This window comes from Vulpes vulpes, chromosome 1 (genome assembly GCF_048418805.1).
Source record: "Vulpes vulpes isolate BD-2025 chromosome 1, VulVul3, whole genome shotgun sequence".
NCBI lineage: Eukaryota > Metazoa > Chordata > Mammalia > Carnivora > Canidae > Vulpes > Vulpes vulpes.
Window position 1 is genome coordinate 139039891 of NC_132780.1, and position 130401 is coordinate 139170291.

General features: G+C 53.1%; 1 protein-coding gene and 1 long non-coding RNA gene across 11 annotated transcripts; one reads left to right on the forward strand and one right to left on the reverse strand.

Annotated features, from left to right (window-relative positions):
- Positions 1 to 41689: 41689 nt before the first annotated feature.
- LOC140597667 (uncharacterized) lies at positions 41690 to 43977 on the reverse strand. Its single transcript, XR_011999481.1, has 2 exons — positions 43321 to 43977; positions 41690 to 42018 (listed from the first exon to the last, which is right to left on the reverse strand). It is a non-coding gene; the product is annotated as an uncharacterized lncRNA (long non-coding RNA).
- A 20500-nt stretch (positions 43978 to 64477) lies between these two features.
- FOXP4 (forkhead box P4) lies at positions 64478 to 117560 on the forward strand. 10 transcript variants are annotated; one of them, XM_072731880.1, is made up of 17 exons: positions 64478 to 64616; positions 83209 to 83434; positions 95630 to 95740; positions 102680 to 102802; positions 103353 to 103439; positions 104949 to 105096; positions 105228 to 105441; positions 105716 to 105820; positions 106627 to 106714; positions 107775 to 107858; positions 107950 to 108157; positions 108239 to 108315; positions 109170 to 109271; positions 112739 to 112860; positions 114389 to 114455; positions 114970 to 115139; positions 115608 to 117560. In XM_072731880.1, exons 2-17 carry the CDS (start codon positions 83225 to 83227, stop codon positions 115753 to 115755), a joined length of 2064 nt encoding a protein of 687 aa, XP_072587981.1. In that variant the 5' UTR covers positions 64478 to 64616; positions 83209 to 83224; the 3' UTR covers positions 115756 to 117560. The 10 variants fall into 10 exon arrangements, with proteins under 10 accessions (XP_072587981.1, XP_072587995.1, XP_072587988.1 ...); XM_072731894.1 differs by having other exon boundaries at positions 107986 to 108157; XM_072731887.1 differs by having other exon boundaries at positions 105231 to 105441.
- Positions 117561 to 130401: the final 12841 nt, after the last annotated feature.

Here is a 130401-nt window from a genome sequence, read left to right on the forward strand (position 1 = left end):
GCCTGGAACAGTGGAGGGAGAAAACCGTTGGCATTCAGTAAAGAGGAAAGACAGGAAAGGAAAACAGCGCATTAAGTTAGGCAAGTAGGAGTGACAGGGAATGCTGAGTTTCATGGCACGTTGCATGAACTGGTTTGGCTGGAGCTGAGTTATTGGAAATGGGGTTGAAGAGATAAGTGAATGGAGACTTCATAGGGATGACCTTGAGGCTGCATTAGTCAGCCATTACTGCAGAAATACTGCTTAGCGGATCACATGAATGCTTTATGGTTTACAACAAGGCTTTGTTATTTTTACTCGCAGACTGTGGGTTGGGCTCAAGACTACTATTCCACATTCTCCTTGGGCCAGCATGGCAATCATAGGAGCTCAAGAGACCAAGTCAAATAGCACAAACATTTTTTTTTTTTTTAGCACAAACATTCTTAATCCTATGCTCTGCTCACATCCACTGACATGCCATTACAAGTCAGGTGACCAAGCCTGCCATCAGCGCAGTGAGAAAGTAGAGTCATGTGACAAAGAGTATTGGTGTAGAACCCTATTACGAGGAGGAAAGAGTTGGGACTGGTGATCCAATCTGCCTCAGTGCTGTATAATAGCTGCGGAAAGTTCCTAAATACAGTTGACCCCCGAACAACACAGGTTTGAACTGCACGGGTCCACTTAAATGCAGATTTTTTTTAATACAGTACAGTTCTATAAATGTATTTTTCCTTCCTTATGATTTTCTTAACATTTTCTTTCCTCTGGATTACTTCACTGTAAGAATACAGTATAGAATACACCTAAAGAGTATGTGTTAATCGACTGTGTTACTGGTAAGGCTTCTGGTCAATGGTAGGCTATCAGTAATTAAGTTTCAAGGGGTCAGGCCCACGTTGTACAGGGTCACCTGTGGCTGAGTGGTATGAGCTGCACCCTATGGTTGCTGAATTCCTGCTTCCAGAAGCTCTTTCTCTGACGCTGGCTCATTTGCATTCCCCCAACAATCCTCTAAAGTGTTGTTAGCCCATTTTTCAGATGATAAAGGGGAATCATAGAAGTGATGTGGCTCAACTAAATTACACAGCTGGGATGAGATGGGGCCAAGATTTAAGCTGGGCACCTGGGCTCCAAGTCCAGAACTACTTGCTGTTCCCCACAGCTGCTTTGGCAAGATGGATCTGTCCCTGTGGGCAGGGTTGGGGAGAGCCTCGGGGGTCCACGGGTGGCAGACAGCAGAGGAATGAGACAGCCACAGCCCTGCGAGGAGCACTTGAGCTGGGCTGGTGACAGAGGAATGGAGACAAAGGTCTAAGTCCTTTATTTGTGTTACATTTTCTTCCTTTATTAAGGTGTAATTTTCACGGAGTAGGAAATACACAGATCCTGAGAGTACAGTTGATAAATTTTGTCAAGTGTATCTGTGTTGTCAACACCCAGGTCAAGGTTGAGAGCCTTTCCATAATCCCAGAAAGTTTCCCTGGTGCCCCTTGCCAGGCCATCCTCCCTTATCACCATGGATCAGTCTTGCCTGTCTCTGTACTTGATATACGTGGAGTCACACAATTTGTTCTCTGTTATGTTTGGACTATTTCACTCAGCACAATGTCTTGGATATTCGTCTCTGCTGTTGCTTCTAGCAGTAGTTTGTTTCTACTGTAATGCATATTCCATTGTATGAATTAACTACAATATAATCCATTTTCCTGTTGGTGGGCATTCTGGGTTGTTTCCAGTATTTTGGCTCTTACTCACAGTCTTCCCTGTGGACATAGGTTCTCATTTCTCTTTGGGTATATGCCAGGGAGTAGAATTGCTAGGTCATAGGTAGATGTCTATCCCACTCTATTAGAGACTGCCAAGCAGTTTTCCAAAGTACTCTTACTATTCATACACACCATTAGCAATATAAGAGAGTTCCAGGTACTCCCTATCCTTGCCAACATTTGGTTTGATTGGTCTTTTTATTATAGCTCTTCAGTGAGTGTGAAGAGGTATTTTGCTGTTGGATGGTCCGCTTTCAAGGCCAGTTCTCATCTCCCTTGTACTTCTCTGTATCTCAGGGGGCTACTTCCTAGGCTGTTTCAACCAGCAACTCTATCAGCTGGCTGTTGGCCAGGTTCTCCAAGAGGAGGCAATGATGGGAGATTAAAGGGCGTGAGGAAGAGGAAAAGCAGAGTATTTCTACCCTTCTGTATTGTCTCCAGCTACATCTTCTCCATGGCTCCAGCTCTTGGTCTACAGACTCACCCTGATTGTAGCTTCTGCTGGGTGACCCCCTCTCTGGGTTCCAAAAACACCACTTCCTCCTTTTGTCTCTCTAGGGGTGGTATTGACTTCCAGTACCTTTCAGTTTCTCATCTCTTCCATCACCTGTGCCAACATTTCCTGCCCCTGGGACCTTATATTTACTGTCCCTTCTACTGAGAATGCTCCCCCCACCCCACATCTGCATGGCTCTCTGGGTCTTTGCTCAAATGTCACCTTCTCAACAATGCTTTACCCCGTGACCATGCAACTTAAAATTAACCACCTACCACTTGCAGTCCCTCTATCCTGCTTTATTTTTCTCTATAGCAACCATCATTTTCCTTCATACTTTTCCTATGTATTTTACTTATTTATATTTTCACTGCCTTTCTCCCTCCACTGGAATGTAAGGTCCATGAGAACGGGACTTGCAGTCCATCTTGTCCACTGTTGTATCCCCAGTGACCACTGGCCAGTACAGAATAGGCAACTAGTCATCTGTTGAGTGAATGAATGTGGGTAGAAAAAGCAGAAATTGTCAAGCTTCAGAATTGGAATGCTGGAGTTAGGGCTCCACTGGGCATCTCTAAATCTGACAGGAGTTCAGTGGGTGATAGAATCCTATCTGAAAGGGGAGGGGAAGAGGGGTGTGCTTCACTTCTCTGTCCCTGTGTCCCCTTTTCCTCACGGCCCAGCCACTTCCCTTGGAAGAGGTGGACCAAGCAAATTTCAGGAACTCCCACATTGAGAGATCTGCCCTGGCCGCTTCACAGAGGCCCAGAGAGCTGCCTCTGAATTTGGTTGTCAAAGGACACATTTGGACACAAAAGCCCTTCTTGATTAAAGTGGGTCTTTCATTGGGAGTGGATGGGATCAGAGGTCAAGATTGTGCTAGCCCATATTTTTAAAATGAATCTTGACCCCTACCTCACAGCATACACGAAAATTAACTCCAGATGGATTGTAGATACAAATGTGAGAGATAAGACCAGAAAGCTAGAAAAAAAAACAGAATATCTTCATAACTTTGGGATAGGTAAAGATTCCTTTAAAAGGCACTCAAAAGGCACTTTATTGTGAAAGATAAAAATTGATAAACTGTCCGACGTTAAAATTAAGAACTTCTGTTCATCAAAAGACACTTTGAAGGGAATGAAGAGAAGCCACCAGGTGAGAAAAGATAGTTGTAGAGTATATACTCACCAAAAGATTCATATTTAGGAGATTATATTTCCTACAAATCAATAAGAAAAAGACAGAAAACCAGTTGAAAAGTGAGCAAAAAGAGTTGAATACGCATTTCACAAAAAGAGGATATCCAGGGGTGCCTGGCTGGCTCAGTTGGTGGGGCATGGGATCCTTGATCTCAGGGCTATGAGTTCAAGCCTCACACTGGGCACAGAGTCTACTTTAAAAATAATAATAATTAATAATAATAATAATACATACATACATACATACATACTTTTTAAAAAAGAGGATATCCAAATAGCTAATAAACATAAGAAAAGGGGTTCAATTGCATTAGTCCTCAGAGAAATATAAAAATTAAAAACCACGGGCGCCTGGATGACTCAGTGAATTGGGCACCCAACTTTTGATTTCAGCTGAGGTCTTGATCTCAGGGTCATGAGATGGAGTCTGCGTCAGGCTGGAAATCTGCTTGAGATTCTTTCACCTTTTCCCTCTACCCCTCCCCCTGCCCATACATTTTTCTCTCTCTCAAAAATAAATAAATAGAAATTTTAAAAAGTAAAAACCACAGTGCAATACCACCATACGTCCAGCACAGCAAAATGGTTAAAATAAAAAGACGGAGAAAACCAAGCTTCAATGAGGACGAGGAGCTGCTGGAAGTCTAACGCATTGCTGGTGGGAGTAGAAGTTGGCTCAACAATTATTGAGCACCTTTCAGCATTATCTAATAAAACTGAACACATGCATAGTCTATGACCCAGAAAGTCTATTCATCAGCAAATATTCATAGCAACATATGTAATAGCAAAAATCTGGAAAATTCAACAATAGAATGCAGAAATAAGTTGAGGTATATTCACACAATGGACTTGTTACAAAGTAACAAGAGAGAATGTGCTATTGCTACCCACGACAATGTAAATGAATCTCACAAACATAATATTGAGTGAAAGAAGCCAGACCAAAAAAAAAAAAAAAGACATTTACATACTGTATGATTACACTTACATGAAGTTCTAAAGCAGGCAAAACAAATCTACAGTATTAGAAACTAGCGTGGTAGTGACTCTTGGCGGTGCAGATGGGCAGTAACTGGCAAGGAGCACAATGCATTATTCCAAAGTGCTAACAAATGTTCTGATTCTTCATCTGAGGGTTGGTTACATGGCTGTGTTCAATTTACAAAAGTTCATCAAGCAGGAAGCTTAGAATTTCTGCACACATCTATATGAGCATTATATATCAATAAGAATATTATTTTTAATAGGAATGTTAGACTTTTGGGGAGAACTAGAACAAGGAAGGTAGTGACCCAGAGTGGGAGGATGGCCAGGGTAGGGACTGGGGAGCAGACTTCTGGACTTGCCTGTCCTTATAAAGCCTGGTCCTTTCTCGTCGGGCACTATAGCTTCCACTTGGGTCCAGGGGCTGAGATGCCAGTGTCACTATGGGAAACACAAAGGGGCAGCCAAGGGATGTGGAGAGGGAGGCGGAAGCCCTGGAACACAGCCCACCTCACCTCTGAGCCTCAGGAAAATGAAGGTAGTGCTACCCCAGCTGGCCACAAAGAGCATTAGGAGAGCACAGGTGAATGACCAGGCCAACTGGTGGCAGCCACCCCAGTGGAGATTGCAGCTGTCCTGTCACATGAACATTTGCTCAAAGGTATCCAAACAGCAGGAAAAGAGAGAGACACGATTTAAACCTGGAGCTGAGCATGTGTCCCAAGGGCATCATCAGACATCCATCTGCCCTTCCCTGCCAGCCCAGGACACACTTCTCATGGCCTGAACATCTCACCGTGTCGATGGGAATTCTCATGTTTAAAAAAGACATATTTTTCAATAAGCAAGGCCCCTGAACAGAAGCCAGCTGCTTCATCTGGTCTTGGTGGCAGACACAGTGATCTATTCCAGGATGGAGTGGAGGACCCACACATGCAGGGCTGCAGAGGGGCCTCTGGAAAGCATCCCAGTAGGTGTAGTCTGTCCCCACTTTGGTCCAGCCCTCGGCACCATGCCCAACCTCTTAGTACTCCCTCCACACTACCACCGGCGTGGTCCTGTCTGCAAAACCCAGCTGTTCCTCTGCCCTTCAACCTGGAATGTTCTCTATCAATTCCCTCCTGTGAGACTGAGCACTCATTTCTTCCCTGACTCCTTCCTCTCCTTCTTCGGGAAGGCCTGTCTCCACTCCACTCACCTTGAGTACATATGGTTCCCTCTGGAGACAGGGAGCTTCTTGGGAGCAGGCTGTGTGTCTTGTTTACCGTTGTATCTTTGGCACCCAGCAAATAGGAAATGAACATAAATGTTATCTGAAGGAAGGGAAGAAGGAACCTTCCTACAACTGGGGTCAGATTGTACGGTATCCACTAGGCTCCTTCACATGAATTCCAGGAATAGTTAGTAGAGGATAAATACCAGGTACCTGGGTGGCTCAGTCGGTTGAGCATCCAGCTCTTAGTTTCCCCTCAGGTCGTGATCTCATGGCCCTGGGATGGAGCCCACGTGGGGCTCTGTGCTTGGCAGAGAAAATCTTTGAGTTTCTCTGCCTCTCCCTCTGCCCCTTCTCTCTCTCTCTCTCTCTCTCTCTCTCTCTCTAATAAATAAATTAATCTTTGAAACAACAACAGAGGATAAATACCCTGGCCCTAAGGACTGATTGTGGCATTGATCATGAACTGATGAGGGAAAATGTAGTTCAGCTGGACCCCCTCAGAGTTATGTGCAGATGTCACCACATGGGAAGTTGTCCCTGAGACCAGTCTATACATCCATCGTCCCATCACCATCAAGGCCATTCGTGTGGCTGACAGATCTATTGACCTGTTAATCCTCCTGATGCCCCCACCAGGTGGCTACTGTCACCATCCCCATTTTACAGATAAGGAAGCTAAGGCACAAAAAGAAAAAGCAGTGTGTCCCAGGACACAGAACTGGTAGGCCGCAGGGATGTGAGCTGGGGCTGGCTGAGTTGCCACCAGGTGCTAACCCCCCAGCTCAGTGCCTTTCAGTGTCATAGACCCATCCAGCCATCTTCACGGATTGACCTCCACAGGGTGACTTAGGAGGCCAGGGACCTGGGTTCATTTAAGGTGAAAGCACTGAGTTAAGGGTAAAGCATACACGAAGGCTGAGGGAGGTGGGCTAGGGCAGTAGCCCTGTGTGTATGTGCCTGTGCATGAAAGTGTGTGTGCAAGAATGTTGGTGGGTGTGTGTGTGCAGACGTATATGCATGGGTTTGTGCGGATGCCCCTGTGTGCCAGGGCCAAAGGGAGAGGTTTGCCAATTAGAAGGCAATCGATGTGAAGCTTCCTCACATGGTCAGCGCACAGTAAATATTTGCAGAATTGAATTGAAATGCTAAAGAGAGTGCTCTACAAATGTGAGGTGCTATTATTACTATTATCTCCAAATTGCAGGCCTGGGGAAGAGGGGAGCAGGTAGAGAGGTGGTGGCAGGGTTAGTTAGCCTCCTGTCACCTCCAGTCCGCATTGCACCGACTCCCTCACTGGACTCCCTCTGAGTGGTTTTCCTCCTGTGCTGGCTGAAGCAGGGATCTTGCAACCTGGGAAGATGGCAGTGACGATACAGTGACAACTAACATGCAAGCGGCCCTCTGGATGGGCTGGCCCCGTGTGAGCGCAGTGCTCTGCCCGCCCCCTCTCCATCACTCCTCCTGGAGCAGCAGTTGTAATCTCGCACAGAGGACAAGAATGAGGCCCAGACAAATGGATTGGCCCAAAACAACGTGTAGGAACCACTTGAGAACCGGAGCTGTACTTCCCCACCGTCGATACCTGGTTCTGCTGTACAGCGTGGCCATGGAACAGGGGAGCATGGACTGTGGAATGCAGAGCACCAGGCCCGAGAGCCGGCCACTTCCTCTCCCACTACCTCGATTTCCTCACTGCAAAGTGGGGACGAGGGCAGCCTGGGTGGCTCAGGGGTTTAGTGCCTGCCTTCAGTCCATGGTGTGATCCTGGAGACACAGGATCGAGTCTCATGTCGGGCTCCCTGCATGGAGCCTGCTTCTCCCTCTGCCTGAGTCTCTGCCTCTCTCTCTCTCTCTCTCTCTGTGTGTGTGTGTGTGTGTATGTGTCTCATGAATAGATAAGTAAAACCTTATAAAAAAAAAAGTGGGGACAAATCACTGCTACAGCAGAGAGTGACTATGGTGACAGCATACAATCTAACACCTCATACCTACTGAGCACTCAAATATGTGAGCTAGTCCTATAAAGGCACTAGTTCTCCCTTGAATCTAATACTTGGGACACCTGGGTGGCTCAGTGGTTGAGCATCTGCCTTTGGCCCAGGTCGTGATCCTGGGGTCCCAGGATCGAGTCCCACATTGGGCTCCTACAGGGGGCCTGCTTCTCCCTCTGCCTATGTCTCTGCCTCTCTCTGTGTCTCTCATGAATAAATAAATAAAATCATTTAAAAAAATAAAAAAGAATCTAATACTCATTTCTTCTCCCACCAGGTAATGAAATCAGAGTCAGAGAATTGGGGCACATTTAGGAATTATCTAGTCCAACCTGCTCTGGTAACAGGTAAGAGAAATGAGACCCAAAGAATAGCACCAAGGTCACATGGCTGGTCAGTGGCAGGGCCTGGATAGAAACAGATTTTCAACTCCCAGGCAGGGCCTCTCCGCTCACCCAGAGTGTCTCTGATGGGAGCCCGCCTGAGGGTGCTGGGAGGCCAGGAGAGACAGGAGAGGGTCAAATGTCCAGCCTCCAGACAAGGGGTGGCAGCAAAGCCTGGGGGGAGCAAAGCTGCCACAGCCTTCTGCAGTAGATGCCAAGCAAGGAAGCCAGAGAGTGGGGTGGCCCCGAGGGATCACAGCTGGCCCAGCAGCTCACGGGGGACAGTGTATCATCCACTGAGGCCCTCCTAGACTCCTCTCCCTGACTCACCAGCCCCTCCTGTCTCATGGCCTTCCACAGTCGAAGCCACTGACCAGGATATGGAGGAGGATGTGGGGGGAGAGGTCTTGACTGCCCAGCTGGCCCCCAGCACTCTCTTCTGCCCTCCTTCTTAGCTCCAGCTGGTCCCTCCTGACTGCCACCGAGAGCCCACCAAACCACCGTGTCAACCTGCCTCCTCCCTGGAGGTCCAAGGCCTTAAAACTTAATAGTCTCTCAAATGCCGTAACGCTAGAGGGGGCTTTTATGGACTCGATGGGGGTAACATTGTGAAGGCGTTCCAGCCTCAAGTGGGCTGCTCGAAGTGGGCCACCTGCCCCCCACCCCCACCCCTCGCATCCTTCAGGGACCCCAGAGAGGCCCCTGCCCCGTGAGGGCCACGCGCCCCCACCCCTAGTCCCCAGCCAGCGGGCTCCTCTGTGCTCTGCCCAGGTTATTAGGACTAGTCCGCCCCACAAACAGGGGCCTTGTGAGAGGTTGGGACCCCGCTGGCTCTGGCTGGATTGAAGCTAGAAAGGCGGGGGGAGGTGGGCCAGGGGAAATATCTCAGTGACTAATGAGCGGGCAATTGAAAGCTCCTTCGTGTCAATGGGGAGCAGATGGGGAAGGAAGGGGATTCCTGCGGCCTGGCCTCAGAGGTGTGGGTGGCTGCGAGGGAGGGGGAGGCGGGCAAGCATGTGGGGTCAGCAGGTGGGGGATGGGGGAGGGAAAGGAGGCCCCACCGGCTGTCACCCACCTAGCATCACCCACCAAGCAGCGCAGCTTCTGGGTCCCAGTGGTGGGGCCGGGGCGAGGCCACAGTGTGTTCAGGGCCTTTTTTCTTCTCTTCCAAAAGCCCTATTTTTCTACTTCCTCCGTCATTCCCTGTCTTGTCCACTCAGTATCTCCTGGTCTGGCCTTGCCCTGCCCTTGTCCCCCCTTGGTCCTCCTTGCTCTCCCTTCTCAGAGGCTTCTGCTCTTGGTCCTGGAAGACTGCAAACCGAGATCAGCCCGGGCTTCCCAACAAGTGGGCAGCACCCCCGCCCCTGTAAATAAAATACTAAACGATACTAAACAAAATACCCTGGCTGACTTGCCAACACACACACACACACACACACACACACATACACACACGCTTATCCCAGACACACATGTACACGTGAGCGCACGCGCACACACACGTACTCGCAGGCACACTCACACATATTTTCTTCATTACCTCCTCTAATACTGTCTTTCTTCCATCTTGAGTTCAATGTTGTTTTTTGTGTCTTTGTGACCCTCCCCCTCCACTTCCCCTCAATTTATTCCAGCTGTGAAAACCTTTTTCCCCATCTCCTCTGTCACCCCGGCAGATAGGTGAGTGGCAGGCAGAGGAGTCCACTCCGCAGCCACCGTTGGTAATCGATGCCAGATGTTGAGCTGGCCCCCAGCCCAGCCCCAGGCAGGGCTCCCGCGCCCGGCTCCTGCATCTGGGTGTGAAAGGCGAGCCGCAGCCCCAGCTTGGGTCTCTGTGGGCTCAGAGGACATGGGGGGTGGGAGTGGGGGTGGGGCTGGGCCCAGGGGCTGCAGGAGCCTGGAGGCCTGGGTGCAGAGGATAGTGGGTGGGTGGGGGGTGGCTTGGAGGAAGGTGGCCACCCAGCAGGTTGGCTGGGAATTGTGGCCTGGGATGACAAAAGCCCAGACAGCCCAGAGACAAGACACCAGAGAGCAGGCTTCCCTTGGCCCCTTGTTGGCCATTTTACTTCCCCGGGGGGTAAAAGGTTGGCTGCTGCTATTGGTTATAGATATATGTATTTTTAAAATACAAAAAGTCAATTAAACACACTGGAAGTCTCCACAAATATTCTCCTACTAATGCTACCCAAGCCAGCTAACATTCACGGAGTATTAGGTGCTTTCTGAGTCGTTGCACATGAATTCACTCATTCCCTTGTTTAAATTTCACAACAACAACCAAAATAAATAAATAAATTTCACAACAACCCTATGAGGTAGGGATCATAACAATCCCCATTTTACAGACGCAACAAAAGAGCCCTAGAGCATCTAAATGGCCCATCTAGAAAGTGGTGGCAACAAGATTTGAACCCAGACAGCCTGACTCACTCCTGAGACTACATGAGGCTCTTGGGAAAGACTTCAAAATATTAAAAGGTCAGAGCTAGACATAACCTGGTCCACATGCTTTTCTAAATAAAGGAGGAATGGAGGCCCAGAGAGGAGAAGCGACTTGCCCAAGGATACACAATGAGTTGGACCCAAAGCAGGACTGACTCCCAGAACTCCCGGTCGCTGTTCAGACCCCTGCATGCAACACCACAATTCTGGCTCAGTCAGGCTCAGGGCTGCATACCCTTGGCCAAGAGCCAAGCTTCCTGGAGGAAGTGCCTTCTGTAGGGCTTGGGACAAGATGAGGACCAGAGACTGGCAGACAGGCAGGAGGAAGCACTTTCAATGGAAAGCATTCTGCTCAAAGACCAGTGCGTGTGCAGGGCAATACCAAGGCGGGCTGGCAGGTAGCATTAATTAATTCTCTACTAACAATCACTGGGGTCACAAAAGAGACTCAGAGTCAAGCTCTGCCCTTAAAAAGAAGGAAAAGGAAAAGAAAAGAAAGAAAAGAAGAAAAGAAAAGAAAGAAAAGAAAAGAAAAGAAGGAAAGAAAAGAAAAGGAAAGGAAAGAAAAGAAAAGAAAAGAAAAGAAAAGTGAGGGAATACCATGGGGGCAGTCTTTTGCTGTTTCAAATATAGTGGCAAGGTGATATTTGAACAGAGCTCTGAAGAGGTAAGGGAAGGAGCCATGTGAACATCTGGGGTAAGAGTGTCCCAGGCAGAGAGACAGGAAGTGCAAAGGCCCTGGGGCAGGAGTGTGCTTCACTGGCTGTGTCCAGAGCACAGGGACCAAGCAAGAGAATAACGGGAGTGCAACTGGCTTTTATTCCCAGTGCAGTGGGATGCCATGGGGAATCCCGAACAGAAGGGAGACACGGGACAAGAAGGGCAGCAGTGAAGGCGGGGGGAGTAGTAGTCAGATTCTGGATATAGTTTCAAATTAGAACCAACCTGATTTCCTAAAAGTTGGGCATGGGTGTAAGAGAGAGCCGTCAAGTCTGAGTCTGACTCTGGTTTTTTTGGCCAGAGCCACTGGAAGGACAGAGCTGACCTTGCTAAAGTGAGAGGACTACAGAAGGAGCAGGTTTGGGGCAGATCAGGAATCTGCTTTTGAACCCACTGAATTCGGGGTGGCCACTCTCGTTGCTGCGATGGGTCGTATTGGAGACTGAGGCAACAAGGCAATCGGGAAAGATCTCGTCTTTATTTAAAATCGCAGTAGCCCGTTCATCGTGGATTTTGGGGGCATTCAATTTTTTAAGATATGACATCAAAATGTTATTTATCTTGATTCCTGAGGTTTGGGAGCCCCATTTGTATTTTGTAGTCCAGTCTGGGCCCTGCCTGTTTTCAGATATCCACACGGAATGCAGGGGTTGAGCCAACCTCTCTGGATTCCCAGCCGCTCTCTACCCACAGCGAGCAAGAGGTCCCCTGAGTGGGATCGGTGGCAGGAATGTGACCTGAAGAGTAGCTGCATGCAGCCAGGAGGTGGTCCTGAATGGGGAACGTGGCCAGGGTGGGCAAGGCGAGGCGTTCGTTCTGATGCATGGCTGGCTGACCTAGAAGCAGCCAGAAGGGTGTGAGTCCATCAGCTCACCGCGCCCCACCCGGGGCCCCAGTGATGGATGGCATCTGTCTTCTGCTTTATTAAACTCACGCCGCTCCGTTCAGCCCTGGATTTGCAAACGGCTTAATAAGCATTTGGAAGGGATCGGGGGAGGGAGGCCGGGATTTCAGGGGGTTACCGAGACCCAGACAGGAAACGGCTTGCGCCCAGAGTGGGCCCCAGGAGGGAGTCAGGTGTCCGGGTGGGCGACTGGGGGTAGTATTTGGTTTCACAGAAGGCACTTGGGAGGGGGGGGGGACCACAGGCCTTTGGTGCCACCCCTCCCCCAGCACTGTTGTTACAACACACTAGGAGTTCACAGCACCCAAGGGGTGTTCTGGGCACTTTGGAAGGGCAAGGGGTTGCAGAGATGGACCAAGGATGGGGGAGGGGAAGAGGCAATCCCTGTCTTCTAGGAGTTCCCAGCTGCAAGGGACAGTGGAATAGGCAGAACTGAACCCACCCTCCCACACCCACACCCACCCACACACACACACACACAGACACACACACACACACACACACACACACACACGCTCCTTTCTGAACTTCTGCAGACTCCATAGCATGTACCATGATTTGGAACCTTGTGTACAGCCCCCGGCATTGGCACTGAGTGTGGGCCCCCGGTGCCCCTTCTCCTTTTTTTTCCCTTCTCCTGAATGAGGCTGGAAACGCCCAGGGGAAAAGAGGGGTACACCACAGCCATCTTCTCTCACACAGGCTGCTTGCACCCCACCGGCTCAGTCATGTGCAGGAGCCAGTTCCCATGGGCTTGCCAGAGCCAACTGCAGGCAGCTCTTCCCAGTCCATTGGCCAGTGAAGGGCCCCTTGGTAGACTGGAGCCCACCATGGTGGGAGTATTGATGCCATGGAAATCGTTAAACACTTTTTTCCCCCTCTTGGAGGGTCAGCTCTTGGACATTTACCTGTGAACCTCTGCCTTGCCCACTCTTCCCCCAGCCAGAACCACTTCAGATATAATATATATATATAAATCCACCCTTCTTCTTGGAAAGGTTGTAGCGCTCCTTCTGGACAGTGGTGACTGGACTGTGTCTCGTATTGATGAGGATGGTACCCAGTATGATTAAGTCTCAAAGTCTAGGTTCAAATCATGGCTCCTCCAGTCAATAGTTTGTGATTCACAATGTTCTTCAGCTGGATCTTGGAGGAGTTGTTCTGAGATTTAAATGAGATAATACTTGAAAGGTGTTTTAGAACAGGACCTGTGAACGGTAAGTAGCCAACAGACGTTAGGCCTTCCTGCGGGTCTGCAGTGATGCTAAGTAACTTGTCCTAACTCAAGCCTTACAACCACCCTTGATGGAGATACTTCTGTTATCCCCATTCTGCAGATGGGGAAAGTGAGGCTGAGGTGTGTTCATCCTTTCCTGAGGTCACATAGTGACAGAGCAGGGACTTGAACTCAGGAAGGTCATGGTCTGACAGCCCTGCTGTCTCACCGCTGTGCCACTGGACCTATCCAACAGGGCAGTGGGGCGGGGAATCGTAATAATGGTGGAAGTGGCCCTTGGTTTTCTTCCTCTCTCCATCTTGCCAGCAGCAGAAGGGAGGGATCCTCTTCCCGTATGACCTCAAGAAGAAGCCTCCTCAGAGCCCTGTCCCCCAGCACATCACCTCCACACCTGCTCCTCCAGGGTCCAGGAGCTACCTTACCCAGGAAACTCACTTCCCTCTGGCATTTGCCATCTAGCTCTCTTCCAACCCACTACCTTTGTCTCTGGGCTGGTTTCTCACCTGTCTCTCCTTCTCTCTCTCTCCCTGCACATGTCCCCCATGACCAAGCTCCATCTCCACCCTGGTCCTCCCGAGCTCTGCACACCTGCTCCAGAGTTGCCTGGCCCAGGGCTGCAGAGCCGGCCCCAGGGAGGTCAAGGGCTCAGCAGCTTCCCTGCAATGTCCCTTCCAGGTCTCCTTTTATTTGTTAAAAAAATTTTTTTCTGTTTCTTGCTGATTTTACCAACTCTTCCTCCTTTTTCTCTCTCCATTTCCTTTCTCCTCCTCATCCTTGTTGGTCTTTGGTATCTCCATCTGTATGTCTTCACTCCTTCCATCTCTTGCTCTGTTTTTGTCTCTCCCTAGGTCCGTCTGTCTGGTGACAAGTGTGTCTGGGTGTGTTTCTCTGTCTCTTTGTTTTTTGTGGACGTCTGTGGGTCTCTCTTCCCCATGTCTCTTCCTTTCCGCAACATCCTAGAGTCAGGGGGCGGCAGCAGGGGGGGGCGGGGGGGGGTTCCCCATGTCTCAGAGTCTAGCTCTACCTCAGTGCCTTTCCTGCTCTGTGTGTGGGGGGTGTCTGTCTGTCTGTCTGTCTGCCTTTGACTCTGTGTGTCTGTCTTCAGGGCTGTCTCTCTGGGTCTCTCTCCAGCAGCATTCTTTAGGGCTGCACTTTGGAGTCTCCCGGAGGAGACCCCCACTCACCCCTCCCAAAGTTCACTGCCTTGTCAAACGGAGCTAATCTCTTCTGGGAGGAAAAAGCCTCATTCAAACTGGGGGGCGGGGGGAGCAGAGGGGGAAGGGGAGGTCTCCTTGGCTGCAGCCTGAAAACACCCTGGCCCATAATACCCCTTTTGTTCTAGGCTGGTGGGAGGGGGTGGGCGGTGGAATGAGAGAGGGGGGATATTAAAGGAGCAGGTGAAAGACATGTGTCTTCAGCAGCCAGAGATAAGCGCTTACCCCCTTCTAATCTGACTGAGGCCTATTATCTTCCCGCCACAGTCATTACTATTAATATTAAACACCCCCAACCCAGCTAGAAAACAACCTGAAGGGGCCGACTCCTGGCCCCAGACAATTCTGCGGGGGAGACCCTCCCCCGACACCTCTTCCTGCAGGACTTGACCACCTCCTTGGTCTCCCCAGACCCCAAGCCCCCTTGAACTTCCTCAGGACCTCAGGCCCCTAAGAGCCCCCCCCTTCTGCCCCTCCCCCAACCCCGCCCAGTGGCCTTTCTATCACCAACCCTTCCTCTCTCTTCTGGACCCCCCATGTCAGCTTCAATTCTGGGGGTGTCTCTATGCCACAACCCTCTTCTCTGCACACCTCAGTATAACCTGATATGTTAGTCAGAAGCCTGTAGAGGTTTATTCCCTTGACTTGACATCTGACGGAATTGGATTTGCATTCCAACACCCACACTTCCAGGCTGGGTCACCTTAACTCTCTGAGTCTCAGTTTCTCACCTCTGAAATGGGGGCAAGATATAGTCCCTGTGACATGGGGCTGTTGTCAGGATTATACAGAAGGACTCTCTGTATAAACACTTGATGCATTTTAACGGCTCAGTAAAAGATCATGGTAACTGTTGTTCCTTGGACAAAAAGCAACCCAGGGGAGCAGGTCTCCCCACTCATCCCTTCATCAAGCCACCAAACAATCACTGGACCCCTATGCTATGCCAGCTTCTATGTGGAGCTCTAGAAATAGGGGGGCAGAAAAATAAATTCCTGCCTCCAAGAATTCACAAACTAGTGATAGCAAGAGACACATAAACAGGTAAACGCATCATTGCAGTGCTCAGTAATACGAACCACAAGAGAAGTTTGTACAAAGAGCTTTGGGAACAGGGGTGACGAATTCCCCCTCGGCGGGTGATGTTGTGTCTACACCACTAAAGGATTAATTGCCTATTCAGTATCTACAAGGTGGTGAAGCCAGTTATCACTGTACTCATGTGTATGGTTATAGCTCTCAAGAGGAGAAAGTCATTAGGCTTCTGCCAGGAGTGACAGAGGTTTAGCTGGGGGACCAGCCATGGGGGACCCCTTCCCTGCTCCCAGGACCCTGCATTGCTAGAGGTGGTCTCAGGAGCCGAGAGACACAAGAAGGAGGGAAGCGAGAGCTGATGTTTATTAAATGTATTCCTCTGAGACAGGCACTGGGCTGGATGGTTCAGTATCCGGTCACTTACTCCTGTCTCCCGTCTCCCCAGCTGGCTTCGTTGTACCCATTATACAGGGGAGCCAGCAGGCTCACGGAGAGGACATGGCTTTCCTAAGAGCCCATTGCTGGAAAATGGAAGAACACATCTTCATCGCTCTGACTCCCAAGTCCATGGTATTTCCATTCCCAGTGCATCTCAAATTTCCAACCCCGACTCCATCCTTATCATCAGAGGAGCTTGAAAAAATATGCAGGAGGTGGGGAGGGGATTGGATGAGGAAAACAGCCTGCTTGCAAACCCTGAACCCTTTTGACATCCTCTGTTTTATCTTAGAAGTCTACATGAATTTTGAATTTTACTCCATAATTTAGCTATGTGTGCTATAAATAAAAACGTTTTAAAATGTCATTAAAAACCTTCCCCCAAAAAGTCTCAGATGAAAATTTGAGGCTCTAGAAAGCTGTGCCAAGTTTATTCTATTCCCTCTTTTTTTTTTTTTAAGTTTTATTTATTTAAGTAATCCCTACACCCAAGGTGGGGCTCGAACTCATGACTACCGAGATCAAGAGTTGCACACTTCACAGACTGAGCCAGCCAGGCGCCCCTACTCTATTCTTCCTGTGTCCCCTCTGGAAGGGCATTTGTTGTTTGCATCTGTTTGTGTTGTTTGTAGCCTTGTCCACTTCTTGTGGTTGTCTTCCATCTCCGTGACTTATTTATTTTATAACTGGAAGTTTGTACTTCTTAATCCCCTTTGTCTATATCGCCCATCCCCCACCCCATCCCCTCTGGCCATGACTAGTTTGTCCTCTTGTCTATAAGAGTCTGCTTGGGTTTCTGTTTGTTCATTTGTTTTGTAGCCCTGTCCACTTTGGGTGATGTACCCCCTTCCTTCACAGACGGCTGGGCCCCCATTCCCTGCAATCCTATGGGGCTGCCAACCACAATTCCCCCATTCCACCTGCCCACATGAGCCAAACTGAGCCAATCACTGCACACTGTTTTCCTACCCACTTGATTGGTCTAAGGGGCGGAAGTATGACTCAAGCTCCGCCAATAGGAGTCTTTCTCTATGATTTTCTAGATAGAGGGTGTTGGAAACCACACACACTCTCTTTCCTCTGAGGTGTGAGAATAAAATTGTTGCTAGTCTCTTTTACCCACCTCTCCCTGTCATCCAGCAAATGAGATGCTCTGACCTTCTTGTCCCTCCCCACTCTTAGTAGGGGGGACGAAAGAGGCCCTTATGCACCAAAAAACATAGCCAAGATATGGGTGAGGTCAAGAAAGAATGCAAGAGAGAAAGCTGATGGTATCTTTTGAGGCATGACAGTCTCTAAACTGTGCCTACACTCCCACCGCGTGTGTGTGTGCACACATACACACACACTCCTTCCTGGTTGAGTCAGTAAATCTCTTTCCTTTGGTTTAACTGTTTGGGGGTGAGTTTCCATCACTTGTTTGCTAAGCAGTACCTTCTAGAACACTCAGTTCTACTTAGTTCCTCCCGGATCACCAACACCTGCAGGCAAAAGAAGGAGCAAGGCCCCAACAGGCTTTAGGATTAAGGAAGTTCAATTTAGATGTGATACAGGTGCCCCGTTCTTCCACCAGGGACCTCCAAGGTCTCTCAGTTCTGGGCTGGAAAGGACCAAAAGCAGAGGGATGACAGGGACCCTTCTAATCAGAAAGCTCTCTGCTCTCTTCAAGGAAGGCTGGCTCCACGCCCTGCCCTGGAAACACATCCTAGGACCCCCTTCTCTGAGACATAGCAAGTCTTTACACCTGCTTCACCTAGTCCTGCCCTAGTGGGAGCTGGACAATAGTCGGTCTTCTCCTGTTCTCGTCCTTCTGAGGCCTCACTATTCTTTTGCCCGTTTGTGTTGGTTCATGCATGCTGTGTGGACTGTGTACTGGTTAAGAGCCCAGATTCAGACTGTGCAGGCTCAAATCCTGGCTCAGCTACTAGTGACTTTGGGCTAGTTGCTTACCTCCTCTGGACTTCAATGTCTTCACCTTCAAAATGGGAAGGATTTGATTAATTAATGCTTGTAAAGTGCTTAAGCCATCTCTGGCACAGAGTAAGCACTCAATGAGTGTTAGCCATGGTTATTATATGTTAATGCTGTGTGTGTGCGTGTTTGGGGAGGTGGGTTCCTCCATCTGACTAGGAGTTCCCTGAGGACAGGAGATTTGCCTTGTTCATCTTTGAAGGCCCAGGCTCATTGAAAGAATGCTTCAAAGAGGTTTGTTGACGGAGGGAACAGGAAATGAATGAAGGCTGGCTGGCTAAATACTCTGAGGATTCCAATCTTGATTTCTGTCCTTAGGTCTCTCAATAGCCCCATGGGGGTCTCCAGCAACTCTCCCTACTCCTGCTGCCGGAGGGGCAGTTTGTCCGACAGAAGAGGTCTTGTCACAAAGTAACACTGGAAGCAAAAGAAGTTGTGCCCTGTTATAGCCCTTGACTGTGTCCAAGGCTCTGTCACAATACCACAAAACACTGTGATGTAGACAGGATAAAGATCATACTTAGCCCATTTTACAGATGAGTAAACTGAGGGCAGTTCTATTACTTCTCAAGGAAAAGTCCCAGCTGAGGCTGGAGCCTGGTCCCCAGGTTTGGAAAGATCTCTGTCAACCTCTCTCAACCACATCCCAGTGATCAGATTTCTCCCTCTGTTCCCTCCTGATTTGGTCGGGGAGGGGTGGGGGAAGGATGAGCCAGGCAGCATTCACCACATCATCTTGGTCCGTGTGGTCCAGACAATAGCAGAGGAGCCGAAGGCAGATGACTATGAATTCATCTTCCATATATCTTGATACTTGTACAGCCCAGTGGGAGGGTGGTGGAGAGGAAAGGGAGGCCCAGAGTCCAGGTGTCACAATGACTCCAGAGTACACAATGGCCCATTGTGCCCCTCCATGTCCCCCTCCTCCTCCACCACACCCAGCACATGGTGTCCTGTTTACCTGCCTCCAGGACCTGGCTCCATCTCAGGTGCCACTCCAGCCGGGCCTACGCACAGGTATTGCCAAACCCTTTGCCCACGAGCCTTGGCCTGGCAGCAGCACGCCTTCCTGGGGACTCTCCCCCAGCCCCAGCCTTTGTCCTAGCCCACTCCCTGCCACTCCAACACAGACACCTCCTCTTGGCTCATAGCACAGTGCCTGGCACACTGTAGGCTCTCCGGAAGTGGTTCCTGACAATTATAAGGGCTCTCTGAGGATGATAATAGCCTCCAGTACGTGGGCCTCTGTGAAGGAAGAGCTTCTCCCAGCCTCAGAGGTGGGAGAGGGTATTGTGAAGGACGTGGGTTGGCGGCTGAATGTCAGCTAGACTTAGAAAAGGCTTGCTTTCCTGCCCCCTTTCCTGAGCCCGGGATCTGGAGGGGGAGGGGGCAGCATGGGAAGAGTGAGCGTGCCAGTCTCTTGGGGACAGGAGACCCCTGTTAGGTGCTCTCTTGATCCCACATGGGATGCCATTCTCCCATTGTCTCAGAAGTCAGAGGGCAGGGGTCAGGGCATCTCCAACACATCCAGCCAAGAGGACAGATGGAGAGGCATGGCTCCATCAGGCCCTGGTTCTGTTTGGGGGCCAAGGAGCCACACAGAGGTGAGAGGGGAACTCTGAGGAGGAAGTCAGCTCATCCACACATCCTCTAGGCTCTGGGGCTGTGGCAGAGGAAAAGGAGGAGAGAGCCAAAGGGAGCAAGAAGGGAAAAAGAGGGGGGCACCACAGAGAAAAGCCACAGAGGCAGGCAAGAAATGGGAGAGCAGAAAACCATATCCTCAGATGACCAGCCTCCAGAAAGGAAGCTGAGGTTCCCCCCAGCTCAAAGGAGAAAGCAGACATAAATCCCAAAGGCTGTAGGGGAGCTTGGAAAGCATCCAGTCCAACCCACTTGTTTCATTTATGAAAAATCCAACGCCCAGAGAGGGAACACGGCTTGCCCAAGGATACACAGCGAGTCAGGATGCAACTCAAACCAGAGCCACAGAACAGTGGCCCCGGGCCAGAAGACACTTCTTAACTTTCTGCTGAGCAGCAAAAAGGGCCTTCAGATGCTCTTGCTCTGCTTGGCTTCCAGAGATGCAGGAACAAGAAGAGCAGCCATCCCAGCTCACCCAGCCTGGATTCAGGTATCAGAGGGAGAAGATGGCACATCGAGGGCGACCACCCACTGGGCATAGCATTGTCTCCCTAGTGTCACTTGAGCCGAGGAGGTCTGACAGGCTTTCTATTTTACTTATCCACTTAAACCACCACTTACTTTGTGTGCCCAGCACTGTGCCCAGTCCTCAGATTGGGGAGAGCAGGCAATCAGAAAATGGCAGGGAGGCTACAAGGTGGTCTGTCCATATCCTTTGGAAGAAAGACAGGTAAAAAGGATATTCGTTTGGAGCTTACCATAGGCCAGCTGCTTGTCCTCTATTATCCCACTGGATCCTCACTAAGCATTGCCAGGGAAGGACAGAGGGAGAGAATCTGAAGCAGCCTCCCTCTGAGCTTGGAGCCTGTGGTGGGGCTCCATCTCACAACTCCAAGATCATGACCTGAGCCGAAACCAAGAGTCAGAGGCTCGACCCACTGAGCCATCCAGGTGCCCCTAGAATCCTGTTCTTAACCATTAGGCTGTACTATCCCTAGGATGAGCTTTAAGTGATAGAGTAATGAGCCCCACCAGCACCACCCTGGGCCCATCACACCCCTCCTTCTATCCCAGCCAAGCTGAGTCAGTCCCTTCTCTGGGCACACCCTGAGGCTGTTATAAATACATCACTTGGGCCCTTATTTTCTGTCTTGTCTTAGAATTAATTGTTGGCATGTCTCCCTGGCAAGTTTAAAAGGGCAGAAATGGTCTTTGATCATCTATGAATCCCCAGTGCTTAGCACAGTGCATGGCACGTGGCAGGTGCTCAATGATTGCTTTTCAAAGGGGTACAGCTAAAAAAAAAGTGACATCCCCATATGGCATCTGTAAACAGAGGACAAGTCCCAGTAGAGGCTTAGGCCCTAGGGGGGCAAGGAGTCCCATCCACCTCCATCTCCTGACTCTAGCGCACTGCCTGGCATTCAGTAGGTGTTCATAATTGTCTGTTTGAATGAGTACAGTCAATATGGACTAGGCTTCAGATACGAGCCTTTTGTAGGTCTAGAGGGTGGGGTCAGGAGGTCTGGGACTGCATCTGGATTGGGCTCAGAACTGAGGGTCTCTCCCCAAGAAGTTGGGGGCCCAGCCAGGCCTCCATGAGAGCCTGCAGAGGACTGGGATTAAGGTTGCCAGGGACAGGTATTCCTGGGGACTCTGCCAAGACTCGGAGCTGGGGGCCAGGGGTGAGCTGGATCCAAATGAAGAGAAGTGATCAGGCTGGAATTAGGATACCTTCTTCGGCCTCTTCTGTTTGCAGGTGCCAGAGGACAGTACCCTAAGCCTACAACAGTCACTGCTAACCTTGTACAACTATCACCAGAAACAGGGGAGGAGAGCAACGAATACCTGTGGCTTGGGCTCCAAAGTCTAGAAGAGGAGCCAAGGAAACTGAGATGGACAGAGGTGAGGAGAGAGACCCAAGAAGGCCTCTGGGGAGGAGCAGGAAGGTTGCTGAGGAAGTCTGCACTCCCAGCAAGTTGTGCCTCTGGCAGCAACCCCACTGGGCTAGGGTCCCAGGGATTTATTGACTAATCCTCAAATGATACACTCTCCCTGATTTATTCTCTCTCCCGCTAGCGCCCTCACAAGATCCCATTGTCTTCAGACACTGCTGGCCCAGGGCCTCCACCTCGGGGCCTCCTGCCTCCCCAGCATTTCCGGGGGGGGGGGGGGGAACGGAGGCTCCCCATCACCAGAAACCCATGTTGCGCTTTGCTCTCCCCGCCTGAGGGTCAGGCTGCCAGGCCACCAGGCAGTGCCAGGCACACGGCTGGCGGCACCTAGTCAACTGGAGAAGCTGCTGGAGAGCAGGGTGAGTGCCTGGGGCTGCTGGCGTTGGTGCTGGCCGATGCCCTTGCTGGGCAAGTCTGAGGGGGGAGGCAGGGGCGGGTGGGGGCGTGTCACCAAGGAAGTGGGTGTTGGGGTGCTGAGCAAGGGAGCAGAGGAAGGTCAGAGTGGAGGTTTTCACTGATCCGAGTGGGCGGGAGTAAAGAGAATTCATAAAAAGTTTCTTTCTTCTTTAATGGTCTTTTTTCCCTATCCGAGGGCCCGGGCGCGGGAGGTGAGGGAAGAGGGGCGGGGGCAGGGCAGGCCCTCCACAAGTGACACTTAATTCCCGGTCTGGACTGGGCCGGCGTTTGAAAGCAGCTAAATTAGCAAAACAGAAGTCAACTGTCGATTGCTTCATTGGAGGATTAAGTGTGATAAATGGGGGGTTTGTTCGCTCCAAGGTCCAGATGTTGTGTCTAAGTGAGGGGTTTTTTTCAAGGTTTTTTTTTTTTTCTTTTCTTTTTCTTTCTTTTTCCTTCCCTTTTCTTTCTTTCTTTCTTTCTTTCTTTTTCTTTCTTTCTTTCTTTCTTTTTTCCCCTTCTTTTTTTTTTTTCTTTCTTTCTTTCTTCCTTTCTATTTTTTTTTTTTTTTTTAACATTCTTGGCCCAGGGCCCATATATATTTTGGATACTGCTGGGAGTATATAATATCATTGGAAAATGATGCGGTCTGCTAACCTTTTAAATAACATTTCCTCCCTCCTCTATTTTCTAATAGTTTGTTTTTCTTTCCATGTTTGCCTTTTATTGGGGGAAATTTTTTTTGGAAATTAATGAGGCTCGAGTTTGGAGACCAAAATAATAATAAAAAAAAAAGATTTAAAAGAGGGGAGTGTAAGCGGCAGAGGGGTGTGGAATGAGGCTGGGCGGGAGGAAGACTGCTCTTTGTATCTTTTAAAACTTTCCTGGTTTGATTTTTTTTCTTCTTCTTCTTCTTTTTCCTACTCTTCCAGCGGAGGCTGCCCGGGGCCCTCCGGCGGGGCTGCGCGGTGGCGCGCGGGCAGGGAGCCCGGGACTCTCCGCGGCGCCCGCTCGCCCAGCTCGGGGCCTCGGGGCTGCGCGCCGCGGGGCTCCGGGAAGAACCTGCCATTCCCGGGCCGGGCGGCCCGACGTGAGACGGGGTGGGGGTGGGGGCGGGGTGGGGGCGCCTCCTTCCTGAGTGAAACCTACGGAATCCGGCAGGAATTCGGGCCTCCCAGATTTAAGAAAACAAACAAAGGAAAGATTGTCAGAGAGGGGCCGCCAAGAGCCGCCGGGCCGCCGCGCTGCCCTCCGAGCTCACCCCGGGGGCGCCCGGGCCTCCCGGCGGGGGCGGAACCCGAGGCCGGACGGGGGCGGGTGGGGCGCTCCCCCGGGTGGTCCCCGGTGGGCTTCCCTGCCCCGGGTCTCGGCGAAGCGGCCGACCCCCTGTCTCGGGCGCCAGGCAAGGAGAGCGCGGGAGCGGCTGCCCGGTGGAGGGGGCCCTCCGGGGGTCCTCGGGGCGCACCGCGCTGCCGGGCCAGCCCCTCCGCAGCGCCCCACCCCGCACGCGCCCGCAGCCGGTCCCGAGGCCAGGCCTCAGGTTCCTCGGGGCGGCCGCCCCGCTCGGTTCCTCGCGGCCAAGACCAGGTCACCGCGCGGGTGGGCCCAGCCAGGGAAGATTCTAAGAAGAATGATTAAAAGTGCGAATGTGAGAAGGAGGTTCGGTAAAAGCGGGAGGGGTGGACACCTGCACGGCGGCGGCAGCCGGCGGCCACCGCGCTGGGGCGCAGGGGCCGGCCCAGCCCTCCCCGACTTCCCTCCCGTTCGCGGCTCCGCTCCCGAAGTCAGCGCCCCCTGCCTCGGTTTCCCTGTGCTCCCCGCTCCCGGCGCCCGCGGCTGGCGGCCTCCGGCTACGTCGGGAGGCGCCTGCCCCTTTGCAGAACGTCTGTCCCCTCCGCCTGCCCTGCTTGGGGGCGCCTGGCTCGGGGTCTCCCCGCGGATCGCCCCTGCTCGCGGGCCCGGCGCCCCTCCGCACCCCCCGCCCCCGCCCTAGGTGGTTGGGCGCGCGGCCCGGGGCCGAGGCCGCCCCCGGCTGGGCCCTGCCGCGCTGCCGGAGCCTCGCGCCCGCGGCCCAATTAGCGCGCGGCGCGAGGGCCGCGGCATCTGGAATTGCGCTGCGCTCACGGCCAAGGCCGATTGTTTAGTCTGCGCGGCGGGCCGGGCGGGCCGCGCGGTGGCCCCACATCTGGAGCCGCGGCCAGACGGCCCTGCTGGCGGCTGGCCGGGGTGCGTGTGCATTTTTAACTCTGGGATTTGCTGACAAGTTAAGAAGTCAGAAAGTCAGCGGCGGCGGGGACTGGCGAGGCGCGCGAGCCAGGGAGGGGCCGGCCGAGGCCCAGGCGCACTCGCCGCCAAGGAGACACGCTCCCGGGGCTCCCGGGGCTCCCGGGGCGCGCGCAGCCGCTTGGCACTTTGGCCCAGCGTGGCTCCCCCCAACCCTTGCCCCCACCCGCAGCTGCCGCGTGTTGACTGTTCTTCCGGATTGCTTCCCTCCCCCGCCTCTATCCTCTCCCACTTCTCCTTCCTCTTCACTAATTAAGTGGCCAAATTATCCCGAAATCCCACACTCCCCAGCTGGCCGGAGCTCCTTGGAGGCTAGCCTCTGACGGGGAGGCCTGGGAATCTCAGGGCTCCCACGCTTTGGAGGGAGGGCAGAGAGGCCCAGAGAGGGCCAGCGACTTGGCCGAGGTGGTGGAGCAGTTAAGTGGTGGAGCCAGGACCCGAGGCCAACTCTCTCGACCCCTAATATGGCTCTTGGCACAGTTCCGGGTCCCTCTTGGGGCTGGTCCGGGCTGATGAGTAGTCTCACATCATCTGAGTTTCTTCCCATCCTTAGAAATGTGCTTTTGCACTTCCACTCGTTCATTCAACAATATCTGTGGCTCACAGCCTGCGAGGCTTGGGGAATATCGCTGTAAACCAGACCGGCATGTTCTTATTCTACAGAACTTCCATTTGAGGGGGGAAGCCAGAAATGTCGGGGAGACAGGGACTTCACAGTGAACAAGCAAGTCCATGTGTGTCTCCACTTTGCAGATGGACAGTCTGAGGCCCAGAAAGGCTATTCGATTTGTCCCAGGCCACACACGGTCACACGTGGTAGAACTGAGGTGCAGATTCAGGCTTGACCCCAAAGAAAGCCAGGGCTCTTCCCCAGCAAGAGGCTGCAGGAGAATTTTGTAGTCATCCAGAGCTGGGTGACTGGCATCCGGGTGCTATACCATTTCCTTCCACCAGCAAAACAAGTCTTCACCAGGCCTCTGCTATAATGATCGTCACTAGCATTTGTGCACACCTTTCATTTTCCTAAACCATTTTCCACTTACTTAGTCACTTTAAATCTTCACCACAACTTAGAGATGTAAAGCGTTATTATCGTTGCCACGTCTGGAAACCGAGGCCCACCAGCGTGCGCAAGATTCTCAGTAACAAGAACCTTCCTTTTTTCTTCCAGTTTTGGTCTGTTTTTCTCTTGTTCTGTTTTCCATGGAAACAGACCTCGGCACCCACCCTCATCCCCAGGGAATGGTGACTACATTATGCCTCTGAGATGTCTCCCCAGGAGCTTGAGGGTTGACTATACTGTGCTGTGAGTTCTCACACAGCCTCCTGGGAAGCTGGGCCTGCTTTTCTGGATGTATGAGTCTACCCCAGCTGCACAGCCATTCGAGGCTAGGGACTTCAGGTTTCATCTGGTTCTAAATGTGTCACCCAGCAGTCACATCCCCTCTCTTGAGATGGGAGATGTGGGGTAGAGCACATCTTCTTTTCTCAAGTCACAGACTCATTTCAAAATTGGCTGGAAGCTCCAGATCACCAACGTCAAGTGGTTCATGAGCATGCATGTACTCACACACTCAATTTTTGAGGAGATTTAGGGACTTCGAAAATGTGTCCATGTGCATCCTAGGGATTCCAAGACCCCTGCATTAAGAATCTCTGTATTAATGGTTTCTATATTTGCCAGCCACGGGCAACCCGCATTACAGACCTAGAAATAAACCACACAGCACCCCTGTGGGATTTCCTTGGATCCTTTTGGGATTCTTTCCACCGAAGAGTCAGCGGTTCGAAGCCCTCCGGCCTTTTCTTCCTGGATCCTTTACCTTGGAAGTTGTCACGTGATAGGAAGAGGCAAGAGTCATCCCAGTGGAGCCGGAAACACACACCTGTGTGTTTTGACCATGGGGTGTGTGTGAATAGTGTGCCACTGGGCACCTCCCACTTTAGATAAAGCCTAGATAGGGGAACTCCCCTCCTGCCCAACGTCATCGCCAGCCACACCTTACCTGTTCTCAGCACCCACTCCCAAAAACCGTTCTGACTGACCACAACCGTTCACAGTACAGGATGAACAGAGAAGGTGTCAATGTCCTGATTTTACGGAAGGAGCAGATGAGTGGTTGTACACCTATCTCAGCATCACACAACGAGTTCAAATCTGAGCAGTGGGGCAAGTCTAGGTTTTCCTAGAAACCCAACTTCCTTTTCATCACCAGTAATTATGGTGAGCCCACTGTGTGCAAAACTCTGTGCTGGAGAGAAAAGTGAAGTCAGAAAAGGGTACCACTGAGGCCCCACCCACGTCCCCAGACTCACTTCTTGGTTCACCTGCAGCTGTCACTGCCCGAGGGCAGTGGGCCTGGAGCTGTCCACCCTGACTGGTCTGTCTGCTTCCCACCTACACAGTTTGTCCAGTGCTGGGCCCCAGCGAGCTGTGCTCAGCCCGCATGGCTGCTGGGACATGCCAGGGATTTATGGCCCCGAGGGACACCCCTGACTAAGGAGGGCTGGGGTGGATGGAGGAATAGGCTGGCCGCCTCAGCACTCTGCAGGACAGTTCTGCCGTGAGTTCCCCCAGTCCTCAGTGAGCCCCCGTGACTACCTGGAATCAACTTGTCCACCACCTTTCATTGGCTCTTCTCTTTTGTCTTCCCCATCCTCTCCCTCTAGCTTCTAAGGACCACCTTCCAAATAAACTACTCACACTCAAGTACTTGTCTCAGAGTCTCTTTTGAGAGGACCCAAACTAGGACACACACACACACAAACACACATGCGTGTGCATGTACCCATGTCTCTGAAAAGGCAGGGCACAGAGAAGTGCTGCCCAGTTGTGACCAGGTGGCACCAAGAGTAAATGCTGACACACCCGGAGCTCTTAGACTGTGCCCCTCACTTTGCTGTACGCATTCATCCTACACCAACTTCATTTAATCCACACCACCATCCCATTATATACCTGTTTTACAGAATAAGAAACTGAGGCTGACAGATGAACCTACCCCAGGTCCCTCTGCTGGGTGGTAAAGCCCGGCTGTAGGCTCAGACCTTTCCACCTCCAAAGCAGCCCCATAATGACCCCATGTTGGGCTCCCAGGAGCCAGCATTGTAGGAACCCAGAGAGGTCCAGAAGGACTTCCTGGAGGAGATGGGGCTTGGCTTGAGCTTGAAGGAGAGTGTAGGGTTTTGTTTTGTTTTTTAGATTTTATTTAATTTGACAGAGAGAGAGAGAGAGAACATAAGCAGGGAGAGTGGCAGGCAGAAGTAGAGAGAGAAGCAGACTCCCCACACAGCAGGGAGCCCGATACAGGGCTTGATCCCAGGACCTGGGAATTTTGACCTGAGCCAAAGACAGGGGCTTAGCTTAACTGAGTGAGCCACCCAGGCATGCCAAGGACAGTTGGGTGGAAAAGAGGAAGGAAAGTTCTGAACAGGGTGTGAAAGTGTGAAGAACTTTGAAAAGAAGGTAAGGAGCTGGGTCTGGCTGCCCAGGGAGCTGTGTCTAGGAATTGGAGCAGGTTAAAGCCTGGCTGTGGAGGCCTGAATAATGAATAATCAGCCAGGAGGAATGGCCTCTTCCTTTCCCCTCTCCCTGACTGGCCTGTGTCAGAGAGGGCTCCCTCCCAGCTGTCTCCAGGAACTAAGAGGGAAGCCTTTGGGGACTGGCCAGAGAAGTCCTGCTGTCCACCTGGCCTGCCCCGTTTCCTGGCCAAGCACCCCCTGGACTCCCATCAGCCCCTGTTTCCAAGTAGTAAATAGATGTATAAGGCAACCATCTCCATTTAAAGTGCTGCAGACCGGAGGGAGGAGGGAGGAGGGCCTACAGGCCATCTGGGCCCTTGTTTGGCGATGTTTGTGCTCACAACAAACCTGATAGACAGAGATTTATCGCCGTTTTCATTAGCTGGGGTTGGTTTGGTTTGCTGCTTCTTCACCACAGCACCCCCTCGCCCCCCAACCTTCCCCCACCCACACCCACACACACACTCTGGAGTTACAGATTTACGATGAGTGGGAGGGCCCCCGGGGCTGGGGGAGAGGGAGGAGGAGGCTGAGAGCAAGGTGTGAGGGGGGGAGAGGGAATTAGGGGCTCCAGAGGGTGGGTTGGCCAGAAGCGCACTGGCTCCAGAGAAAGGACTGGGGGAGGGAAATGTGCGTGTGTGTGTGTGTGTGTGTGTGTGTGTGTGTGTTAGGGAGTGAGGAAAGACATCTGCAGCAACACCCACACACGCAGATACATACACATATCACAATCACCATGATCATTGAGCATAGAGGTGATTGACATTCGAAGCCACCACTCCCCATGCGAGGACCCGCGCCGGGAAGGACACCGCAACTTGGGTCCACTCCAGACTGAACGTATTTAACAAAGGCTTATGCAGCGTTCCTCCTGTGCCAGACACTATTCTGGGACTTTAGATACGTTAACTCATTTCACCCCCACACCAACACTCTTGAGCAGGCACTAGGGTCATGACTGTTCCCTTGATGCTGGTTACTTCCACCCCCCACTGCAGGCTGCACCCCACTCTGGGGGAAGGAGCCCTCATGCGTGTTCCCAGGTGCTGCAGAAATCATCTTTACCCCTTGATGTGCCTGTGGCATTTCCGAGAACCCCAACTGGGAACCCCTTCCTCTCCCACAGGACTCCCCCTCGTCCGCGGGGCTGGCTCTGGGCCCTCATGGACCTTGCCCATCCCTGTCTCAGCATCTCTCCTCACGCCCTGCCTCCTCCCTGCCAGGCCGTCCCCACACTTCCACGCCTCAAAACTCTTCCAGTCTTCAAGTCCATCTTGACTTCCCCCATGAGGCGGCCGTTCAGGAGCTTTCTCAATGTGCTTCAAGCCTTCCAATCAGAGACGCTTAGAGCTGCCCTTGGAAATTATCTGGAAAGAAGAGGAAGAAGCCTGAGAACATGGGCTCCCCGCCCCTCAAAAACAGCCGTCCTGTGTTGGATTTCATTTGAATACAGGCGCCCTGTTCAGAGAGGGAAGGGCAGATTTAACCCAGCGACCAATCTCAATGTTCTCATCTTATGGACGAGAAATCAAGATCAGAGAGGGTAAGTGACTTGTCCAAGGCCACACAGTGCATTCACCTCAAGGCCAGAAGGCAGAGGCTTTTTTTTGTTTTTGCTTTTAAGATTTATTTTATTTATTTATTTGAGAGAGAGAGTGAGTGAGTGAGCAGGGGGAGGGGCAGAGAGAGGACCTCAAGCAGGTCCAAATGCAGAGCTCCACCCGGGGCTCAACCCTAAGATCATGACCTGAACTAAAATCAAGAGTGGGATGCTTATCCACTAAACCAACTGAGACACTCAGGCACCCCAAGGCTGAGGCTTTTCTAATGCGAAGTTCCCCCAGTGTAAGCATCCTCTGTCTTCCTATGAGACTGTGGACTCAAGAGGGCAGAAGCCAGAGTCAAATGTACCTGTCTCCAGTCACAGCTGAGTGTCATTTCATGGGCTCTTGCTCCCCAAATCAGGCATCCTTCCGAGGAACCCGTGTCACCAGTTTGCCTTCATGGTGCCCAGTAGAGATGGGCTGATGGGGCTGTGACAAGGTGGGAAAAAGAGCAGCATCTTGTCCCTAGAGAATCCCCTCTGACTGGAACCCACACCACCAAAAGAAGCTCTGCCTCAGGATTTCCAACACATAAGTACCTTCCTTCCCAGACCCGCTCACTATAGCCCATGTCTCTAGAAAAGAGAGGGTTGTTTTGTTTGGTTTTGCCTGGAAAGTCCTCAGCTATAATCTGAAGGAAACCAAAGGAACTTCCTTTCCCCCCACAAACCAGAACATCAACCCTCCATCGCCCTGCTAAGGGCCTACAACTCTCCCATCAAAGTGTGTCCTTTGGGACACAGCTTGTCCCCAACAAATCTAAACCCTGTGAAGCAGGAACCTCACAGGAGCTCTGAATGAGGCTAGATCCCTCACAGGGAAAAGAGAGTGCACTCCAGCCCCACATCATTCCTGGGTTCTAGTCCTGGCTCTGCAACTTATCAGCTGGGGAATCCTGGGCAAGTGACTTAACCTCTCTGCTCCAGTCTCCCTGGGTGCAGGTCACAGCATGTGGAACAATGCTCAGAACATCATTGCAAGGATTGGAATCGTGAGCTGTGGGCACTCGGTGCAATGTTGGGCTCACTCTCACCCACCGAGAGCTTCCTGTGAATAGGGGCCTCAAGAATTGGCAAGTGAGCTGCTTGGCAAAGCTTCCAGGGAATGAGACGATATAGACAGGAGGGCTTGAAGAGACAGAGAGCACGGGAGTCACCCAAAACGTCAGACAGCCCTGGGAGCAAGGGGGTCCCAAGGGACCTAGGGGGAGGGGCAGCCCAATCACCGAGCAGCCCTCATGGGAATCCTGAAGGTGGAAAGAGAAAGATCTGGCACCAAAGCCAACGTTGACTCCTTCCTTGGTTTGGCAGGAACCCTTAGCTCGGCTTATTGTTCCCTCGAAGGGGCCATTTTATGTGATAGTAATAACAAATGTTTTATAGCACTTACTGCATGCCAGACACTCAGTGCATCCCCCGCCCCATGCCCTGCAAGGTAGGGTAATTAGGGATTATTATCACCAGTCAGTCCTATAAGCACCGAGGAGCTGAACAACACGTGCTCCGGGCCACTCAATCCTAAAGATCAGAGCTGGGCTTTGCACCAGGCGGTCTGTGAGTGGAGGCCCTGCTTCTAACCCCCGGGCCCCAGGCTGCTTCCACCTCAGCCCCTGTCCAGGGCACACCATCCACAGGCCTCTGTTGAGTCTCCTGAACAACCTTCCTCCCCCCCCCCCCCCGCCCCCCCGCCCCCGGGGCCACATCAAGTCCACATTTCTCACTATCAGCCTGGGATCTGATTCTCTTTCCAGTTGGATGGAAATTACCAAGCCTAGGGGCCCTGGTGTGGGGCGTGGAGGCAGAGGGAGTGAACCAGGCAAATAAGACATAATCCTGGCCCTGGGAAGTTTTCCACTCAACCCTTCTGGACCGGGCAAAAGTACAAATGGAGGCCCACATTCCATATGTCTAAATATTTAAAAGTTATAAATCAAGTTAACAAACTGTTAAATAAAATATGTTCAATTCTCCCATGCTGACACATACACCTTCTAAAGATCCGGAAGACCAGGTTCACATTGAGAGTTGTCGGGCTCCTCGGAGCTCTGCACAGGGCAGCAGAGGGAGAAACTGCCTCTGTGCTCCCCCAGCCTCTGCCCCCTCCTCCCCCGTCCTTTCCCAGCCCCAACTTCACCTTACACTTTGAAGGGCTTTGGTGTGTGGACACCCTGGACTATGCACTCAGTTGTGCACAACCACTGCACTCAGCCCGCAGCAAGGGCAGGCTTCCCAGGGCAGGGCAGGGCAGGGCAGTGGCGCAGGTGCGGGGAGGAGGGCAGGGGCAAGGGGTGTTAGACCCAGGACCCAGGAGGGTGGACCTGGGGAGGCAGCCTGCATGGCCCTACACACAGACTCCTGGCCCTCTCCCCAGAATTCCGGGAGCTCTGGGCATCTGGAGAGCCATCTGGAAGGAGGGTGGTTCCCGGCACAGACTCTTTGCCTCGTGAGAAGAGACAGAGGAGGCCCTAACTGGGAGACCCTCCTACCCAGTCTAGAGGCCCTGGAGCTGAACATGGGCCTCCATTCATTCCTCTGCTTCCAGCTCACTTTTATCCAATCAGGCAATGTCTGAACATCCCGACCACTCTCGTTTCAAAATAGTACTCTGAGCCTCATCAGGGGTGCTGTGGCCCAGACCACTCTTGTCTGTAACTGGGTCACCACAACAGCCTCCTAACTGCCCTCCCAGCCCCTGGTCCTATCCTTCCCCCTCCTCCACGGACAGAGTGATCTTTCTCCAGCACAACCTAGACCGTGATGAGGTCAGGCTTGACACGCTCTTGGCTCCCTGCTGCCCATTGGAGAAAGCCCAAACTCTTCAAGCTCCGGCCCTTGGCTTCTGGCCCCCCAAGCCCCCCAGCCCTCACCACTCCCCGCCTCTACGTGCTGCTCTGGCCCCTCTACACCCATCCCTGCTGCCTGCGACATGTGGAGCATGCACCTCCAAGCTTGCAGCCCCTCTGGCCCATCTCCCACCTTCTGTCTGGACTAGTTCCTCCTCTTTAGGTTCCAGCACTGATCAATCCTTTCTTGTCAACAGCCCTGTCCTGCCTCCAGGTCTGCCAGGGACTTGTGCTCTCTTGATAGAGTGTCTCCACTACGCTGTAATTATCTCTAATCTGACCACTTCCTGTTACCCCAACCACCTCACCCACACCATCACTGGCTCATGTCTGGACTATTGCAGTAGCCTCCTAACCAGGCTCTCCGCTCCTGTTCTTGCCCCGACTCCAGGAAGTCCTCTCCCAGAAGCCAAAGTGAGCCTTATAAAGCACGTGTTTACTCAGGTCACTCCCTCCTGGATATCCCCAAGGGCTCCCATTTCACTCTAGAATCCACAGAACTTGCCAGGATCTGGCTCCCTCTGACCTCCCTTCTCTTGTTCTTCTCTGATCATACCGGCCTCCTCATTCCTCTTTGCACACTCAGGCATCCCAGCCTCAGGGCCTTTGCACAGGCTATTGTATCCCTTCACTCGGGTCTCTGCTAAAGTGTCCCCACTTCCCAGACCCTTCTTTTGCCACTGCTTTATTTCCCTTTACTCTCTCATCTCCACTTTGTAAATTATGTATCCCTTGGTTTATGGGTGGCTGCCTCAACCATATCAACTCCACAAGAGTAGGGACTTTGGTGTTTTTCATGTCAGTGTTTCTGGGGCATAGACCCGCATCTGGCACACAGTGGGTACTCAATAAATATTTGGCAGGTAAATTAATTAATCTATTTTTCAAAGACTTTTTATTTATTTTTACTTGAGAAACACAGAGAGAGAGGCAGAGACATAAGCAGAGGGAGAGAGCAGAGAGCCTAATGCAGGACTAGATCCCAGGATCCTGGGATCATGACCTAAGCCGAAGGCAGATGCTCAACCACTGAGCCACCCTGGTGCCCCTTAACTAATATGTTTATACATCTATGTTTTAACTAGAATGTGTCACTCTGAGAGCAGAACCCATGGCTTATTCATCCCAGTGTCCCCACTGCTTAGCCTCGTGTTAGCCTCGAACACGAGACCGTTATTTGGATGGTGAAGGAGAGAAGAAGGGCAGGAGCATAGCATGCACAAACGCAGAGGTGGGTCCAGCTAAGGGGGAGTGGAGCCCAGTTATGGAGGCACCCAGAGGCTGCCGGGAAGACTTGCCCCTCTCTCACACAAAGCATTGCAAGGTCTTGGGCTAGAAAGAAGAATTTCATATAGAAATTAGAATCCAGGGGAAGAGTAATCAGGAAGACATGGAATTGATTTAGAGATTACAAGAGCCCCTCACGTCTCAATCACAGATCCTGGAGGAACCGCCTCATCTGTGAGACAGACGCCACACCATGTCCTGCCTTCATGCTCCTGGGCCTGCTTACCTTGGGCTTGTCACTTTCTACCTCTGAAAATTGGTGGCCTGGCCACCCCTGGGGCTGCTTGGATTTGCATAAGAAAGTGTAGGGGAGAAGGATCTAGACAGGGAGATGTCAGTGGCCCTGCTACCTGGGGACCATCCAAAGCCCTTTGGGCGACACCTCTGTCCCAGGGCTTGGTCACCAAGAAAGGCCTGGGGAAACGGGGACAGACTGTCTCAGATCTCCCCTTCCCCTCCCTTGCCCACCCCCAAGGCTTTACTTTGGGTCAGCTGGAGCCTGAAGTGGCTTTTAAGCAATTAGACTGAGCTCTAGGCACTTGCAAATCTAATTGTTTCAAAAGCCCTTGAAGGGTTTGAGTCTGAGCTCTTAAAATGCCAGAGAAGAGGGGAAATCAGTGAGGGTGGGAAGTGTGAAGCCCCTGGCTTCTCTTCCCCTCCCCTCCTTTCTGTTCTTCATCTTCTGGGGGAGGGGGAGCTGGAGAGGGGCCAGTTCAGGGCAGAAGGGCCCCTCCCTCTAGCCTCTAAAGAAAGGCCCCCTTCACCCTACTTCCAGTCTCCAAGCAACTGTCTGATCAAACTCATGCCCACCGCCAGCAGAGCTGATGAGGACCAGTGCCACCCAGGAGGAAGCAACCCTCCCCATGGGCAAAGCACCCCCACCTTCACCCCAGAAAACATGTCAACAGCTTCCCTGTGATTGCACACCTATTTCTGGGCTGGATGCTTGAGATTAAAAAGATGCCCCCGACCTCAGAGAGCCTCACAGTCCATGGAGGGAAAAAAGACCTGTTCCAGAAGAGCAGAAATGCAGGGGAAGTGAATCCTAGGAGAGATGTGAAAGCAGGGCGCTCTGGGAACACTGAAGAGGATGGCCATGGGTCCAGAACTGGGTGAGAGAACAAGGGAACACTCCACAGGGAGGTGGCATTTCAACAGAGCCTGAAGGGTGGGAGGATTTTGCAGGTCCATTTGAAAAGAAGGATACATCGTGAGTCCAGAGAATGAATACGAACCTGAAGCAGACCATGGGCGGACAGAGAACCCTAAGGGTCAGCACCCTCCCCATCATGTTCTGACTCAGTTTCCCACTAGTTCAGTGGTTTCTGTTTGTATCCTCTAAGCTTTGGAGATCCACAGGGGAGCTTTGGACCACTTCCAGGGGTAAGTAGGAGAGTAGAGTATGCAAGGTCCACCCCCAACCCCTGCCCCACTTCAACTAGAGCTACGACTCTTGGCCCCTTTACATTTTGGGTTTCAGTGTAAATTAAGTTTATTAAAAGGCTGTAGTAAGCCACTGCATCAGCCCCCTGTAAATGACTGGTCTAGATGGTTCCTTGGGTCCTTTCAAGTTCTGAGCTCAGGAGTCTTCTCAGAGCTCACAGCAGGGCTTTCTCTACTGAGAAAGACAGCAAAAGAAGCAAGCTCAGAATCCTTGTTGCCCATGGCCTTGTTTTGGAAATTCCACCCAAGGTCTGATGTCCTGCATGGGCTCCTTCCCAAGTGCCCTGAGGAGCTCAGCCCCATGACCAAACTAGAATAAACTGATTGGTTGATCCCTGAAAATCCACCTATCAGGGCACCACCTTTTTCACACAAGGCAAAGTTCCCTGAACTTTTTCTTGAGGATCAGTTACCTTTCCTTTCAGGGAATTGTGAAAAAGAGAGCCTGAGTGGCCACCAATATACCTGCATGTTGTGTGAGAAGGTGAGGGGTGTCAAAGCTCAGAGGGCAGCCCGCCAAACCGCTTAGAGATGTGGCAGCTCGGGTTTTCAGATGGGATGGAGGCTCTCCAGGAATGCCAGAGGAAATGATTGAGTAAATTTGGGAATGAATGGACAAATAAACAAAGAGGCCATTGCCAAATTGCACTTCTCTCAGGAAAGGGTCATTTTAGAAGCTGTTATCAGCTGTTGACTTTGGTGTGAAAGAAGTATCTTAGAGCAAGAGTTGATGGGAAGGTTCTGGAAACTGGCTGTCACTATACATGAGAACAATACAGAAAGGAAGGTGACCAAACTCAAGACAGTCCCTCCCAGAACTTTGTCCTCTCCTGGACAACCCCCACCTCCACACACCTTACCTCACCCCACTCCTAATGCTCACCCCCTTTCTTCCCCAAGCCCAGCCCAGCTCAAGGCCCAGGTGCTAAAAGGTGCCTTCAGGGTGAGGAGAAAGGTATGTGGTCTGGAGCTGGCAGGTGAGGGACAGTGTGTCAGTCCGGACCATTGTGAGGGGTGTGGCCGGCTGAGTGTAAACACCCAGGAGAGGCGGTGGCTTCCGGCCTGAGCTAGGGGCAGAAAGGAATGGAAATTCCTACCTGCCTTCCTCTCCCTTCCTCACCTGCCACCACAGCCCCTTCACTTCACAAACAAAACACAGACTGGAAGTCAGTGGAGTCTTTGCAATGACATCCACCCTCACCCAGGGCCTCTGGGACAGGCCTTGGATCTTGCTTTCAGAGGCCTCTACCCTGGCCTACTTCCTTGGCCCCATTCTCCCCTTAGGAGCAGTTTCCATATACAAAAACCCAGGGAAGGTTTAAAAAACCGAAAACAATAAAATCTCCCCCAGGTCTCCCACACTCATAGGTTGTAGAGTCAGGAGTATATAACTTAGAGCAAGTTCCTTAAACTTTCTGTATTTCAGTGTCTCCCCAAATGGATAAAATAAGTGTGAAGACAGCGTGAAAAGTGTAAAGCATCAGGGGCACCTGGGTGGCTCAGTAGTTGAGTGTCTGCCATTGGCTCAGGGCGTGATCCCAGAGACCCAGGATCCAGTCCCACATCAGGCTCCCCACATGGAGCCTACTTCTCCCTCTGCCTATGTCTCTGCTCCTCTCTGTGTCTCTCATGAATAAATAAATAAAATCTTTATAAATAAAAAAAAGAGAAAAGTGTAAAGCATCTTTCAAGGGTTAAGAGAAAAGATAAAGTCATTCAAATTATAGGTTCAAGTCCTGCCTCTACTTCCTACCCTATAAGTGGATGGTCTGGAGCGAGGTACTAAGTTCTTGGTTTTCTCATCTCCCTCTGTTTTCTCATCAGAGATGCTCCTGTGACTTAGCTCAAAGCTCTGGGAGGTAGATTCAGTGACATAATGTGTGCAAACCACCCAGCCCAGGCCACACAGGTGGGAGGTATCTCTGTATTTCTGTATTTCTTTGAACTTAAGATTGCTCCATTATTTCATGTTCCACTAAGAAAGAAATGGTGTCAGCAGTGGATTATGAGACACATCTCAGATTTCAGAGATGGATGCACCCTAGAATTGATGACATACTGTATTATCAGGAGAACAAGGCCAGGGCCACAAGAGTTTCAATCTCTATAGCAGTAGCTCTCTACTCTCTCCTAGAATAGGAGAATTTTTAAAAAAAATTTTAAGGAGTGGGCCAGAGGGAGAGAGAGAGAGAAAATATCCCAAGCAGACTGCCTGCTGAGGGCAGAGTCTGACTTGGTTTCAATCCCACCACCCAAGATCATGATCTGAGCTGAAATCAAGAGTTGGACACTTAGCTGACTGAGCCACCCAGGAGCCCTGAGTGTACTTCAATTTAACCAAAACCTCTGGGATGTGACCCAGTAATCGTTCTGTGCCTTGGTTTCCCCATCTGCAAAACTGGGATAATTACAGAACCTACTTCTGCAGCTATATTAAATGAGTTCATTCATGTAAACGATTTAAAGCAGTGCCAGCCCACATAAATGCTAACCTAAGTAATGTAAGTCAATGTTAACTATTATTAGGCACCTGCCAAGTACCTCCTAGGTGTTGGTTGAATGCAATAGATATTGCCACGGGTCTGCTGCCTTGCTCCCCACCCCCACCCCCTGGCTGGGAGAGGCCCAGTCTGGCCTGTGTCTGGGGTGGGGGCCCAAGAAGAGGCTCACCTGCCCAAAGGCCTTCTGTCCAAAGTTCAAGGGAGCCGCACCCTTCCCAGGAAGGGTGCCCAGCCCCCTTGGCCATAGTGAGGTGGGCTCTGTAGTGCCCAACCTGCCAGGGGCCCGTGGAGTCAATGACAAGAACCAAACTTCTCCCCCAGCCTCCATCTCTCCCTTTTCCTGCTTTTCTTATTTTCTTTTCCATAAAGATTAGTCTGTTGCTCCTCTATCGAGGCCTGGAGGATAAACATGTGGTCCAGAGGCAGAGAAACCCCAGGCTTGAAAGCCCCACTGCCCCCATCCCGGCAGCATAAACCCAGGGCTTTTAAGCAAGGAATGGTTTTCAGTAAATCTCTCCTATCAGCAGAAACCTTTGAAAGAGTTTGTTTAAAGGCCAGGGAGATAAACAGCAAGGAGAAGTGTTTGTTTAAGATGTATGTTCTGTGTGGCCACTCTGGGGCCCGGATTCACATCTAAGGGAGAAGAGCCACTCAGAGACCGGCATGGGGGCCTCCCAGGGGCACCCAGGGCCCGGGATGTGGGCTCCAGCCCAGGCTGGGACTGAGCCTCTGAGGAGATTGCTGAGCTGGGCTGCACCTGCAGGCCCCTCCTAGCCTGGGGGGAGACCAAGGGGGGCTGAAAGGAACCGCAGGGAGGGAAAGGGCCAGGGGAGGGGGACCCAGAAAGGCCTGCTGATTGGACAGCAGGTAGAAGTCCCCCAGGGAGCCCCCTAACTCAAAGTTTAGACCACAGGCTCAAGGCCCAGCCCCCAAGGCTCTCTAGTCTGCAGCCCAAACAAGCAAGGGCTTGAATCCGGGTACTGCTAGCTCTGTGACCTTGGACAAGACACGGTCCCCTAACCCCTAACTCCAGCCCTGGTTCCTCTCTGTTGTGAAAATAACACACCCACCTCAAGGGGTTGACAAATGTGTGTGTAGAGCACCTGCTCCATACCAGACACTGTCCTCAGGGCTCAGGATGATAGGACAATAAACAAAATAGACAAAGTCTCCGTCCTTTGGGAGCCTAAAGCAGAGGGAAATCGTCAGGTGGCAGGATGACTGAATTATTCCTATATTAGGTGATGGGAGCTATGGAACAGGGCATGAGGGTCTGGGAAAGCCTGGTCAGGTTTGGCCGGGCTGAGAAGGTGACCTTGAAGGACACGCAGGTCTCTGAGGGCAGGGGGTCCAGGTAGAACCCGAAGCAAGGGCAAATTCCCCGGGGAATAGAATGAAGTACCCTCTGTGAAACACATGTACAAGCTCGGAAGCGCAGCTCTGGGTCAGTAAGTAATAGCCGATGTGGCCATTATTGTCACTGAAGCAATTACTGAGAGCAGGGCAGCTTTCAGGGAGGAAGCAGGACTTGAGCTGGGTTTCCCCTGGAATTCCTTCTCCCTGCCAAGGAGAGAGAGCACAGAAAGCATCTGTGGAGCAAAGCATCTTGAACGTAGGAAGACAGGCAGACCAATGACAGGGCTCGTTCCCCAACCCCAGCGTGTTCTCAAGGAAAGCCTTCAGCTGGGGTGGGGAGTCTCATCCCTGATTCTGGCTCTGCTGCTTATCTTTCAGGTCATCTGGGGCAAGTGGCTTGTAGCTTGTAGCTTTGTGGGTCTTTCTTTCCTCTAACTAAATGGGAATAATATATCCCCTCTCCCTGGGACGTATGGTGGGTGTTTGTGCCTAGAACATGGTAGACGCTGGCACCTAGGTGGTTCAGTCGGTTAGGCATCTGTCTTCGGCTCAGGTCATGATCTCAGAGTCCTGGGATTGAGGCCCCTATTGGGCTCCCTGCTCAGCAGGGGGTCTGCTTCTCCCTTTCGTCCCTGCTCATGATCTCGGTCTCACTCTCTCTCAAATAGATAAATAAAGTCTTAAAAAAAAAAATAAAAGAACATGGTAGATGCTCAATAAATATCTGATTTGTGTTTTGGGCCCTCTCTCTCATCCTTTTAGAATAGAATCCTCATCCTTTAAAATCCGTGGCTCTTCCATGGGAAGGTGAGCTGGATGGGTTGATGAGCCCACCAGGTCCCAGAATTGGAGGACAACTTATTGGACAGCTTATTGGACAGCTGAGCATTGTCTTCACGTAGCTGGAAGGCTGTCCCACTGGAGAAAGTTCAGATTTGTTCCTGGGCCCCAGAGGGGAAGGTAGGAGTTGGAGCAATCTCATGGTCAGGAGGGGTCTTCAGTGGCAGGGATGCCTCCTGGCCGAACAGGTCTTCTTGGACTGAATAAGGTAGGAATTGTGTGAGCACAGGAAGCCAGTTTTTGGATGAAGTTTGAGCAGAAGGGATATCTGCTCTGGGAAGATTTTTGGACCTCCGGGTGCCTGGGCATCTCCCCACCCCCCAGCATTGAGATTGGGGGATTAATTTGCATTTCTTCCCAGGCTCCAGGGTCCATTAGTATCTTCCCACATCAGATCTTCTCTATTACCTTGTGGAAACTTGCCTGACCTGTGTCCTTAGGTTTCTGCCAGGTGACAGGCCAGCATGTCTGATAGCTGAGTCCCTGCTAAATTTGAAATGGTCCCAGGCACCTGGCTGGCTCAGCGGTTGAGCATCTGCCTTCGGCTCAGGTCATGATCCTGGGGTCCTGGGATGGAGTCCTGCATTGGACTCCCCACAGGGAGCCTGCTTCTCCCTCTGCCTGCGTCTCTGCCTCTCTCTGTGTGTCTCTCGTGAATAAATAAATAATTTTAAAAATAAGTAAATAAGTAAATAAATAAATTTGGAATGGTCTCCCCACATTAGCATGTTAGTCCTGCCAGGTAAGCCAGGTGCAGCTTAATGGGGTCGAGAATGTGTTATCTCAGAGGTATGAGGGATGATAGAATTTCAGGCCCTGTGGGAGTGACCAAGGGACAGACCAAGGGACAGACCAAGGGAAAACATGTCTGACTAGTTTATCAAATAGTTCCTAGAACCCTCTGAACCCTACCTACAGGAACATCCACTTTAGCTAAGATCAGAGACCACATGGCTCAAAGAATTAAAGGGCGGGAATGCCAGTCCTCGGCCTGCCCCTTACCTACCAGACCAGTGGAAGGACCAGGGGGATCTCTGCACACCTCTCCCTGCCCCATGGATGCCTTGCCAAGGAGAACCCGTGCGCCTGGCAGCTGGAAGCCAGCACTTTTCTTTTCAAAGCCCCTGCGTCTCCTTTCCCTCCTCCTCCCTTCCTGCCTCCCCCCACCCCAAAAGGAGGATGCCCCTTCTGTTGAGTACACAGCCTGTAATTTTGCTGTCAGATCTCAGCCAGGAGGTCAGTGTTGTGACTGACTGTGTAAGGATCGCTCCCTTAAGGGTAATTACACTAAATTCCCCTCTGAAGGACAGCTCTCTCTGGATAGAATACAAGAAAACCCCGCATCCCCCATTCACGGAAATTCATGATTTCTGTGGTTGTCACTGGCACCCTGACAGCGAGACACTTCTAGGCACTCCGACTACTTGGAGGTGAGTCTGCAGGGTGGCAGGACCCAGGCAGGGAGAAGGGGTGGCAGTGGAGGGGATAGTCAAGCAGGGAGGGGGAGGGGGCCACCAAGGGCCATAGTGGGAACCCGGTGGTGGGTTGGGGACTGGGTTGTCAGCAGGAATGGGACCAGAGCCAGAAGCATGGCCACTCCAAAGGAGGAAAGCAGGACAGCCCCCTGCTAACATCCAGCCAGGAGAGGACACCCCTCCACATTCACTGGTTCCTTTGTTTAACAGGTTGGCCTTGGGCACCCACCTGCCCCACGCTATCCTAGGTGCTGAAGGGTAACTCCAAGACGGGCAGCAACCCTGGAAGGAGCTGTAGGGCTCTCAGGCAAAACAAAGCACTCACAGGTGGAAGGTGAATAGACAGCCTAGTCCCTGCCCACCATCCCCAGGCCTAACCGTTGTCCTGCCCGCTCGCTCGCCTGCATGGCCAAGAGCGGACTGCAGACCTTCCAGATCCAGCATCCCTGGCCCTGGCACTTCTCCCCGCCCTCCCAGGGAGACCCGGGGGGAGCTGGGGAGTCACTCACCCACGACAAACAGTTAAAGGGAAGAAAGCGGGTCTGGCGATATCAATGCACTTTGATAACAATAAACTCTGCTTTTAATTTATGCTAATGTGTAGGGCTGTGGTGACAGTAAGAAGTAAATTACAGAGTGGCTTTCGAGCTGGTAATTATCCCTCCATTTTTCGCTGCTCTGGAAGATGGACACACAATTATGCTCTCTTGCTGTATATTAATACAGATTCTTGACATCTTCAGCAGACCTGGAGCTGTCATGGAGCTTTTTGTCTCCTTTAATTGAAAATTAATGGTTACTGGGTTGCCACGGAAACAGAGGCCACGGACGCCAATGGCGCTCACGTCTCACCGAGGGACTGGCGGCGTCAGGAGTCCGGAATGACCTTGAAAGTTAAAAGAAAAAAAAACTTAAAAAAGAAGGGGAGAGGAGGGGAAATGAGGACAGGAGGGTGGGAGAGTGTGTCAGGGCTGAAAGGAGAGAAGGAGAGAGGGGGAGAGAGAGAGAGAGAGAGAGAGAGAGAGAGGATGGAAAGAAAGGGAGAGGAAACAGAGGGAAAGAGAAGATAAAAAACAAGAAAGAAAGCTGCAGGAAATTAGGAGCAGGGATGCTCGAGAGGGGGACATTCAATCAGGAAGTTTTACCTCTCGATTTTGGTCTCTTATCTCTCTCTCTCTTTCTCTTTCTCTTTTTCTTTTCTTTCTTTTCTTTCTTTTTTTTTTTTTTTTTTTTTTTTTTTTTTTTTTTTTTTGTAAGACCCATTGAAAAACTAGAAGCTAGATTTTGGCTCCAAAATCCATGATTCTACAAATCTATATCAGGAGGAAGGCCAGCCTGCACCCAGAGTCCTGGAAGCAAGAGACAAAGACTCCTGGTGCCATGGGAGGTGGTGCGGGGCAGAGCTGAGGTGTGCCAAGTGGGCACTTGCCAGGGGCCGGGTGGGCTGTGCTGTCAGAAAGGGAGGCCGGAGAAGAGGTTGCTTCATGGGGAGCCCGGGGAGCTGCCACAACATTGCTCCAGCAGTAATGAGCAGGTGAAAGGGCTCTGTCGGCTGGGCCTTCAGCTTGAAGACACAACAAAAGAGCTCAAATGAGTCAGAGATGGGGGGTAGGTAGGGGGAGGGTCCTGACAGGGAAAGGCGAGGACGGTTGGTTTGCTACCAGGAAGATAGGAGATAAAGGGAGGCATTTCTGTGTGCCTCCAGGATGGCCACTGGCTCTGGGCTTGGGAACGTCTTTTTCCTTAGGAGAACTTGGCAGGCCTAACAAAGGGGCACAGGGATCCCTGGGGGTTCTAGCAGAGAAGGTGGGCTCCTCCCTCATCAGCCCACCGTTCCTGTCTCACCCTCTGGAGCACAGGCTTCAGAAATGCAATGCAACTCAACTAACTACTGGATGTCTACAGTGACCCAGGAGCCCAGCTAGGGAAGCAGATGCAGAGTCTGCTCTAGAAAGTCTCACACTCCAAGCAGAGGTGGGGGCTGGGGTGGGGGCGGTGGGTAGACAGACACAGAAACAAACATTGCAAAGTGAGCCACACACGCAGCTCTCTCTATAGGAATGTTCATCAGGATGCAGTTTATAACAGAAAAAATCTAGAAACACTCTGGATGACCAACAATTGAGGACTCATAAAAGTACAGGAGCTCCCCTTTATCCATGGTTTCACTTCCCATAGTTCCAGTTACCTGCGGCCGACCACATCCGGAAGTTGATGATCTTCCCTCTGACATATGGCTGGAAGGTCAATAGTAGTCTGTGCTCTGGCACAATCCCTGTGTCATTCCCCTCACTTCATCTCGTCATGTGGGCATTTTAACATCTCATGTCATCACAAGAAGAGGGGTGAGTACAGAACAGTAAGATATTTTGAGAGAGAGAGAGATCATATTCATGTAACTTTTATTACCGTTATTGTCATAATGGAACTGTGTTCCATTTCACTATTAGTTATTGCTATTAATCTCTCACTGTGCCCAGTTTATAAATTAAACTTTATCATAGATGTATATGTATAGGAAAAGACATAGTATATACCAAAGACTATTCACAGTTGCAGGCATCCACTGGGGGTCTTGGAAAGTATCTCCTCAGGATAAGGGGAGACTACGTATACGTCTCTTATTACACACCCCAAAGACGGAGCACTGTACAGTCATCAAATTCTGTTGGAGAAGAATATTTAATGACCTGGGGACAAGGTTCTCCATATTTTTGTTTAATCAAAAAGCCAGGGGATCCCTGGGTGGCGCAGTGGTTTGGCGCCTGCCTTTGGCCCAGGGCGCGATCCTGGAGACCCAGGATCGAATCCCACATCGGGCTCCCGGTGCATGGAGCCTGCTTCTCCCTCCGCCTGTGTCTCTGCCTCTCTCTCTCTCTCTCTCTGTGACTATCATAAATAAATAAAAATAAAAAAATAAAAAAAAAGCCAGATACTATTCCATGATCATGTTTCTAAATTTTTGAGAGATATATACATTAAGCACATTATGCTGTAATAAAGCTACATAAGCGTGTGTGAACATGTATGTGTACTTTAAAAAACGGGAAGATACAGTAAAATCCTCCTATGGTTATCTCTGAGTGGTGGAATTATGGTTGAACTTTATCTCCTTTTATATATTTTCCAAATTTTTTATAATAAAGAGATATAACTTTTATTGCCAGGTTAATAAAAAAAAAAAGATGTATTTTTGAAGTTAGCTTTTCTAGAAACCAGTCCTGGGGAGGTAGAAATTCCCAGCCAGAAGCTCCGCACACACTGAGACTAGACTCCCTGGCCCAGGTGCTCTTCCCAAGATACCAGATTCAGCAGACCCTTCCCTCAATTACTGGGACCCCATCCAGGCTCTTACTCCACCCAGACCCTACCCTACTACTACCCTGTTCACCCTAGGGTGTTCAAAGATGGGGTGAGGGACTGAGGCTCCCCCAGGAGGGCCTGTGTGGTAGGCCAGGCTCAGCAGGTCCTAAAACATACAACCCTGGAGAGCAGGAACGACGCCTCCTCGGTTCCTGTGTGAATCTTAACCCCATTTTGCAGACCAGGCATCTGAGGCCCTGAGAGGCTGACTCTTGCCAAGTCACACAGGTACTCTGGTAGGTGGGAGAGCAATCTATCTCCAGATTTGTAGCTTCTGCACCTTTCTCTGCTGCCTCATCCCCTACTGGGTCCAGAGAACTTGGGTGCCAGGTCTGAATTGCTTGGATTTCTGGAATAAGCTCCATTCAGGGAAGGTCACCATGATAAGCTGCATCTTTTCATCATCTTTGTACCCTTGGCTGGACTGGGAGAACGTAGTCATGTCACCCCTAGTTAGAGCAGGAACTTTGGAGAAAAACTGGCTGGGAGTAGAGCTCCAGGAAAATGCATCCTTTCCTCCTCCAAGAGGCCTCTCCGACCCCACACTCACCTGGCAAACAGGATCTCCATCCCTCACGCCTAACACTTGTCCCCCGCCCCCCCCCCAAGTCTCAGTCTCCAAAATCAGCTTCTGTGCCTCCTTCCCCTGGGACGCTTTCAGGCAGTTAACTTCCCGCTGCTACTCTTATTCCTTTCTGCCCCCTGGTAACCAAACTACCCTCACGGCACACACACATCCTCTGTGGTAGGCCCTACACCAAGTACTTTTCATGTGCTCCCTCCGTCTTCTTAACAAACTTAGCAGAAGCTGCTACTATTTTCTTCCACTTGGGCAGAGAAAGGTCAGCTGACTTTACTGAGGTCACACAGCAGATGGGTGGCCAAGTCAGAATCTGGACCCAAGCAGTCTGAGACCAGAAGCCACACTGCCAGCCAGCCCACCCACAACAATGCAAGGGTTTGAGGTTTCCCTGTAATTCTGTTACACTGGAGGACATGGAACTCAGAAGCCCCTTTGACTGGGGACATTTGAGTGATTAGGCAAGTCAGGGTGATGGCCTTTCCCCAAGAGGGGATCTTGCATTTGTAGGCAGGTGGAGACAGATTCATCCCCTACCCAGAGGGCATCTGGCAACTGCCATGTCATCCTGCTCCAGTCTATCCTCACTGGTCCTGCCACCACCAACACTCAGGACAGACTCTGCAATGGAGGAACGGTTCCCAGGGGAGTGGCTGGCCCGCTGGAAATAGTCGCTGGGGAAGGGTCCCAGGCGCGCCCCCCACCCCACCCTGCCTGAGCCCTTGAGAGCCGGAGGAGGCCTGGTGTCCTCCACCCTCCTCCTGGCTGTCTTTCCCAGAGTGAGAATAAACAAGAAGACAAACCCAGCATCATCATGGTGGCGGCAAGGCGAGCAGGGAACTTGCCTTCATTTCCCTGGTTTCCCTGATCCCGACCTTAATCCCCGCTCAGCATCCTGTCAGCCGGGTTGTTCTCAAGCTGACATTGCTGCAGGCGCCTTCTCGGCAGCCTTTCCTCAGATCTGCCTCCTCCGGGGACTTCTAAAGAGGAGCCCGAGGTTTCTCTGTTACAGCCGGCTTCACTCGCTGCCCTCGAGCAAAGCCTGGTCTCCCAGCGGGCCTCGGGGAGAGGGGGCTGCAGGGGGGCAGCACCGGCCCCACGTTTCCACGTTTCGCAGCAAGAGGGGAGGACGGAGGAGGCCGCACCTCAGAAGCTTCCAGAGTGAGGGGCAGATCTGGGGCAGGAGCTCCTCCAGTGCAGTCGGTAGCCTCCAGCAGTGGCCAAGCCTTGCTCAGGTGTGTTGGCCCAAGAGCGGGGAAACTGAGGCTGTACCCCTAGGGAATTCAAGCTGGTGCTGCTTCTGGCTGTGGAGGAAGCGGAGAGGTCTGCAGATTTCCTGAGTCTGCCTGGAGATCACAGCTCAGGGTGGGTTTGGAGGAAGGGCAGCTGGGGCCTGCCCTGCACCTGTATGAGAGAAAGCCGGTACATACACGTTGACCTGTTGACCCGTGGCACATTCCCAGATGCTGGGCATTGGGAGACAAACAGCAAAGGCAGCCTGGTGAAAGGAGTGAGGTGTGAGCTTGGCGCATGGGGCCGGGTCCCAGCCCAGCTCTGCCATGAAGAGCTGTGTGGCCTTGGGCCAGTCACTTGGCCTTTCTGAGCCTCATTTCTGTCATCTACAAGGTAGTGGGAGGTGGGGAGTGGATATAATAAAAGCTACCTTGCAGGATCAATGTGAAGTTTAGAGACAGGTGCAGAGCACCTGAGGTTTAGAATGATTTTTACTACTCTTGTCACCACCCACAGGGGACATGAGAGCTCAGAATTTTGTCTGGGTCTTCACGAAGGGGGCTCCGCATGCAGGGGAATTGCCAAGTCCCTGTGTTTGAAACGAAGCTCAGCCCACTTCATGAAGAAATGTCCAGTACAGTGGGCTCTGGCCAGCCCTGCACCTCCGACATACCCCCAGCCTCCAGGTTGTGACATACCTATCCTGCCAAGGGGACAGAGATATGGGAGGCTCCTGGAAGCCCAGGAAGAGGTGCTCCTCAAGTGCCCTCTTGCCTGGCTCCACTCTCCTGGAACCCCGCCCCCCCCACACACACACAGAGCCACAAATGCTCCCCAGACCAAATTGGAAAGTGGTACCTGAGACCCTGGGTACTCAGCTTCCTATCCTGGGCATCTGCCTTCAGGCAGAGAGCTCTGAGACTGGGATGCAGGCTGGATGGGCTTTGAGAAAGTCCATGGGGTGCCAAGGGCAAGAGGCTTGGTGAGCAGCAGAGAGGGTACCTCCTCATCTATCCTCTTCATTCCACAGGTGGGAGAGAGGGAGCCCTGGAAAGAGGGCTGCAAATCAGCTTCTGGATCCGGTTACTCAATCTCCTCAATCGGATTCCTCCCCGGAGCAGTGAAAAGAGCACTGGCTCTTCCTATTGCCAGGATTTACTTAGCTGAGTGGCCTTAGACAAGTTACTAAACCTCTCTGAGGCTTGGTAACATGGGAACACTATTGTTTGTAGGCGTTGTGGTGCAGTAATAAGAAATCGAATGCCAATAATGTTTTAGGTTTCAGAAATGGGAACAAATGCCAAAAAGTCCAAACAGCTAGATCAAAATGTCATATAACCAAGCCTGGCAACTAATAGATGTTGATAAACCCTCCTTTCTTGCCTTCCTCCCTTCCTTCCAACCAAACCAATTTACCAGTCTTCAGACTGATTCATTACTGCCCTTGGGGACAAGTCAGATTTCCTCCTGACCCAATTGTAATGCTTCTGGCTCATCTTTTGAGGGCAGGGGCTGCCTTCAGAGTCCACCTAGGGTACTAACACCTCCAAGTCAGGATCCCTGGGTGGCTCAGCGGTTCAGCGCCTGCCTTCGGCCCAGGCTGTGATCCTGGAGACCCAGGATCAAGTCCCACATCGGGCTCCCTGCGTGGAGCCTGCTTCTCTCTCTGCCTGTGTCTCTGCCCCCCTCTCTGTGTCTCTCATGAATAAATAAAATCTTTATATATATATAAAAAAAATAACACCTCCAAATCTTTAGAAATCCACCAGTCTCAGAATTCCCAGGAACTTGCCAGCGTGGCCAATTCCTGGACGCTCCCCACTGAAATTAGCGCCCAAGGGGTGGGCCTGGGTGTCAGTATTTAATAAGCTCCCTTGTGATTCCTTTTTTTTTTTTTTTTTAACATTTTATTCAGTTAGTTGACAGAAAGAGAGTGCACAAGCAGGGGAGCAACAGGCAGAGGAAGAGGGAGAAGCAGGTTCCCCACTGAGAAGGGAGCCCCTCCCAGGACCCCAGGATCATGTCCTGAGCTGAAGGCAGATGCTTTACTGACTGAGCCACCTGGGCAGCTCTCTTCCTTGTGATTCTGACAACCCCTAGATTTGAAAACCACCTCCTTGGCTCCTTCTTTGACTCTGGGTCCACACTGTGTGGTCTTGTTTGTCACAAGACACTTCTTTGACACTGGGTCCACACTTGTTGTCTGGTATTTAAAGTCCTTGTCTTGGGAATGTGGCTGCTTCTTCTACCAGCCAGGAGATGCCTATGGAACGGACCTGTGAGAACCCAAATCCACTGGGCAGGACAGACGCCGTGCCACCTGTACACACGCCCCTGCAGTCAGCAGGAATTGGGGGCTTCCCGGCCCATCTTCCACAGTGGAGTCTGCAGTCTTCAGGTCAGTACCTCTGGGTTTCCCCAGGAGATGACCTGGAACATCACTGGGGCTCCAATGTCAAGCAAGACATGAGCTCCCTGCCCTGGCATTCAAGGAGGCGGGCTCAGGAGGGTCAAGTCGCCTTCAAACTCTCAAGAACCTTCCTGCACTGAGGTCTGGGGAGCAAGGCAGCTTTCTGCAGCTTCTTCCCTCCCTGGACCATCCCCCCAAAGGATGGCTGCCTTGGTGTTTGGGGAAGGACTGGGAGGGGGTACATCTCAGATCTCTGACAGCTCACATTCCCCTACATTCCAAGCCCCACGCCCTTCTAACTACTCCCACCTGCCTTAGCATTAGTTAAGTTGACCAGAACTCTACCAGAGGAGGTGCTCCTGGGGAAGGGGGGGCAGCGGGATGTGTGAGTTTGAAGTCCTGGCTTCTCACACTCACAGTTGAGTGGACCATGGCAAGTCCCTCCTGGTCCCTGCCCTCCCCTCCCCTCAGGGAGCAGCACCTGAAAGCTGGAGCCTCAGAGAGGCCACATTTATAAGTGCTAAGTGAATACAAGGCTTGGCTCTGTTTGTTCATATTTTGTAGGATGAATCCTTTTTGCACCTTCCCTCTAACAGGTGCAGGCTACCTACGAAGCCCCCTGTCCCACTGCCGCCTCTCAGGGAGTCCCAGCCTCGAGCTGTCTGGCTCTTAAAATGAGCCCATCTGTTTGAGAGGCTTCAGAGGCAGCTGGGAGGAGCCCCCCCATCACCCCACTCCTTCCAAGAATGGGAGAAGTCTGTTCTAAGGTAGCTCTGAGCTGTGATGTCTGCCCAGGAGGCACTGGGGGAGGCGCAGAGGCGAGGCACCGGGGAAAGAGGACTCTGGGAGCCAGATCCTGAAACTCCCATGGGCGTGAGAGCAGAAACCCAACCCCTGGCCCCCCACCCCAACCCCCAAGCCACCGTCCGGAAAAAATAAACTATTTCCTGCAACCAGCTCTGAAACAAAGTCTATGAGTGAGCTGTGACACATGTTACATAAATAGAAGCCGCAGAGGGGAAAAGCCTGTTTTCTCTTTCATTATTTATCACTCTCTAACCATCTCCAGCTGGGTGAGTAAACAGGCGCATTGGCCCATAATGAGGAACAGACTGCGCTGTGGGGCTGCCGCAGGGGCGCGGGTGCGAGGGTGACAGTGTGTGTGCCCTGTGTCTATCTATCTGCTCCCCTAGGAAGGGAAAGCGGGAGTCTGCAAGGAGCAGGCTTGTGGGGAGCACCTGACCCCAGACAGCATGGGGCTGTCTACCTGGTGCCCTGACTAGGGTGCCACCACCTCCCTGCCCTGAGGGTTGTTTGGGGACCCGTGCGTGCTGGATGGAGGAGGTGGCACAAAAGGAGAGACTGTGTGGGTGGGGGAGGATTCGAGATGTACAAGCAGAGCACGAGGCTGAGAATGTGCCAGGTCTCAGAGCATGACCCCGGTGGGGTGGCCTCTGAGTGTGGCGAGGGGACGTGTGGGAGCAGGATAGGAGCCGGAGGGAGTGTGGTGCTGTCTGTGAGACAGAGACTGAGGGAGAGGGGGTCTGGGCTGCTGGGGGTTTTGGGAGTGGGGACTGTGTGTGCATGATCCTGGTGGTATATATGGGTATGTGTGATTCTGTGACTACATGAATGTCTGAGTGTGCATGTCCGTGCGACTTGATAGTGTATACATCTGTGTGTCACTGTGGGAGTATGATATGTACATGTGAGACTTTACAGCCATAAACGTGGTTATGGGTTGAACTGTGCCCTCCCCCCCAAAGATATGTTGAAGTCCCAACCCCCAGCACCTGGGAATATGATCTTATTTGGAAACAGGCCTGTTGGAGGTGTACTCAAGACAAGATAGTGCTGGGATGGTACTGGTGGTACCTAATGCAGTGTGACTAGATTCCTCATAAAAAGTCCATGTGAAGATGGAGGCAGAGATTGAGAATAATCGATAATAAGGTTCTGTTGCTTCAGCCACAGTACACAGCCGTGTACTTTGTTAGAGCAGCCCTAGAAACTAATACTGGAGTACATGTGCACACACTTGGGAGTGGGTAGGTAAGTTTGGGAAATCGCGGGAATGTATACGTGAGATCCTGACAGTGAAGGTGAGTATGGGTGTGAATTTCTGACTATGGGAGGCTGTAAATATGTGTGAAAGACAAGGGAATGCGCAAATGTGTGTGTGTGTACATACCAGTAGACACACATACTCGGTAACCACCTATCATCATCGTGGGAAGGAATTCAGCATCCATCCTTCACTTCTGGCTGCCTCTGAACACCCCCAGAACCCTTCCCTGGCCTTGGGCAGTCCTGCCTGAGGTCAGGTCAGCCCTGAGAAGGGCTGGATGGTCCTTGCTGAGAGCTGCCCACAGCGCCTACCCCCGCCTTGGGGTCAGCCCGACATCAAGGTTTAAACCTCATTCATGCAGAACCTGGATGCTCATCAGACTCCTTGTTTGTGGCCCTGGGCATTCTTGCCCAAAGTCTGATTTCTCTCTCTAGCTCAGGGCTACTGAGCTAGTATCACCTGTCCTGCATGGGGAGTTATAAGGGAAACAGGCCTAAACCCAGAGAGTCTTAGACTAGAATTGGGTTCCTAAGTACCTGTGTAGACAGGCCCATTCCAGGTGACCACTGAATGTCACAGAACCACCTGGACACCTAGCCTCCCAGGCTATGTCCAGACCAGGCTGTCCTCCTGCTGGCTAGCCCCTGCCCCCCAACCAGGGAATACCACAATTGTTCAATTACTCAACACAACACATGCCCCTAGACTCTGTCTTAGAATCCTCTAACATGCCCCAGAGAGGCCTTTCTGCAAACCTCAGACAAGCCACTTATCTCTGAGCCTCAATTTCTCCTCTGTGAAAAGGGTATAGCCACTCTTGCCTGCCTATTTTGTAGGGATGATGTCAGATTTAAGGAGCCTAATGGACATGAACTTGTCTTATAAAGATATGCTTTATAAATTGCTCCCACAGGGGTGCCTGTGTGGCTCAGTCAGTTAAATGTCTGCTTTAGACTGAGGGCATGATCCCAGGGTCCTGGGATCAAGCCTTGCATCGGGCTCCTTGCTCAGGGGTAAGTCTGCTTCTTTCTCTCCCTCTGCCCCTCCCCCTTGCTCATGCTCTCACTTGTTCTCTTAGATGAATAATAATAAAAATCTTTAAAAATATGCTCCCACAGCCCACCTCTGTGAATGGCACATCACAAAGGTAGCCCACATACGAAGACCTGTAGTATCAGTGTCCTCTCTACCATCAAGGTGGTCTTCTGTTTCCTTTTCCAGCTTCCCACAGTCTCTCCTCTTAGCTTCATAATGGTTTGATTTAATTCAGGGTTCTGCAAAGTGTGGGCCGAATCCTGCCTGTTTCTGTATGGTCTGTGAACTAAGAATGATTTTTTATTTTTTTTTTTAAGATTTGTTTATTTGAAAGACAGAGAGGAAGAGAGAGAACAGCGGAGGGGGGTGGCAGAGGAGAAGAGGAGAGAAACTGTAAGCAGACTCCAAGCTGAGCATGAAGCCTGGCAAGGGGCTCAATCCCATGACCCTGAGATCAGACCTGAGCCAAAAAACCAAGAGTCTGATCCCCAACCAACTGTGCCACCCAGGCGCCCCAAGAGTTTTTTTTTTTTTTTTTTTTTTTTTTAGGATTTTATCTATTTATTCATGAGAGACACAGAGAGAAAGAGAGAAAGAGAGAGGCAGAGACACAGGCAGAGGGAGAAGCAGGCTCCACGCAGAGCCCGAGGTGAGACTCCATCCTGGGCCTTCAGGATCACGCCCTTGCCTGAAGGCAGTGCTAAACTGCTGAGCCACCTGGGCTGCCCCCAAGAGTTATTTTTATAGAGGAACATTTGCCATCAATTTTATAATAGGGGGCATTAACTTTGAATTCCAATCAAACAAAATGTTAGCCCTCTCCTCCCCACAAATCTCATTCTTTTCACTAGCAGACATGTACTACAAAAAAATATATTCAGTTATTTATTATAATTATAATCCATCAATAAAAATTTTGTGAAAATTTCTTTTTTTTCTTATTATATAAGTCCCCACATAGTATTCTTGATGCTGCCTCTTGGCCCACAAAGCCTAAAATACTTACTATCTGTCCTGTTACAGGAATCATTTGCTGGTCTCTGCTTCCACTATTGAACTCTGCCATTCTAGAAACAAGTTGGCCATAGTTTGCCAGTCCCCAAAATAGAACACTCTAAACCCTTGGCCATTTTGATTGGTTTAGAGTGAGGCAAGTAAATTCCTAGACAGGTCCTGACAAGCCAGCGTTTGCTTGAACAGTTCACTGGCCTGGACTGGGCAGGATGTGAGTCTAAACCTGATGGGATTCCCTCCAAGGACTCTGAGAACAAGGCCCACCCAAGGAAAGGCAGATTTAAGCAATGTAGAGAACCCTATGGCATTGGTTTAAGCTCCTGGATCACACATCACCTGCAGTGAGCCCTACCCCTTGATTTTTTTGGTTACATGAGGCAATCAACTCCCGTTGTTATTTAAGCTTATTTGAAGTGAAAGTTCTGCTGTTTGCATGGTTACAAAAGCATAAAAGAAGACTGTGTAATCTAGCTGGGGGCATTCAAGGAAAACTTCCAAGAGGAGGTGTCATCTAAACTGGGCCTTAGAGTCAGCCATGAAAGCAGAAAGAAGAAAAGGTATTCTAAGCAGAGAGTATAACACGAGAGGAAGGAGCACAGCACAGGCCACAAGTCCCAAGTGGCAGAGCTGGGAGTGGCCAGGGATAGAATCAGAGGCTCGAGAAAGGAAAACTTGTGTACCAGGCCAACATGCTTGATTTTAGCCCCATGGGGGTTGGCACTTACAATAGAACTTTTCACAACTGCTGCAGAGAGGTGCAGGGAGGGGATCAGGTTAGAAGTGGGGAGGCAACCAGAAGGGCACTGCAGTGTCCCAGGGAGAAGATGAGAGTTCAGACCACCAGGAGTGGGGATGGAGATGAGGGAATGACTCTGAGAGTATTCTGGAAATCACATCCAGAGGAACTGGTGACTGATTCAATGTAAAAAGGGAGAGATAGGGAGGATCAAGGGGTGATCCCTAGTTTCTAGAGGGATAGGCTGGATCAGGATACCACCACCGAAGAAAAAATGCAAAGGCAAGGCATGTTTTTGGATACAAATGATGATCTGAGTCTGGGACATGTTGAATATGCCATCTCTGGAGGCTCATAGACATGAGAGTGGGAGTGAGGTCTAAGATTGCAATAGTACTTGGAGCCACCAACCCACAGATGTGGTTAAAACCAAGAGAGTGGGTGGGATTGTCCAAGAGGACATGTAGCTTGAGGAAAGTAGTCGGTCAAGGCTGAAGCCTTGTGAACCACACCAAGCATTTAAGAGGAGGACATTGGGAAATGACATGAATCTGCAAAGACACATGGAAAGGAAAAGTCAAGGAGGAGCACAGAGGGCAGAGTGTGCCAGGAGCTGGCACCCTGCCCATTACCTCTGGGCGCATACCTTTAGATGGACAAGGCTGCTCCCTGCCAATACCTGCTCTTTGCCAGAGGGTTTTTCTGGCCATGGAAACACCCTTGGCTACAGCCCAAAGCACACTGGAAGTGCTGGAGAGTCAGTGTGCCTGGAGGCAGCCCTGAACCAATGGCAAAGGGGGAGCGGTAGATAAAGACCCCAGCTTCCTTGCCCCTGGTAGGGATGACTTGAGACCTATCTCATATGTCTTACCGAGGTCCCAGCCAATGAAGGGAGTGCTCTTGTGGGTTCCCAGGCTTCCTTCTCACCCCTCCCCCCCCCACTCCTCAATGGGTATTTCCTGGGAGCACTTCCCAAATAGACCATTTGTGTTTAAATCTTTGTCTCAGAGTCTGCTTTTGAGAGAATCTAAACTTGTCATGAAAACCAAACAAGTGAAACATTTCAAGATGCTCCCACCATGTAACTTTTGTCTTGGGGGGGGGGGGGGACCAGGTCATCCCCACCCTGGGTGCAGTGGCACACTCCACACTCCACACTCCACACTCATAAAGAGACAAGCTAATTTGTGCCCTGCTCCTGGGGTTCTCAGCCGGGCGGTCCCATTCTGAGGCTGAGCAAACTTCACTATTTAAATATCCTTTCCAGGAGGGGCACCTGGGTGGCTCATTTGGTTAAGCCTTAGGATTAGGTCATGATTCCCAGGGCCTGGGATTGAGCCCCACATAGGACTTCCTGCTCTGCGGGGAATCTGCTTCACTCTCTCTGCTCCTCCCTACTGCTCATCCTCTCCCCCTCTCTCTATCTCTCTCAAATAAACAAAATATTTCAAAAATAAAAATAAATACATATTCATTCCAGGGGGGGGTCCTTTTCTATCTTCTCACCTTAGCTCCTTCTGTGTTTATAGGGGCTCCAGTGTACAGGGAAGAGTGGTCATGGCCCTGTGAATACTACAGAGGCTTAGAAAGACTTCCTCAGCCTGAGCACCTCTCCTTGGACCCCTGGATCAGCCCTCTCCATTTCCAGCACTCCAGGTGTCCTGTCACTTCATTCCAGTTGTTCAGTCTGGCAGGTGTTTATCATTTCTCTTCGTCTGTGACCCAGGGCCTGGCTCTGGCTGCGGGTGGTGACCCACAGAGAGGTAGGTAGGGCTGGGTGGCCTGTAACACCCCCCACTTCCAACCTACTCCTCACCTCTTATCCCTCAAGGCAAGAAACCACGGAGAATGGCCTTGAACCAGAGTTCTGGGGACAGGGACAAGGGTCCTCAAAAAGCCATATGGTAGAGCAATGAAGCGGATACTTGATGTGTATCAAACCAGGGTGTGAACACAGGCACTTACATAATTGTGGAACTGTGTATGAGTTTCATTGAGCTGTGGTCTTGTCACTTGTAAAGTAAGGACAATGACAATACCCCCCAAAATGTAAGTTGGTGTACCCACTGTGGAAAACAGTATGGAGGTCCCTCAAGAAATTAAAAATAGAAATACTATATGATCCAATGTTCCCACTACTAGATATTTACCCAAAGAAAACAAAAACACTATTCAAAAAGCTATATGCATCCCTTTGTTTACTGCAGCATTACTTACACTAGCCAAGATATGGAAGCAGCCCAAGTGTCTACCAATAGATGAATGGATAAGGAAGATGGAATATCACACAACGGGATATTACTCAGCCATAAAAAAGAACTAGATCTTGCCATTTGTGACAACATGGATGAACCTGGAGGGTATAATGCTAAGTGAAATAAGTCAGAGAAAGACAAACACCATATGATTTTGCTTTTATGTGGAATCAAAACAACAACAAATGAACAAAGAAACAGACCCATATACACAGAGAACAAACTGATAATTCAGGACAGGAGTAGGGGTATGGACCAAATGGGGTGAAGGGAATACTGGCTTCCTGTTGTAGAATGAATAAGTCACAGGGATGAAAGGCATAGCATAGGGAATACAGCCAGGGGTACTGTAATAGTGTCCTATGGTGAAAGGTGGTAGCTACATTTGTGGTGAGCACAACGTACAGACTTGCAGGATCATTGTGTTGTACACCTGAAACTAATATAACAATGTATGTCAACTATACTTCAATCTTTTTTTAAAAAGACTATTTATTTATTCATGAGAGACACAGAGAGAGAGAGGCAGAGACATAGATGGAGGGAGAAGCAGGCTCCATGCAGGGAACCTGACACGGGACTCGATCTAGGGTCTCCAGGATCACGCCCTGAGCAGAAGGCAGGCGTCAAACTGCTGAGCCACCCAGGGATCCCCTACTTCAATCTTTTTATTTTTTTATTTTTTTAAATTTTTATTTATTTATGATAGCCACAGAGAGAGAGAGAGAGAGAGAGAGAGAGAGAGAGGCAGAGACACAGGCGGAGGGAGAAGCAGGCTCCATGCACCGGGAGCCCGACGTGGGATTCGATCCCGGGTCTCCAGGATCGCGCCCTGGGGCAAAGGTAGGCGCCAAACTGCTGCGCCACCCAGGGATCCCTACTTCAATCTTTTTAAATGAGGGGAGAAACATGGCCCTTATAAATATGAAAGATGTATACTACTACTCCCAATGAAGGAAATGCAAACTAAAAAAATAAAAAATAAAAAATGACTGACTTAGGCTGGGTTCCCCCAGAAGTAGGCCCTGAGACAACTATTCTAGTACATGTGGTTCATTCAGGATGTAAAGGAAATACCAGGAGAGAAGTGAAGAGGTCTGACAAGGAAGGGAAGGAAGGTGACAGAATGTACACCGTCACACCAGCTCCTAGGGTGGGCTCTCCCTGCTGGGGAAGCCCCAGGCGTACACACAGAACACACACGTCTCAGACTTATCCCACCAGAGGGATGAGGGAGTGGGGGTATTTGCACACCAATACCCACACATCATGCGTGGAGGGCTCTCCCATGAAGCTTCTCCCAGAAGCTGTTAATGCCCTGGCACTTCTGGCCTCCCACATAGTGCTAGAGTGGGCTTCGATGCCCAGAGTAGGTGCAGGTGATTGGAAGTCTTGGGAGTGTAAGTGGCCAGGGGGTGGGCATAGAAACAGGGCACCAACAGCATCTGTTGCATCATCTTAGCTATTAGAAGGCAAAATGAGGTCACACGTGAAGAATGCTTAACACAGTGCTTGATGCATAGTTGATTCATCTCTAATCAAGACCCAGCCTCATTCCGGCCTTCTGATGCCTGGCTCCAGAGATTTCCTGCTGCCTAACAACCATGAAGGAGGTCTTGGGGACTAGAGGGCCAGGATCAAGAGAAGAAGGGACTGGAGGGGAGAAGGCCAGAAAGAAGAGGGCTGGCAAAAGAACTAGGAAGGAGGTAAGCCCTGGAGCCCAGGCCTGGCATGGAATGTGATTTGGAACAGAGTATGAAAGCCACAGGAAAAGGGGGTCCATGGGCCAGATGCCACACACAATAATGAACATATAAAAACTCTCTCCTATCTCCCCTTATGTCCACACTACCTCCATTGCCTCTGTTATTTGGGACCCACCTTCAAGAAAGAAAAAGAAAGAAAAGAAAAGAAAAAAAGAAAAGAGGGAGGGAGGAAGGAAGAAAGAAAGGAAACCAATCACCCAACCAAAACCAGTGGTCACAGTAAGACCACTGTGAGGATCAGAAATACGTGTCAGAAGTGCCTGGTATAAGATGCTTCATAGGTGGTAGCTATTTGTAGTGTGAGAATACAGTAGCTTTGACTTTCCTCCTCCACATCCCATCTCACCCTCCAGTACCAGTGGCTGAGACCCCAAACCCTAGGCCTTCAAAGTTCCCCAGGGAAGGTGGGGCACCTGGGTAGCTCAGTAGCTGACTATCTACCTTCGGCTCAGGTCATGATCCTGAGGTCCTGGGATCAAGCCCCACATCGGGCTCCCTGCAGGGACCCTGCTTCTCCCTCTGCCTATGTCTCTACCTCTTTCTGTGTGTCTCTCATGAATGAATAAATAATATCTTTAAAAAAAAATTCCCCAGGGAAGGAATACTTCCCTTGCTCAGCACAGAGTTCTGAAGGCATCCTTGTGGACCAGGAGGAAGGGAGTTGGAAGGAGTGAGCAGAATGGGAACACAGCCCTCTGGGAGGAGGGGATGGCCCCAAGAGAGGGAGCGTGCCACCTAGTTCCATTTTCTATCCAAGTCCCACCCCACCTCTCAGGACTCCCAGCTCCTCTGTTCCTCCAGTCAAGGAAGACCCATTTCCTGCCCATGTTCCACAACCCCCAGCTGATACCTTCAGGGCATCAACTTGCTCTGAGATGTATCAGGCTTTTTTTTTTTTTTTTTAAAACTCTGCTCTAAAGTATCAAGTCGTAAAAAATAAAATAAAATCAACAAGCATTTACTGTGCACCTACTATGCAAAACACCCTGTGCCGGGGGCAACAGGAAATTCCAAAATGACTACAATTGTAAGCCACTGACCTCAATTTGTTATGTAGTCGGAGAGATGAGGCATAAATGATTAAACAGTTAACACAATAGAATGTGTTCAAAGTTTCTAGGTGCTTGTTAAATAAAAGTTAGCCAACAACACATTGTAACATCCACAGGAGTGCCGAAGAGAAGGAAGGAGGTGTAAACTGGCCACGGGGAATCAAGGAATAACAACCCGGCTCCAAACTATCCTGTGCTGCCACTGCCCATACTGAGAAGCTCTGTGACTTTTCGGATTCCTCCCCACTTCTCTGCCAGACCCTCCTTTCTCTCTCCATCCTTCAGCCAAAGAAACACAGTAAGCCCCTTGCTTGGGGATTTCAGACTAGAAAGTACCAGAATTGGGATTAAAGTCCCCAGCGTCTTCACGAGGAAGGAAATCATGCGGTAGCTCCCGAAGAATGAAGGAAGAAGGGGGTCTTTCCTCCGTGCCTGCCAGCTCTTGGGCTTTTCCTTGTCCTTGGGCACACCCCCTCTTCCAGGAAAGGCTGCCTGATGTCTATAGGGGAGGGGGAAGGGCACTGGGTACTCTCCCCACCCATCCTTCTAGGTGTCCCCCTGTCTCCCTCCACGGAAATCCCTCCACAGAGAACTCTCATTTGACGCAGAGACACTGTGTTCTAATAGGTGGAAAATTGTTCATCACTTGTCAAGTTATTATTGTTCATTTCCTGATCCTTGAGGACTGATTTTCCACCAATTAGCCTGGGGTCGCAAGCCTGCCACCCTATGGACTAGGCCTAAGTCTCTGAGCCCCTGAAAGTGACTGCAGGGGGCCCTGCAAATATCTCCCAGGGCCCAGGCATCCAGCCTGGCACCAAGTAAGGGCAATTGGGCCCCACCCCCAGTCCCGAGTGCAGGCCACACCACAGTCCCCTGGGACAGCTCCCCACAGCACATGGACCTCTACTCAGGGCAATATGGTAAACTGATAAGCCCCCCCCCCAGGAGCCTCCCTTAAAAGGGGGGCATCTAGGGAGTGTCTTGAGGGTTCCTGGCACAGTTCATTAAGATATCAACCCTTAATGAAATATTTCTTTGTTTAAATCATCATTTATCTTGGGGAACAGGGGCCTTTGTGGCAAAGGAAAAGGCTGTCCCCTCCCATTCCTCCCCCAGCTTCACCCAGCACAGGCCCCGGGGGTCTTTCTGAGTCAGAAAGACTAGTAAGCAGGGTGGGGAGGAGCAGCTGGGAAATGGGGAGGGGAGAAGAATCCAGAGTAGAGAAACCACAGGGGGAAAGGAGTGACAACCTGATTGAGCAGGAGGCAAAGGGGGAGAAAGAAACAGAAGGCCTGGGGTGGGATGGGGAGGGGAGGTGCACACAGAAGCAAGCCCACTGCCATGTGACCACAGTGGCCAGAGGTAGGAAACAACCTAACTGTCCACCACCAGGAGGCTGGCAAAGAAACCAGGGCATACCAACCCAGTGGAATGTTCTCCACCAGCCTTTTTCAATGACTGACCTGGAGATACATGTAGCAAACCTAAATTAATCTTCCCAGCATGAAGTTCAGTAATAAAGACCAAGAACAGAAAGTTACCTTCTATTTGAAAATTTCTAGATACCCAAGCAACACTAAAGGATTAATTGTATAAACTTACTTGGGAGGGGCCACCTACCAACTGCAAGAAAGTGACTACCTCTGGCAAGGGAAGGCTGGGGAAAGTGAAAGAGATATAGAGAAGTCCTCAACTAGAGCAGCAGGGACAAGGTTGATCTTTTTAGTTCTAAGCATGAAGAAGGGCACACAAATCAGGAGTATAGAGCAGCTCAATTAATTTTCACAAAGGGAGCACAGCCTTGCAACCAACTCCCAAATTCACAAAACTCAGAACAATAATCCCCAGACAACCTCCCCTGGGGTCCCCTCGCACCCTCTCCCAGTCATGCCCCACCACCCCGAGTTCTAATGCTGTCCATCTGCCCAGTTTTCGAATTTCCAAGAAATGGAATTATCTTGGGTGCTTTCTCATGTGTGGTATGTTTATGCTCAACATTCTGCATGTGCGATATCTCCATGTTGCTGTGCATGGCATTGGCATTGGCTTGGTTCATTCTCATTGGCAAGTACTAGCCCGTGAAATACCACGATTTGTTCACTTATGGCACTGTTGATGGCTATTGTGTGTGGTGCTGCAGAGAACATTCTAGTGTAGGTCTTTTGGGGAACGCATATATGTATGCGTTTTAGGAGTGGAGCTGCTGTGTTATGTTGGAAAGTTTTATTCCTTAATAAGGCTAAAAAAAAAGTTTTGAGGAAAAAAAAAAGTAAGACTCAAACAGATGATGGAAACATAAACCATCTGGGCCTAGATATGTTGGGACTGTGGGATTAAGGAGACTAATGTTTTTGGACACACCCCCGCCCCCACCCCAGAGTGCCAGGCCTCATATGAGGAATAGGCTCACCCACTAGCCCACTTCATCCCCATGGCAGGGAGGCAGCTGACCCTGCTTCAGAGCAGAAGACCTGGAAGCACATCCTTGCTGCACCACCTCCCAGCTGTGTGACCTGGGGCAAGTTGCCAGACCTCTCTGAGTCTCAAGGTCTCCACTTATAAAATAAGAAAAGCCACTACGTCTGGGGAGATAAGGCTCAAAGGCACGTGAGTCAAGTGGCTGGCACACAGCAAGCATTTAATAAGTATCAACTGTAGTTGTATGTACGGTTTGCATTTTTGTGAGGTCAATATTCCTCATTTTTAGGTGAGGGAATCAGGGATTACAAAAGGGAAAGGAAGCATTTCTGGAAAGCAAATGATTTGCCCATGCTTTTCCCTGCCAACGACCCAAGGAGCCACCCTCCCAGTGTTGAGGATGAGGAAAGCAGGGCTCAGACATCATGTAACTTGCCCAGGTCACACTGCTGGTAAATGACAGAGGCTTAAGTTCAACCCAAGGCTGCTTCATGCCAGCCCCTGTGCTTCTGACTATGGCCTTCCTGGCAGGGCTAGACCACAGACCCTCATTCTTGCCAAAACCAAAGCCCCTTGCCCTGGCCCCTTTGAAGGAACGAGGATAGAAATGGGACCCTCCTGTCTATTCTGGATCACTCCACCTTGGGAGCCAAGGGCTACTCTCCAGCCTTCTCACAGAGCTCTTGTACCAGAGGGAAGAGCTTCAGAGCAGCTGCTTTGATTTCAGGGTGTTTGTTCTGTACCTTTCTTTGGTGAGGCTTGCTTTCCTCCCCAAAATGCCCTTTAGGTGAGGATAACACAGGGCCTTTAGCCTCCCTTGTGCCCCCCTCAATGTGACTCACAGGGCGCTGGAAACTCAAGCTGGTCTGGAGATGACCGGTCACCTGAAATGAAAGCCCAAGCATTTCCCAGGGACTGCCCACTTTGGGCAAGGGAGCCCACGTGGGAGGTGTGGAGGGCTTCTGCACGAAGGTGATGGGGAAACGACTCCGTGGGGAAAGGACTCAGAGTAAGCCAGAAAAGAGGTGGACAAGCCCGGTCCACCTCCCCCTGCAAAAATCCCTTCTTTTGTACTGAAAGTCCTGAGTTGTCATCCCACCCCAAGCCTCTGCAGGAAGGATGGGCAGGAGGCCTGGGGGGCATGGCCACGGCCCAGCTGGGCTTACACAAGGACCAGCCAACTGCAGGCCAGGCCCAGACCTGTTCACACACCCCGACTCCCACCAGAGCTGACTCTCCATGGAAGCTAAACAGGATCACATTACTAAGGGCTTCCTTTCTCGCAGCCTGCCCTCCTCCTCAGGTAAGCCACAAGCAGTGCCGCTTCAGGGGCCTCCATGAGTTCATCTCCATCCTCACCGAAGTGGCTCTGGTTGGAATCCTGCTTCATCCCTTAGCAGCTCGGTAAGCCTAGGCAAGTGGGGTAATCTTTCCATGCTTCAGCTTTCTCTTCTGTAAAATGGAGATAATGGTACTATCCACCTCATTGGGTTATTCTGAAGATGAAATAAGTCCTCCGCCTGGCCGGCTATAGGACTCGAACATTAGCTGTTGTTATTCTTTATTGCTACTGCTATTACTGCACTGCGAAGAACACTGTGACAGTCACATAAAAGACACTTAGAATCTTCCTCCCCACAACTTCCCACTTAGATACCTGAAGGTTCTGGGAGGGCCTAAATCTCCATCACACCCACCCAATGGGACAAAAACAGGATCAGGACCTGGACGGGTGTCACTAACCTTACAACAACTTCTGAGGTTAACATCCCTACCTGCAGAAAAGGGATATTATAATTGATGAACCACCCCAAAAGGAGCCTCCTCTCCTAGGTTCCTTTTCTTCCAAGCGCCTTTGGAAAGACCCTCTCTTCCAAGAGACCCTTCTCTCTCTCCCCAGGCGACAGGACTGACTCACCCCAAGCATCTGCAGCTCACACTCCACAGAGGCATCAAAGGGTCGGGCCCTGTCTCCACCTGCCTCAGGTGATCTGGGCCAGGAAAGCAGGGCCCTCCCTTGGTCATGGGCACTCCTTGAAGATCTCTGGGGCGTCTTTCACCTCTCCCCACCCGCAACACAGAGAGACAGGAGATGTTTTGGGAGTGGAGGATTTATTCAGATTTCCACGGGTGTCTGGGTGGGGCAACTGCTACCAGCTTACTCCTGGCCGGGGCACTCGGGCCTTTTCCCATCCGGACTCCCCGCCCCCCCCCACATCCAACCCCCTCCCCCAACCTCCGCCCCCACCCTAACCCAACACGCGCCACCGCCACCACCACCATCCCTCCGAGCCCCCAGGCAAAGACACTGAGTTTTGTTTGCAATCTAATTTGTCCGGATAATCGCCTCGATTTTGCACTTCGCTTTGCCCGCGTGTATCCGGCTTTGGGCCCCTTCTTCACCGGTTAGCACAGCACTTTCTGGGAAATTCCCCTTCCGGAAAGGGAGTCAGCGCGCGCCCGGGGTGAGCGTTCACAATGCCCCGAAGGAGCCTCCCCACCCCCCACCCCCGGCTCCCGGAGCTCACCGCCAGCCCCCACGCGGCCGGGAGCGGGAGGGAGGCGAGGAAGGACTCCGGCCGGGCACCGGCTCCGGGATCAGGCCCCGGCCCCTCCCCGCGCCGAGCGCAGCCGGCCGGGAGCCAATGAACCGGTGGGAGCGGGCCTCTGCCGTACCTCCAGACTCCGGGGAAAGCCGGGGTTTGCACGGCGCCGCAGGACTCGCGGGGGCAGGCAGAAGCCGGGGCCCCTCCACCTCCCGCCCTTTCCAGGCCCGCCGCCCCGCGTCTCCTCCCCTAGTCCCCACTGCTTCCCCTGAAGTTCGGCCCACGTGGTTGGTCCTCGCTGGCTCGCGGCGGCGGCGGCGGCGGCGGCGGCGGCCAGGCCGGGCCGGGCGAAAGCGGCTGCACCTGCTTTAGGCGAATTATGGTAGCGCTAGAAGTTGGTCTCCCCTCCCTCCGCCGCTCGCTCGCTCCCTCCTCCCGGGCTCTCGGCGCGCTCCCTCCTTCCCCTCCAGCCCGCGTCCCCCGCCCCCTCCCGCCCCGCCCGCGCGCCGCCCGCTCGCAGCCACTCGCAGCCCGGGCTCAGTCGCAGCCCCTCGGAGTCCGGAGCCGGCCGCCCCTGCGGACCGGACAGCGCGGCCGCCGCCGGGACGGAGCCCCCGGCCCGCGAGGAGGGCGCGGCGCGGGCGGCGGCGGCGCGGCGGGGAGGAGCCCGGGCCGGAACCAGGGCTGGGCCGGGGGCGGGGACGCCGGGGTCCCGGAGCCCGGGAGCCGGAGCGAGCGGGCGAGCGGCGCGGAGGACCGGGAAGGAGGAGCGCCGCCGGAGCCAGCCGAGCCGCCCGCGGAGTGCGATGCCCCGGCGGGGCTAGGGCGCGCGGCGGCCGGCGCGGCGCGGCGCGGAGGGAGGACGCCCGGGAGCGGCGCGGCGCCGGGCGGCGCGGAGGGGCAGCCCCAGCGGGCGGCGGCGGGCCCGGGCTGCGACCCGAGCGAGCCCCATGCCCCGCGCGGGCTGACGGGCCGGAGCCCGCACGGAGCGGCCGGGCCGGACAGGTAGGTGGCGGGCCGAGCCCGGGGACGCGGGTGGGGGCTGGGCCGGCGACCAGACCAACTCCCTAGCTCGCGCACTCTCTCGCCCGCTCACTGGCTCACTTTGTGTTTGCAAACTGCCCGCCGGAGACGCGCTGGGCGCCGGGAGGAGCCGGGCCCAGGCCGGCGCACTTTGTTCCAGCCGGGGCCGGCTGCGGCGCCCTGACCCCGCGCCGCCACCACACCCCGCCCCCGGCCTGGGCCCCCGCGGCCCGGAGCCGCCTTGGGAACAGGTGGGGGCGGCGGCGGGGCGGCGGGAGGTGGGGGCAGCCGGAGGTCGGCGAGGCGGGGTGGGGGGGCCTGGGAAGGCCACTGAGGCCCGCCCTTCCCCCAGGACCTGGCCCCGCCCCCTCCCGGCCTGGCCGCGGGGAGTGGGGTGTAAGGGGCGCGACCCCCCCACCCCCCGGCCCCCCGCCGGAGTCGAACAAAGAGTAGTTCCCGGCCCGGACTTTGCTGAGCTGGGGAGGGAAGTGGTGGCGCGAGCTCCCCCAACCCAACCCGGGTCTGTCCAGGATTCCCCGAGACGCGCCCCGGAGGCAGATGGGGGTGGGGGTGGGCCGCGATCGCACCGCCCAGTAGCCTCGGGTGAGAAGGGGACTCGTTTCGCTGGGCTCGCACCTTGGAGGTGCCGGGGCCAGGCAACCCCTTTCCCCCCATCGCTTCGCTCGGCCAGCTCCGAGATGGAGCGGAAAACTTCTTGGGGACTTGGGAGCGTCTGGAAACGGCCCCTGTGATTTTGTGCGCCTGTGCTGGAGGGCGGGGGACCGACCCGGCGATACCTTTCTCCACCGCAGTTAGGGAGAGCCACCCCTGCCCCCACCCGTCTCACCGCGTTGGGGCTGGAAAGGGAGGGCGGCCGCAGGGCTCCGACGCCCCCCCCCCAGGGAAGAGGGTTCCCGAGTGACCCAGCAGGACACCCCCCCTCAGACTGACGACCCCAGTGTCTCCTCCGGACTGCCCGTCACGGACACCTCTGTGACCCGCGGTCACCCCGCCGGTGCTCCGGCCTGGCGCTCCCGGTCAACGCCGAACTAACTTGGGGCTGAGCCCAGGCAAAGCCTGTGGCGCCAGGAAGCGGGGCGCTCCGAGCGACCCGGGTCCCGGCCTCCCCGGCAAAGGACCATGCGATTTCGCGGGACGCGGATTCTGAGACAGAGGCCCTAAGGGCTGCGGATTCCTTCCTACAACTGGGGCGACCTCGTGAACACGTCCGCGTCCCTCCCGGACCCTCCAGGCTAGGGGAAGGTGATATGGGAATACGGACACCCAGAGCCTATAGAGCGCCCAGCTCATCCCTTTGCACTCCGGCTTCTCTTGCCAACCCCCGCCTGGAGGATTTCCTCGCTCACTCGGCGTCCGGGGTTTAAGGCGTCTGGAGATCACCGCGTGTCTCGCACCCCAGCACCGGGTCTTCCTACGGATTGGCCTGGCCGCGGAGCCTGGAGCAGGGGCTCAGGTGGGAGGATGAAAGAGCAAACCCGAGTCTGAAGCTGTCATCCCTGCAGTTCCTGAGAACACCCAGGAGCATTTTGGCCCATGCGGGTTTTTTCCTTGAACTTCAGCATCTTTATCCCTCGTTTTAAAGCACTGCCTGGATTGTCCCAGGGCGAACTGTGCTGGGTCTGGGATTGCAGGGCCCGGGAGTGAAGCATGAGATGTGGCGGGGGTTGGAGCCGGAGACGGACAGGGTGCCACCATCTCCCACGCAGAGGGAAGGAGCGGCCCGAGCGTCTACACGGCCTGTAGCTGCGGAAGGGTCTGACCACAGCCCCATCGGAGAAGGCAGTGGGTAACCAGACTGGAACACGGAGAGTCTGAACCCAGAAACTCACTTTCAGCAGAGATCCCGAACTGGAAGCGTCCCCGGGGCTGGGCATTTCAAGCCCCTGACTCCTGGTGAGCCAGCGGGTAGTCTCAGGGGCCGGAAGGGCAGGGATGCCAGCATCTCAGATGCCCTGAGAGACACTCGCTTCAGACAGTCCCTGCCCCAGATGATCTCCACGAACCCCATGCAACCGGGAAGAAAACTGCTCTGGGGATGGGAAGTCTGCAGGCTTGTTTTGTTTTGTTTTCAACTTGAGAAACTTTGTCTTGCCTGGGTTCTGGGGTGCCCTGACACCTGGCAGGCTGGAGGGAGGGCCCCGAGACTGTTGTAGGCACCTGGACGACTTGCTTTCTCTGACTACTTTAGATTTGAGCCTCTCAAAAGCAAGGGGTATGCCAGGGTGGGAGGTTGGGGGGCCCTCCTTATCCGGTGTTGCTCCCACTCTTTTCAGCCGGGCAAGGTAGCATGGGGGAGGAAGTGGTGTTGTGGGGGCCCAATCCCCCCAAACATACCCAGGACCCCCAGGAAGTTGGGAATCTCTTCTCCCAGACCCTCCAGCCACTACTTTGCTCTGGTCCCAGCCTCAGCACTGAGTTAGGGGAGAGACCATGGGAAGCTTCTCTCTTGGCACTAAGCCGTTGAGTCTCTGGGTGGGGTTTTCTCTCCTTCTCCCAGTCCTGGGCAGAATTCCCAGGAGTTACAGAGTTGGGGAACCCCTGAGCCCTGGGGAGAGAAAGGCTTGATACCAATGCTGGGGAATGCCAGGGGTAAGGCAGGTTGGGCCCAGCCTGACACAGGACCTGCCTTTGTCCCTTTCTATGCAGGTACTCTGCTCACACCTAGACACTGATACCCCCCCCCCCCAACCCCTTTCCTCTGCTGTGGGCCAGAAACTTCCTTTCTGGCTGCTAGCAGGTAGGTCCCTTCTCGCCAGGAATGTGCATATCCTGCTGGGCCCCTACTCCAAACACACCTCTTCCTTAGGGGGAAGAAAGCAGGGGGGATGTGCTGGGAGGGGGGGTGGGGGGTTTCCTTTGATGTAGTAATTCCCCCCAAGTGTTTGCTGAGCCCCTGGTCTGTCTGGGCAGGTCCCAGGCTGGGCACTAGAGAGCGTGAACAAGAAGGCTGGGTCTGCTCTCTGATGCTCCTTTGGCTGGGGTAGGAGGGACAGACAGGGAGGCTACTGCGTCAAGGAGAGGAGAATGAGGGCAGGGTGTCTGTTTCAGAGGAGAGGTGTGAGGTGCAAAGGGAAGGGAGGGTCATCTCCAGAGGACTCCCCTGCCCTGCCACACCTGGCATGGCTGCACCCTTCTTCCCCCACATCCTAGCCGATCACTGTGCTCCTCCCATCCCCCCCCCACCTTGGTGGTTTGCCTATCTTTCCAGCTGAAATGCAAGCCTCTCCGCATCTGTCCCTGGCACAATGACTTGACTTTCCTAATAACCCAAACTGTGCAAAATAATAATTTCTTCTATCCGGGGAGATCCACACAGTGTCCCTTCACAGTCTTACAGCTCTCCCAGCTTCCCCAGACGAAGGCCAGGTGGGTGCTACTTTTGACAGGATTCCATTGGCTGAAATGGTTTCCTTGGACTTGGTTCCAGAACTCCAGAGCCCAAGGCAAGGAACACCAGCCTGGCCAGGGCAGAACATGGGTCACAGTGGAAGAGACTTTGGAACCTGACCACCGGCAGTGATGGGACTCTAGGGAACTTATTAAGCTCTTGGAACCTCAGTTTTCCCATGTTGTAAAGTGGGTCGATAATGCTCACCTTAGAGAGTCCGTTTGGGAGTTGAGTGGGAGCTTGTATGTGAAGTCCCTAGCACGGAGCCTGGCACATACTAGTGCTGACCAAGGAGTGGTTTGTATTATTCGACTTCCAGCGTTGCCAGCACGCACGTTGGACTGAATACTGGAAATGTTTGTGTTTTAACCTCCATTTCACGGGCTTGGAAAAGGAAGCCTAAAGAGAAGAAGCAACTTGGCTGGGGTTACCAGCTAGTGAGTGGTACAGCTGAGACTAAAATGCAGGGCTCCTAACTCCCAGTGCAACCAGTAGGGCCTGAGCCTCGCTGTGGGGAAGGGAGAGAGGAGGGGATGAGAGGGTCTGTCAACCCAATCCCCCTCCACCACACCCTCCTTTACAAACTCAGGCCTGGGCTGCCCCTTTGCTGTCCACTGAGAAGGCTCAGTTTTCTCCTCCTGCCTTCCCATTAAGGGGGGGTCTAGGTTCAGAACCTGGCATTTCCCACCTGCATACGACCCTAGAAGGATCCAGACGGATGTTACCCCACCATCACCACTTGTGATGGTGCTTGTGAAGACAAAAATGCGAGGAATAATTCACCTCTCTCCAAAAAGGGAGACTTCTGGGGTTTGGAACGCTAGCCTATACCGTCTTATGGAAGACAAGTCTTAGATCAATTGGAGACCTACCTGTGGATGGATCACTTCAAAGAAGAAGAAAAAAAAAACTTCAGCCTAAAGTTCCTGGCTTTTTCAGCATTGCCTTCCTGGATTGGCCATGGGAACACACACCTTCTTCACCTGCTGCCAGCCCCACCCTGCCGGCATCACAGCAGGAGCCCTGTTACTCCAAGCCTTGTGGCTGCCCATGCAGGGGTTTGGTGAAATGGCACTCAGTGGGCCCCTCATAGAGACTGGACTCAGAGCACGCCTGCCTGAGCTAGACATCAAGAACTCCTAGCACAAGAAGTGCACATCTGGACAGGGCCACAGGATGTTGGGCTGTGGGAGTCAAAGTGCCCTGTGCCTTGAGGGGGCCTGGTCCTGATGGATGTCCTTCCTTCCCTTGATTCCTATCCCAGGACTACTCCTTTCCGGGTCTTTGCCGGGCTGTCCCTCTAGTGCAACCCTGTACCTTCTCCCCACCCTGGCCAGAGCCATGCCACCTGTGCCCAGAATACCAGTAGCTCTGCTGACCTCACGGTTCCCAATCCTCTGCCCAACTGGAGCCTCCAGAGCTGGGACCTGAGGGCCATCAGGCTTATTGGTAGTCCTGGACCAAGGTAAATGGCATTTTCTCTCCCACTCCAAGCTGATTCTGATGGAACCTGACCTGGGCTGCCGTGCAAATGGGGTAGGGGTGAGGAGGATGAGCTGGTGGGCTTTCCTCAGAGTGGAGTGTGTGCACAATACTAACCCTTGGCATTTGTTCAAGGTAGTCAGGGTCAGCAGGTGGAAGTTACCTCGAATTCTCACCAGTAGCAAAGGAGGGACAGATGGTGGCGACTTAAGGGCAGGGTAACTCAGGGAATGGAGACCAGGAGGAGGACTGTGGAGCACTTAATGGGTGCAGTGGCAAGCATGAGGGTTGAGGGGAAGAGGTTTAATAAGAGGTGACTCCATTGCAACTTGGAAAATTAGGAGTGGAGCAAGTGCCCCAGGGCTGATCTTTCAGATAGGGTCTGGGGACTGGTCCTGATGCTCCCCAGGGGCAAGAGGATGCCTCTGCTGACCTGGGAGGGCCTTCATGAGGCCTGTGCTGTGTGAAGGAAAAGTGGGAGTTGGGGGAATGAAGGGGCTCCCCTTCTTGTTTTTTCCAGCCGATGAGCTCCCTCAGATTGGGCTCCGCAGCCTGGAGCCCACACGTCCAGGAGACCCAGGCTGAAAGAAATTGGTCCAAAAAAGGGTAGCAGTGTACTTCCTCCTTTCCTTCAGGGCTTCCCCAGGCAGATGCACATTGGCACCCTGCAAAGAAGGGTGTGCATAGCTGGGGAGAATCTGAAAGAGACACTGAATGGCAGGATTTGCAGGAGACCCAGGGAGTGGCTGCAGCTGTAAACACTGAAGGAGCAAAGCTCTGAGTGTGGAGAAGCTCCCTATCTTCTCAAGGCTTCTGCATTGCTGGATCATTGGAGCAGGAGGCGCTTGTGAAAGTTGGATCTTGCTAAGGATGCAGAGTTGGTCCACTTGGGAGAACCCCTCCTTTAGGAAGCCTCCGGGATTTCCCCTGGAGAGCCAGTGCTACTGGTCTCCCCATCCAGCTCCGCGCCCTTGCTCTGGGTTGCTTGCCCCACCAGCATTTCCCTGAGCCTCTGCAAGCGCATCAGTGCAAGTTGCTGGAAGTTCCTTAATCTCTGAGCTCCGGCATGCAACACCTGACCGGAGTACCGAGAAAGAGCCTGGGGCACGGGACCCCCTCCACTCCAGTGCCTGGGAGTCGAGGGAATTTTGGAAGAGGGGGCTGCTGGTGTTTGAGGTGGGGGGGGGTGTGCCTTCTCCCTGTGAACTGCACTCCTCTCTTTGGGGGATGACTTAACAGATCTGGGTGGTAAACAAGGTCTGGATTCCTGGAGAGGTCACCGGATAGCACACTGCTACCAACTTCCTAATGCCGGGGAGACCTTAGGCATGCCCACTTCTCTCTCTTGGCAAAGGTGTTCCTAACTGCAGGTTGACTTGGGAACCCCCGCAGCCTCTTCTGCTGGGCTACCTCTGGCCGGAACTGCGGGTCGGGCTTGGGGGGAGGGAAGGAGGACACCGCCAGGTCCCGGCGCACTCCCCTAGTTCAAGGCGGTGGGCCGGGCCTCCCCTCGCCCTCCCGAAAGGGGCGCCGTGGAGTGGGGGGCAGGCGACCCCGCACGCACAGGCTGGGCTCCTCCTTCCCAATTAGGCAGCGGAGCCTGATTAAAAGGGGGTGCTGCCCCCCCTTGCTTGATCTCCATCGACGAGATTTCCCTTCATCAGAATCTCACATCCTCCAGAAATTAATTTGATGCCTCTTGTTATCAATTAATTGAATCTCATTGGGAGAGAGAGCTCAGTGAGGCGGGCTGCAGCTTGGCCCTTGTGTGCCTCCGTGCTGCCCTCCCCCCTCACATCAGGATGGCGTCACCCCCTCCCCATTTCTCTGTTTCTGCCTTGCCTTTCATTTTACCTATTTTCTAAAACAAAACCACCCTCATGAACGCTTTTGCCTTTTGCCGGGTTTGGCTTGGATGGGTACCCTCCCTGGGCACCTCCTGGGATTCACCCTTTCTGAGCTGGGGTGGGGGGGGCAATAGGGACTTGTTCTCCCCTGGGCCCTGTTCCATCCTTCCTTAAACCAACAGAACCTCACCCTTGGGGGATTTGGCCCTGACCCTGACGCTGTGTACTCCAGGGGCTGCTGGTGAGAAACTTGGGAGAGGACCCCGGGGAGAGCTAGGGACAGACTCCAAAGAGCCTCTTCCACAAGATACACACACCCTAGTTGGAGGAGGGGACCTTGGAGGGCCAGGCTGGAGGCCTGCCTGTCAGCCCTCAGGATTTTGTTCTGGTGAAAGTTTCATATTTTTTAGAAGAGGCCTTTAGGAGCTGTTGCCCCAGCCAGGGGCTGATCTGCTCAATGAAGGGGCAGAGGGCACAGATGTGTGGTACCTCCTGGCTGCCCGAGAGCTAAGTTGGGCCTCTGCAGGAATAAGAAGGTAAATGGAAGATGAAGGAGGAAAGTTCTAGAAGTTGTCCCAATCTGGGAGGAGGTTGTGGCAGGTACAAAGTACAATAAGTGGTCACCAGACCCTGACTGAGGATCTCTGCCTTGCCATTTCACATGCCTTCCCTGTTCTGATCCTCACAACAGCCTGGAGAGATTCTCCAGGCGATGATATAGACATATCTCAACTCTCAGTTGATGGGTGAGGGGCCTGGAGAGGTAGTGCAATGGCCCTGAGGCCACACAGTTAACTGGAACCTGCTTCTCTGGAATGCTGGCCATAAGGGCTGAGCCACTAACTGACCAACTTCACCCCTTAGGAGTCTTGTTGACTCACACAAAGCTTATTACAAGGGTACATTTCACACAAATATCCCCACTTTGGCTTCTTGTGAAAAACTAAAACCCTGTCAACACTCAGCCTGCATTTGGTAAGGGCAGGCTGGGATTGATGCCCTGCACTTCTCACCTGGCCTCCTAGGTGACCAGCCTGGCCCCTGAAGGCATTGTGGTTAGTAATTCTGTCTTGGAGATTTTACTTATCCTCAATATTCTTCAAGGAAGAGCTAGGAGAAGGGGAGGTGGTCTGAGAGACTCTGCAAGGTCTTAACTAGAGCCAGAGAAGACCTCTAAGGACACCCTGACCCCAGCTGAATTCTGTTCAGAACTGACGGTGGTGTTTTTCCTGTTTTTGACCACGGAAGGAATTATAGGGCCTTGTGTCACCAGGAGTCTGTTCCAAGCTGAAACCAGGTCATCCCTGCCCAGGTGAGCCCGACTGTGAAAGTCATCATCACTTGTCCCCCAAACTTACTTTTTGTGGGGGGGAGTGGGGAGACTTTCTTCCAAGAATGGAACCTCAGGTGGCGACAAGAGAATTGGATATAAGTCACTTTTCTGGAACTCATTTTGTAACAGGGAAAGAGGGGCGGAGGGGGGAGGATGCTGAATCTTGCATATCTGGATGTGGATGTATTTCTGATGCCCCTTGAGTTGGTACCCAAGATGCCTGTAAATATTACACCTAAATATCATCAGGGGAGACAGAGAGGGCCCAGGGCAGGTCAGGAGCAGGTTGGGCGTGAAGCAGTTAGGCCCCCAGGAAGGGCCAGACCAAGTGATGTGTCCCAGGCTGACTGGAGTCCCTCCTTTGCTCACGGGAGCCCCCTGGTGCCAAGGGCACTACCGGAACCAAGCTCCAGATGGCCATTCAGGCCTCGGATGAGTTGCCCCCACCCCAAACCAGCAGGCCCCCCCACGAAAGACGTCACTATTTAATTAGCCATCTCTGATTAACCAAACTTGGCATTCGGCTTCTCTTGCCCTCATCTTTCCCAGCTCCGAATCAATGGCTTTGATATGCTAATTAGGGAGTAATTTAATTTCAAAAGGCCGCAATTAACAAGGGTGTTGTGGACATGCTGTAGTTAAGCGGAGTAATCTAATTTGCATTAGTAACAAGCAGGGACTAATTAGAAGCTTAATTAGACACTTAGATGGCTCTTATGTTTACTTTCTTAATGAGATGGAGTGGGATCTTTGGTTCTCTTTTTTTCTTTCTTTCTTTCTTTCTTTCTTTCTTTCTTTCTTTCTTTCTTTCTTTTTTTTATTGATTCTTCCTCTTGGTGTGGTTCTAGGATGGAGTGCTAGGGCCTGGTGGGAGCATTTTAGGGCCAGAGCCAGTGGAAAGTAAACTGTGGTTGGGGGCAGTGGTGAGGAAAGGTTCAGACTCCAGGGAGAGCTGAAGGCAGAGGCTCAACCGCTTCCCAGAGTGACCACCCTTTAGGCCTCACCACCTCTGAGGTGGGATTCAGGAGAAGAGCACTGATTTGGGAACGGGGAAGAGCTGTTAGAGTTCCAGTTCAGCTCACCCTCCTTGCAGTCAGGTGACTTTGTCAGGTCAGTAGACATCTTCAAAGTGTGGCTCCTTCATCTGTCAAATGAATGCCAGGTTGTGTGCAGAAGAGGGGACAGGGTATGGGAAGGGACTTTCAAGGACTCTATGAGTGGAATGGTTGTTATTAAAATAAAATATAGTCACAAATTGTGTGCCCAGGCTTCACTTCCTTGTGACTCCGCTTAGAAGTCACCTCCTACTGGAAGAGCCTTCCCAGAGTATCCCCATTCCCTCTAGGCACCCATAGCCAGCACCTCACCCCTACAGTGTCAATTTCATGTAACATTTGGAAAGTTGGGCGATATATATAGATCAGAGGTTCTCAACCCTGGCTACAATTGAAGCTTAAGGTATTTATTTGAGAGAGAAAGAAATAGCATAGGCAGGGGGAGGGGCAGAGGGGGAAGGAGAAGTAGAATCCCTACTGAGCAGGGAGCCTGATGTGGGGCTCAATCCCAGGACCTCCAGAACATGACCTGAACCGAAGGCAGATGCTTAACCAACTGAGCCACCCAGGCGCCCTCTGCAATTGAAGTTTAGAATGCTTGGAAAATATTTTTAAATGATCCATGCCCAGCCCCACTCCCCAGAATCGCAATTTATTTGATGCAGGGTGGAGCCTAGGTATTGGGTATTTTTCTTAATGCTGTGTTTGCCTGGGTGTGTCTCTTTTTCTTCCACCAACTTGTAAGCCCCACAAAAGCAAAGGCTGTGTTTTATTCCCTCCATATGCCCAGACCCCAGTACCTACTGTGTTCAGTATTAGTTGCAGGCAGAGGACCACCAGCCAGCTGTGTACCCTGTATACTCACCCAGATTTGACAGGATCTGTAAGTGTTGTTTTTTGAATGCCTTATGCAGGATCCGAGAATCTTCTGGAATCAGACCTGAGGAGGAGGGAGGGAAAATGCTAAAAAGGTGAGGGGTATTTGAGTCCTCCAGGAGATGTGTCCATTGCCAGAGGGAGGATAAAGTTGGTACAAATTTTATGGATATCAATTAGGGAATAAATATATTGACAGCCTTAAAAATACATAGTTCCACCTAAACACGTTTCCTAAGCTAGTAGTTAGAAACATCGAATGTTCCGTTAGCAAAAGGGTGTTTATTGCAGCGTCATAGTAAAAAAATAGGTAATAGTCTGGATGTCCAACTCTAGGGGATTGGCTCAATAAATTCTGGAACATGTAGCCCATTGGAGCAACAATGTGACCACTAAAAACTGTTGCTTAAAATATTTGCTGTCATGTGGAAATGGTTATGATAGTAAGTGGTGAGTGGAAAAATAGGAAAATTCAAACCATGTACAGATTATGACCCCAATTTCACTTTTTAAATGTTTATATGCCAAAGAGAGTGAAAATGAACTGACTGGAAGGGGTGGATCCCAAAAGGCTAGCTCTCTGGGTGGCACGATTATGGGTACCAGTTTTTTCTTTATACTTTTTTTCTCTTCAAAATTTTCTACCAAGGTGTCTAATGCTTTTAAGATTAAAAACTAAAGTTATTTGAAATTCAGGAGAGAACGTGAAGCAGCACGGATGGTGGCTCATCTCCCAAGTCAGAGGCTTCTTGCCTTCCGTTAGAGAGGCAGGCCCTCACCCTGACTCTTGCACAACGTTCCTCGAGCTCTGAAGTTTTGTGCTGAGAGGTCTTGAATGGTCTCTGACATTGGGGTATGTGGCTGTTGGTGTGTCATTTAGGGAGAATCTTGGGCAGGAATCAGAGTACAGAGGGAAGCCTGGGGTGCCCCAAAGTATGGGGATAACAGGGGCTTGGAGAGGGATTACTTTATCTGGAACTCAAGAGAGCCCCATCTTCTTAGGGAAAGACACCCTTGGCCTAATCAGAAAGCCCGGTGATGACGTGACTCACATCACCTTGCTCTGGTTTGGAGACCCATTTTGGAGCCATAGAGACATATTCTAAGCCATGGGCCCTATTCTCACTTTCCTCAAATGCTGAACCATGGGCTGTAATAAGGGGATAGGATCATAAACCATAGCCCACTCAGAATTGAGTTGCAGCAGGACTTTCTGGGCCCCCATACTTACTTAACTATCCTTTTCTGAATGCCTTCTTCATGGAGTGGATTTTATTTGATATCACAGCAACCCTGAAAGGAAGGTTTATTGGCATTAGCCTCATATGACAAATAAGGAAACCGAGGCTCACACGGATGACCTCACTGCTCTTATTACAAAGATAATGAGAGACCAGAAAATGGTCAGCAGGTAGATGGCAAATGAGTGGCTATCTACAGAAGGCCAAGGTCAAAAGTGGCTACTGCCCAAGCCCTCACCTCTTCTGGCAGCCTGAGCAGGTGCGCCTTCAGGGCCTGAGCTGAATGAGGGAGGGGGGTCCCCCAGGCCTTTGGATGACAGATTGGGAAGCATTCTTCAGTTACGTGTAATGTCAGTGCTTATTGCTCTGAAGAGCCCTCTGCTTTATGTCCCTGACACAAGATTTGATAGCAAGATAACTAGAAAGATAGGAAATATAAGGTGTCCTCATGCTCTGTTCTACGTGGTACCCACGTCTTTTCATGTAATCTAGCAACGTGTCCATTTCAAAGACTTTTGGCTCTGGAAGAGTCTGAAACTGGCAGCCTCTCTTGAAATAAGGGGCTTTTGCCTGTGCCGTTTCCCCTGCAATTCAGTGTACGCTTCACCTGGCCAATACCTACTCACCTTTCATTTGTGAGCATAAATGCCATTTCCTCAAAAAGAAGACTTTCTCTGCACTCCCCCCGCCACCCGCCTGGTTTAAGTAAGATTTCGCTGTTTATTCCCTGTACTCACACTTGATAGAAACCTACTTTATTGTGAGCTTATCTCTTTTTGTGTCCTTACTTATCATCTGCCTCCCCTCACAGGAACCATGAGCTCCAGCAGAGCAGGGCCTGTGCCTTGTTCTGCCTTGTTCTGCTCAGGTCTGCAGACACGGAGCCTGCCACACTGTAGGTGCCTAAATATCTGTGCAACCCATGAATGAGGGTCCTTGCTGGTGCTATACACTCTTGGCCATCTACTGGAGGAGAGAGAATGACTTCGTTCATAGCCAAAACTCCACTAGTGGCTAAATTTTCAAAAAGACCAATGCCAGATTTCCCTAGTAAAAAGAGGTTGGGGAGAATAGGACCCCCATTATTATAAATTGCCCTCAAAGCATCTAGGACACTACTGCACAGGCTTCTTCAAGATTTATAAACCTGCAGAGGGCAGGGACCAAATTCCAGTGTCCTGCAAGATAGGTCCTCAGGATTTGTCTTTTTTTTTTCTTTTTTCTTTTAAGATTTTATTTATTTATGAGAGACACTTAGAGAGAGGCTGAGACATAGGCAGAGGGAGAAGCAGGCTTTTTGTGGGAAGTGCGATATGGGATTTGATCCTGGAACTTGGGATCACACCCTGAGCCAAAGGCAGATGTTCAACCACTGAGCCACCCAGGTGCCCATCCCCCCCACCCCTGCTTTAAAGTAAGCTCTGTGCCCATTGTAGGACTTGAACTCACCACCTGGAGATCAAGAGTTGCATGTTCTACTAAGGAAGCCAGCCAGGCGCACCTCCCCATCAGTGTTGTCTTAATCAGGCACTAAATCCATGTTGAATGAATACATGACCTTGGAGATAGATCATTTCATTTTGGCCACAGGCAGCTCATAAACTAAAGTCAGTGGTCGGGACACCTGGGGGCTCAGTGGTTGAGCGTCTGCCTTTAGCTCAGGGCATGATCCTGGAATCCTGGGATTGAGTCCCACGTTGGGCTCCCTGTGTGGAGCCTGCTTCTTCTCTCTCTGCCTTTCTCTGTGTGTGTCTCATGAATAAATAAATAAAATCTTTTTTAAAAAAATAAAGTCAGTGGTCATCACGGGGGAGACCTGTGGTCTTGGATGAGCAGCATCAGCATCACTTGGGAGCTTTTTAGAAGTGAAGATGCTCAGGCCCACTCCAGACCCACTGAGTCAGAAACCCTGGGCCTGGGGCCCAGCAATCTGTGTTCTAGCGAGCCCTCGAGGGCATTGTGATGCACTCAAGTTTGAGGTCCCCTGGCTTGAGATTCGGGTCCATTTTGTTCTCCCTTCCTACTACCCCATGATGTATTTTAAGAAGCCTCCTGTGTCTTTTATTGAGGTCAGCTTCCTCATCTCTCTCGGAAGTCGGTAGGGGTATACTGTGTAAATAGATGGCTACTTCTAGTCTGCTTTCCCCCATTATACGGAGGAGAAACGCGGGTAATGAACGTGGCCCAAGTCACCCACAAGTTGATGGTAGACCTGGGGCTAGGTGCCAGGTTTCCCGACTTTCAGTCTCAGGCTTCCAGCTCTCGCCCTGACTAGATTGTGGGTTTGCGGAGGGCTGGCAACAGTGACTCCTGGTTTCACCTCAAAGCACTACAGTCGCGGCGGGTCGGGGTTACCTGTGGCCACGCCCCGCCAGCCCTGCGGGCGTAGAGCCCAGGTGCGCCCGCTGCCCGCTGCCCGCTGCCCGCTGCCCGCTGCCCAGCTGCGCACGTGCACGTGTGCGCCGGGGGCGGCCCCGCCCCTTCCCTCCCTCCCTCCCTCACGGGTAAACTCCGGGCATCCATCAGTCTGTTAATTGCACTAATTAGAGATCGCGGAGGTGTTAATTGGAAAACCCTGGTATTGTGCCTGTTTGGGGAAGAAAACGTCAATAAAAATTAATTGATGAGTTGGCAGGGCGGGCGGCGCGGGTTCACGGCGAGGCGCAGGGTGTCGTGGCAAATGTTACGGCTCAGATTAAGCGATTGTTAATTAAAAAGCTACGGTAATTAATACTCCCTACGCCATATGTGCCCGCGGAAAAGGCACAAAGGTTTCTCCGCGTGTGGGGCTCCCCGGCCCTCTTCCAGTCTCACCCCAAAGCATCCTGGTCCTGGGGTTCTCCTTTCAGCCCCAAAATGGGTAGAGCTCGTCACTTCCGGCCTGGGGGCGGGGGTGGGGGCACAGAGCGGACCGGGAAAGTTACCAGGAGGCGTCCCCGTTGCATGCCCGCCAGGGTTCTTCGAAGGGCCTGGAGCCTCAGGGGAAGTGGGAGCCCCCAGCGGCCCGCAGCCTCCCCGAGCGGAAGAGGAGACTGCGGCTTTGACCCAGCTTCCTTCCTTTCTTCCGCAGGCGTCTGCGGGAGCTTCGGGGCCTGGCCCAAGGCTCTGAGATGCCCTGGTTCCCCGAGGGGTTCCTGAGAGGTGGGAGACTGGGACCTGCCCAAAGGGGGGACTAGAGTCCCAGAGAGAAATTCTAAACCACCTAAAATAATGTGGCCTTAGTCACTTTCCCCTGACCCCAAGGGGGCAGAAGAGGGGTCAGGGAGGTGGGGGTGGGGCGGGGGATGAAGGCCTCAATCTTAGTGAATCCTAGAAAGACCTAGTTCCCCCCTCCTTACGCACTGTATGAAGGAAGAAAGACCAATGTGGTGTGGTGGCTGGCCCTTGACACCAAATGATTTCCTTCCTGCAAGTGTCTTCTCCTCTCCTGCAGGTGTCAGCTGCTCTTGGCTGAGGGAATGAGTGATGAGGGAGGGAGGGAGTGTGGACAGAGGGGAAGGGCAGGAGTGGAGGGAGGAGGGGGCTTTTGGAGGGGACTCCCCCCCCCACCCCAGTACCAGAGGAGGCAGCTCAGGTCCACATTAGACAGAGCCCTCTGGGCAAGGGACCACAGTCGTAACCCAGATGGGTCTTCAGTGGCTTCCACCTGCCACTAGAACACTGTGGCTTTGTGTGCATGTGCTGGGGTAGGGAATTTTACCCATGGAGCTTTCCAAGGCCAAAAAGGCTTTCGGGACCACCTCTCTATAGAGATGGGGAAACTGAGGCCCAAAGGAGGAAGGCAGAGGATTCACATCTGGTTGTGGCTGAGCCCAGGCTTCTGCCTTCTCCTAGCCAGGGTCCAGGTTCTCAGGGCCCTGCTGTCAAGGTCTACCAGCACCCTGCCCTAGGCCCTGTTGCCTCTAGAGCCTGCTCACCCACAGTGCAGGGAACACCCTAGTGCTATTGCAACACCCAGTGGAGAGCCCGGCAGGAGGCATGAGGCTGCTGGTGTACTCATCCTCAGAGGGCAGGTGTCCAGCACAGAGAAGGTAGAGGGTGTGGAGATGCCTGGGAACACGTGCAGGTTTGGGTGCGCATTGGTGGGTGGGTGGGAGCAAGGAAGGAGGTGAAAACCCAGGGAGAGGGCAGAGCGTGCCACATGGGAATTAATGCCATTCATACACCCTGCGGAAATGACTTTTCAAATGCATATAATCTCAAGCATGCAAATGAGAGGCTTGCTTCACCCTGTTTAATATGAATGATCGGCCCTTGAATAGCTATTATTACACGCCACATTGCAGCAATTATGTTGTTCACTGGGTGTCGCTCTGTAACCCCCCCCATAAAAAGACAGAAAAGAAAGGGACACCTCTGTTTGCAGCCTCCTTCCTTTCTTCTCCCTTTTTCCAAACTTGCTGTCTGATCCACAACTTTATGGTGTGTGTGTGTGTGTGTGTGTGTGTGTGTGTGTGTGTGTGTGTTGGAAGGGGGGCACTCTCCATTACCCCAGGGAAGTAACTGCTGGATTTTCTTTCCTTTCTCCTGTACACACACACACACACACACACACACACCCCTGAGGCTCTGGTCTTTGTCCCCTGGGGCCCAGGAGTTCTTAGATCTCAGAGAAGCTAGATTTGGAATCAAGGCAGGCAGCTGCTCTCCACCCCCAGCAGGGCCAGGGTTGAGGGAGAGGAAGCTGGGTGGGCCCCTGCTGTCTCCCCATCCCCCTTATGTGTAGCTGGGGCCCAGGCCAGAGTGGGGGAAGGTGCTCTGAAGGTCTCTGGCAGGGATCAGGGTGGGTGGCTCAGAGAAGGGGGTGGGGCAGGGCCCTGTGCTTGGTCGGTGGAGGCCGGTGCCCACCCCATCCATCATTTGACAGCCACTGGCCCTCGGGCTGACATGGCCATTAAGGCCTAGGCCCAAGTGCTCAATCTCTTCCGAACCATCGCCCCCAACCTCACCCTCACCCTGGCCCACCTCTTCTCAGAACTCAGGAGTGGGAGAGGCAGCTGGGGGTGGGCAGTGGTAGGGAAAGCCCTTGGAAACACACAGGAATGCATAAACATGGGACACCCTAGCAGCATAGGGTCACCCAAAAGGCTACACAGATCAATCTATTAGGATGAAGACAAAGTCACAGAAGAAGAGGGGCCACAGGACCGGTGATGTGGCCCATGTGGCTGGTGGGCCCCCCACAGACCCTTAAATCTCTCCGTCCCCCTCACACACTCCAGTACCCTTACACTTCTCCCAACCTTGCTTCCAGTAGAGACAAAAACAGCAAGTGGCCTGGCAGAGTAAGGGAAGGATCCTTCTGGAGTGAAGGGAGAGGATTTCTGGGCAGGAGGGAGATGATCTTGGGAGCCGCCACCTTGGGGAAGGAATGAGGAAGATAACCAGTCTCTCCAAACAGCACTCTGATCTGCGCAGCCACGACCTGTTGGAAGACCATGTTGTGTGATCCTGGGTCTGCTTTGGCCAAAAGAGGATCCAGAAGGAAAGAAAGAACACTGGCTGGGTTCTGTAGGCCCCTCAATCTCCATGTTAAATGGGCCAAGTCTTAGGCCTCTCAGGGCCTCAGAGTCTTCACCCTTACAAATAGGGCAGGCAGAGAGAGAAGGGGTAGACTGGAGCTTACATGCTGCAAGGTGGTTTACGTGTGCTGTTCAATTTACTCTGCTCAGGACTCCAAGAGGCTGAAATGAATTACTTCTACAGACAAGGAAACTAAACTTTAGGAAGTGTTTGGGGTGGGGAGGTGTTAATTTATTTTTAAATTTTAAAACAGATTTTATTTATTTGACACAGAGATTGAGAGAGAGAACACAAGCAGGGGGAGGAGCAGAGGGAGAGGGAGAAGCAGACTCCCTGCTGAGCAGGGAGCCCCATGTGGGGCTCGATCCCAAGACCCCAGGATCATGACCTGAGCTGAAAGTGGAGACTTAACCAAGTGAGCCACCCAGGCGCCCCGGGTTTTTTGTTTTTGTTTTTGTTTTTAGTTTATTTATTTAAGTAATCTCTGCACCCAATATGGGGCTCATACTCACTACCCTGAGATCAAAAGTCACATGCGCTTCTGACTGAGCCAGCCAGGCGCCCTGAGGTTTAGGGAGTTTAAGACGCCTGTCAAAGATCAGTGGTGGGTACCAACCAGGTCCCTTGTGACTGCAATTCATGTTCCTCTCAAGGGGCTGTGGCTTCAGGGATAGGTTGGTACTGGGGGCACTCCAGATTTTGAGAGCAGCCCTGTATACTAAAGTACCCCATGTGCTTACAGGCCCCCACCCCCTACCGCCAGCACATGTTAGAACCTCCTTGAGTGGTAGAAGGAAGCTCAGGCCTCCTCTTTCTCCTGGCTGCCTTTGACCGTTCCAAACATACCCTCTCTTTCTGGGAATGTTTCCACCACTCCTTGAGAAGCAGCTGGGGGAGGGAGGGCACAGGATTCAGGCCTTGACTCTTTGCCCTGGACTCTCTGGACTCTCACTTTTTCCATCTGTAAAATCAGGATGATAGTAACTCTCTCATTCCTTGTGAGAAGGAATCATAGTGCTTACAGAAACAGTAAATATTATGGAGTATCTCCTTTTGGCCAGGTACTGGGCTGAGGGGCTTTAGAATGGAAGGTCAGAGGAGCAGGACCGCTGGCTGCCTTCACTGCACAGCTCCAGGCCCAGCTGAGTGGCTCCCAGTAGGTGCTGGGCAAAGGGCAACCACATTTGTGGAACAAATGTGGATTAGAGCTTTTCTGGGTCCTGGGGAAGGAGACTCTGTAAGGAGGCCCTGCCCTGGGGGAAGTCTCTATCTATAGGGAACACACCCAAAGGTCATTACTGGTGGGGGTGGGGCCCAGCAATATGGTTGGTCCAAGTGAATAGCTCCTCTGCTTTAATATAGGGTTTCCTAGTGGGACCCTAGCTTCCAGCATGCCCTAGCCTGGAGGGAAAGCCCAAAACAGGTTTCCGACCCCACCCTCCCCAGGGGCAGGGGTGAAGCCTTCACCTTTTCCCCTTCCCTGCCAAGGTCTCCTGGAAGTCCAGGAAATGGTGAGGAGGGCAGTGGGGCAGCCTCAGCGTGTCTGGAGTGGCCCCTTCCCCCAGTCTAGGGAGAGGGTGACATGGGGAGGAGAGGAGTCCCAGGAGCTGCTCCCTGGAAGTTGAGGAGGAGGAGATGCCCTAGGACTGGGGCCTGGTGGGGGGGGGGGGGCAGCTGGGGGTGTTAAGTGGCAGTGGTGTGTTGTTTGGGGGTGTTGGGGGGACTCCAGTGGCTGCCCTGGGATAGACGGCGCCGGCCTGGAGCCTCAGCCCCCTCCCCCATGGCTCTCCCCCCTCCCCCCCATCCAGGTCCCGCTAGAACGACATGATGGTGGAATCCGCCTCGGAGACAATCAGGTCGGCCCCCTCTGGTCAGAACGGCGTGGGCAGCATCTCCGGGCAGGCCGATGGCGGCGGCGGCGGGGCCGGGGCGGCGGGGGCTGGCGGCGGCGGCGCGGGCAGGGACCCGGCGGCGGGCGCAGACAGCAACGGCGAGATGAGCCCTGCGGAGCTGCTGCACTTCCAGCAGCAACAGGTAGGAGCCGGCGCCCCCTTCCCGGCAGCCGGCAGCCGGCAGGACAGGGGCCCGCCAGGGGGGCGGGTTCCCCTGCTCTTCCTGGTGACCCGCGCCCCAGGCTTGCCGGGGCCTCACTCTTGACCTTGCCAAGGCCCAGCCTCCAGGGACTCCTTCTGTGCCCTCCCATTCTAGTGGCCACCTAAAGGCAGGGGCCCAGCAGCATTCCCAGGAGAGAGAAGTGGGACCCAGAAGTCAAGGAGTTTAGAACAGCCCCAGAAATGCCCACAAAGACAGAATGACGCTGGGCAGTAGCCTTGAGACTGTGTGTCTGGGCTGGGTGGTCGCCTGGGCTCTCCTCCTGCACACTGTGGGGACGGAGACCCCTCTAGGTGCATGCCCCTCGGAGGAAGGGGCTATGCACAGAGGAAAACCTTCACTTTGTGTTGTAAAATATTCCCCACCACTATCTCTGCCTGGGCACCTAATCCAAGCTGTGAAGAAATTAAAGTTCCAGGCACCCGAGTTCAAAGCAGCTAGGGAAAGGCCAAGAGCAGTAGGCTAGAAGTCAGACAGGGCATCTCTGTCTGCACCCCCCCCCCCCCGCCCCCATCCCCCTCCATCATTTCATCCTCAACTACAGAGTTCAGGAGTTCAAGACCAGCCGCTGAAGCTTGAGAGGCCCTGGAGTGGGGAGTCAGGTTGGGTGATGACAGAGCAGGGGCCCCAGGTCCTGGGCCACAGCCCCACCCCTGGACAAAGGGAGAATCATGCTTGACAAGTTCAGGAGAACCGGCCCAGCCAGCCCTGGCCTTGGGATTCTCCTCCTCTTATTTGATTGCTCCTCCAAGCACACTGATGGCACTGCCTGTGGGGGGGCTCTCTGGGAATGCTGTGTAGTTGGGTCTTGCATGAAGGTCCCCACCCGTGCCCCACCCCTGCCTCAAGTGTACACATATGTGGGTTCCCACGTTGTCCTCCTCTTCTCTCCCAGGCTCACCCTGAGGCTCCTCCCCCAATTCCATGGCCCCTAAGGGGCCCTCTCCCACCACCACACTATGTGAAGCCAGAGGTCAGACTACAAGCAGCACCATCTGAAGCCCCAAACCCTGCCCAGAGTTGGTCAGCCACCACTAACACAGAAACTGAATGAACCTGGCTTAAGTCCCAGGCAGCCCCTTACCAGCAGTGCAACTTTGGCCAAGTCATGGGGCCTCTGTGAGCCTTGGCCTCCTCCATTCCTAACGTACAGGGTTTTTAGGATCAGTTGAGTGTGAAGTCCCTGCACACACTGAGTGGCCCATGTGGATGCCAGCAGACTTGAGAATAGAAATCACTTCCTCTTACAAACTGTGGAGAGGATCTGTTACCTTTCCCTGGAGACACAGTCCTTGGGAGTTTGCTGGCCTTTCCCAGGTCTTCCTAAGCAGGTTCTCTGGCGAAGAGACCCACAGAGTTTGTGACATCTCCTGGGGATGCAAGGTCAAAGGGCAAAATCCTACCCTTTATGAAAATAATAACAAGACACACCCCACCAGAAGTCTCCAAGGCCACTCATTTTGTATAGCCACCTCTTCCCTCCCTTCTGTGCACACTGAGCTCAGAAAGATCTTGAAGGTGGCGGGGGGATGGGACATGGGGGAACTACTGATACTGCAAAGTGTCCTTTAAACAATTACTAAAACCGCAGAGTGAACACAGATATCTGTATAGCTGAGGAGATGTGTGGGGTGGGGAGAGACAGAACTTTCTGTACTGATCAGGTTTCTTCATTCTGCATTGCACACGAGCCATGTTTTGCCATCTATATTCCGCATTCTGGTTATTCCTGTTTGTTTTGGGGAATATCCCAAAGTCCTGGAAAATCCTATATCTGTTTCACAAATAAACTGGGGTGGAGATTTGGAGGCAGGCAGAGGGCTGTTTTATCCATTTGGGCTCACTATGGGCCTGGTGCCTGGGGCCAAGGAAAATATTTGAGATCTGAAAAAAGTTCTATTGGCTCCAAACTATGAAAGAACCCCACAAAACTAAAAATTATAAATTTTTCAATTAGCAGGAAAGTCTGTGGACCCTCCTTCTAGCCCCATCCATATATGAGCCAGGCTTTGGTGGGGGGTGGAGCTTAAGGTATAACACTTTCTGGTACCCCCAACAACAAATGTTCCTGGCTATTTGTGGGGTAGAGTAACTGTAGAAAAGAAAGCCTGGCCCAGCGGGTTCCTCCTTCCTCTCCTCAACCCCAACCAGGAAGTCCTTCGAGGACAAACAAATAACCTTGCCTCTGTTTGGCTTGTTGGATCCTTCTCCTACCCAGGTCACTTAATCACCTGGCCACCCCTGGGTGGTGGGTGCTGTTATTCCCACTCTGCATAGGAGTGGGCACAAGAACAGCTGCAGATAGATCTCAGGTCTTCCGGTTCCTGGACCCAAGCTCACTCAGCCTCCTTTTGGCTACTATCCCTGTCACAGGGTCCCCGTGGGAAATGGAGGGAGCAGGGCTTGACTCATTGTAGGTGCTAGATATCTGTCTACTGGTGAGTGCATGAGAGCGCCCCATTCCCAGCCCTGAAAGCTCTTAAACAAACAAAAGCAACACACTGCCCTGCGGTAGGCCCTAAGTAGCCACTCTAGGGGAGGGAGGTTGGGGACCAGTGTGCAGGCTGTGCACTGGTCCCATTCCTTGTCCTTGGGCCTCCTTGCACCTCCAAGCCCCTCTCCTTCTTTTACATCTGTCCGCTGGTCTCTGTCTCTCCACTCTGGATAAACAAGCCCTGGAAATGCAGTCTTGGCCTTTGAGAGTAATGAGTTGACAGAGCAGAGAGAGATAAACAGGGCAAGTCAGAAGTCAGGCCAGTGACAGGACTTTAGGCTGAAACAAACAGTGCTTGAAGAGGGTGGCCGCATCACTTTGGAACAAGAGCAGACACCCGTTTCCATGCAACAGCAGGCTGGGAGCTTGTTCAAACAGAGGCTGGGGCTGGGGCTGGGGGTGGGGAGGTGACCTGGCTTGGCTGCCAGGCCCTGTCTGACTAGGGAGAGGGTCCCCTGCTGGCTGCAGTCAGGGCCCCAGCTTCCAGCTCCCTCCTCTCAAACCTGCTGTTGCTGGGTCCACTCTGTCCTTCGGGTTCTCCCTGGGTCTTGGGCCTTACCCGCTTCGGGAGAACCTCCTGAGAGAAGAAGGCTAGCAGTGCGGTAGGCCTTGGAGCATGCATTCATTCAGCAAACATGCTCTGAATCTTATTTACACCGGGCTCCCTGCTGGCCAGCTGGAGTTGGTGATCTGCAGCTGCTATTAAAGAATACCCTGGGCCCAGCAGGCATGCCAGCTGCCCACTCATCCCCTTCCTTCCCCAAGTGAAGTTTCCTTCCTCATTGCTCCTTCCTCCCATTTTCCCTCTGATGGCTTTTTTCTTTGAAGGTTGGCCTTGCATTTTATCCTAATCTGATTTCTCCTGGATAAAATGTCCCCAGTGTGTGTTGGGGGGGGCAGGTTTCCCCAGGGACCACGCAGATACCCCTTGGGCTCTGTGATGGGGGGCAATGAGGGCTGGGACGAGTGTGGGAGGTGGTGGGCCTCCAAAGGCCTTGGGGCCCGGCTTGACTGTTCTGGCCCAGGAGAGCCGGTCTTGGGCCTGGGAGGGCTGCGCCAGGCAGGGTGGGGGCCGGCAGAGAGCCACTGGCGGCCACGCTGAAAGGCATCCTGGGCCTCCAGAGCCTGCACTTCCATTGTCCTCAGGTTTCGGGGGTGACAGGTCAGTGAGGGTCACAGGAGGGTTGCCTAGCGTCTGGGAACTCCAACCGCAGTTGCTGTGACAACCAGGGCCAAATCCCACCCTGTTCACATCCTGTGAGGACATTCAAAGGGGTTGGGGGGCTCTGCACACTAATGGCCTTTTAACTCACCCCCTCCTAAGAGATGGGGGGGAGTGGTCAGGGCACAGAGGGAAAGAAGAATGGAAGACATTTTTGTTTTCCTCCCCCATCTGGCCCTCCTCTGCCCAAGCTACTTAAGGGTACGAGGTGGAAAGGGAGGCTTCTGGGGTGAATTAGCACACACACCCCCTCCCACTCCACACACACTCTCAACAGTGGTCTTTAGTTTCAGATGAGGGTCCCATTTCTCCTTGGGACCCACGCCCTCCAGATTCTACTCTTCTCTGGTCTCACCTTCTGGACTCTTCTCTTTTCTTTCAGTAGGTTGAGGCCCTCCCTAGGAGGTGCTGGGGGCCTACAGGGAGAGTTGGGGCCCCAACTCTCCAGAGGGGAGACTTAGGAACTTGTCAGTGAAGCCCTTGACTCTCCAACAGCTGCAGCATAGCATAGCTGCTGCCAGGGAATAGAGGCCCAGGTATGAAGGCAGCCAGTGGAATTGTGGGTGCTGTGGAGGGAGAGGGCCTTAACCCCTGTCCTGGTTACTGTCCTGGTCCAGGGTTACTAAGCCAAAGGGTCTTTATGGGTCTGCCTCCCAGTCCAATAAAAAAAAGAAAGTTTCCTCAGGAGGGGGCTAGGGTAAGGTGGGTGGGAAGGGCAGAGGGAGGCCCCAGGCCCAGGAAAAGGATCCTCAAGGTCCCTGTTTTGCTGGGACCAAAAGGGAGCCAGCCCCCCTTACCACTAAGCCTTCTGCTATGGAATTCTGACACCCCCTCTGGCCCACCCCCACCCCCTTTCTATGCTAGGATTCTTGGGAGTTTGGGGGCAAAGGGGGAGAATTTGGGGGAGGAGTAGCTGAATGTTTCCTCATCTGAGAGTGAAAGATTAAGATGCAGAGGGCCACCCTTAAGTGGGTCAGCTAGTTTCTCACCAGTGGAGGGCCTTCATCCTGAGCAGTCCCAGTGGGAGTCCTTGGGAAGGGACTTGCATGCCCCTACACGCCCCACTCCACATCTGTCCAATACTCAAGCCCCCTGCAGAAGAAGCACTAGTGTGAGGCTAGTGGCTGGGCTTCTGTGGCTCTGGACTCAGACCTGGAAAGAGACCCGCTTCTGGAGAACCAACAGCTGCATGGTAGTGGCAGGTCTGGGATGCATCCCCGAGCAGCAGGCAGTGGGGAGCAGAGAGGAGGGGTCGCATGGGGACTGGCAGCACTGCCACTACACTGCTCTGTTTGCATGCTTTCCAGATTCTGCAGCTCCCTGGCCCTGCCTCCTGCACACCTCCCTTGGCGGGGCTGGGAGGGAACCAAGGAGCCACAGAGGAGTGCCTTTCTCACTTCAGAGCATTTGGGGTCCCTTGTTAATTCTCATCTCCTAGAGGCGAGAGCCCTTTCCTGGCAGTGGTATGAAGGGGGCCTTAAACCCGGCTGTGCACCTAGGCTCCGAGTCTCCCACCCACGTGGGCCTGCCTGTATCGGTGCGTTGCTGGTTTTCATTTTAATGGTTCTAATTTGAGAATGCGCCGATGTCATTTTTACGAGGTTGGTGTAAAAAAAATTTACAGCCTTTCCAAAAAGCTTTTTTTTTTTTTTTTTTTTTTTAAGGGAAAAAGGTGTAGAATCACTTCAGGGGTTTTATGGTCTCCTCTCCCCATCCTCCTTGCTGCCCCCCTTTTCTGTGTCATTTCATGTTTATGTCTCTGCTGGAGGACAAAGCCTGGCTAGTAGAGAACCTGGATCTCCCCAGGTCAGTACATTTAGTGGTTAGGGGCCACTGACCTCTGACCCTTCTCCCTCAGCCCCTTCCCACCACTCTGGCCTCAGAGAAGTTGCATTTCAAGCAGTGGGCTGAGAAGTATTTCCTGTTTAATTCAAATCAACAGGTAGTTATTAGGTACCTACTGTTTACCAGCAGTGGGTTAGGTATCTACCCTCAAGAGATTTTATCACTTCCTGCTTAAAATACTCCAGCAATGCTTCCTCCAGCACAGAATGAAATAGAAAACCGTTGTCCGATGTAATCTGGTTCCTGCTCACCTCTGGGACTTCCTCCGAGGCTACTCAGCTTGGCCACTCTGGCCTTCATACTTCATAATGCTCTAAGGTTTAGGCCCACCTCAGGGCTCTTGCACCAGCTCTTTCATCCACTGTGAATTTGGTCCACTGAAAGAGTTCCCTCCTCATCCTAAATGTCTCCCCAGAGAGGCCTTCGCTGGCCACACAACTTAAGTAGGCCGCCAGCTGTGCTCCGTGTAATGCTCTGTGTAACGCTAACCAGGCCTGCTTGTCTTTGTTTTAGAGTCTGGTTCATCTTATTAGAATGTGATCCCCGTTAAAGCAAATACTGGGCCTTCCTAGGGGCTAGGATGGTGCAAATGCCCTGTGGGGCTTCACAAATCCTTTTTGAATTATTGACAAAAGAATAGAGAGTCATACTCTGGCTGCAGGTGCAGGGGACAGGTGATGGGCTTTCCTGGGGCTCTTTTCAGGTCTGGGATAGGCTAACCTCTCCCCCCACCCCCACACACAAATGCTCTGCTTGTGTCCCTTAGCCTAAATCTAGTCAGCCCCAGTTGAAATTAATTATCAAGACAATTTCCATCTCAGTTTTGCCAAAATTAGCTAGATGCTGACAAAAGAAGTTTGGATTTTATTTTGGCTGCCCCTCACCCCCATCCAAATTAAACCAGAATTTGCCAGAAGTTCCTCTCTCTTGCCTGGCTGCTTGTGGTTCCTCTTCCCTGTGCAGAGCCCATGTCAGGCCCAGGAGATTCAGGTTCTGCCTCTGCTACTGCATGGCTTTGGCTGTGTCACTGTCCCTCTCTGGATCATTTCCACATCTGTGAACTGCATTGTGCTTCACAAACCAGTTAGCTTCAGATCCACCGCCAAGAGATACATTTTTACCTGGAGCCCTAGCACAGTTTCCTGAAACAATGCTTATGCCTACCTGATAACTCTGGTGCTTTCTTATATGCCTGTGTGTGTTCCTTTTTTTTTGACCCACTAAATTTCTATTATGACCCACCATTAGATCATGACCAGCAATTTAGAAAACATGAGACTAGAAACCCTCCAACAGTTCCAGTTCATCAGGTCTGTGTGATTATTATTTTTTAAATAATTTTTTAGAACTTTTTTTAAAGATTTTATTTATTTATTCATAGGCAGAGACAGGCAGAGGGAGAAGCAGGCTCCCTGCAGGGAGCCCTATACGGGACTGGACCCCAGGACCCCGGGGTCACACCCTGAGCCAAAGGTGGGCGCTCAACCCCTGAGCCCTGCAGGGGCCCTGGTCTGTGTGATTCTACTCCATTCCTAAAGTTTAGCCCTTCCAGCTCATCTCCGAGCTCCACATCCCCACCCTCCCAATCCTCAGGCTGCAGAAAGGACCATAACCAGCCCTGCACCTGGCTTCCATCGGCGAGGATGCCTGTCCCTCCCCACTGAATTCTCTGAGACAGAGTGAGGGTGTGGTCTCATCCTGCAGCCAGCCCAGGAGACCCTCCTGCTCCAAGACTTGTTTTTCTTTTTACAGCAGCCCCTGTTGCCCTCAGAGTTCTGGCTTCATTCCCCTTCATCCCGAGACTGCCCCACCGCCCTCCCTGGATGTCATCCGTTATAAGCCATTTGTTCCTAATTGTGGAGATCCTGCTAATGACTTCTGAATGGATGGCGGGTGGGGGCGGGGTGGAGACTTCTCCTTCATTAGCAAGACCGTTCTTAGGCTGGAGGAGGTACAGGTGGGCGGGAAGGTTGGTGAGTGAGTCCTGCTGGGTGGGACTGGACAAATGCCCAGGGGATGCCAGGAAGGTGCATAGTAAAGATAAAGGTGATGTCCATTCAGGACCCACAGGGTGCCAGGCACTGTGCTAAATACTTCATGTGCATCGTGTATTCTTCACAGCAGCTCTGGGAACTAAGGACAGGGCTATTCCTATGTAGCAGAGAAAGAAACTGAGGCTCAGGTAAAGTGACTTATCCAAGGTCACTCAGTATATGGTGGATCCAGATCTCTGACTACAGTCTATGAACTGAATGACCTACTAGTGCCTCCTTTTATTGTTGTTGTTGTTTTTAAGATTTTATTTATTTGAGAGAGGGAGAGCACAGAGGGAGAAGCAGACTCCCTGATAAGCAGGAAGCCCAACTCAGGCCTTGATCCCAGGACTCTGGGATCGTGACATGAGCCGAAGGCAGATACTTAACTGACTGAGCCACCCAGGTGCCCCTACTGCCTCCTTTTAAGGAAAGCTAGCCCTTATCCCCCAAACCACAGAGCTGGAGATTAAGTTTTAAATCCAAGTGGTGGAGAAAGGGGATTTGAGAGGCTAAATGACTCCCAGTTTTCCATTCTGCCCTGAGCTCCACTCTCCTCCCTCTTCCTAGGGTTTCCATGATGGCTTCTCCTTGGTGTGGGATTCTTTTTTTTTTTTTTTTTAAGATTATTTATTTACTGATTTATTTGAGAAAGAGAGAAATCATGAGAGAGAGAATATGAGCTGGGGGAGGAGTGGAGGAAGAAGCAGACTTCTTGCCAAGCAGGGAGCATGACGCAGGGCTCTATCCCAGGATCCTGGGATCATGACCTGAGCCGAAGGCAGACACCCAGCCGACTGAGCCACTCAGACACTCCTCGGTGTTGGATTCTAAATGCCTTTTCCCAGCCAATTCTGTATTTGGGTATCTCTGGACCTCGAGGAAGGGACAGTAAGTCCAGCTTTCTGAAGATTCCTGCCTTGGTCTTGTCTACCCACCCAAACTAGCTTAATTTAGCTCCTCTTCGCACCTAGACAGCTGAAAGCACACAAGGCTCAGGGGAGAGGAGATTCACAGGCCTCGAGGGACGTGCACAAGCTCCTGAAGTCCCTTCAGTGGGTGAGGGCAGCTGAGCGGTCAGAGGTATCCGGACTCCCATTTCCTGGCCATGGGACCTTGGGTCTCAGTTTCCTTGTCTTTAAGAGGAAGATAGTGACATAGGCCCTACCTCACTCGAGGTGGTAAAGCTTCATAGGGCTATGTAGGAGGTGGTAAAGCTACATAGGGCTATGTAGGAGGCCCTATATAGAGGCTAGCTCTTGAGCTCTGTCTACCTGGCCTACCTCTCCTGTTCAGCCTAGACCAAAGTGAATTTCACAGGTATGTCTGCTGTTTGCTGCTGCCCGGGAAGGGGGCTCACCGATACATTTGACAGCACCTGTGCTTTCAAAGAGGCTATGATCTTGTTGGCATCATCAGAGTGAGTGGGGCTGGCTCTGTTGGGGTGGGGGGAGCCACCATTGCCTAAGTCTCAGCAGTGGGTACCCTGGAGGAGGGAATCCTGGGCCAGAGGGACTCCACCCCTCCCAGAGTGCTGTCCCCAGCCAGGGGGTCTAGATGTGTGGACAGTGGTAGGGAGGCGGGAATGAGCAGCACTGGAGTATACTGAGCAGTCAGGGTCATGTCCAGGCCGGCCGAGTAGGGGAGTTTTGACCTCAAGGCACCCATAGCATGAATTTTTGGTGGTACTCAAACCACTCCAAATTGGGTCAGAGCTGAGCCCCAAGCAAATTACACAAAATGACTTTGGTTGTCCACCATCACTGTCCCATTGCCTGTAAGCGCAGGGCCTGTGCAAGGTGGCCGGGCATGCATGTGAGTAAGGGAAAGAATGAAGGAAGGAAGCGCCTGCAGGCACGCAGGCTCTGATGACCTGAGGACCTCTGTGGGCTCCTCCAGCCTCTCCTGCTGCCTGCCCTGGGGAATAGTCTCAAGACCCCTGGCCTTGCTGGGCCATTTCACTCCTCTGTGCAGTGGGGGTAAGTGGCCAGGGACACACTTCAGCCTCCCGGGCCACCTGAGAACCTCACCCCTGAGGACTCTGGCCAGTAGAGCCAATGTCACCACTTTTTTCGGGCTCTGGGGCCGGGCCTACTGCTCACCTCCACTCAGGCTCTGCAGCCCTGAGCCTGGGAGCAGGCCAGGTTCTGTTCTGTTGTGTTTCAGCAGCTGGCCCAACCCCTGGCACATAGCAGGTGCCCCCTAATTGAAGGAAGGAGTGAGTGGGGGGGATTCCCAGGAGGGGTCGGCCTTGGCTGGGCTCCCTGTCACCTGGCCTGCAAGGGAAGAAAGGCCCAGACTGGGAGGAGGGCAGGAGGGTGAGGGAAGGGCCTGTCATTTTTTTCCTGTAAGTCTTGTAATTTCGTCCTTTGGGAGACTACATAGAGTCTGCAGGGAGTGAATCCAGCTTCCCAGGCCACTCCCTCAACTTCCCCTGGAAGGCCATTCCCTTGCGGCTCCCCTCTGGGTCACCTGGGCTGCCCAGCTCCCCCAAGCCTTCCTCTTCCTCCAGCTTACCTCTGACCTCCACCCCCCACTTCTCTGTGCCACCCCCACCTTTGGAGAACAAAGAGCATTTGTCTGACTCCTTAGACCTGGAGGGGGTCCTTCCTGATGATCACATGGCCACCTCCCTTCCTTCACCCCATCTGCTCCTTTCCATAGCTTCTCAGAGCAGCCTTTTGACTCAGAGGGCACATTTCTAGTTTCTGAAGTGAATCTTGGAGAAGCAACCCCAGGCTACTTCTCCAGGGGGAGAGAGGGGCTAGGGAAGGCCTAGGATCAGGGCGGGTAAGGGGGGAAGGTTGGTGGGGGGCATTCATTCCTTGGGGCATGTGCTCCAAGATACACCAGTATTTGGAGACCGTGCTAAAGGGAAGCTAGGTTTAAGTCTGGGGGTGGCTGGGCTGTTCAGTGGCAGTGAAGGGGCTTGGAAGGCATGTGTGTATGTGCAGTGGGGAACTCAGGAGCATTTGCCAGGCAGAGAATGTGTATGAGTGTGTCCCTGTTGCACCGCACAAGGCTTTGCCTTGTTGGTGCTTGTGGTGAGGTCAGAGAGAAGTCCACGTAAGGACAAACAAGTGTGTGTGTGTGTGTGTGTGGACAGAAGTGAGGGAGCAGCGGTGAGCACATGACGTTACGTAGGCACGCTGGGCAGAGGAGAGAACCCAGGTTCTCTAGAAGGGAAGGGAATGGACACTTCACAATGCCACCCAGAGGGCTAAGCTTGGGTCCCTTCATTCCCCTGGTGTTTCAGAGATGGACAGTGGCCTGGTTTTGCCTAAGAGACTGGGACACAGGGAGAGAATAACTTGCCCAAGGTCATACTGCTGGGAGGCAGCACAATTGGGATTCAGACCCAGCTCTGTCTGATGCCAGAGCACCCCCACCCTGCCCCAGTCAAAGGCCTTGAGGCAACTGCCTGGGGTGCCTGAGGAGAAGATCTTTGTGGAACATGATGAAGAAAGGTTTTGTGCTCCTGGAATGTGGATTCAGGACAGGTCCCCGAATCCCCTGCCTCTGAACCACCCAGCCCCCACTGACCCAGAGTGGGATGATAGAGGGCTTGGCCATCCTTACAGAGGACTTCCTGGGCCTCCTTCCCTGACTCCCTACTCTCTCATCAGACCTCACATCGCTCACCTTCCAGGCTCACAGATGAGCCAGAGCTGTTGCTCCTGCAAACTCCACACACTCCCCACCCCTGTGACCCTGCCAACTCGCAGTCCAGTCCAAGCCGCCGGGGCCTCTGAGCCTGGACTGCCACAGCGAGGCCAGAGTTACTCGCTGGTAGTTCAGACGTGCCCTTGAGGACTTGACCCAGTTCCCCAATCTGCAAGGCCCTACACTCTGGAACTCAGACAGCCACACCATGCTCAGACCCTGAGACAATACCCTCATCCCCCCTCAGCTCCAACTGAATGACTCCAACTAAATGCTACTCCCTTCGCTTCCAGACTGGCCACCCAGCCAAGGCTTCCTGGGCTTAGATCCTCTGTCTGACACCTCCAAACTGTGTGATCCTGGGCAAATTACTTTACCTCCTAGAGACTCAGTTTCCTCAGTTGTAGAATGGAACTGATAATCCCTACCTCACAGCCTCACTAGAAGGACTCAATGAGATCACGTGTGTAAAGGGCCTGGCACATAGTAGATGCTTAGCAAGTGGTACCTAGTATTAATACCTGGGGTCCTTTTGTGGCCACTCTCCCTTCCATTTGCTGCTCCTTTGAGTCCCAACAAAACCTTTCAGGTCCCAGAGGGAGGCCCCAATAGGCTCTGATCTCTATACCCCGGCAGTTCCTCCCGAGACTCCTACCTCTAGGCTTACTGCCAAGTCCAAGTAGACCTTGGGACCCTCTCGCCCATCCCCAAGACCTTCCACCATAGCCCGGCCTTCTTCCCTTTACTGCCCCCTGACTCTCTGAAACCTGGATCCTGAGCTGACCCCCAACCGCCCCTGCCCCCCTCCAGGCCCTTCAGGCCATGTCGGAGCAGGCAGGCTGCACTCTGACCCTGACCAGGCCCCTGTCTTGCAGGCTCTCCAGGTGGCCAGGCAGCTCCTGCTGCAGCAGGCCTCAGGCCTGAGCTCACCGGGCAACAATGACAGCAAGCAGTCAGCCTCTGCGGTGCAGGTGAGGAGGAGGGTATGGGAGGAGGGCAGGGGCCAGGGCCAGGCCTGGCGGGGAGGGTGGGCTTGGCCCAGAGGGAGGGGCAGGGCCAGTCCCCAGTACCACAAAGTGGGCAGCTTTCCAGAAGCCAATGCAGTCAGTGCCGGGGTGGGGTGAAGAAACTTTCTCTTGTTTCCACCTGATCAGCCAGGCCTTCCTCTACTCAGCCTCTTTGTTGCGTGTCACTCAGTTTGTGTCTGCAGGCAGGTTATCTCTCCCTTTCTCCTCTCCGGGGTACCTCCCGCACCTCCTGCACTTCCTACCTCCTGCTTGCTTCCTTTCCCTGACTCTGCCCTGGGAGGGGGGTGTCCCCATCCCTTCTCAGTTTTCTGTTTCTCCATCCCTGTGGGTCACTTGGCCCATCCCCCTCTCCTGGGCTCTCTCTTAGATGTTGAGGTCACCACGTGCCCCCCCATCTCTCACCCACCAATTCTCTGTCTCCCCCATTTCCTGTCTCTTGGTGTCTCTCTATCTCTTTTGTTTTCCTTTGCACAATCTGCCCCTTTTTATCCCCCCTCCCTTCCCCCAGCTTGCCAGCCCATCTGGCTGGCTGGGGGAGGGGAGATCTGTGGGAAGTGGGGGTGGGGGGGAAAGCCGGGCCTTCTGTTTACCTTTTGTGTCACAAAGAACTTGAGAGAATTGTGGTCTGAGTCAGGGTGGGTCACTATTCGGGCAGCAGCCGGCTCCCCTCCCCCTGGCCCTGCAGCCTGCCTTCCCCTCTCCCCTCACCCCTCCCCACAGCAGCAGGGGAGGCTCAGAATTGGGGAAAGGATGAAGCAGGGCTTTGAAAGGAAGTTTATCTAGGGGAGAAAAGGGTGAGCATGATCCTGATCTCGAGATCCTGAGTGGATCCTGGGTGAGAAGCTCTGGAGTTTGCAGGAGGTGGGAGGCTGAAGGGAGGTGGACAACAGGGGTAGGGTGCAGGGTACTCCAAAAAGGACCCAGGACTAGGCTTTGTCCTGTGGGGGGTGAGATTCCAGCGCTCTTGTAGAAGGTCAGGGGGACTGACAGGTCCTGGCCTGAGCAGCGCCCATGGCCCTCCTTTCAAAGTCTTGGTCTTAAGGAGATGGCCCTCCAGGGGGAGGAGTTGGGCCAAAATGGATTATGGTCTGGGTGGGGAGGTCAGAACAGAATCTGGAAGAAGAGAAAGTTCTCACACTGGAATGATGCGAAAGGCTCTCTGGCCCCTATGGCGTCCGGACTGGGCCTCTTTGGATTGGGGACTCCCCCCTGCCGCCCCCCATGTATTCCTGGGGTCTGAAGTGACCCTCAGACTCCTCACCCTGGGCCCAGCCTCACACCTCCTCCTTCTTCTTTTTTTTTTTTTTTTTAAGATTTATCTATTTATTCACGAGAGACATAGACCCAGAGAGAATGAGAGAGAGAGAGAAAGAGAGAGAGAGAGAGAGAGAGAGGTAGAGGTAGAGACACAGGCAGAGAGAGGAGCAGGCTCCCCACAGGGAGACTGATGTAGGACTTGATCCCGGACCCCGGGATCATGACCTGAGCTGAAGGCAGGCGCCCAACCACTGAGCCACCCAGGTGTCCCTCTCATACCTCCTCCTCCTCCTCCTCCTCCTCCTCCTCCTCCTCCTCCTCCTCCTCCTTCTTTTTTAAATATTTTATTTATTTATTCATGAGAGACACAGAGAGAAAGAGAGACACAGGCAGAGGGAGAAGCAGGCTCCATGCAGGGAGCCTGGTCCAGGATCATGCCCTGTGCCGAAGGCAGGCACTAAACCACTGAGCCACCCAGGGATCCCCTCACACCTCCTTCTAAGAACAGGGAGGGATGGGCTGAGGAACTGGAATGTTCCCTCAGCCAGAGAGGGCCTGCTGACCCAAGGCAGGAGGGAAGCAGCTTGATAGTAGTTGAAGGGTCTGAAGTCAGGCATCCAGAGGAACTTCACGGCTGGCTCTGAGGAATGGGAGATCTGAAGTAATTGAGAGGAGAAGGGAGGTTATGGAATCTTCCTTAGGAAAGCCCCTCCCCCCCAAAAAATTAAAAGTTAAAAATTAAAAAAAAAAAAAAAAGGAAAGCCCCTCCCCAGAATGAGAGCAGCCCTGGATGGCTCCCAGGCAGAGGCAGAGGTTTGGGTCACAGGCAGAGCAAATGATCCTTTTCTGAGGCTTCCTCTCTGCTTGCTTCCCCCACTGAATCCGTGACTGATTCATCCATTCATCAAATACTTGCTCAGTGCTAACGAAACCTACAGCACTTACAGAGTCCTTACCCTGGAGCAGACACTAAGTGCTCTACGAGTCTCATTTGTCTCTCTTTATTCTCATAATCCTGTGGGGGCTAGAGATGCTATTATTAGCCTCATCTTGCAGAAGAGGAGACCTTGGCCCAGATAGGTTAAGTAACTTGCCCAAAGTCACACAGTTCATAAGGGACAGAGCTGGGATCTGGCTCTAAACAACTAGCTCCAGAATTTAGACTTCAGTGCCTGCACTGTGACGTTCTGTGTGCTTTTTGCACAGCCATGAAGAGCAGTAGTCCCTGGGTGCAGAGCCCTGGCTGGATGATTCTCTGGGTTTGGGGAGATGGGGTTCATGGGGCTATGCCTGAACTCCCTCAGGAGCCTGGAGCTCTGCTGTTGACCCTCTTCCTCCTCCAACCCTGGAAACATACCTTACTTGCCTCTCATCCACCCTTAGGTTCACAGTCTCTAAGGAGGTAGAGCTTCTATCTCTGACCAGGGCCCAGGGCCTAGAAATTGAGTGAAGTGGTTAATGAAGAAAGATAGATGGCCACCCTTTTCCAGTGGCCTCCACATGATACTGCCCTGCTCCTTTTTTTTAAATTTTTATTTATTTATGATAGTCACACACACACACAGAGAGATTGGCAGAGACACAGGCAGAGGGAGAAGCAGGCTCTATGCACCGGGAGCCCGATGTGGGATTCGATCCTAGGTCTCCAGGATCGCACCCTGGGCCAAAGGCAGGCGCCAAACTGCTGCGCCACCCAGGGATCCCTACTGCCCTGCTCCTAAACACGGGACGGGATTGGCTGCCCGCTCACCTCCCAGCTGTGTTCACCACCCCTTCTGGGAGCCAGCTTCAGAAGTTTCTAGAACCATGTGAGTCTCCAGCTCCAGCCTGGAGACGGCCTCTAGTTCATGCCCAGGCCTGGGCTCCAGGCAGGGAGAGGTCAGTTAGAAAGGGCAGCAAATGTAGCTGGGAGTTTTGGGGGATGGAGGGGGATGGTGGCTAGGGCCAGGCCCCTTAGTTCCATGCAGCCTCCATAGCACCTTCTCAGTGCCCCTGAGACTGACCCAGAATTTCTAGAAGTTCATTTTCATGCCCTTACCACTTCTTGCTTGCTGCTGCCCTAGCCCAGAACTAGTCTGAGGACTTTCTTCTGGTCATTTGCAAGGGGGTTTAACCTAAACCAAGCTCTGGCCTGGTCTTCCCACTGAGCCAAGGACCCTAGGTAAACCCCACATCAGAGGTTGAGTTTGGGTCCTTGATTTTGGCACCAAATTGCATCCATGGGATCCTCAGCCTCCCAGCCCTTCGCCCTTGAACAAGCTTCTTCTCTGTCAGCTGCCACCCAGCCCAGCACTGTATTCACAGAGGGTGGAGGACCCAGGGGTCTGGGCAGGGTCCCCAAGGGAAGGGCTGGAGGCAGCTATAGGCATTTTGCCCACAGCTCACACTGCCAGGGCTTTAGTAAGCATTTAGCTGCCCTGGCCACTCTCCAGATAGTGACTCACGGGCCTTGCTGAGCTGACAAGCTGACAGTGCCTATCCTGACACATCCTAGCCTAGCGAGGGGTCAGCGGGGCCACCAGGGGAGCTCCAATTCAGTTCTCAGAACCGCAAGAGGCATGAAGGGTGGTGGATGGGGTCATTCCAGCTCAGGAGCTCAGCTTGCAGCAGCCACCTCACTGACCTTTCCAGACCCCCTTGGCCCCGTCGGACAAGTACACGCAAGGTAATCCGTCCACATCTGTGTAGCCACCCTCTCCATCCCACTGTTCGGCCAATTGGCAGGACTGGTGGGGGCCAGGGAGGCCTTCCAAGGTCATCTCTTCCATTCCCCTATGTCCAAGTAGGAAAGCCCCAAGGAAGGAAATGCCACATCCTTTCTTGCATGCCACACACCGTGACTCACAGCCCTAGTGGCTGGAAAGAGCCCCTGGTGTCTGGTCTGTCTCCCTGTCTGGACCATGTCCATCTCTCTCATTCAGTCCTCCCAGGATGAGAACGACAGGCCCTGGGCGCTGGTCCTCAGGGACCCTTACCATTGCAGTGCCTTCTGAGGATCCCAGCAGGCCTAGGGGCAGTATAGAGAAGGGAGAGAGGGAGAAGAGGAGAAAAGAGAAGAGGAAAACTCAGAATGTTTTAAAAAGTAGGGTTTTTTTTTGTTTGTTTAAGGTTTTATTTATTTTTTATGAGAGACAGACAGAGAGAGAGAGAGAGAGAGAGAGGCAGAGACACAGGCAGAGGGAGAAGCAGGCTCCATGCAGGGAGCCCAACGTGGGACTTGATCCCGGATTTCCAGGATCAGGCTCTGGGCTGAAGGCAGGCGCTAAACCGCTGAGCCACCGGGGCTGCCCCCAGAATGTTTTAAAAAGTAGTTTTCCCTACATTTGGTATAGGATTTAATGGCCTAACAAATCACTTTCACTTACCCCTCTTCCCACCGTCCCTTTGGGGACAGGCCAGGTTATTTAACCTCTCTAGGTCTCAGTTTTTCTCATCTGTAAGGCAGTAAGGATGATTAGGCCTTCCCCTTTGGGTTGCTGTGAAGATTTAGCCAAGTGCCTCAAGGCACGCAATTAGCAATTAGCAGTCCAGGTGGAAAAGGTGAGGCAGGCTGATTTCAAAGAACAGTCCGAGTCAGGAACAAGAACCTAGGTCACCTGACTCAGAAATCCAGGACTCTAAGCTCAGTGCCACCATAGTGCATCCCCAGAAGGAGGAGGAAAGAAAGGACCGCTAGGAAAGAAAGCCTTGGGGGCACCCACCAAGGGACGCGGGGGCTGGCTCCACCAGGGGTATGAGTCTGCGCCATGGTCTGCCATCTAGCCCAGGCCCCTCCCAGAGTGAGGACCAGGAGACCCCACAGCGTGGCTTTCTAGAGTCTCCTCCAGATACACAGTTGTAAAAAGGGAGCTTGACCTTTGGATCTCCAGCCCCATCGACCCCTCAGCTCCCTGGATCCTTCAGTTTCCACACAGGCTTCCTAACCCACCTCAAGATCCGCTCCGGGGTAGGGAAGGCAGTGTGGACGTGGAAACACCAGGAGCTGTCGAGTTCACAGACCCGGGCTTGATTCCCAACCCTGCCACTTAAGGCTTCTCCTTGGAGGCCCCTAGGAGCATTCATGGCTATACCCCTCCCAGGGCTGTGGGCACAGAGCTGGCTGGGATAAAGGGCTAGGGCTCAGCCACTGGCTATTGGGGTGGGACATAAGAATGGGAGGCACTGGGACTTCCCCGATGTCCCTGGATCCACTACACTTCCCCTGCAGCTCCTCTGCCTGGGGATTCCCTAATTGGTAGCTTGAGGCTGGGTCCTGCCCCTTGCCAGGGATCTGGAAGGGAACCAACTCCTACCCCCCTGCCCTACCCATGAGGCTAGGGGGAGGTGACAGGGGCCACAAGTCTCCTGAGGACAGAACCTGTCACATCCTGCCCAGGACAAGTCCCTGCAGGGTACTCCTCCCTGGCTGGGCTGCCCAAACACCTCCCTCCCCATCCCTGGGCTGGCAGAGGGGCCTCTGATCTGCTAGGGAAGGTATTTCAGCTCAGGGGAGCAAACACTCAGTGAGTGCCTACTGTGTATGGGAAACGGGGCGGGGGCGGGCAGGGGCGCTTCTAGGGCTTGGCAGTGGGAGGGGAGATGAGACAAGCCCGGCTCAGAGTGGTGGGCCTGGCAGAGAGCCCCATCGGGGCACCTGTCCTGCCAAAACAGCAGGACAAGACTCGGGCCTCCCTGGCTCTGACTGCCCAAGCTGGGGGATTTCAGGGAGGTGGGGCAGAGAAAAGAATGGTGTTACTGCTTTTTCAGGAACCTTGTGCTGGTAGCTAGGTCCTCTGAGCCTCCTCCAGGGGCCTAACCCAGGGCAAGGGGATAGAGAGCTGCTCCTCTCTGAGAATCCTGTGTGTTCCTGCTGGAAGGAGTCATCTCTTTAGTTCAGTTCCTGTTTTAGGTTTGAGGAAACCAACACCCCAGAGACAGCAGGTAACTTGCCTGGAGGCCACACAGCAACTTCATTCCAAAGCCTGCTTCCTGACTCCCTGCCTGGTGTTCTTCCCACCCCACTTTGACTTAACTACACCTATAGACACCTAGGCCGGCACTCCCTGGGTCAGCTCTGGGCCTCTGTGTGTGCCATCTAGACTGGTGTGCTGGAGTATGTGATGTGTCTGTGATCAGAGCCAAAGTCCAGGTCCTCATGGCATGTAGACCACTTATTTGAATCCTTTCCCTGACTGCAGATTGCCCTTCTGGCCAGGTGCACCCTGGAGATAGCGCCCCTAGAACAGACTGAGCAAGAACTGGGAATGGCTAGGTGTTGCCCATCCCCATCACTGGGGGAGAAACCCTGCAAAGCATGGGTATGGGTTCTCCTGACTGATGTCACTAGGGGCTACTCTTCTGCTCTGAGAATGGTGCATCCTGCAATAACAGCCAACCCTCATGAGCACTTGCTGTGTGCCAGGCTCTATTCTAAGTGTCACCTCATTAATCCTCATGGTAGCCCTAAGAAATAGGCACTGCTGCTACTTCCACCTCAGAGACAAGAAAATGGAGAACAGGGAGACAAGTCACTTGTCCAAAGACACACACCTAGTAGGTGGCAGAGCCAGAATTTGCTCTCCAGTCCACGCTGCTGTACTGTGGGTGGGATCAAGGTGAGTAGGCTAATGGGGCCAAATCCCACAGGTGCCTGTGTCCGTGGCCATGATGTCACCGCAGATGCTCACCCCCCAGCAGATGCAGCAGATCCTGTCACCCCCACAGCTGCAGGCCTTGCTCCAGCAGCAACAAGCACTCATGCTCCAGCAGGTGAGTGTGGCCCCAGGGCAGCTGGGAAGTCAAAGAGGGGAGGATGGGGCAGGGTAGGCCTCCCATCTGGCCTCCCATCTCCCACCCTGTTTACTGCCAACATCACTGCTGGCCAAAGCAGTGGCAGAAACCAGAGAGACTGCTCAGGCTGGATTGATCTGCATTCCTCCAGGGCAGCTGGGGAGAGGTCAGAGGTCAGGCCTCTCCCACAGCAGCACCCCCATGATCCCCCTCTTGCTGGCCCTGCTTCTGTATCCGAACCCCAGGGAAAGGCAAAGTACTGGAACAGGCTGGCACCTTGTTGTGAAGTATTCAGGAGACCCACTGAGAGGCAGGGAGGGCCCAGAGCTGTGGGGGGCAGGAGCCCCCTCTCCCTTCTCCACACCCATACAAGGGACCTGCAGGATGTCTGTTTCACCACCCCAGTGAGACTCCCTACTTCTGCCTCCAGGAGCCTAGTAATGGGCAGGGCTGGGGTTGCTCTGGGGTCAGCAGTCCCCTGCGAGTGGTAACTCACTCCCACCCCTGTCCCCCTCCACATCCCACCCAGCTGCAGGAATACTATAAGAAGCAGCAGGAGCAGCTCCACTTACAGCTCCTCACCCAACAGCAGGCTGGAAAGCAGCAACCCAAAGAGGTAAGGGGCGTGGGCAGGGCTGATTGTACCTTCAGAGGACGGTTGTACCAGCCCTCTCCTGGCCAGAGGCTGGGCGTCCCAAAGTGGCCAGGAGAGGATTGCCCTGCGGGAATAGGAGACAAATCAAGAAGTGCTGGGAGGGAATTGCGGGGCATGGGGAAATAAGACCAGGGATGCCCTCCTGCCCACTTGGTCCTCGCATTATCCGATTACGAGAGTGGGCAGGCTGAGCCCTGTGTTCCCTGCACACATGTGTCCTGTGGCCCTTGCTCATGACCAGCTGCCTTGTTGTCGGGCCCTCTCCGGCCCACTTGTCTCTTAGTGACTTAGCACCTCGGCCCTCCACTCTAGCCCCTCAGCAAAACCACTTGCACTGCTCCCCCCAGGCCTGCCCCAACCTGTTGCCGCATGTAATATCTTGCCCTTCCCCTCCAGAGAACTCCCCAGCCTACACCCCCTGCCTCACCTGGACCGCAGGGCCTGCTGAGCTTCTGTACCAAGCCCCTTGGCTCCCCAACTCCATGTCCCAGACATGTGCCTCCCTCCTGCTGGCCAAACCACAGCCAAGTCCTGAGTTGCCTCTTCCCAGAAGGCTTCCCTGCTGACACCCAGTCATTTCCCAATGCCCTCAGCCTCCCCCCTCAAGCTCTTGTCATTGTTGCATTCCCAGCATTATCTCTAGGAAGGCTTTATTGAATAGCCAGCCCCCCACCCCACCCCCAGGGCAGGCAGGCAGAGACGTCCCTGCCTCCTGAGCACCCAGGACATGCTTAGCTCCTGGCGCTCAGAAAAGACTTGCTGACGGCCTGACTTGTCAGTGCCTGTGTGAAGAACTGAATGGGGGGGTGGGGTGGGAGGGGGGACAGAGAGAGCGGGAGCAAACAGAGCTCCAGACCTACAGTGAGCAAGCGAGCAAGTGTGCGCCTGAGCAGTAGAGATGTGACTCTTCCCAGGGCCTGGGTCCTGATGACCAGCTGATGCTCATCTTTTAAAGTCCCATCAGACTCTTTGATTTTCTGTATCTAAGAAGCAGGAGAGGAGAGGAGAGGAGAGGAGCTGGAGGGGGTAGGCCCCCTCCTCAGTGCAGAAGGGGGGCACCCGGGCATGTGGGAAGGGTGCCCGCCAGGCGGGAGGGGCCCCCCCGACTCTGACAGGCTCATCGATCATTGTGATGAGAGCCCCCCCCTTTCCAGGCGAGCACAGCTGCGGTGTGAGGCGCTGAGGCAGCGGAAGGAGGGGGGCGGGAGCAGGGAGGGCGTCGTGCTGCGCGTCTGGCTCTGCTGTGTGTGTTTGCGCGCGCGCGTGCGTGCATGCGTGTGTTTACCGCGAGGAGGCATGCAGCCCTATGGAAGCTGGGCCGGGAGCAGAGAGGCTGCAGCCGCGGAGGCCACTACGACAGCTCCGGGGGCCGACAGGCCCTGGGAGGGGGTGGCTGCAGGGTGGGGGCCAGACAGCACGCCGGAGGCTGATGGCACCCCTCTCTGCCCGCCCCCTCGCACCCCCCACCAGGCACTGGGGAACAAGCAGCTGGCCTTCCAGCAGCAGCTCCTGCAAATGCAACAGTTGCAGCAGCAGCACCTGCTCAACCTGCAGAGACAGGGGCTGGTCAGCCTGCAGCCCAGCCAAGCCTCAGGGCCCCTCCAGACCCTCCCGCAAGGTGAGTGCCCGATGGCCTGCCCCTGGCCCCGGCCCCCCGGGTGGGCACCCTCCACCCCCCCCCAGGGCCAGAGGGGAGGCCCTGTGGATTCCTGGGGCCCTGCCAGCCTCGCACCACTCTCTCTCCCGCAGCAGCCGTGTGCCCGACGGACCTGCCCCAGCTGTGGAAGGGCGAGGGCGCCCCTGGGCAGCCTGCCGAGGACAGCGTCAAGCAGGAGGGGCTGGACCTCACCGGCTCAGCCACCACCGCTACCTCGTTTGCCGCTCCCCCTAAAGTCTCACCCCCCCTCTCCCACCACACCCTGCCCAATGGACAGCCCACTGTGCTCACACCTCGGAGAGACAGGTGCCTGGGACCTGGGGCCGGGGGCTGGGTAGGCTCTGGACTGGGAGGGATGGCACCTGTGGTGAGGGATTGGGTGGGGGGGCAGGGAGGTGGAGCTCAGGGCCCTGAAGTTTACCCCTCTCCCAGGGCACACAGAATTGTTGTTGGCCTCTGGGAATCCCATATTAGGGAAAGAAATGTCACCAATGGGAGGGCCAGGCCGAGCTGTGAGCTGGACCTAGGGCTGTTGGGGTCTTCAGGGTCCCTGACCACTGCCTCCCTCTTGCTCTCCTAGCTCCTCCCATGAGGAGACGCCAGGCTCCCACCCCCTCTACGGACATGGAGAGTGTAAGTGGCCAGGCTGTGAGACCCTGTGTGAAGACCTGGGCCAGTTTATCAAGTAGGTGTCACCCTAATTCTCCACTGCACCCCCCCCCAACAAAAACCTTTCCATAGGGCCCATTACCCCCCAGCCTGCCACCTAGCTTGCCCCTTCTTGGGCCTTCAGCCACCAGCTGTCCTGCTGTCCTCACCCCTGGGGCGCCTAGCCTAGCTCCTTCCCTGCCCCCACCAGCTCCCTGATCCCCACCCCCACCCTCTTACCCATCTATATGGAGGGAACCAACAGCCTTCCTAAACCCCATCCCTTCGCTGTCAGAGCCCTGCAGGGTGAGAGTGTAAGGAGCAGGACAGGATGCCCCCACCGCCCTCCCCAGCTTCCCCCAGACTCAGCCAGAGACTGATGGCCTAGTGACAAGCCAGAAGACCGGTGGACAGGCAGGGTGGGAGGCGGCCAGGCGGCTGGCAGCAGGCGGCCAGCTGCCACAGCCGTGCCAGGCTCTGTCACTGACTGATTAACTCCGCTGTCTCCCAGACCCTTGCAGCATCAGGGTCAAACAAATTGTTTTCACGCTTCGTCAGAGGTTTACTTAATTAGTTCATTTGCAATTAGATCTCTCTGTAGCTGGGATTTTAGCAAAGACATCAAAAGGAGGCTGACGAGAAGGCGGAGAAGGCGGCTTCCCGTTGCCCTGTTGCCCTGTTTTTTTCTTCTCCCACCTCTTTCCCTTTGTATCTCTTGGTCTGTCTGCTCTTCAGTCTGTGGGCAGGAGATGGGAGCATGGGATGGGAGCAGAGGATGGGAGGGTGGTGGCAGCAGGCGAAGTCGGGCCAAGTCTCTCTTTTCTGCCCCCTCCTCCCCTGAAGACACCTCAACACAGAGCACGCCCTGGATGACCGGAGCACAGCCCAGTGCCGGGTGCAGATGCAGGTGGTACAGCAGCTGGAGATCCAGGTGCGGCTCTGACCATGCTTGGGAGGGACATGGGGACCCCCAGACCTCTACCCCCTCAGCACTGACTTTCCAGGAAGGTTTTTGAGGATCTCAGGGATGGGTCATCTTGTGCTTTCTTGCTCCTAAGTGCCATGGTCACAAGGTGATTGCGGTTAGATTCTCAGGAGCAAACCAAGGTTGGGAGTGTATCTGCTGGGAGGCCCGGAAGACCAGCATCCGTATAAAAACAATCAAAATACCAGCAGCTAACATGTTGAGCACTTGCTTGGTGATGACTTAAACGCTTTCCCTATATTAACTCAAGGAATCCTCTAAACAGCCGAATACAGCAGGTATTATCATCATCCCCATTTTACAGATATGGAAAACTGAGGCCCAGAGAGGTGAAGTGACTTGGCTTCTGGTCACTCAGCCCAGTGGGTGGCAGAGTGGGGATCAGAACCTAGGCAGTCTGGTTCCCGAGTCTATACTACGTAGCACACAGTACTCTGGACAGTCCATCAGGCAGCATGATGGACAACATTTACCCAGTTCTCTGGTACCTAGCAGAGTGCCCTGCCATGAGAGGGTAGTTGTGAAAGACCTATTGAATTTATGAATGGGGGTGAATGAATCATTCATCTATTCCTGTGTTTCCATTCATTGCGCGAGGACCCTCACACATAAGTGCCACTGAACTTGGGTGTTGTTCAGCCACAGCCTCTGCCTTCGATGGAGAGAAAAGGCATGTGTTGTTAGCAAGGAGGCCCCTGACTTGTAGCTCAGCAGCTTACTGAGCTCGCGCCTGGGATGCACAGTCTGGAGGAGAAGCAGGGAGGGCTTCCCAGAGCAGGCAACCCCAGGCCCTGGCCTTGAGGGTGTGAGGGGGCAGGGCAGAGCTGAGGCCTTCCAGGAGCAGGGGACAAGAGGGAGCCAGGGACTGATAGGCCAGGCCGAGGAGAGGGGTGGGGGGAAGAGGGGTTATCTTGGGTATCTGGGTGGGGAAAGGTAGGATGTAGAGGAGAAGGAGGGCCGGACACCTCCAGGGCTCAGCCCCTGCCCACCTCCCACCTCTCCACAGCTCGCCAAGGAGAGTGAGAGGCTGCAGGCCATGATGGCTCATCTGCACATGCGGCCCTCCGAGCCCAAGCCCTTCAGCCAGCCAGTGAGTGATTCCCCTCTCCCTGCGGCCCTCCCAGGACCCCTGGGATCCCCACCCTTGGCGCCGGTCTCAGCACCCTCCCCATTGCTCACAGCTGAACCCGGTCCCTGGCTCCTCCTCATTCTCCAAGGTGACCGTCTCTGCAGCAGACTCGTTCCCAGATGGTCTCGTGCACCCCCCCACCTCGGCTGCTGCTCCTGTCACCCCCCTTCGGCCCCCTGGCCTCAGCTCTGCTTCCCTGCACAGTGGAGGCCCTGCCCGCCGGAGGAGCAGTGATAAGTTCTGCTCCCCCATCTCCTCAGGTAAGAATTGCCAGGAGGGTCATTTGCCCCCCAAGCTGGACCCCCCATCTGGCTACCTCATCCTCTGCCTATCTCCCCCAGAGCTGGCCCAGAATCATGAATTCTACAAGAATGCCGATGTCAGGCCCCCATTCACCTACGCCTCCCTCATCCGCCAGGTGAGCATGGAAGGTAGAGTGGGTGGGAAGGGCACACAGGCTGCACCCCCAGCTCAGCGTCCCAGCCTCCACAAGGGTCCTGGGACTGGAGGAGGCTGGCACATGGCTCTCCTTCCCAGCTTTACACCCTCTCACACAGGTTCCATCTGAGTCTACGCGATGCTCATGTAGACGTGTCTCTGAGGGCATGCGCACTGTTTTTTGCGACCCACACCCACTGTGTCATTCAACCTCTCATTCCCATGTACATATGCTCCCAAGAGACTGTTTTCCTATAGATTTATGATCACTGTCGGTTGCTGCCTCTCTCCCCGCCCCCCCAACCCTCTCACACACACGTGCTTAATGCTCACATCACATTCATATGAACATACATTTACACAGTTGTCCTCTTGCTCTGATCTCCGTGAACAGGCACACATGTCCTCACACGTATTCCCATACATGCGCACATACCCCGTCTCATGCTTTGGGTGCGCTTTGCCAAAATCAGGATAAATTGCAAATAGCCCCCACCCTGTGGACCTCTCCCTCCTGAGAGTACTGCTTCATGCCCATTCCCGGGCAGGGACTCCTCTGAGGCCAGTTTCTCTTGTGAAGGAATTCATTTGCTCCTCACATAAGTGCAGAGCCCTGGAGGCTTGCGTTGCCTCTGGCCTCTGGCTGGGCCGTAAGCAGCCTGCCTGCCTCGGGGCATCGACAATACCCACCAGTCCACTTGTCTACAGGCCTCTGCAGTGGGTGTCCTCTGTTCTCAGGGTGGGAGTCAGGGGCCAGGCAGAAGGGAGAGACCTCAGGCCTGTGACCCTTCAAAGCCCAGACAGAGGGTCCCTCTGCACTTTTCTTGCCCACAGGCCATTCTGGAAACCCCCGACAGGCAGCTGACCCTGAATGAGATCTATAACTGGTTCACCAGGATGTTCGCCTATTTCCGGAGAAACACTGCCACCTGGAAGGTGAGGCCTGCTCCTTCCTCCTTGTCCAGGGGCCCCAGTCACTCTCAGACATTTCCACATCCCTTTGAGACCAAGGCTTCGTAACATTTAGTCCCCTTAGAGGGGTACTGGGCTGCACCATGGGCCCCTCCACCCCATTTCAGCATGGGCTATGGGATGTTCTTTAACTGCCTCTTAATAGCCCCTTCTTTCCAGCCTCTGCTGCCTTATTTCTGGGAAGAAATCCTCCTCTTCCCTGGAGTGCTCCCCCATAAGCCCCATGAAGTAGGACCTCAGGGAGCCAGTAATGCCCGAGCATGTCAGGGAGGCCTGGGTTACCCTCTTGAGACCCTAAGGGTCTGGGTACCTTGGCTGAAGGTGCATGTTTGGAAGCTGTGGGGTGCGATGAATAGACACAGGGATGGGCTAAACAAGACCTGTGGACTGTGCTTAGGGACACAACATCAGGCACCCCCACTCTCTCCCCAGCTCTGCCATGACGGCAGGAAGATAATTGTCTCCATCCAATTAGTCATTTCAACACCTTCGGCCATAGATGTTACTCAGGAGACCGCAGGCAGGGAAGGGAGGGACCCTACAAAAATGGGACACGGAGATGTGGACTGGGGCGCTCAGCCGTTTGTTCTCCCATAGCCAAGATGGGAGGGATGTGTGTGTCCATGTGTCTGTCTGATGGGTGAGAATATTAGGGTTTGTGCAGCAGAGTGGAAAGTGATATTTAAATGGGGGTGGGGGTGGAGGGAAAGTGAAGGGAGTGTTGGCGCCCTGAGGGGAAGGTTAGACACCTGGGAAGGAGTACTTAGCTCAGGACTTTAATTGGATCCCTGGCTCTTGAGTCCCCCTGCTGGCCAGCTCAGAAACTGCAGCAAAACCGGCTACCGCCGTGCAACGCGGCTGGCTTTCAACAAGTGTCACTGAGGCCCCATCCCCACCACCAGTGCCCGATGGGGTGGAGTCTGCATAGTGCCCCCTCTCCTCTGCCCTGAAATGTGCTAACTGCAGCAGGAGAGACTGCTCCACGGCCCTTCATAATTCCCAAAGCTGGGGAGAGAGGCTTCAAGGCTGGGACAGCTGCTCTGATTGGCTGTGAGTGATGTCATTTCCTGCCAACCACAGTCCTGCCCTCTCCCTGAGCCCGCAGGGCCTTGTTGGGACCACCTGGTCCAGTCTCCAACCCCCAGACCAGATTGCATACTAGGTTTTAAAAAAACGATAGAGTCCTATACAAACATAAAGGATCATTACAATTTTCATCTAATGTTTGTATTCATAATGCAGATTAATCCCCTACCTGTCGGGATGAGAATATAGAGCCTCGCTCCCCATTAGACAGCCTCCTTCTTGGGGCCAGAGTGCCACTCACCCACCTACCCTCCATTCCCGTACTCTCTTAACTGTATCACCCTGCTCTCCTTTCTTGCAATCAGAAAGAGCTAGTGTGGGTGACTTGCACAAACCCCTCAATGACCATCTTGAATCCCCGGTTAGCCGAGCCCCTTTGACCTTCTATGCTACAGTCCATGGTTGCCTGGTAGCCAGGGTCATCCCAGTGGTGTGTCTCTTGCTCCCGGGTGTTCATGTCCACCTCCCCTCACCTCCTATAGGGTCCTAGTTCAACACTAGCTGAATGAGCAGGTGACTTTCCCAGTTGGTGGTGCTCTGCCGCTGCCTCCGCCACTTGGAGCACTGCCTGTGCCCTCCCTCCCTGTGGCACAGCAGATCTAGCTCAGCTTGAGCTCCACTTTGACCTCCAGGATTTTTGCAGCCAAGCTTCATTCACGTTCCTTGGGAAATGTATCCTTGTCTACACCTGACTGTTCACCTTCCACCAACCACCCATTTATCTGCCCCTTGAGGTCCCTCTTCTCAACTCTTCCTCCTCTTGTCCTCCTCCTTTCACCCTTCTGGCCCATACTCCAAGATGCTGTCCACCTCAGACCAGGGCAGCAGGGTCGGGAGCCAGTGTGGGCCAGGCCAGCTGCCATTCATCCAGGGACAGAGCTGCCATCTGCCAAGCCGATGGTCCTCACCAGCCCTCCTCCTGTGTCCATCCCCTCCCAGGGCCTGTGTTGTGGGCCTGTCCTTTTGTTTACGCAGCCCCCGCCAGACCCCTTAAATTGCCGTTAATGTTTCAGCGTAACGAATTAGTCTCTCATCACGAATCAGGCTTCGAAATGAGGGAAAAAAGCCCCGGTGAGGCCATCCTCGGAAATTGGGGTCATTCTCATTTGCAAAGCGGAGGATCGGAGCCCCGTAATGCGGGCAAATTTATTCCGAGGCAGGAGCCCCGGCGTGATTAGGCCCTTTGTAATTATCGCTCCAAGAGATTCCACTCCAGCCGCCCGCCTCCCTCGTGGATTAGCAAGCGAGTCGGAAAAATACACAGGATTTAATTAGAGGCAAATTAAAATTGGTAATGAAATCGGGCCAGTTGCAAGTGGCAAGAGTTGGAAGGGAGAGAGGGAGAGGGGATCTCCAGGGGCACAGGCTGCCCGCCCTGCCGGCTTTCTTCCCCGTTTAGAAATGTAAAGAGGAGACAAGGATGGGGACAAGGCGGGGGAGACTGTGGGAGGACAGGTAACAGGGACAGGAATGGCGGGGTGGGGGGTGGGGCTGAAGCTGAGAGAGGAGAGTACAGGGACAGGACTGAGGGACTTGGCAGGAGTTGGTGGGCTAGGGCCCTCATCTAGGCCCCCTGGGGGGAATGGGGCCAAGCTCCCCCCCCCACCCGCCCAAGTGTCCTACAATTCAGATGGCCTCAATTCCTAAAGTCACTCCACCAGAAGGAGGTGGGAGCGACAAGGTGACTTCTCTCTTCTTTCCTCTTCCTGCCTCACAGCTAGTAAATCCATGCTCTCCTTTCTCCCAGTGTATTTCAACAAGTATGTATGAGAGGCCTGCTGTCTACCTCATGCTCTTAAGCTGTCTCTTCTCAAAGCCATGGCTCCCATACTCCTAGAGGCTGGAGAGGCTTGCAGTGAGAGTTCCTGATTTATTTCCAGAACTTCCAAAGCCTCATAGAAATTTTGCACGCACCTGAGATAACAGGTCCCAGGCTCACTGATGTGCCAGGGCCCAAGTGCAGGCTCATGGCGACCAGGAGCCCCCAAGTGACAGCAACATGTGTCTGATCAGTGCTGCCGGGGGAACCAAATTATTACTACCTAGGTGGTGTTCAGTTGGTAGGCAGAGTTTTCCAAAATATGGCAGGGAGAAGGGGACCGGATCATAAAATGGGTTGTGGCAATGAAGACCCTGACAGACCCTGCAGTCCTGGGTGGTGGGCAGGAGAGAGGCCTGCCTGCCAGCCCCAACCCCAGCTGGGACTCCTCACTGAGGCAGCCCCAGCCTCCCTGGGCCTGGGGAAGTGGGACCAGGTGGGACAGGTGCTTTGCCCCTTGCACCTGCCCGAGCCCGGAGAGGGTGGAGAAACCTGCTCAGAGCATGCACCTTGTCACCACCCCCAGAATGCTGTGCGGCACAATCTCAGCCTGCACAAGTGCTTCGTGCGTGTGGAGAACGTCAAGGGCGCCGTGTGGACTGTGGACGAACGCGAGTATCAGAAGCGGAGGCCGCCAAAGATGACAGGGTATGTGGACTCAGCCCTGAGCAGGGACACTCACCTGGGGCATGGACTGGGCCACCCACCCCATTTTTCACCAGGACACCCCTGTGTACCCCCGTTCTTCCCACTTCGGAGGTGGGGTGCGGAGAAAAGGGTGCAGGAACCCAGGAGAGTGACAGGTGGACGTTTATGTCTTATTCTGTCCCTATGTCTAAATGAGGGAAGGAGCTGGGGGGAGGGGGGGACCTGCCACCAGAGAGACACAGAGACTGAGGGTAGCCATGGCCGGAGCTGGAACACGGGTGGATGCCAGCTAGTATGGCCGTTGGTGAGGTGGCTGCTAGCCCCAGAGCCATACTACCCTGTCTCCTCACAGGATGAGCTCATCTCTGAGGTCCCCAGGTCCCACCTTTTTGTTTTATAGGGAGAAGAGACCCAGAGAGGGCAAGGGGCTGGGGGGGAGGTCACACAGCAGATTCCTGGCAGAGCTGGGTGTCTGAACTCCCACCTTTTATGTTCTGCTGTAGCAAGCAGCATTTTCAGTGGAAACTGAGGAAGTTGGGAGAGGGCGGAAACCTCCCATTGGCTTCCAGGGGTCTCTTACCCACCCCATGTGCTCCTGACACGTGGCCCTTCTTTGCCTGTGCTGCTTGTGCCAGAGGCCTGCTGGGAGGGAGAGAAGTCGGACAGTTAGATGGGTACCTCTGTGGGTGCCGTTTCCCCTCAAAGATCCTCCTGGGAAAAGAGCCTCTCTCTGCCAGGCGGTTGGTAGGGGGTATATAGGAAGGTGGCCTGGAAAAGGGAAGAAAGCCATCTCCTTCTGAGTGCCCCCTATACACACATACTAGTCACAGCACTGGTATGTCTCTTTACCAACTTGGTCAGAAGACCTGGGTTCCAGTGCACCTCTGCTTCTCACTGGCTGTGTGACCTTGGGCCAGTTCCTTCACCTCTCTTAGATTGTCTGTAAATGGGGGATAAAGGATTAATCATTATGGAAGAGGGGCAGCCTTGAGCCACTGCTTTACAGGATCCAACTCCTGCACACCTTCCTGTGCACAAAAGTCTCTGGTGCAGAGCACACAAGGACCTGCTGAATGCGCAGCTGTTAGATGTCCCAAAATTCGGGATGGCAAGATGGTGTGGATGTTACAGATACAGGACTCTTGGGGCTCTAGCTTGGACCTGGTGAACCCTGAAACATCTAGACAGCAGAGAAAACCCGCTGGAGTAGCGTGATGTGAAGACAGGCATGAGGAGGGACCCCTGTTCCCACTTGCCAGCTCCGAGACACTGCACCTGCTCCAGAGCCCCTGAGAGCCCCAGCACTGGACGCATGGAGGGGGCTGTCTATATGTGCTGTGCCCTGTCAGCGTGAGGGTTGAGTAAGATGGAGTGCACAGGGACTTGGCAGACAGCACTGACCCTGCTCCAGCCTCCTAGGACCATGAATGGAATGGGCCCTGGCACAGAGCAGGGCCTAGTAAGGCTGAGGGCGTGAAGGAGGAGCAAGTGAATGAATGAACCCAACACAGCCTTCTCTGTCTTCCAGAAGCCCCACCCTGGTGAAGAACATGATCTCGGGCCTCAGTTACGGAGCACTTAATGCCAGCTACCAGGTGAGTGCACCCTGGCCGGAGCCAGCCCCTTGCTTTCCTGCCCCCACACACTGACCTTCGCCCCCTGTCCCCCCGCCGAGGGCCCATCTGTCAGAGGAGGGCCAGGAGGGTGAAGGCCGCCCTGGGTGGCCCAAACCCCAGCCCTCTGCCCCACCCGACTCAGGGCTCAGCCCCCACCTCTGCTGCTTCAGGCGGTCCAGAGAGCAAGGAGGGTGGTTGGCATAACCAATGGTGTTCCCTGGCTTGTCGTTCTGGGGTCTTCTGTCTCCTGGGAAGGGATAGGGATAGGTTGGGCCCAAGCTCCCAGGAAAGCTGGGAGAAGGCCAGTCAGGGTCATGATCTGGCCTTGGGGGATGTGCCGTGCTGGAAAGGCCAGGCCTGGGCTGGGGAGTCCCTGAGATAGATCTGCTCTCAGGATCAGCACATAGACTCCCTGGGGGTTCTCTGGGGGTGGGGGCAGGGATATACCTGACTGCCTGGAGCCGGCTGACAGGGCCAACCCTGTGCCCTCCAGGCTGCCCTGGCCGAGAGCAGCTTCCCCCTCCTCAACAGCCCTGGCATGCTGAACCCGGGCTCCGCCAGCAGCCTCCTGCCCCTCAGCCACGATGAAGTGGGCGCCCCCGTTGAGCCGCTGCCCAGCAATGGCAGCAGCAGCCCCCCTCGCCTCTCCCCGTCCCAGTACAGGTGAGCACATGGCCTGGACCCCCCCCCCCAGTGCTCCCCCTAATGCCCCTGTAGGTGGGATCCCCAACTCATACCCCCCCACACACACATACCTGTCTTCCCAGGACTGGTGATCTTTCTCTCTCTCTCCCTCCTTTTTCCTGGCGCCTCTCCCTCCTCTCTCCCTTCTTACTCTCCTCCTCCTCCCCCTTTCATTCCCCTCCTTCCACAATGACATCTTCCTCTTCTCCTTTCTCCTTTCCCACTGTTTCATCTCCTCCTGACCAGAGGCAACCTCCGTCCATCCCAGCCTTCCCCTTCCTCAGAGAAAAGCTCCTGGGGAGATCAGACCTAAAATTAAGGCCTCAGTAGCTCAGGGATGAGCTGGGGAGGCAAGCTGGGGACACCCCACTGCACTCTGACCTTCTGGATGTTGGGGGCAGGCAGGGGAAAGCCCCTGGGGCACCCACATGATCCCTTCTGTCACAGCCACCAGGTGCAGGTGAAAGAGGAGCCAGCCGAGGCAGAGGAAGACAGGCGGCCAGGCCCGCCCCTGGGCCCCCCCAACCCCAGCACTGCGGGGCCTCCTGAAGACAGGGACCTTGAGGAGGAGCTGCCAGGAGAGGAACTGTCCTAAGGGCCTCTAGGGGCAGGCGGGGCAGGGGTGAGACCCCTCCCTCCGGACCCCAGGCCCCACCTACCCCCACTCCTCAGCCCCGCCCAAACCTCAAGGCACTTCCAGGACTCAGATGGGGGGGCTGGGCCAGCGACTCCCGATGTGACCTGACTGACAGACGCTCGGGGGGGCAGGGACAGGCCCGCCCCCGAGGGGACACATAACCCCTGGTCTGGGACCGGCAGAGGACACGGAGGGCCCAGACCCTTTCTCAGACCCTCCCCTACATCTGAATACCGCCTCCCCCAACCACCAGCAGCAGCAGGGCCCTCCTCCCCCACCAGCTCTCCCCTACAGGGCCCCTCAGCGCCATGGAGACCCGCAGGCGGGGCTAAGCCACCCCTCTCCAACCCAGGGCCCCTCGCACCTGGCTCTGGCAGTGTTTTCTAGCCAGAGGCCCCCCACCTTCCTAATTTGTGCTCCCTTCCTCCTCCTTTTCCGTACTGTGAAAAAATCTCCCCGCTGCCCCCAGCTCCCACCCTGGCCCAGGCTGTAGGGCCGGGGGAGCTGAAGTTTCAGACCACCCCCCGCCCCAAGAGCACCAGCCCCCTCAGCTGTGCCCACTGGCAAGCTGCAGCTGGGGCGGGACAAGTTGTGTGCCCTGTGGGGATCTGTGGGAGCAAGGCTGCTTGGCTCCAGCCTCTGCCCTGGACCTAAGACAGAGCCCAGGCTGGGCTGAGCCGCTACCCCCTTCCCTGGGTGCCCCACACTGGGGAGCAGAGGAAGAGGCCCAGGGCCGGCCTCCTCGCAGAGAGGTCTGTGCCTGATGGACTAACGGAGGGAGGGGGAGCCGCTGAAGGGAGCCCCCCTGCCCTTGAGGCTGGAGCTGGCGTCACAGGCAACGCTGGTGCCACCCAGGAACATCCTGCCTCTGTCACAGCAAAGGCCAGGCAGAAACCAGGCTTGAGGGGCAGGTGGCTTCTGTGACCCAACAGGTCACCCCCAGCCTACAGGTCCCCCATTGTAGTTCTCTCTCACCCTCCCTCAGCACCCCTCCCTGACCCTCTCCACCCCCCAGTTAAACCAATGACCAAAGACCTTTCTTATGCCGGAAGCAAAAACCAAAACTTTTTGTTGGCTTCTTCCTTTGTCGCCTCCCACACCCCTGCTCCTCCTTGCTCCCTACCCTGGCCCCAGGCTGGAAGCCCTCCCTCCACTTAAGTTATTGTTTTAAACCAAAGTTTACAGTGTCTGTTGGTGGCCCAGACCCTCTCTCCACCCTTCCTCCACCCCACCCCGAGGACCCTGGGACTCAGTAGAGGCTGGGGGCCCTGCTCACCCCAGCTCTGCTCTTGGCCAGCCTGGAGGAAGGAATGAGGGCAGAGGGAAGGAGATGTGCTGCCCTCAGCATCCCAAGGGGTTCCCATCTCCTCGGGCCATGGGCCTTGAGCCCGAGTCCCAACCCTGGGCTGCTTCCTGGGGGCTCTGCAGACCCCTCACTAGGACCAAGTCCCCCCATCACGCTGGGAGTGTGGATTCCAGCAAAGGAGCTGGAAAAAAAAAAAGTGAGACTCCACAGACCCCCTATGGGGGACCCCAACTTAGGCCGAGGACTGGGTATGTTGGATGCTCATGATACCCCAGGCCAGGCCCCTTTGCTGAGAAGACTCCTTGGACTATTTCCCAAGAAACCCCTCCCCACATACACCCCTTCACAAGCCACCCCTCCTAAGAGGCAGGGGGCCGTCCGCCCCCTCCCCTGTGTACTCCCCACCTGTGTTCTGTTTGACCAGCACAGAAATATTAAACGTCCTCTATTCACCGGGCCCTGCGTGTGTCACCAAGGTGAGGGGGGAAGGACACTAAAGTGGAAAGATGGCTCTGGGGGGCCGAGGGCAGCAGGCCTGGTGGACAGTGGGGAACCCTAGGGGCGCTCTCTGGGAATGCTTGAGTGGGCCAGGAAGGGGCCCCGCCAACCTCTCTGCTCCTCCTGCCTGCCTCTTCCACTGTCCTCCACGTTCGTTCTCTGGTATTTTCTCCCAACCCAGGTTCTGTGGGTCATTCTGCTTTGTCCCAAAGCCACAATTCCTTCTTGCCGGTCCCGCCCCTCCTCCAAGGGTGTGTTCATCAGATTTCTTTCAGGGATGCGGAGGGTCCCTGCTGCGGGGTCCCCACCCCCGAAGACATCCATCCGCCTGCAGGCCCAGCTGCCCTTCTGGGCGTGTCACGGTCTCCACGGTGGGGAGGGTGCTGCCTGGCTGGAGCGACTGGGGCTGGGGCTGTCGGGTGGGTTGTGCCTGCCACTCGGTGTGGTGTCGGTGTCGTACTGGTGGGCTCAGGGTCCAGAAAGGGGTCGCTGTGTTGCTGGGGTAAGGGCACCCTGGACAGTTAGGGGAGGGGAGGGAGGAAGCCTAAGCTGTCAAACCAGAGGCGTGTCCTTCGGGCCCCACCGGTTCCTGGCCCCGCCGACCTCCGTGTCCAGTGCCAACCACCCACCAGTTTCATCCTCCAGGACCTCCAGCCCCTTCCGAACACATCCTCCTCAAGGCTAGGGCCCTCCAGAAAGAATGTGTGTACTTGGGGGGAAGCAGGGAGGTCGAAGGGAGGGTGTGGAGAAGGCAACCCAGTTGGAATCCGTCACCTTTCCGGCAAATCACCAAACTGCTGGAACTTGCCAAAAACCACATTGAGTGATGGTGGGGAGTGGGATAGGAAAGAGGGCAAGATCTGGAAATAGTCTTTGCTGACTTCTCAGAACTGTCTTGTCCCTTCCTGCTGCTTTCCACCACGATCTGTTACCTTCTTCATCTCTCTGCCTTACCCCTGTCCATGCCACCGTCTCCCCCTGCCCTAATCCTCTGGACACTTGCACAGAGTCTGGGGTGAATCCCTGTTCCTCCTCAGGGCATCTCAGAGGGTCCAGCCCAGTCAGGCCAAGGGACCTCTGCATGGAGTCTGAGTTACCACCACCCCCAAGCCTCCACCCGCAGGCTGGCCCGCCAGGCAGTGTATAAAGAAGTAGCACTGCTGTGTGCTGTCGCCTGGCCCTCCCTGCCCTATGTGGAGCTGTCGGCCCTGCCGGGAGAACCAGCTGCATGTCATCCCTGTGGACAGCGGCATCCCCCGTGATGTAATAAAACAATTACCTAGGATTTCACTGCAGCCACTTCCCCTCTGGGACCCACCAGCCCCCTACGAAGCCCCAGAGAATCCAGAGGTGTCTGCTACCAAGCTCCCAGCTCCCTTACTCTACCCTGGGCGAAGAAGGTTTCTGGTCTACAGACAGGTCCTTCCTGCACCAGAGATGACAACCAGCCTCACCGTCAGGACAGTCCTCCCAGGGGTCTAACTTCAGCTTCTCTTGCTTCAACTAGAGTTTTGTTTTCAGTTTTGGGGTTTAATTCTTTCCCTAGAGATACAGCAAATGTCTGGTCAGTGCGCTTGGACATGGCGTGAGGATCTGTCTCGGGCTTTGACTGAGGAGGAGAGGGGTCTTGCAATATAGGCAACAGGAGTCTGCTGTGGGCCACCACCTGCACAAGGCTTACAACTCCATAATTCATTTTCTCGATGATTTCACAGGTTTCCTTGGAGCACCCCCACCACTGCCGTTACCTTTTCCCAATAAGAACCAAGCCCCCCTAAGGCCCCTCGGCATGCTAGTTGTCAGGAGGTTTTGCCTACTGTCTTGTCCCTCCTTCCTACTGGTCGCCTGGGTGATGGGTGCAGGTTGGGTTAGTGCTGGCTGCCAGTTTATCCTGGTCTTAGCATTTCTGCCCTGACGGGGAGAGGGAGGCTCTCCGCGGAACCGGTCCTCCAGCTGGCAAGAAAAGAGGGCTACTCCAAGCCGCATATCTAGGCGGGTGAGAAGGTAGCAGTGTGGGCTCTGCAGGGGGCACAAGTACCCCCTTCCCCTCACTTCGGAAAGCCCTTCCCTCCCTCTACCATGAACTGGCCACCCCTGCCCAAGGTCAGCTAACGGCCAGCAGAGGGCGCTTTAGACAAAGCGGACCTTGGGCTCCTCTGGGCACACTTGCGGTCAGAGGAGGGGAGGAAAGGGGAGGGGAGGGGAGGGGAAGGGGGGGAGGCGGGGCTCAACCTCCTGTGAGAACTACAACACCTCAACCGCTCTGGCCCACGGCGGGTTCCTTCTGCTGTTTGGGGGCTTCCCGGACCTCTCCAACTCGGCGACCTGAACAGAAATGGGAGAAGGCAGGAGAAACGCTGAAGATCTAGAAAGAAGTGGTCTCTGAAGCCTAGTGTACCGGGCAGATGGGCTCAGTAGAGGTGTTTAGTGGTATTACTAACCTTTAACGAGCTCTCTTTTTGTACCAGACACAATTCTAGACACTTTTATCTTTCTTGGAATCCTCACAACAGCTCTGAGTCAAATACCATTATTATCCCCATTTTACAGATGAGGAAAATGAGGCACAGGAATCCAAGAGGCTAACAGATAAAGCCTTAAGAATGAGGAACCTGTGGTTTAAGGTGGGGAAAGGGAAGAGGGAGCTCAGTGGCTTAGTTTCAGCGTCTTAGCGACACTATTTTCCTTGGCTCCCCACTTCCACCCCTTCTTGGAGACTTTCAATGAGGAAACTGAGGTAAGAGCACCTGGGAGCCAGGGGCTAGGCCCTGGCTTCATAGTTCTGCAGCTGCCACTCTTCTCCCAGCAGAATGAGGTAAGTCGGGGCTCGGAATAGTCGCTGTGGGACAGAGGGAACTGGAGAAAGCAGGCTGGAACACCCTATAAAAATAAGCAACCGTGGGCCTTCTGATGGAGCAGAGCGTCAGAGCAGTGAAGACAAAGAAGCCCTTGTCCAAGGTGGGGAATTCACAACGACCACACACAAGCGTACACCTGAGCATGTGCACAGACACACACGGCATACACACGTGCTGCCCGCTACTCAGGCTGTTTATGCCCAGAGGCCTCTTCCATCTTGAAAGCCTGCAATTAGCCCGTGGACACCCAGGGCAGGGACACACAGCACATGGTAGTCACAGAGACATCCCATCACACGGGCCCAGGACCTCTCCACACCTGCAGTCTGCCTCCACCTCAGATCAAAAGTTTAGAAAAACAGCCCCTCCCAAGAAGCTGGTCATGCTGGCAGCCTAGGCTGAAAGGCCCTCTGTCCTGGCCAGGAGGGGCCGCAGCCAGGGTGAGGAGGGTAAGGGGCCAAGTTAATAGGGTGGAGGGGGGTCCACAGGTGGGTTGGACATTCTGGGGAGCTTCTGGCCCAGACTAGGAGGCTTCCACACCCACTAGGGGTCAGTGCCCCTCCTGCTCTCGGACCTGGAGCTCAGATCATCTACATCAGGCCACTGCCTGCCTAAGCCTAAGAATGGGCCAAGTGTAGGGGTATAAGGGTGAGCAGACGCCAGAGAACTACAGGACAAGTCTCTGTTCTCAGAGAGCTGGTTCTCTGGCTGAGAAACTGATAGAGATGGGCCTGGTGCTACAAGGAAGAAAACTCAGGCCCTGCAGGAGTCAGCCTAACAAAGATCCAAATCCTACCTCTGCGACTTGCCAGTTCTAGGGCTTTGGGAAACTTCTTGACCCCTCTGGACTTCTATTTCCTCATCTATAGACTGGGGTGGGATTATCATCTTGGCTTCTTGAAAAGAATAATGATACATTTTAAGAGTGGTGCATAGGGGCACCTGGATGGCTCAGTGATTGAGCATTTGTCTTCGGCTCAGGTAGTGATCTCGGGGTCCTGGGATGGAGTCCCACAGTGGGCTTCCCTCAGGGAGCCTGCTTTTTTCCCCTCTGCCTATGTGTCTGCCTCTCTCTGTGTGTCTTTCATGAGTAAATAAATAAAATAAAAAATTTTTAAAGTGGTGCATATTAGGCCCACAGCACATAATAGCTGTTAAGAAAATGTAGTCTTTGGATGCCAATGACCATAGGGGGCACAAAGGACCAGACCGCTCCTGGAGGACTCCTTGGAGGAGAGGCTGGAGCTGGGGAGGCGAAATGCATGGGAAGAGGAGAGACTTTTTAGGTTTGTTCCAAAACCACATGCTTGGCTTTTGGTGTTCAGAGGTGTTCAGAGCAGGCCTCTTGGAGAAAATGAGGTTGCTGAGGAGCCCGGAAGGAAAGATAAGACGGGGAGAGCTTGCCCAGTGGGGATGTAACTGAGCAGAGGCAGGGCTGGGAGCAGTTAAGATGCTTGTAGTAGGGGGGCGGACCCAAGGGGCCATGGCACTGGGAGATGACACTGGAAAAGTGGGAGCCAGGTTGGGGGGTGCCCACAGGCCAAGCTTGTGGGGTCCAAGGCAGGTGCATGAGGCAGCGAGCCTGGGAGGAGGTGAGAGCAAGGCAGTGATAGATCGATGTCAGGTTTGGAGGAGAAGGAGGTGTGGGGAGAGCAGGCTGGCTGAAATGTTGGTGCTGTGAGGGTCACTCAGGTGGCTGACTGTGTTGTCAGATGGCAAGTGACGAGGTCCCAAATGGGGAGGGTGCTTTGGGTAATGATGTCAAGAGGCTTGTGAAACAACATGAAAGTTGAAGATGGAATTGGGTTGCTGCATGAGAGAAGAGAGGTGCAGAATGACCTCACCTGGTATATCTGAAAGGTCTGATTGAAGTGTGGCACATTTTCACATTGGAATATTATATAGCACAGAAAGGGAATGCATAAGAGCGGCTTGCATCCATGGGGTACAGTTGAGGGGAAAAAAAAGTAAGCAGAAGAGAGAGTACTGCCGTTTACATAATGCTTGAAAATAAGCATAATAATGCCATATATCATGTTAGGGCACATAGGCGTGTAGCAAACAGTTAAATAACTTGTAGGACCAAGAGAACTAATCCAGGTCACTGCCTCTCTAGGGAGGGTGGGGGATGCAATGGGACGGGGTGCTCAGGGGGCTTCAAGCATACTGATAATAACTCAACTTTGAGCTGGAGTGGGGGCACAGAAGTCCATCCTCTCGCTCCCTGTATCTTTTGTTCAGCTAGAAGATTTTATTTAAAACAAACAGAAAGGGGCACCTTGGTGGCTCAGTCGGTTAAGTGTCTACCTTCAGCTCAGGTCATGATCCCAGGGTCCTAGGATTGAGCGCCTCCTTATCAGGCTCCCTGCTCAGCGGGGAGTCTGCTCCTCCCTCTCCCTCTGCCCACCCCTGCTTGTGCTTGTTCTCTCTCTCTCAAATAAATAAATAAAATCTTAAACAAATAAAGATTGATTGCAAGATTTGGGTCCTGGGCCACAGAACTCTCATCATTGCAACCCCTCTGGGCTAAGATAGGGCCAAGGAAGAAGTCAAATGCTGGGCTTTCCAAAGCAGGTGGGACTTTGTGGTGCCCCCATGCAGAGGGTCTGGGGAGGGAGAGAGAGAGAGAGAGAGAGAGAGAGAGAGAGAGACCTTCCTGGATGGGGCACATCTGGGCTCACATCTGGCTCTAGGGCAAGAGGCACAGCTGTGAAAGAAGGTAGACATGGTCAAGGGGCAAGGAGGAAGAGCCAGGAAGGAGGGCAGTCCTCAGGCAGTGATGGGGCTCCAGGGTCCATGGTTGGCAGGCCTGAGAGACCTCCGACCACCTACCACCATGGGCTTGGCAATGGGAGGCCTCTGACACCCTAGGACAGCAGTTTCCAAGGACAGGGATGAGCTAAGGAGTCAGTGTGTGGAGTGGAGATGGAGGCAGAGGTGTGGTCTCTTTTTAAGGAGTTTAGTAGCAAGGGGAGAGAGGTGACCCCCAGAGGCACAGAGGAGGGGAACATGGCATGGAATGCCAAGAAAAGGTTTTCTTACTGATTTGCTCAACTGTAATGATTTTGTGTATTGTTAAGTATTTTTAAGCAGGAGAGAGGGCAGAAAAAGATCAAACCGTATACTCCCCAGTGTATGTGTGTGAGAGCACACCCTCCTCCTCCACCAGACTCCGTGATTCTCAGTCTCCTTCCTCATTACTCATTAGCTCCCCCAGGACCCAGACCCAGCTGCTCAGGAAGACCGGAGAGTCTGGAAACAGTCATGAGACTTATGTCCGGGGCAAGGAGTGGAGTGGGAGTCCCATCCTATCCCATTCCAGAACAGAGGCCTGGGTCTGGCCCTGGCCCGATGACACTCAAGGGGAGAAGGGGAGACTGGGCACACGGTGGGCCAGGGAGGCTCTGACACACAAACTGCAAGGCGAGAGTCCTGAGGTGAATGGGAGAAAGGGAGCAGGACAGAGGGAGGAGTGGGGCTGGGCAGCCATTGGAGTGAGGCCTCCCACCTACTTCAGCCCTCCCCCCCATCGCACTCACCACCCCCACCCAGCTGCCATTCACTCCCCTTTCTCTTCTCTCACCATCTAACACCTTCTTTATCCTGTGCTTACTTCCGGCTTCCCAAAGAACACTTGGCTGTGATTGGCTGTTCCCAGACATCCTTTCCCACAAGCTGCTCTGGTCGCATGCTCACCATCACCCCAGGCTTGAACCAGGCCCAGCTGGGCTTCTTGATGTTGCCTCCATGCCAGAGAGTCACCCCAAACTGGCCCACTTATCCTCCACTACCAGAGCAAACACAGTGGAGCGACAAATCTTTACTGAACCCCATTATGCCCAGGGCTGGGTGCTAAAAGCATAGCTAGGCATGGGTCCTGCCCTCAGGGGGCTGACACAGCTCTGATACATGGAGCAGTAAAATAAGAAATCAAGATAAGGCACCATGCAAAAGAGCATATTCTCCTCTGGCCGGCAGCAAATCCTTGGTATAGGGACAGTCTTTCTGTTTTGTTTGTTTTGTTTTGTTTTGTTTTAAAGATTTTTTTAAAGATTTTATTTATTTATTCATGAGAGACAGAGAGAGAGAGGCAGAGACAGAGGCAGAGGGAAAAGCAGGCTCCTCACAGGGAGCCCGATGCGGGACTTGATCCCGGAACTCCAGGAGCCCTGAGCCAAAGGCAGATGCTCAACCACTGAGCCACCCAGGAATCCCAAGATGGTTCCTTTTATGACACTTTCAAGGAGTTCTATTGTTAAAAAGATCTTACAAAATTGTTATTAATATGGTAACAATAAAGCCAGCAGCATAGACAGATAATGAAGCCCAGCTATAAAGTCAATCATTCAGACATCGGACGTTTATTGAGAACTTACTACACACAAGGCACCAAGCTAGGCCCTGAAGTACCAAATGACCAAGACATAGTCTCTCCCCTCGAAGAACCCCAAAGAGAGGCAGATACGTAAGCAGAGACAGCTTTCCATTTAAGTTTGGGAACCTAGAAAGGATGTGCAGGGTACATCTCCCTGGGTAGCAGAGAGCTATGGGTCAGAGGCCACATTTGAGCTGAGTCTAGAGAAGTGCATGGGCCTAGTGAAGAGAGTCAAAGGGCCAGGGGGCGGTCAATGTGTTCAGAGCGACCACGCCCAGCAGAATTAGGCCCCGAGAGGCAGATTGGAGTCATATGCTGGAAACTTGCTTGCCCAACTCAGAAATTTGGACTTTTTACTCTAGACAAAATATGTGTGAGCAGGGAGTGACAAGCCCATGGCGGGTTGTTTAATTTGGTTTGGTTTGGTACATTCATTCAGCCTGGGTGTGAGAAGGTAGACCTGAGTGGTAGCTGGGAAGAGAGAGGGAAGGAAAGGGGAAGGCCCCCAGAAAGGAAGTAGGAAGAAGCTGAGATGTTCCACAGACAGGAGGCAGGAGACAAAGGGGCAAAGGAGGCCCTGTGGTTTCCCCCGGAGTTAAGAGAGAGTAGCAGAAGCTCGGGCAAAAGTCAGGAGAGGTGGACAAGTTTATCTGGGTAGAAGGTGAGGGATTGGTCAGGGTTGGGTTGAATTTGAGGTAACCACAGAAAATCCAGTGGGCGCAACTTGTAATTAAAGATCGTAGATCAAGCTCATGCATTTCTCTTCAAGCTCACTGAAGCCCTGCTAAACAATAGTAAAGGAACTTTTTTTTAATCTTTCTTTTTTTTTTTTTAAGGTGTGGACTTATAGAAACAAATAGAACAAGGCAGAAGAGGACAGCAACACATTTTGGAGGTTGGAGAGAGGATGGCAGAGGAATCTGAGTCCTGAGCCAGCAAGGACAAGGAGAGCTGAGAGGCACCCAGCCGGAATCATGCGCCTCCCCACTCAGGCCCAGGGATCAGTGGCCAGCAGGATTACCTCTAGAAGTAGGGGTAGGAGTGATTTTTTTTTTTTAAATGAACAAGTAAGTGGCTCCTGGGGGTACAGAGGAAAAGGAGATCTTCAGGCAGAGCACAGAGGATTTTTTTAAGGCAGTGAATTTCTGATGAAGGATAGTGGGAAGAAAGGCAGGTGGGAACAAGGGGCCCGGGCACCCTAAGAGGAAACCAGCCTTAAAAGGATTTTACCCCACCCTGAAAGGAGACCTCCACTCTTTCCCATGTGATAGGTGGGATGATCATGACCAAAACCTGATTGGGTGACAGGCGCAGGGAGGGTTAATCAGATCAAAACAGCCCAAGGAGCCCATAAAACTCCTTAGACTTAGAAACTCCGTGGCAAGTCCCCTCCCTCCTCGGGAGCTGTGTGCCCTCACTTTGCTATTGCTCAATAAACCTTGCTTTGCTGCCTGCCACTCTGTCCCACCTCTTCCTTCTTCAAAGCGGCATGACCAAGAACCACAGGCATCGACAGAGAAGAAAATCCTGTAACACTACTCTGTATGAGACTCTAGTGGTGGATACATATCTTTATACATTTGTCCAAACCCATAGAATGTACACCACCAGGAGAGAGAACCCTAATGTAAACTATGGATTTGGGGTGACTATGATATGACAATAAAGGTTCCCTGATTGTGACAAATGTACCACTCTCATAGGGGATGTTGATAGTGGGGAGGTTGTGGAAGGTGGGCAGGGGATATATGGGAACTCTCTTTACTTTCCCCTCAGTTTTGCTGTGAATTTAAAACTGCTCTAGAAACTAAAACCTGTTATTAAAAGCCAAAACCACAACAGTAAAATAAGCGAGTAAACAACAAAGTGAACAAGTAGAAAATCAGTTTAATGGGCAGTTAGTCCTCCAGTCCTCCTCCCCCACCCTAAGCAGGCAGGTCCTTTCCCTGCCCGGTCCTGTCAGAGACCATGGGAGATGCATATTCTGGAGTGGGTGAGACAGAGGGTCTTTGGGCTGGGGGACACTGACATAGTTAAGGCAGGGACATCACAGGGGAATTAAGTGTAAGACTCTGACATCAAGGTTTCTAAAGACCAGGGTAGCAAAGGCTCACCCACCTGCACAGAGCTTTGAGAGTCCCATTCTTCAATAGAAATGCAAGGATCAATACACATATGAGGAAAGTAATATGAAAAAAGAGAGAGCAATCAAAACAAGCAGACAAAAGCAACTTGGATAACTCTGCTATGCAAAGAAAAGAAGAAAATTTTAAAGTCATTTATTCTCAGAAAAAGATGATATTGCACTCATGAAATAGGAAAACACGCTAGGGGCACTCAGCTAGCTCAGTCCATAGAGCATGCGATTCTTGATCTCGGGGTCATGAGTTAGAGCCACACATTGGGCATAGAGATTTATTTGAAAGAAAGAAAAAGAAAGAAGAAAGAAAGAAAGAAAGAAAGAAAGAAAGAAAGAAAGAAAGAAAGAAAGAAAGAAAGAAGAAAGAGAAAGAAAGAAAGAAAGAAAGAAAGAAAGAAAGAAAGAAAGAAAGAAGAAAGAAAGAAGGGGATCCCTGAGTGGCTCAGCGGTTTGGTGCCTGCCTTTGGCCCAGGGCATGATCCTGGAGTCCCGGGATTGAGTCCCGCATCGGGCTCCCGACATGGAGCCTGCTTCTCTCTCTGCCTGTGTCTCTGCCTCTCTCTCTCTCTCTCTCTCATAAATAAATAAATAAATCTTTAAAAGAAAGAAAGAGAGAGAGAGAGAGAGAGAAAGAGGAAGGGAGGAGGAAGGGTGTTTAAAAAAATAGAAAGAAAACACGCTATAAGAGTAAACATTTGGAGAACAAAATGAGGTCTTAGAAATTAAAAATATAACAGAAATGAAAACAAACCAGAAATCTGGAAGTTAAAGATATCTTCCTCAAATAACAGCGAACAAAACAATGAAGAAAAACAGAAAAGAAAATGAAATTAGAAGTCCAGTTCAGGTGTACCGACATCTAGCTAAAAGGAAATCTAGAAAGAGAGAAAATCCCTAAAAAGGTAAATGAAACGGCATTTCCCAGGATTGAGTGACATGAGTTTCAAACTAAATAGGCCAAAGAGTTCATAAAAAAGTGCCCTCACCAGAGCACATCCTCATGGAATGTCAGAACACCAGACACAAAGAGAAAATCCTACCAACCTTTAGAGAGAAAAATCAAGTCATGTTAAAGAACTGAAACTCAAAATAGCATTGGTTGTTCAACAGCACTGTTGTAGAAGATAATGGAGTATTTGTTGCCTTTGAAGTTCCAAGAGAAAATTATTTCCAACCTAAAATTCCATCCCCTGCCAGACTACTAATTAAGTGTGGGATAAAAAATGCGTCAAGACATGCAAATGATCCAAAAGCTGCAACTCCGGTTTATTGCTTGCCACAGTGGGAGGGAAGAGGATGTGTTCCACCATCCCAAGAAAAGGAACACAGAAGGACAGCATCAGAGAGTGGTTAGCAGCCCATGTCAGGAGTAGAGGGCAGCCAGGCTGCCAGGGGACATCAAAGGGCTCTGGGAGAGATCTCTTCAAGAAGATAAAATGCATAGGATACCTAAAATTTGAACCTATTGTGATGAAAATCTGTGCCACTGATTTGGGAAAGATTTGGGGGATGAATCACTAATATATATAAAGAAAACTAAGCAAATAAAAAAGGACCATTAACTGTGGAGGGAACAAAATGTTGCAAAAAGCTAAATAATGTGGTACATGGTTTGGCTAGAAATAATATTTCGTCATAAGAGTGAAAACACTGAACCCCGATCTAAATAAGAGGATGATGTAACCATGAACCATACTGGGAGGATGGGGAGACAGGCAGCATTCTGGAGGATGGTTATATGGAGACAGTAGTTGAAAGAGAGTTCAATCTACACCTTATAAGGTGAGACCTTAATTGGTACCTAAAACTGAAAAATCCAGAAGCAGCAATGCACATCTCCTTTATACAGATATGATGCCCAAACTCAAAGGAATCATCTAAAAGAAATGAGAGAGGCAGAGCGTGGGGAGTGGGAAGGGGAGGCCGGGAGGCCAGGAGAGTGCCACGAGACCTTTTCTTAACAAAGCTACTAGAACAAGCTGATGCTTTCAGCTATAGTGCGTAGCCCTCTGGGTTATAATTCCATGCTTCTCCATCTGCCTGTCTTCTAGAAGGTGAGTTCTACAAGGACAGGGCCCAGGCCCCACTCGTCTTGTTGCCCCAGCATCTAGCCCAGTTCTGGTCCGACAGCAAGCCCTCAATTACATGTTTGTGGAATGAATCATGGTAGGTTCAAGCTGGGAGGGAACTTTCATTTAGAGTCTGTCATTTTACAGGTTGGAAAACAGGAGCCCACAGAGAAGAAACGATGTGATCCCCAGTGAGTGGCGGCAGCTCCAGGGCCATGCTGTCAACCTCTGGATCCTCTGTCCCCTGCTCCTGCAACACCAGGGGCTGCCTTCTCCTCTGCATAGAAGCGACAGTTCCGGAAGCTAACAGCTCTCTCTGGGAAAGGCTTTAGAGAGGAGCAGGAATGTGGAGAGGGAAGACAAGCCACCCAGGAGCAGGAGATGTGAGTGAAACCTGCTCCTCAACAGTCAGGAAGCTACAGAAAGGAGTTTGCAGAAAAAATGGCACATTTCCACCACCTTTTTAAAAAAGATTAATTAATTAATTAAATTTATTTATTTATTTATTTAAGAGAGAGAGAGCAAGTTCACAGAGAGAGAGGGAGAAGCAGGCTTCCTACTGAGCAGAGACAGGTGTGGGGCTCCATCCCAGGACGCTGGCATCACGCAACCCTAGGATCACACAACACTAAGATCATGCGACCAGAGCCAAAGGAAGATGCTTAACCCACTGAACCACCCAGGCACCCACATTTCCACTATCTTACCTGTGAGCAAAAGCAACCACAAAGGGCTCTCTGTGCTGCCTTCCAAAGAGTGCCAAGTGCATGGACAGGAGGCGGGGATGAATTCGCACCTAGGTCACTACTGCCTGTGAGTTCTGAAAAATGTGGCCTTTGCTCTCTGCAGCCTCCAGAGAAGAAGGCAGGACCAGACAGAGGTGGAGAGCAACAGTCCACAGCCCCTGTGGCGCCATGCCACCCTTCTCATCTTTGCCTGCAACCCTGGCAATTGCACCAAAATGTCCCCAGCTGGGCATTAGTACATTCATACGAACAGTAAATTCATACAAACCCCTAGCCTAACTCCGAATCCCAGTGTGGGCTTAGCAAGTCCACCCTGCTCTCAGTGCCGGAGGAACTATTAGCATCATTAATGGGCACCTTGTCCTTCCCCTCTCATCCATCAAGGACAGTATCCAGCACCCAGAGGGGAGGGGGATCTCAAGTCTAACCTGTGACCTGAGGAGGATGTTTGGCAGGATGCCAGAGCATGATATAAGGAGGCAGGAGGGAGCAGTGTGTTGGAGGGAGAAGCAGCAGCTGATATTCTCTCCAAAGGGACTCTGCTCTGACGCCCCTGCTCGTGGACTTCAGCTCTGTGCCAGGGAAATGCGCGGGGCAGGGGCAGGAGGCTCT

Bases quoted from the DNA above. Each gene is read 5' to 3' on its own strand.
- FOXP4 (XM_072731880.1), top strand. From the start codon at position 83,225: ATGATGGTGGAATCCGCCTCGGAGACAATCAGGTCGGCCCCCTCTGGT. The intron at 103,440-104,948 runs GTAAGGGGCGTG...ACCCCCCACCAG, and splicing joins GAAAGCAGCAACCCAAAGAG to GCACTGGGGAACAAGCAGCT. The intron at 105,442-105,715 runs GTGCCTGGGACC...TTGCTCTCCTAG, and splicing joins CTCACACCTCGGAGAGACAG to CTCCTCCCATGAGGAGACGC.